At 43.4% G+C, this 144,179-nt stretch overlaps 1 protein-coding gene across 4 annotated transcripts; it reads right to left on the bottom strand.

Moving 5' to 3' along the window:
- Positions 1-43,636: 43,636 nt before the first annotated feature.
- Positions 43,637-131,140, bottom strand: XPNPEP1 (X-prolyl aminopeptidase 1). Of its 4 annotated transcripts, none has more exons than XM_064373891.1 (21): positions 131,123-131,140; positions 92,434-92,522; positions 85,256-85,380; positions 70,997-71,060; positions 69,650-69,754; positions 66,494-66,586; positions 66,044-66,187; positions 64,248-64,343; positions 62,054-62,135; positions 60,283-60,493; positions 58,689-58,778; positions 58,027-58,077; positions 56,504-56,562; positions 56,290-56,367; positions 54,116-54,187; positions 52,290-52,350; positions 50,771-50,840; positions 49,724-49,897; positions 48,948-49,024; positions 47,690-47,788; positions 43,637-44,179 (listed from the first exon to the last, which is right to left on the bottom strand). In XM_064373891.1, the coding sequence occupies exons 3-21, from the start codon at positions 85,370-85,372 to the stop codon at positions 44,051-44,053; spliced, it is 1,872 nt and encodes a 623-aa protein (XP_064229961.1). In that variant the 5' UTR covers positions 85,373-85,380; positions 92,434-92,522; positions 131,123-131,140; the 3' UTR covers positions 43,637-44,050. The 4 variants fall into 4 exon arrangements, with proteins under 4 accessions (XP_064229961.1, XP_012305598.2, XP_064229960.1 ...); XM_012450175.2 differs by lacking the exon at positions 131,123-131,140 and adding an exon at positions 100,652-100,761; XM_064373890.1 differs by lacking the exon at positions 131,123-131,140 and adding an exon at positions 99,792-99,809.
- Positions 131,141-144,179: the final 13,039 nt, after the last annotated feature.

The following is a 144,179-nucleotide window of genomic DNA, read 5'->3' as shown; positions in this document are numbered from 1 at the left end:
GAGATAAACTTATCAAAATGAGTGCAAGACTTGTAAAATGAAAACCATAAAACATTGCTGAGAAAAATTAAAGGAGCCCTAAATAAATGGAAGAGATACCTATGCTAATCTATAGATTCAATGTAATCTTAAAATCCAGAAAGGCTATTTTTGTATTCAGAAAAAAAGCCAGTTTCAAACTTTATATGGAAAGTGAAAGACTGGAAGAGTCTCAACAATTAGAAAAAAGAAAGAATAAATACAGACGACCTACACTACCCGATTTCAAGACTTACTCCAAAGCTGCAGTAAGTAAAGTGTGAGGTATTGGCATAAACAAAAATATATAAATTAATGGAATAGAACATAAAGTTCAAAAATAGCCCCACACATTTACTTGGGGTAATTTTGCTAAGGGAAAATGGAGAAACAATAATCTTTTCAACATTGTCGCTGGAACGACTAGATATAAATAAGAGGGAAAGTATCTTCACTCTTACCTCACACCATATATAAAACATGAACTTGAAATGGATCATAGGTTTCTATGGCAAAGTTAATACTTGAAAACTTCCAGAAAAATAAAACTGAAGAAAAGATCTTTGTGACTTTGGATGGAAAATGATTTTTCAACTGGGATACAAAAGGCATAAATGATTTTTAAAAAGAAAAGAAAAAGTGGACCTCATCAAAATTTAAAACTTTTGCTCATTAGAAGACATTATTAAAAATAAAACTGCAGCCTTTCAGTTGTAACTGCCATCTTCCAGTAATTACCAAAATGACAAACACAAAGGGAAAGAGAGGCACCCAATAGATGTTCTCTAGGCCTTTTAGAAAACATGGAGTTGTTCCTTTGGCCACGTATATGTAAATCTATAAGAAAGGTGATCTGTAGACAACAAGGGAATGAGTATTACGCAAAAAAAAAAAAAAAAAAAAAAAAATGCCCCACAGCCATTAACATAGCAAAACTGGAAGAGTCTACAATGTGACCCAGCCTGCTGTTGGCATTTTTGTAAACAAACAAGGGCAAGATTCTTGCCAAGAGGGTTAATGTGCATATTGAGCACATTAGTACTGTAACAGCCAAGATAGCTTCCTGAAACACATGAAGAAAAATGATCAGAAAAAGAAGGAAGTCAAAGAGAAAAGTATCTGGGTTCAACTGAGGCTCTGGCCTGCTCCACCCAGGGAAGCACACCCAGAGAACCAGTGAGAAGGAGCCTGGGCTGCTGGAAACTCTTCCTTGTGAATTTATGTATAATAGGTATTAAAAAACAAAATAAAAGACCTCTGGACTGTAGAAATGTTTCTCTTCATTGAGTAGAAGTGTGGTGTTTTCTCTCCCAAAGAAATATTTAAAGAAAATTTTTAATTGTGTCCTAATTCATTGTGTAATGTCTTTACTATTCGAATTTAATATATTTCTTGCTGAAAGATGTGAGATGGCTTATTGTGCAACAGATTACTCAATCGGTTGGAAAATGGCCAGTTTGTATTTATGAAATATTTGTACTGGTTTGAAGATAGTTTCTCTCAATCATCATGGAGAAATAAAATAATTTAGAAAAAAATTAAAACCTGCAAATAAGACTGGAAGAAAATATGTACACTATATACATCTGACAAAGAACTTGTATCCAAAATTTTTTTAACTTACAAAACAATACTAAGACAAAAAAAAAAAAAACATTAAAAAAATGGCCAAATATTTAGCAGACACTTTACAAAAGAAAATATGTAAATGGCCAATAAGCACATGAAAAGATGCTCAACTTTATTAGTTGCTAGGAAAATGCAAATCAAAACTGCAATGAGATACCAGTAAATATACACTACAATGACTAAAATTAAAAAGACTAAAAATACCATGTGTCGGGGAGGATATGCTAGTAGGAATGTAAACCAATATCATCACTTTTAAGATCCTTTGGCATTTTGTTGAAAATTTAAATCTATACTTACCATATGATCAGCAGTTTCACTTTTAGGTATTTGTATTAGTCCATTTTCATGCTGCTGATAAAGACTTACTCAAGACTGGGAAGAAAAAGAAGTTTAATGGACTTACAGTTCCACATGGCTGGGGAGGCCTCACAACCATGGTGGAAGACAAGGAGGAACAAGACACATCTTATATGGAGGGCCGCAGACAAAAAGAGAGAACTTGTGCAGGGAAACTCCTCTTTATAAAACCCTCAAATATAGTGAGACTTATTTACTATGACAAGAACAGCATGAAAAAGACCAGCCTCCATGATTCAATTACCTCCCACAACATGGGGGAATTGTGGGAGTTACAATTCAAGATGAGATCTGGGTGGGGACATAGTCAAACCATATCTTTATCTAGAAGAAATAAAAACATAGGTCTTCATACAAACTAAGTCTTTTATCATAGAAACATTATTCATAATAGTAGCCAAAACTTGAAAACAATTCAAATGTCCATTAACAGGTCAATGCATAAACAAATTGTGATGTATTTATATAATAGAATACTACTCAGAAACAAAAACAAAAAAACTACTGGTATGTATAGCAACATGAACAAATCTCAGAAACCATACACTGAGCAAATGGAGCCAGAAACAAAAGAGTAAGTCCCATGCTGTTCATTCATTAAAAATTCCTGAATAGGCAAAACTAATCTACAATGGCAAAAAGCAGTGGTTGCCTGGAGCCAGAGGTTGGAAGATTGAGTGCAAAGGGGCAGGAAAGCATTTTGGAGAATAAAAACATTCTATATCTTATTGTGCTGATAGTTACATGGGTGTCTATATCTGTCAAATCATTAGCACTTTGGGAGGCTGAAGTGGGAAGATCATTTGAGGTCAGGAGTTCGAGATCAGCTGTGAAGCCCATCTCTACTAAAAATACAAAAAATTAGCTGGGCGTGGTAGCACACATGTAATAGCCACTCAGGAGGCCAAGGCACAAGAATTGCTTGAACTCAGCAGGTAGAGGTTGCAGTGAGCTGAGATCATGCCACTGCACTCCAGCCTGGGTGACAGAGCAGTGAGACTTTGTCTCAAAAAAAAAAAAATTAAATTGTACATTAAAAAATTGTATTGTAAATTAAATCTCAGTAAAGTGATTTTTTTTTTTAACAAAACATAAATGAAGAGTCAGCTGCAAGGGCAACAGTACTTCTCCCCTTTAGATTAATTCCCACTTAATATGTGGTATTTGTCCTCCCAGAAGACAAAGTGCTGAGTAGTGCGCACTGATAAGCCCATATTCTGAGCTTGCAGTTTCCTGTTAGTGACATGCAACTGTCAGAAGCAATGCCTGAGAGATATCCTTGAGATATTCGTTCAAATGGGTCATAAGTCCTTGTGGCTATGAAGATTGGGAGGACGCAGCTCTGGCCTTCTAGCCTCAGAAATGAAGATGACATTATGATTTAAAGGACTAAGTCATTTCCTTGCCAGCAGAACCAGTGTTTTCTGCTAACGGAGGCAACCAGGGAGACTTGCCCTTTGGTCCCTCACAGTGAGGCAGGTCTTCGTTGAGTTTGTTAGGACCGTACAGCGAAAGCTGGCAAATTGCTCACAGCAACACCAGCGGTCTCATGTATTATCATTGCCACAGAATCCTAGCATTCATCACCGTCTAGAACTCAGGCATGCTTCTAAAATGCAAACAGATTTTTACCAGTGCCAACATATCTAGCAATTATAAAATGAATCACTAAGACCAAAGAGGAAAAAAAATGAATAAGCATATTCCCTGCATTTTTTCCCACCAACTTATCAAAAAGCAAATCGTTCAGCTGGCATTCACCACAAGGATTATCACATGCTTTTAGAGAAGAGACATACCTGGAAATGAATTTTTCCTGAATGTTTTACACCTAAATTTATGAGGGATATTGACAAGCAGGGCGATCAGTCAGGAATAAGTGAAACAAAGGATACTTTCCTGAATTCAAGGATTTACTAAATAATTTCAGTGAGGTTTGCTGTGCCCTTAACTTTCTCATCAAAGAACAACATTCAGATCCAGATATTGTGGAACAAAGAAAAGGAACGTGGATTTGTTTGAAGGGAAAGTAAGAGGAGTCATCTGCTTCACCTTTGTTTGAAAGTCATGAGGCTTGGTTCCAGGTCTTTGCTATTGTAAACAGTGCCGCAATGAACATACATGTGCATGTGTCTTTACAGTAGAACGATTTATAGTCCTTTGGGTATATACCCAGTAATGGGATTGCTGGGTCAAATAGAATCTCTATTTCTAGGTCCTTGAGGAATCACCCATCAGTGATAGACTAGACAAAGAAAATGTGGCACATATACACCATGGAATACTACGCAGCCATAAAAAATGATGTATGAAGCTTCAAACCATCATTCTCAGCAAACTGACACAAGAACAGAAAACCAAACACCACATGTTCTTACTCATAGGCGGGTGATGAACAATGAGAGCACATGGACACAGGGAGGGGAGCATCACACACAGGGGTATGTTGGGGGGCAGGTGGCTAAGGGAGGGAGAGCAGGGGGCGGGGAGGTTAGGGAGGAAAAACACTGGGAGAAATGGCTGATGTAAGTGTCGGGGGGATGGAGGCAGCAAACCACCATGGCATGTGTGTACCTATGCAACAATCCTGCAAGATCTGCATATGTACCCTAGAACTTATAGTACAATTTTTAAAAAAAATCATGAGGTTTGAGAACTGGAAGGGACCCTGGAGTCATCTACCTCTGAGCTTCCCAACACTGAAGGAATGAGGTGCTAATGCCGGTGAGGGGGAGAAATCAAAGGCAAACGTGGCTCAGCTTCCAAGAGAATTCTATCCATACATAGCCTTACTATATATTAAAGCAAACACAGGTATACAATTAAGTAAAATGAGAAATGTGCCTGAACATGAAAAACTGGCACTATCAAAGAACTTTATGGATTGAGGTAGTTGCTTTCAGCTGTGCTCCAAACCCGCAGGCCATCTCTCTCTGCCACCAGGCATACCTCAGTGGAAATGTCAGAGCAGCACAGAGTGAACTGCCTCTTCGCCAGTGCTGTGATGGCGGAAGGGGGTCCAGGAAAGAACAAGGTCTTGTCCAGGTCATCCTACGTCTATAGGCAGAGCTGGAACTAGGTTCCAATTTCTCCTCCTCCAGGGCCCTTCCTCTGACCCTCAACGGGGCAAGAGGTTGCACTAAGAATTACTGTACAGAACCTGGACGGGTAAACCTGCTCAACCTCCCATGCTCCAGCCAGGCCCCGTGGGGTAGAAACCTATTGGATGGCTGCTCCTTCTGGGGAGGAATCGGCCCCTGGGCTAATGGTGCTGGGTCCTCCTCCAGGAGTCAAGCCTTATCTCCTCCCATGCTTCCTTCTCTCCACCCTCCTGCAGCACTCTCCAGCTCAAATAGAGCCAGCTGCCCTTCTCTCTGCAGGGATGGTTTTTTAAGAGGATCATCAATTCTCTCATTCATTCATCATTCATTCACTTTTATTCTGTGCATGTTGATGGAAATACAGAGCTAAGTAAGCCAGCCATCTCCTCTTCCCTCAGGGAGCTTACAGTCTATTCTAGCAGGAAAGTAGCCTGAATGAATGTGCATTCCCCTCACACAGGGCATACATCCTCCTTCCTGTCTTCACCTTCACCTGGCAAGAGTCTTTTTTTTTTTTTTTTTTTTTTTGGCGAGCTCCACTATATTGCCAAGACTGGCCTCAAACTCCTTGGCTCTTCCCGTCTCAGCCTCCCAAGTAGCTGGGGGTACAGGTGTAGGCCACTGCAGCTAGCTCCCATCAGGAGTCTTAACGACAAAGCAGTTATTTTGTTTCCCACAGCCAGCAGCTGGGGTTGCTCTGCCCCGGTTCCCTGGCCAAAGAAAGTAACCCCATAAAATGTATCCACAGCAAATAATGGAACTGAAATTCCAAAACTGAGTTATTTTGGTAAATATTTGCCTGTCGATGGTGAAGTCTTGGGTTAACTTCAGGACAACAAATCTTGGTGCTAAGACCAAGACTTATAGGCCTTTGTGGACTTTTTCCCCTTGTTTCTTGGTACTGTCTTCTGTCCTCTGCCTCCCATTCGTATTCACGGCTGTGGGGGGCAAGATGGAGATTAAGGCCATCCACACCTGAGTGACCATCCTGCCCAGCGGTCACACAGGTGGCCCAGGGGTGGCGTAGTCAAGTGGCTTCCCCTTCTGGCTCCTCCATAAGTCAAAAGCCTTTCTCTTGTCTCCCATGTCTCACGTCTCCCTGTACCCTGTGGAAGGGGAAAGCATCGCCACACAGCAACCCTGCTCTTCCCTGGCCCTCCTAAGAAGGGGAACACACTGGATTTCATAGGCCAACCTGCTATGTGAAGTATCAGACTACGGCAGAATCATTGTGTATAAATACAGTTTTTGAGAAGTGGATTTCATTTCAAAGCATCCATCTCTCTTGCCATTCATTACACCTCTCGTTACTCTTTTAAAGCATGGCAGCAACTTACCCCTTCCTGACTCACACTAAAATGGGATTTTCTTTTTTAGGTTAGCAGCTGAGGTAGGAGCCTTGCATTCTCAGAGACCGAGATTGGCAGACAACTGCTGTGTTTCTGAGCAGCTGCGTGATTTCTCACCCAGATTCTCTTTGCCTGCTTGGGAGATTATGAAAACATGTGATATGTGTACAGACAGTGCATTACCAGGTACTTTAATACTTACCATTTCACTTGAGCCTTGCCACGATTCTGTGAGCATTTTCCTTCTTATGCTCGGGAAGAAACTTATTCAACCAACCTTGACTGAATGTCTGCCAAGAGCCATCACTGAGCTGTGGGCAGAAAGCTGAGCCGGGCAGAAAGCTGAGCCAGGCAGACGTCCTGTTTTTAAGACACTTACAGTCTGAAAGGGCAGGTGGCAAGTAAACGAATAATTATAATACCATGTAACAAATGAAGCCCACTACCACCATTTCATCTAATATGCATAGTATTAATAAATGTTCATGTTTGTCCTTATTCTTAATGAGGAAATTTTACTATCTGCCCTCCATGATGAGACCAGGAAAAGACCTAATGAGGTGATGCTCTAACAGAAACTGAACAAAGACAATTTACTAAGTGGACCTTTGAGGAAGAGGAAGAGGGCATTCTCCAAAGTGAGAAGAGGTTATGCAAAGATCTGGAGGATTCGTTTGCAGTATAGTATGTTTAGGAAACTTCCCAGTAGGGGGACTGGATGAAGTAGTTGTCCAAGGTCCTGCAGCTGTTTAACTGCAAGTCTTGGGGTTAAGGATGGTTTCCATAGCATTCTTCTCCCCAGCTGTAAGTGGCCAGACTCTCCCTAACACACTGAGCTTGCTGAGTGGAATGCTGCCTGACCATTTGCTCTCCAAATGGGTGCTCACAGCAAATCATCTGTGATTCTTGATTTCAAGCTGCATCTCTTTGGACAAGCCATCTTGATACCCTAGCAAATTGCAATTATTATGATCATAGTAATAACATCACAAGAATAATCAAATGCTATTGAAACAAAATGTACCAGTTTAGGCTAGGCTCCAGCTACTGTAATGTGCATTTACATTTATGCACAGTTATGATTTATTATAAAGATGATGCCCTTTATGACTCCCTGGAAGCTGTGATAGACTGCCCTCTACAATCTGGTTTTGTTTGGCAAATTTATCTCCCCTTCATCCATCCTCAATTTTTAAAGAGAAGGAAACCAACCCACCTGCTGTAATCTGAAACTGTGGAAACTAAGCCAGGGCTGAGGTCGTGATGAACTACTAATTGATAATTCCCTTCAGTCTTCTTTTCACTGGCAGGACCAGATTGGGCTTTTGCAAATAAGCTTCCCACAGAAATCAGTTCACCAACCCAGTCCCTGACACTCTCCTGAGGCTGCCCACGTACTACATTCCCCTGCCCTTCCTCAGCTGGTCTCATGCAGACTGCTCTGGTAACTTTCTGACTCGAAAGAACACAGTGTCTGCCACCAATTTTCTCTACAAAGGGAGCAATCTGGTTGCAAGTCAGGGCCACAGACTTTTTTGAAGCTATTATATTTGCATGGCAAGGACATTGGGTTTATTCAATTATGTGTTGATTTGAGACGAAATGGAGAGAGCTGATAGCACGGTGTAACAAGAACCCTGCCAGATCACCCCTCAGTACTACTGTTGACAGCTGTTGTGATATGATACCTTGCTTCTTGTCCTCTTAGTTTAAAAGAATTTAAACAAGAGACACACAGCAAAGGATATCTATCATAGAATAGAATAGACTAGAATAGAATTATCCTATTCTAGAATAATCTAGAATTTGTTCTGCAGAATAATTTATTGCAAAAGAAAAAGAATATTTTGAAAGTTAGGTGCAGAATAGACAGCACACTCAGAGAGAATTCAGAAAGGGTGGCTCATAAGGAAGAGACAGCAAAGACTGGCGCTAGGGAGACTTCCTTTATGGGAGTCCTATGTGTCTTCCTAAGGGGGCGGGAAGAGCAGTTATTAGTAAGCACGTCTTGGGTGGTCCTCTGGGTGCACATGCGCAGTAGCTGTACATGTTCGTTCATACATCGCCTGTCTCATTAGCATCTTAAATCTCTACCCAGAGTGTGTTTTTTACTATTATAATGAGAAAAGGATAAGTTTGAGAACAGGTAAAATCAAAGTACACATGCTCTCTACAGCAGAAATTCCCTACTGAAGATGTCATTACTTGAATTAGCTCAATTACACTGTGATGCTGGGGCTTATTATGTTGATTGTACAGTCACCACGGCTGCTGCATCCTGAAGACATGGTCATTTCCTTGACTACCTATCCTGCCTCACTACTAGTGGGAGACCATTCACTTGGGAAGACTGGTCTGTTGTTCCCTGCCCATTTTAAATCCCATATTCCCAGGTAGAATTCCTCTCTCCATCTCTACAGCTACCTTGGCACTCTTCACATATATCTGAGCACTTTTTAGAGATAGCCACATACTAGGAATGCTTGAGTTTTGTATATTTTCTCCATTACAAGGTGAGCTCTTAGAGGAGAGAGTGCCATAATTCTCTCTGCTTTCCACATATATGTTAGAGGTTCAATAAAACCTAGGAGAGCTTGTCAAAGACCAAAATCAGATGAGTAAGGAGATAGATTTTATTCAGGTAATTGCAAGAAGGTGAAAAGATTTGAAGATCAGAATGTCTCAACAGGGTTTTGTCTTAAACTTTTAGGGAAGGGGATGGAGGGTACAGGTTGCAAAGGAAGTAATTTACAGTTGGAGTTGTTTTACAAGCAGGGCAAGTCTATGTCAGTTAACAGGCCAGGAAATAGATTTCTCTATGGTTAGCTAATTTCAGGGGTACAAGCCATTTCAATCCAACTCATCAACCATGAAATAAAAGAACAGGAGTTGGAGGGACTGTGTCCAGCCTTGTCAGCAGGTTCAGACCAAAGAGGAGAGGTCTGTGTTTGGCCTTGCACAGGAAACAAAGAAGCCACCCACGAGTCTTAGGAGAGTCATGAGAAAGAATGGACACTGAGTTTTATCCAAATCATATAAAGAAGGGTGTTCTTTACTGGAACACAGAAGGATGGGGAGATCTCTCAACCATCACTTTCGCTTTCCAGGAGCACAGGGAGCAGGTAAAGGTCAACGTCATCACACTGAATGAAAGCAATTGTGCTGTATTCTTTGCAAATGTGCATGCCCTGCTCCATCTCCACCTCTCTCATTGACCTTCTCTCTGTATGTATTAATCTATATAGGCCAATAGTCTGCTCAAAGAAAGGTTATTCATTCTCTCTCTCTCTCTCCCTCCCTCCTTCTCTCTCTCTCCCTCCCTCCCTCTCTCTCTTTCTCTCTCTCTTTCTATTTGTGACCTATTCAAATAGAGAACTAGAAAGAGAAGGCAGAAAGTTCCAAAAGAAAGAATTGCCTTTAAGATTGCTGAACTTCAATAACTTTCAGTATAAATATCACACTGGTAACTTGTCCACTAGAATTGAAATGGAAATAAACAGTGTTTCTGTGAGTGTATTGAGTGAAGAGACTGGTCAAAGGGGCTATTCTCTGAAGAGTTAGAGTCAGGGACATTTTAAAGATTTGGTTCAATCCTGGTTTACTCCGCAGTGACCCATTATTCACCACATCTCGAGTTTTGTGGAGCTGGAACCCATAGCCAGGTTGTTTCTTCCACTGCCAACCTACACTGTGGCTCACTGACTCAGGGATACTTTTGCAAGTCTAGCCTGCTCAAGAGTTGAATTTTCTTTCTCCCTACGCATTTCTTTCTCAGAACATCGAGGTTTTGTGTATGTTTCTAGACTGGAGTAAAGAACTGAGAATTAGGAGATTTGGGCCAGACTTATAAGGTGAGGAAGCTCTTTGAAAAACAAGCTTTGGCTCAGATCTGGGCAGAAATTCTAGTTGGCTCTCCCCTTTTAGTTTTAATCAGTTTGTTTATCCCTAACAAACAGTAGATGAGCAGTTCTGGGAATCATTATTTAAAAAAAAAAAAAAAAAAAAAAAAAAAAGATAATCCTGCATGTAAAGAAATCCTTTGCTTATTGTATTTGATGAGGTGACGTTTTATTCAAACACCCCATTACCTAGTAGAATCTTTGGCATATAGTAGATCCTCAATAAATGGTTATTAGTTGACTGATCAAATGTATTAATTGCCTTTTAATGGTATTTATCTGTCTCCCCTCATTAGGGGACACAGTTGTACCTCCCAACATTCTTATGTGGTTTGTCAAAACAAAAACAGACCAGGCTTGAATTGGCCATGCTGATTAATCTGGTTTTGATATTTTCAGAAGCCATTTTTGTCGTCAGTGTAGCAGGTGAAAGACTTTACCCACAGGTACAGAGGATACAGGCCAAACTTGCCCAAAGGTAGCAAGGTGGATGTCCAGAGAGTGCTAATTTCTGGTCAAAAGGAAGCAATGTTACTTTATGCTTGCCTGATGAAGCTGAACATATCCTTCATAGAGAAGGAAGATTTCACACCATGACTCACTTCGGCCTCTCCAGTCAGGGCCCTCCTTCTCTTGTGTGATCCTTGTCCTTAGTCACAGTTCACCGGAACTGAACAAAGCAGAGGCATAAGATTCACCTGGAATCAGGGCATGTGAGTGAACCTTGGGAGTGGACATACCGTGCCAAGATCTGTGCCAGGAGCCAGGAGGTATGGGAAGCTAGATGAAACAGTTTCCTACTCTAGGAGCAAGTTTACATGTGCAAGCCCTGCCAGGGGCAGCAGTTTCATCCCGTGTCATATGAGGAACATAGATCGGTGGTTCTGAGTCCTAGTTACACACCAGAATCACCTGGGAAGATGCATTTTTAAATAAGATGTTGCAGCCCCAGCCCAACCCAATTAAATCAGACTCTCTAGAGTATGGATCCCAGGTGTATTAGTCTGTTCTCACCCTGCTAACAAAGACAAACCCAAAACTGGGTAATTTATAATGGAAAGGGGTTTAATCGACTCTCAGTTCAGCATGGCTGGGGAGGCTTCAGGAAAATTACAATCATGGTGAAAGGGGAAGCAAACATGTCCTTCTTCACATGGTGGCAGCAAGGAGAAGAATGAGCAAAAGGGGTAAAGCTCCTTATAAAACCATCAGATCTTGTGAGAACTCACTATCACGAGAACAGCATGAGAGTAACCACCCCCATGATTCAATTGCCTCCCACCAGGTCCTTCCCACAACCCATGGGGATTATGGGAACTGCAATTCAAGATGAGATTTGGGTGGGGACACAGCCAAACCATATAACCAGGCATAGATATATTCTTTTAATTCCCCCAACTAATTTTAATAGACAGCCAAATTTGAAACCCCATGAACCAGATGATTTTTAAGAGCTCTTCTGGCATTAAGATTCAAAGCACCACATACTTGATACAACAAAATTAAGAAAATATAAATACCTCACTGTTTGGACCAAACAGGTTGTGTGGACAGGGTGTGTTGTAAAAAGAAGGTATGGCTGTCTCATGATTTGGGGAAACTTTGAAAGGCTGAGCCCAAGGGGATGAAAAGATGTATGAGTCTGGAGAAATAAGGCAGAATTAGTAATAAATTTAGGGATCACCAGTGTGGGAGATTTGCTGAATTTATTTACCAATAAATATTTATTAAGCACTGACTGTGGGCCAATCCCTGTTGGACTCTGAGGTTGAAACATAGTATATTGGGCGTGGCAATACCATCAGTATAGGCGCTAATCACTTTTCTGTGAGCACCAGAAAATGCTTCATCAAGGAAGTGGCATTTGAATTGAACCTTGAAGACTGCATGAATGTACCTTTCCAGGCGAAACTCAGGTCAGGGCAGAAGGCACACTCACAGCTGGAGAAAGTTGGTGAACACAGCTTTGCACTTTACACTTAACAAAACTGAACTGTGTTGCTCCACACACCCCATCGTCTTCCACACCTCTATACCTTTAATCAAGGCATTCTGCCTGCCTGTGATACCTTCCTTCTTTCACCTGGACAAGCCCCGTCATTTTTTTAAGAGTCAGCTGATATCAGCCCCCTCTAGGAAACCATCCCTGAGGCCCCTGGTCAGTCTCACAATACTTTCCTATGCTCGCTTCAATCAACACTTACACACAATAACCCCAATTATGCTGTGAGCTCTTCAAGGGCAGGAGCATCCTCTATATTCATTCATGCTCTTGTTTCCAGTGCCTATCACACGCCTCTTGCTCTAATGGATCTTCAATAATATTTGTTTAACCGAACAAAGAAAATCGTTTTTTAAAAAAGATAAATCAGACTGTATATCATTATTTAGCTGAAACTCATCTCACGGCTTGTTTGCTTATAAGAAAACCTAAACTCTTTATGGGGGTCTACAAAGTTCTAGGTGATTTGGCTCCTAAATATTTTTCTAGCCTTGAATCACTTTCCTTTTTCACCATGTAGCTAAAACTAGTCTTAAAAAAGAATCAGCCCGATCCACAAGTAAAACTTGCCAGAATAAAACTTAACACTTTTGTTAAGAAAGATAATGAAATCCAGAGAGTCAGCACTACAGCATCCAACATACAATTAAAATCTACTAGTTATATAAAAGCATGAGAACGTGATTCCTAACCAACAGAGAAATTGGCCAGTAGAAACAGATACAGGAAAGAAAAAGATGATGGAATTAGCAGAAAGAATTTTAACACAGCCATCAGAGGAGATAAAATACAATGCTAAGAAAAAATCACGGTTAATCCTAAAAAATGCAAGAAAGAAGGAAAAAAGTAAAAACATATGTCCCAAGTAGAAAAGAAATAGCAAGATGGTAGACTCAACCCCAACTGAATGTAAATGGACTAAACATGCCAATTAAGGTGGGGAGGTCCTCTGGCTAGAAAAAAATAAAATCGAAAATAATCACATGGAAAATAGCAAGTGTCCAGTTTGACCAACTACTCAGGTTTGGAAAGTTAAGTGATGAGAGATAGACTAGAAAGTCTGACTGAAGCCAAGCTATGGTGGGTCACAGATGTCAAGTCCTATGCTTACTACAGGTATTTATGTCTCTTGTGTGCAAATAAGTCCAGCCTATGAAATGGCATGACCTGCTGGAAGAACAGGTATAAAGCTTACTTTTCAGCAAGTTTTATTTCATCAGGAAAGCAAATCTTTCTCTCATCTCCTGATTTTTACCTTCTTCATAAACAAAGTGGCTATGCCCATACATTTCAGCTGCCCAGGTCCCTAATGCATAAATAAGCCAGGTGAAAAAAACATTAACCTTTAAGCTACATACTATGAATCTTTCTTTTAAAAGTGAAAAATATACTTGGAAAGTGAGGGAAGTAGTAAGTATAATCTTCCCTTGTCATTAAATCAATAAAGAAATTACTCAACATTACACAAAACTGTGGTTCTTGGAAGGTGTCTCCTTTTCTGTTATTATCATTATCATTGTTGTTGTTTATTTCACTTTCCAATGGCTGCCAAGTCTGAAGGTTCCTGGAGTTAAGGACACAACAAGATAGAGAAAAGACATTGCTTTTGCCTGAGTTCATGAAGCTGATATCCATCTTTTATTTCATAAACTTCAGGCTGGTTATTGCTTTAAATGCAAGCTTTGCTGCATTAACTGTGACACTAACAGAATTCAAATAAGAGAATTCCCAATGATATTAACGAGTGAGGCTGAGGAAAGACTGACTTTCCTCCCACGCCTAGAGAACAGAACACAGGAAAGGTCAAAGAGAGACCAGACCTGGAGATAAATCTGAGCTCCACTAACTCAGTGAATGACTCAGAGGTACATTTTTGCTGTTGTTTCCAACTAGAGGAAGAAAAGACAAAAAATTTGATTAAGCCTCGGGACAAGGGCTGGTTATGGTGAGGTTGAAAGGGCCCAGACTTCAAAGTCAGAAGACTTGGTGTTTACCCCTAATTCAGCCCATAATTGGCCAAGCCCTGTGGACCTCCACTAGTTCTGTGAAATGACAGCATTTTGCAGCAGTTAATCTGTAAAAGTCGTTTCTGGCTTGAAATTTTAAAGATCAACTACAAGCGTATTATGAAATAATCAGAAAGATTTGGAAAATGTCTTCCAAAAGACCAATTGTCTTGATGCTAATCATGACCTTAAGAGGAAAAAAGGGTACAGATGAGTAAACTGGGGTTTCACTAAGCTAAAGGACATACGATGAGCTGACCAAATAATAGAGCTAGTCCTGCTCTATAAACCTTCTGGCTTCTAATCATGTGTTTTATCCTGTCCCACAATGCCTTTCAACAAAGAGAATATAAGTCTTATTTAAAGAGAATATTGAAGCAAAAAGGGGAAATGGTGCTTTTGAGTTCCACAGGGAGGATTTGGATCTGGAAGCAAACTGTAAAAGCTTCATGGGTTTTTCTCCATAAAGTCAGGATTCAGAATGACATTTGCCCACTCCAAAATACATACCCAAGAGAATCAAAAACAGGTACTCAAACCGTGGTGCGTGACTGCTATCAGTGGCAGGGGATAAGAACAGCCTTTATATTGCCTGACATCTGGATCCTTTCTCCATGGACTACAGAATAAAGGGCAAAATCCCTCACTTCACTTCCAAAGGCCCCAGTAGTCTGTCCTTCTCCTCCTGCCTTTCCCATGTAATCCTCACCACTGCCTTTCATGTGCCACACTCTCCAGTCAGAACAAAGAACAGCTCTTTCCCGTGTCTGCCCCAGTTTCCTGCCAACATGCTATTTCTTCAGTCCATGATATTCTCTTCCTTGTCTCCACACATCTCCAAAATTCCAGGAAACATTCCAGCTGGAAGTGCTCCTCTCCCTTTCTCTTCTACATTTTCTTCTTTCTCCTCTGTGTATTTACTTCGCTCTTCTATTATCATCATTCCTGAACTTGCCTTATCTCCCCTCTTAAATGGTACATTCTGTTAAGGCTAAAAATATGAACTTTCACAGGACATGGCTTTAGGAATTCGAACCAATCTTATGTTGATCTCTATGGTGCCAGGAGCCCCTTGTGGGCATCTCAAATCAGATATTAAACAGCTCAATACAAGTATATAAGTATACAATAATATTTGCTGAATGTTATTTGGTTATTGGTTCATTTCAGGTTCCGGGGTACATGTGCAGATTGTGCAGGATTGTTACATAGGTATACACATGCCACGGTGGTCTGCCGCATCCATCCCCTTGTCATCTACATCAGGCATTTCTCCCAAAGCTATCCCTCCCAATCCCCCCACCCCCCAACGGGCCCCAGCGTGTGATATTCCCCTCCCCGTGTCCATGTGTTCCCACTGTTTAACACCCACTTATGAGTGAGAACATGCAGTGTTTGGTTTTCTGTTCTTGTATCAGTTTACTGAGAATGATGGTTTCCAGCTTCATCCACGTCCCTGCAAAGGACATGAATTCATCCTTTTTTATGGCTGTGTAGTATTTATTCCATAGTGTATATGTGCCACATTTTCTTTATCCAGTTTATCACTGATGGGCATTTGGGTTGGTTCCAAGTCTGCTATTGTAAACAGTGGCACAATGAACATATGTGTGCATGTGTCTTTATAGTAGAATGATTTATAATCCTTTGGGTATATACCCCGTAATGGGATTGCTGGGTCAAATGGTATTTCTATTTCCAGATCCTTGAGGAATCACCACACTGTCTTCCACAAATTCTAGGAGTACTTTTAAGGGATTTTCTTTAAAAAATGGAGCACTAAAGACCAAAACTTGGGATCCCATTGCTCAACTACAATACCACCAGAAGAGCTTTAGCCTTGGTGGTAGAATTTTCTTTGTGATATATTTATAAACCTCCCAGAAAGAAACATGCTGAATTGAAAGGATATACTTTGATTTCATTGTTTTAAACCCTTATTCAGTTGATAACTAAAGCACATACATAATCACAGCACATATTTAAAACCATGAAATATTCACAATGCAATGTATAAGAGACACGACGTATAGTATATTTATTCTACAGTTCAGTAAATTCTGGATACAAAGACTCAAACCAATGCTCTCAAGTTATCATGTTAGTACAAACACAATTTCCTTAAAAAACAGTTCTTCATCTCCAGAATTTGATTTCCATTCTGAAAGATGCTGTCTGTAGATATGCCTTAGATGACATAAATAAATCTAGGCTGTAACTCTTCCGTACAGCCTTCAAAGTGCGTTCTGCCTTGTGGCTGAATCACTTCTGAACAGGTGAGGCTGTTCCTGCTGCTCCTAACATTTTAGAGCTACCCCATAAAAGGCTACATCTAAGTACATATTTGCTAAGTGAAATAAAAATTCTCAGTTGAATTTCCCAGAGCTCTCAGCAACTCCCCACTACTGTTTTGATGTCTCATAGGAAGTGCTGGCACATCACAGAGTTTGTAATCCTGGAAAACCACAAGTACTTAGTAGTAGTAGTGCATTAAAGTGGGACATGCCAAGAGCCTTTCTTGATCAGAGACTGGAACTGTTTTACTAACTTCTATATTTTATTCATTTGCCTCTTTAAACTGAATTACACTGCAACTTCCTTTTCTACAGCGATTCATCTTTTTTCTTTTTTTCCTTGCTCACTGCGCAGTAGTCACTAGAGTCAGTGAATACTTAACAATATTTGTTGAATGAATACAAAATTATTTATGATACTTGATTACCACACGCCAAGTATTATACCAGGTGCCAGAGATGAAACTGTGGAAAAATAAAAACGACCTCTCACACTACAAAGTTAAAAGTCTAGTGGGGAAGACAGACCATTAGTCTATTATCACAAAATAAATGCTAACTTACACGTGTGTTGAGTGCTAAGACAGAGCAGCGTGCGTGGTTCTAAGAGGGGTTAGGACAGGGGGCTCTGAGCTGGTCAGCAGGGTCAAGGAGTCTTTCCCTGAGAAACCGAAGCTTTAAATGAGATCTCAGTTGTGAGTGGGAGGTGATAAGTGGAGAGAGATAAGATGTCCCAGGCAGAGCGAGTGGCACGTGCAAGGTTCTGTGGAAAGGAATCTGGAAGTTATGTAACCAAGGACTGAAAGATTCCTTGCAGGGCTAAAGCAAAGAGAGTTAGGGAGTGTGTGATCAGAGGGAAATCCAGAGAGAATGAGCGACATCTGGTCACGCAGACTCCTAGGTCCATGTTCCAGGGTCTCTATTCTAAGAGCCACAGAAGCATTGGAGGATTTTAAGCAAAGGGCTGGCAGATCTGGATTTGGGTTTCAAAACCAGAGTGAAGTCATTAATACAAAAGGAGAGAGCAGAAGTAGAACAGCCCTATGGGAGGAGAGAAATATTAACTGCAAGGTTAATAATAACAACATGCTTTCATTATTGAGCTCTTATTGTTCCCCACTCCTGTTGCCACATCAACACATCTGTTTCTAGAGAAATCATCTGTTTGAAATCAACTCCAAGCAGATCCTTGGAAACCCAATCTCTTGTGGTAGAAGCCTTTTGGCCTGCAGAGGTACTACCGTTGTGATGACAACAGTGAGGGAAAGATCATCAGTCTGTGGCCTGACCTTGGAAGTATACTGCACCTCCTGGTGGTCATTAGCTCACTCAGCTTCCACTGGAGACGAACTCACAGGCCACTGTGGCCACCAGGAAGCACAGTGTCGCTGTGTAGCCCAACTCTGGACAGCAGACCGCTTTCCTGAACCAGGATGACCATTACTGAAGAATAGCCTCCACCACGTGCCACCCCACTCCTACAAGATATCCCAGCTGTGACTTAGGGTCATAGATTCATCACATTAATTTTGCATATGAATCAATGTCCTATTTACTTTTCCTCTATGTTGTTTAAATGACAACTGATTCCCTGATTCCTCACTGTAACCCTGAGCTTCTAGTACATGCTACAGGACAGTTCCATAACTGAAGAAGCTTTTTAAGTGGGAATGTTAGCCACTGGGCACTTAGTCATCTTTTTAGGGATTACAGGTTGCATTTTGGGAATATTGTTTATTTATGAGGGAGTCTTCATAAACTCCTTAAGTATAATGACATTCTAACTAAAAATATGAGACTTTATTTTTAATTCTCTCTTCCTAATTAAACTGACTAGTCCCTCTCCTGGGGAGGGGCTCGCTGATTGTCAAATTTAACATGTTTGTGAATCCAAACACAATTCCATAGGGCCACTTTTTGATCTCCCTCAATTGAAATTACACCAATTTGGCGGGGCGCAGTGGCTCACACCTATAATCCCAGCACTTTGGGAGGCTGAGGTGGGCAGATCACCTGAGGTTGGGAGTTCAAGACCAGCCTGACCAACATGGAGAAACTCCATCTCTACTAAAAATACAAAATTAGCCAGGCATGGTGGTGCAGGCCTATAATCCCAGCTACTTGGGAGGCTGAGGCAGGAGAATCACTTGAACCCAGGAAGTGAAGGTTGCAGTGAGCCGAGAACACACCATTGCACTCTAGCCTGGGCAACAAGAGTGAAACTCCATCTCAGAAAAAAAGCAGAAATTACACTAATCTTCATAGTCCATATTGTTGAGCTTTTCCTGATTACTCCCCCTTAAAAGGCCATGATAGCTATGACATCTTTCTTCTCTAAATCTTCCAAAGCTTTTATATCACAATTTTTCCCTTTATGCCAATGTCACACACACACCCTCCCTAGGCTGTAAGTTGCTTGAAGGCAAGGGCTTCATAATGAGCACCTAGTAGTATGTGCTGCAGTCTTCCAGGGATGCTCGACACGCTGACTGTATCCTCCAGAAGGTCCCTGAGAACCCCAACTTAATTATCAGCCCTCCCACGGCTGTCTCAACTATGTAGGGAAATATGTTTCTCATGTTCAAGCTGCTCTTTCCATCAGCCGGGCTGGGCCTTCTTACTGCCAAGATAATAATAAACACTAATCCAAACTTAACAAACAAGAGAAGCTTTGTAGCTGAAAGAATTGCAATCCTAAGTGTATAAATGGGTGAAAATTGCTTAAGAGAACAATGAATGCATGTTAGTTACTATGTATATGGGGTTTACAAGTGCATTCATATATTATTTATGTAAGCAATTGCTTGCTTTCCTTACAGAAACTTACACTGTTAAGGAATTGAGGCTGCTTTTATCTTTGTATCCACAGTACTCTGGTTGGTAGTAGAACGATGCCTGGTTGGTAGCAGAAGCCCCATAAACATCTGTGGAAACTGATTGCTGGTATGCCTTGCCATCATGATGAGAGTAAACTACGTTACTAATGATGTGCTACCACTTTCCAGATATCCTCGTTTAAAAGGATAACAGCAGATGATGAAGCCTAACCTAGATCTTTAATAAAGTTGACTGCTTGGGCTTCTTGAAACCACAGATTTGGCCTGTCCCCCCTCTCAGAAGGTATTCTGTTTTCCCAACTCATGTTGAGTTCTCCAAGGGCAAGGGCTGGGTCTTGCCAGTATTCCGCAGCCACCTGGCGCAGAAGTGCACACACAGAAAAAATAAAAAATAGATTTGTAGGACAGGTGCAGTGGCTCACACCTGTAATTCTTGCACTTTGGGAGGCCAAGGTGAGTGGGTTATGAAGTCAGGAGTTCGAGACCAGCCTGGCCAACATGGTGAAACCCCATCTTTACTAAAAATATAAAAATTAGCCCAGTGTGGTGGGGCACATCTGTAATCCCAGCTACTCAGGAGGCTGAGGCAGGAGGATCACTCAAACCCGCAAGGCAGAAGTTGCAGTAAGGTGAGATCATGCCACTGCATTCCAGCCTGGGCGACATAGTGACTCTGTCCCAAAAAAAAAAAAAAAAAAAGATTTTATATATTATTATAGGCACAATCTCAACAGCTGATGGTGGAGAGCAGAGCAGCACTCTGTCACCACTGCCAAGCCCAGCACCAGAAACAGACTCCATCAAATGCCAGGCTACCCTATGCCAAAATATTCTCACCTAGGCAGAAAGAAGGCCTGTCCAGATCTTCTAAAAGATCCAAAACAGGGTTAAAAAAAAAGAGGATGAATAAAAACCCATGTGGTTCTGTCATTTGTGAATAACCACATCATCACCGAGATTGTCAAACCAGCAAACCTGAATGCCCTCTTTATCCCCTCAAGGAATTCAAAGTCCATTTTTGCACAGGTCTTGCATAGAAAGTTCATCCTGAGATTGAGCCTTTCTTCCCTGCAACTCCTGTTGAGGGGGAGAAAAAGTCAGCACCCTGACGGCAGGGATTTTTGTCCTTTTTAAAATTTTTTTTACTGGTTGTAACCCCAAAGTCTAGAATACAACCTGACACAGAGTAGCACTCAATATGTGTAAGTTGAATGAATGAATAAATGAGTCTTAGCTCTGCCTCTCAGAGCCACACAGAATAAGTCTGACCTCCTTCCACGTACCACCCTTTCAGATCCTGATATGTAATCATTATACGACGTATACATACATGTTTACCTGACCCTGCTAAAACTTCTCTCCTATGACAAGTTTCCAAGCTGCTTCTCCATGCTGGTCTGCCTTCTCTGACTACTAAATCAAGGTTCTCAACAGGTTGACTTCAGGTGATTTTATCCCTCCAACCAGGTGACAAGCAAGCGTCGTAGCCCAGGAGAGCAGGGGTCAGGGTCATGACCATTTCTATAATCCTCACACTGCCTGGGACTGCACATTGCATCATGGTGTGCAGTAAATGCTCAGTTAAGTGTTGATGAATAAAGCCATTGGCCCCTGTTTAAGCTCCAGCCTGGCTCAGCTAGATTTCCATAGCAAGATCTCTTCTCCTTTGTTCCTTTCTGTTTTGTCTCTTTTCTCCAGAGCATTTGCTGTCAGGGAACTCCTCCCTCCTCCAATCTAATTAGAGCTTGCCATTAATTAAGCAAAGCAACAACAAAATATACTATAACTACAAAATTGAACGTACTTTCCTAAAACGAAGATTGTTTACACACACACACCCAACCTACACACACACACACACACACACACACACACATATTTTTTCTACTGTTCAGTAGGAATTAAGAAACATGGGAAAAAATTAGAATGATCCATAGGACCGAAGTGGAGACAGGGGGTAGGAGGAGGGCCCCCCCCATTCATAATGACTTAAGTGAAACCTTTGACACATATTCATTTCATATGTGTAAGAAAGTTGTGATTTTAATTTTTAAAAATATCTTTTAGCACATTTTAGAAGGATAGAAAGACAGTTAATCATAATACATGGAGTGGTACTGAGTGTTTTTAAATAACCCAGATATATCTTGCTTTGGAATATAACTTGCAATTTCATTGAGTGCTGTGTGTCCAGCCCTTAGAGAACCTAGCTTACAATAGCCCTCTGAGAAGGTTGTTAGTTTTCTCCGTTTTAGAGGCGAAGAGCTTGAGACTCTAATTGCATCCTAAGCTTGGTGAGCTTATGATCTGCCAGGCACTTCGGCCTGCTATGTCATTCTACCTCCTCTAGTCTTGTGAGGATAAGAAAACTGAAGCTCAGATGCCTTTCCCAAAGTCACTCCATCAGCAATTAGGAGATCCAGGATTTAAACCCAAGTCACTCTGATACCAAAGCCTGTGATGTTAGTCACTAGACCACTGAAGGAAGATGAGGAAACAGAGACTTAGAGCGGTCCCATGACTGGGAGAAAAATTGTCCCTCGGGCCAATGAATATACCAGGAAACAGACATGACTACCCCGTCCCAGGATTCCCATCTACGGCCAGCAATCCTTGTGCCTCCTGCCTGCAGGTCCCTGTACAGAACTCCCTGTTCCACTGAGCCATGCCCTGACAAGGTTGAGTCCTCCCTGCTCTGCAGCCTCTCAGCATTTGCCAATTCTCTGAGGCCCTGTCTTTAATCTGCACTCATTTAGCAGCTGTGCTGCTCTAAGAATGTCCTAAGTGCACACGTGTGAGCACGCGCGCGCACACACACACACACACACACACACCACCCTTTCCTCAACTCAGCTTTATGCTCCCTTGTGGCAGAGAAAAAGAAGGTTCTCCTATGGCTGTGTGGTTCTTGCACACAGTCGCAAGAAATAGCTCCTGTCCTGGAAATGCCGAGAAAGACTGCCATGACTAATGACAGCGGGCAGGAGACAGGCTAATATGAGACCAGTGACGGGTGACCTGTTTGTGAATAAATGATCTTCAGATAAAATGTAGGGTAGAAAGCGGAAAGGTGCCCACAGAGTTCCAGAGAATCTTTCCAATGTCGGGTATACGGAAAATCAAAGCAGGCTCCAAAGAGAAGGTGACATTTCCTCTGGGCTCTGAAGGATGGAAGAAGTTGAGTACATGAGAGGGAATGAGGGTTCCAAATAAACAGTAAGGACAAAAGCCCCGAGATGGGTAGTCACAGGAAGAACATGAGGGACAAAGGACATGTCTATCTAGCTGGAACATTGGATGCAAAAGGGTACAGCAGGGGAATTAAGTGGGTTATGCAGGTGGGGTCCAGATGCGGGGAGCTTGAATGGCAGGACTGAGGATTTGATCTCTAGTCTGTGGACAATAGGGAGCCATTTGAGGTTTTAGAGCAGGGGAATAGCATAATCTAAAACGTGCTTCAGGAAAACGTACCTGCTATTAACATGGAAATTAGATTCAAAAGGGAAGAGGTTTGTAGCAAGGATACTTGGGTGAGATTATTTCAGAAGATTACAAAGAAAGACGATGATCTGGAAAAACTAGGGCAGCAGCAGACACAAAGGAGAGGAGAGGGTTCTGAGTGGCCATAGCGACAGATCGGACAAGGTTCCACAAAGGGGAAGAGAAAGGGAGAAATTCCAAAGGAGAAGAGGAAGGGAGAAAATGGACAAGATTCCACAAAGGGAGTGTGGGAGAGGAAGGAGTCAACGCAGGGCACCTGGGAAGCTGGCACAGGAACAGCAGAAAGTGGATGCCCACTGAGTGCCAGGCATTACGTAGAGGACTTGATACAGGTCCCAGTCCATGGATTCCTCAGAAACACCTATGAAGTAAGTATTCCCATCTAACAGGTACTATCACTGAGGCACCAAGAGGTTAAATAACTTGCCCAGGTGCTCTCAACTGGTAAGTGACAGCGCTGGGGTTTGATCCTGTCTCCACAGCCCACCGTCTTCATTGCAAAGCTAGGCTGAGTTGCAGAAACCTGGAATCCGAGAATTCCAGCAGGTTAGGGTAGGCAAAGCCTGAAGAGACAGAAAAGGAGTCTAGAAAGCATCAGAGAGTAAGGAGGAGACCGGGGAAAGTCCAGGGGTCAAGGGAGAAGGGAGCTTCCAGAAGGGAGGAAGGGTGGGAGGGTCCTGCTTCCTGGGCACTCCCTCTGCCGGACCCCGCATGCATTGCACATGCTTCCCTCAGGAACCAGCAGCCACCCTATGAAGCAAGCACTTTCCTTTTACAGGTGAAGAAACCGAAGCTCGGAGCTTGTGCACAGATGAGGTGCTGGGATCGAACTCAGGTCTCTGCTTGTCCTCAAAGTCTGAGCTTTTAACAAATACTTTGTCAAAACAGACCGATGAATCAACACAAAAGAGAAAAAGACGAGGCCACTGTATGTGGCCAGTAAGCGAGGGCTGGTGGGAGGTTACAGGATAGCTTCAAATCCAAACCAGAGCACTTAAGAGAGCGAAATGGATGCTATCAATAATTATGCCGGGAAAACCGATGTCAGTTGCACTTTCCCAAGCAACCTAGGACGTGTGTTCATCCTGCTAAAAGGACAGTGGACATTAAAGCAAAACAAAACAAAACAAAATAAATACAATGACAGTGAGCATGGACGCCAGGTAACAGCAAGCAAAGAGAAATGGGACATGAGGAGCTGGAGAAAATGGAGATGGACTCAGCGACTTCCAAAAGCCTGAAGACATTAAAAAGAACTTGGGGTCGAGGGGGCAGGTAAACCCACTCAGCCGTGAGCAGGGACAGCACCTGCACAGTGCCCAGCACAGGGAAAGAATTCTTTTTCTGGAAAGAAAAATACCGAGTATATTTGTAATCAGGAGATGACCCTTTGGCAGGGAAGGATAAAAGACGCAAATGCAAAAGAGATTAATAAAATAAAGAGAGTTAGGCACCCTCAAGGAGGTAAGTGGGAGAAGAGTTTTCCTTACAAAGGAGCAGAGGAACTTTCTTCTGGAAAAGACTGAAAAGGCAGGAATCATAAGCAAAGGACGTACAGGGAGGAAGTAGACAGCTACTCAGGAGATGAAACTGAAGAGCTTCCGGGTGAGGGCAGGATATCGGCCGCGTCCACTCCACATTTCACCCAACACATGTGTACTGAGTGTCTTCCCGTGAACAGGTTTCCTGAGGCAGCCAGGACCCTTTTTGCTACAGTACCCTGCAGCTGCGTAGTGATCCCAGGACTAGGAAGCCAGAAGCAGAGAGTCCAGGGGCCAAGGACCAATTTCTAATTTGGCCACTGACTTGCTCTGTAACCTAGAATAAGGCACTTCCCCTCTCAGGGGCTCAGTCTTCTCCACTATCAAATGTGGAAGTTGAACTTTAGCTATCAGTGGGTCCCAGAGAACTAGAGACCCAGATAAGACAATGATGAACCGTGTGTTTTTAACAATTCAAATGTAATAAGGACAGAAAAATGCATTTTCATAAACTGAACATGCTGTGAAATCAACACTCAGATGAGAAACAGAACATAACTAGTAGCTCAGAAGCCCCGTCATGCTCACTAACCCCCCATTCAGGGTAACTATATCCTCATCACTAACTGCATGGATTAGTGTCACCTGTGTTTGTCCCATCTCCAAGGACACTCCTAGAGTACTCACTATTGTATGTCTAATTTCCTCCACTCAGGATCATTCACGGAGTCTGCTACAATACATCCCTTATGTGAAAAATAAAGACAATACTGTAAATTTCCTTATCAAGCTGAATGTGTTTAAGTTAAATGACTGTCCTTTATTCTGAGAGAATGTTCTTTCATCTATTTTGTATAAAGAATCCTTTTTAAAAATGTCCTCATAGTACTGGAACTTTGGTTGGTGTTTTGTTTTCTTTTGTTGTTGAGATATGTGTTTTTGTTTCTATTTAGAAAATTTGACCTCTAATTTATGTTGTCCAGAAATTTGGCTGGCTAGGCCACCCCAAATGTGAGCTCTGCTGGTGTAACTGGGCTGTAAGGTTCTGGAACTGTAACTTATTGAGCCAAGCTTTGAGACTCTGAGCTTCCTGGTTACAGCCCCCTCTGATGGCAGAATGAGAAAGAAAAGACATCCACAGACTCAGAGGTGCCTGCAGAACCACAGACATAAGACTCTTGACTTTTCTGAAGAGGAGAAAGGAGAAGAGACGGGAGGGGAGGCTTGAAGCCTCCACACACTATCCACGCAGTGACATAAACAGTAGTTTTATCTCCCCATTAAAACAGACCAGATGAGGTTTTATCAGGCAGCAAAGAAGTCTGGGCTGGGAGTCGGGGGAGGGAGGAGGTGGGCAGAGGGAAACATGTAACTCGCTTGTGGGACGGGACCAGAGGATGGAGCAAGGCAGCACGAACTCAAGTCAGAGTCTCCCCAACTCGGGGTCCCCATGGAATGCTGGGGAGAGGAGGATGGGGTGTGGGCTGTGTCTTCAGGAGGCCTCAGAACCAGAAGCAGGACCTTGAGGAGAATGAAGGGCCTGAGTTAAAAAAAAAAGAAAGGGGTGGTGGAGGACGAGACGAAGCAAAGAAAAGCTAAGCTTGTTGCACTGACTTCTCTGGCAGAGGAGCAAGAGGTAAAGAAAGTCTGAGAAAGAAGCAAAAATCACCTGTGCTGTTGCAAACAATTCCAGTTTTGATGGGGCTTCAATCTATCTGCAACAGCATCCATTTAACGTGAGCACCCCATGGAGAAACCTTCAAAGAAAAATGACTCAGGCTTGTTCCCTGTTCTCAAGGAGCCATACAGGAAACAGAATAAACACGACATTTTTAAAAAGGGAACCCTGGCATGCCCAGTTCTTAAGGAACAATTGTCTGGTGTGTTTATATAGAATCTGTGATGGAATCTTCCATCAAAATCTATTCAAGGAGATGTGCCTTCAAGGAAAAAGATCTCTGTTCCTCAGGAGTGCACAATTGTATATGCAGCTGAGTCTTCTTTGGAGCAATCCATTACAGGACAATTCCACTTAAGACAAAATTAATCTCATGCTGTGTTTGCATCACTAGTTTGCAAAAGGATGTACCAAGAGTTCCTTTAATTTATTCATTTATTTATTTTTGAGATGGAGTTTCGCTCTTGTTACCCAGGCTGGAGTGCAATGGCGTGATCTCAGCTCACCGCAACCTCCGCCTACTGGGTTCAAGCAATTCTCCTGCCTCAGCCTCCCAAATAGCTGGCACTACAGGTATGCACCACCATGCCCAGCTAATTTTTTGTATTTTTAGTAGAGACAGGGTTTCACCATGTTGGCCAGGATGGTCTCCATCTCTTGACCTCGTGATCCACTCGTCTCAGCCTCCCAAAGTGCTGGGATTATAGGTGTGAACCACCGTGCCCAGCCAAGAGTTCCTTTTAATAGTGTCCTGCTCCATCCAACATTAGTATTCCTTGTGAATATAACTTTTGAGAAGTCTTATATATTGCATAAAGCAAAATATATACCAGCATCTCTCCATGGTTGGTTGTTTTGCCATCGTTTCCACAGGGGGAAGTTCTGGTTTTTGTTGTTGTTGTTGTTTTTGTTATTGTTTTTTGGCTGTTCAGCATTTGACACCACCACCACCCCACCCCACCCCCCATTTCTGTTAGCACCTCCATCTCCAGTTTGGGAGAATCCCCCAGTCTTAAGGTCTTGGCAGAAGCTAAGTTCCAGCCCGTGCCACCTTGTACTACCTGCTCTACTAGTGAAGTCAAGGAGGCCATGTGATTTCTCCACCACACCACCCACGTTTGACCAGTCAGATGTTCATTCCTGGGACTTAGAGCTTTGGTCAAGTGATGTCAAGTCAGAGGGAATATTTGAAGGGACAGATTCAGCACAGTGACTGAAGCCTTTTGACACCAACTGTTCTTGATATCCCAACAGCAATCCCACCAATAACTTTTCATAAATCCCTCCCCCTTCTACCTTTTCTCCCTAAATATAAGCAGAGTTGGTTTCTGATTCTTGTAAATGAAAACACAGCTGGGAACTGAGAAACACTGTTTCCAGCCCAACAGACGCTACAGCTAATACATTGTAGGTTCTTCAATAGCAGAGACCACATTTGCTGTTATCCCTTCCCATCCATCAATGAAACAGACCAACGAAAGAGCTGGGGGACACTAATATGAACTCCAAAGTCAAGATATTGAAACTCAGCATGAAGTTTACTGAGAATAGGCCAAATAGAAGCATCTTCAAGTCTTCTAGAGTAGACTGGGTTGTAAATAATACAGTAAGTTTATATACTAAAGTACAAGAATATAAATAACTACGCTTCGTGTCTGCCTCATGAGCCGACATTATGTCTTAGGTATTTAATTTTAAAGTCACACTGAACATTATGTTTTAATTAATGAACCTTGCTTCACAAGGCAATGAGGGGCATTTCTGCCAATTAGTGTCAGGTCTATCTTTTATACATATGTCCTCTAATTCGTCACTTGCATACCGGGATGGCCCAGGGGAAATTAATGACCTCTCTTTCACTTTATGTATATGGGTTTTTCCACCCACTGGTGGCTCACTTTTTGTACCTCTCTGCCAAAGGACATCTGGAATATCTACAGCTGCAGCTGTAGATGCCATTCCCTGACCTAAACTCATGACAAATCTAATTTCCCTTATAATAAAACCACCAGGAGTGCCCCCGCAACCCCAGGTCCCCAAGTCTTTCCCCTACAACCAGCTTAGGCGAGGAGTGTGTCCAAATCTCCAAATGGTAGCTGCCTCCATGAGATCAGCACAAGGCTGGGGGTAACACGGCCTCTGAGAGGCCAGCGCAGGCTCCAGCGTCAGCCTGCCAGGTGAAACTCCTGGTTCCAGCATTTACTACCTATGCAACCTTAACAAATCCTTTCATTCCTCCCAGGTTTAGCTTCTTTACATGGAAAATTGGACTATTAATAGTACCCACCTGGCCAGGCACAGTGGCTCACACCTTTAATCCCAGCACTTTGGGAGGCCAAGGCAGGCAGATCACCTGAAGTCAGGAGTTTGAGACCAGCCTGACCAACATGGAGAACCCCTGTCTCTACTAAAAATACAAAATTAGCTGGGCTTGGTGGCACATCCCTGTAATCCCATCTACTCGGGAGGCTGAGGCAGGAGAATCACTTCAACATGGAAGGCGGAGTTTGCGGTGAGCCAAGATTGCGCCATTGCACTCTAGCCTGGGCAACAAGGCAAAATTCCGTCTCAAAAAAAAAAAAAATGGTACCCACCTTACAGGGGTATTGGGAGGACTAAATGAAACAGCGTGTGGTGCACTTAGAAAATAACCCAGCACTTAGGAAACGCTTAATAAGTGTTTGCTATCGCTCTGCCTTCAACGTGTACACTTTGTGGACACCTTTCTGTCCATCTTCACAACGATCCCATAGGCCCAAAGTTTCCTAATGTTTGGGGGACTTTTTGGCTTTACTTGGTTTGGTTTTTTGTAGGCCACCCATTTTCCTTGCCAAATGCTCCATGAACCAGGTTCCCGGGATGGTGATGGGCTGCTCTAATTTATTCCCTTTCTCCATCAGCTGGCTGCCACCAAATCCAGTGCTACAGAGATGTAGGCAATGTGTCCTATGTCTTCTCTGGGAAGAGAAGGGTAGGGAGTAGATGAGCAAGATCAGAGATCTGATCCCTGGGGCAGGCAGCAACACAACACATGGTGACAGGGAAGTGGTGTTAGAGACGGGGCGAGAGGCAGGGAGTGGTCTAGGCTGGCGCACCTCCTCTGAGGGGTCCAGCACAAAGGGGTATGTTCCACCAGGTATAAAGGAACACGGGGCTCCGTAGTTTTGGGTGAGTAGAGCATAGACTTTCAAGAAATAATTGGCATCAATCAAGCTTAAGCCTCTAGGCCCTGGGAATGCAGAGATGGGGGAAGTGGGAGAGTTGGAATTAACATTAACTGATGTCCATTTTGTTTGGATTTGAAGAAGGCCACATTATGAGCCACTCCCATCCCTTTTAACAAAGGAAGAAAGTGTGTTTCTGAGAAGCCAGGGATCAAAGTCAAGACACATGGTGGGAAAGTGATAGGTAAGCTCCACCCCACCAAGCCAGTACCTCTGCCCTCTCAGAGACCAGAAGCCACCAGAGGGCTGAGCAGAAAACCAAAACTGAATTTCAGGCAAGGAAGGTAATTCAGAAGCCCAGGTCCTTTCTTAGAAGTGGGCCCAAAGGGGCAGGGCACAGTGGCTTACGCCTATAATCCCAGCAATTTGGGAGTCTGAAGCAGGTGGATCACTTGAGGTTAGGAGTTCAAGACTACCCCAGCCAACATGGTGAAACCCCGTCCATCTCTACTAAAAACACAAAAATTAGTTGGGCATAATAGCACATGCCTGTAATCCCAGCTACTCAGGAGAATCGCTTGAACCTGACAGGTGGAGGCTGTGGTGAGCCAAGATCATGCCACTGCACTCCAGCCTAAGCAACAGAGCAAGACTACATCTCAAAAAAAAAAAAAAACTAAACAAACAAAAAGGTGAGCACAAGAGGGAAACAGGCCTGCAAAAAGAAGCCTTAGAATCTGCTCAGCATTCAACTTCACAGAGGCGGCCCCAGCCCCAGAGTGTGGGCAGGCTTGGTTCTGAAGGTGGGGATGAAAGGAGATCATTTTGGGGCTGGAGAGATGGGGATGCAGGAAGTAAAGCCAGGACATCGTGACAACAGGACCAAGGTGAAAGGTATTGGCTGTGATCATAGAACAAATGAAATCTGCTGGATCACCTGAGGTCTTGACAAAGATTCTTTGCATGACCAATCATTAGTTCACTTTTGGAAACTTCTCCTGGGCCCATCTGTGTACTCCCTTGTAAAGAATCCTGCTAAGTCAGTTTAGCAAGAACCCCCACTCCCACCCTTGATATCTGACCACCCTCAAAATATGATCAGGTTTCTAACCCTCCACCATCCCCCAAGTGACGTCTGATCCTCCTGGCCCTTTTTTTTTTTTTTTTTTTTTTTGCGACAGAGTCTTGTTCTGCCGGCAGACGCCAGACTGGAGTGCAGTGGCGTGATCTCAGCTCATTGCAACCTCTGCCTCCCGGGTTCAAGCAATTCTCCTGCCTCAGCATCCTGAATAGCTGGGACTATAGGCGCATGCCAGCACGCCCAGCTAATTTTTGTATTTTTTTTTTTTTAGTAGAGAAAAAAAAACATGGTTTCACCATGTTGGCCAGGATGGTCTCGATCTCGACTTCGTGATCCGCCCGCCTCGGCCTCCCAAAGTGCTGGGATTACAGGTGTGAGCCACCGCTCCCAGACCCCCTGGCCGTTCTTCAGGAAGAATCCTGTTAGGTCAGTTTAGTCTGAACCTCCTAGCCCCTGATGTTTCTTCTGAGTAATTTTCCATCCACTGACCCCACCCTGCTCCTTGGCTGTAAATCACTGCTTGTTCATGCTATGATGTATTCAAAGTCGAGCCCAATCTCTCTCCCCAGCTGCAAGACACCATTGCAGGGGTCCCTCTATCTATCACAATGGACCAGAATAAACTTTGCCTTCCAGTGCTTTAACAAGTATCATTGAAAAATTTTTCCTTTAACAGTTTCAGCAAAGGTTTTTGATCTTATCGGTGATGAGCTCCAAACCACTGAACTAACCAGACTACCTGAGGCTACAGACTACAAAGCACAACACACAGAGAGAGAAGAAAGGATTCTGGGGTCAGAGTGAGCATAAATGCCTAGTGTTATCCCAGCACAAAGCCTTTGTTTAAATAGGAAACGGCATGGTAGAAGGGAGCCCTTAACCCTCCCCTTCCTATTGCAGAGAATAGAATCCACATCAGGTTTCACGTTTTGGACAAAGTCAGAGGAAAGTCGCAGAGGGCTGCATCAGAGGAGTCCCAGAGGGAAAGGGAAGAGAGGTGAGATTGTTGACACTGAAGATAAAAAGGCTGGGGCGACTTGCTAGCATGCTGAGCCACCTTACGCGCAGGCCGAAGATAGTTTGTTCTAATGAAATGGACTCGCACATAGCTGGGAAACTCTGAGCCAGATACAGGCTGTGTCAATGGGACAGAGCACTGAGACCCAGCCAGGGGACACCCTAGAGAGGCTGTACAGTCGCCTTCCACCTGTTCCATTGCATCATAACCATAACCTCCTCTGTACTGTTGTCACATTTGGGCATGTTAAGTCTCCGTCAAAGCACAGGCTCCATGAGGGACGCCGTAGGATGTATCTTTCTGTTCCCATCACATCCAGCTGAGGGTCCCTTCAGAACTGGCATTCAGCCCATCTTTATTAAATGGATTCTCCCTATCTTCCTGCCTATGGTCATGGGCTGGGTACAATAGCCTCTGAGAGGACACTGAGTGGCAGCCACATGAGTGCCTCTAGGTCGTAGGAGAGCTGGAGAGGGTTCTCCCAGGGTCGTCCTTCTCTAATTTACCCGCTTCCTCAGCTGGTGGCCCTCTCCACTCTCTCCACAGATCCACACTGCCATCTGCTGGCAGAACGCACAGGAGCGCCTCGACGCCACTGTCCCCACCCTGCAGGGCGTGCGGCAATTCCCAATGCCTAACGCCCAGAGTAATGCCCTCCTAACCCTTGGCACGTGACAATGTCAGCCATGGAAACCCCAGACTCTGATCCTTGTGATTTCCCAAGCATCTCCCTGGACTTATCCTCCCTTTCTTCACACATTTTTCTCTAGTTCAGAAACGTGTCCTTCTCCACCTCCGCATCCCACCTGGGCATACTCCAGGCTCCTTTAACCCTGGGGTGGAGAAAAGAGAGTATGGAGTGATGGAAAGACACAGACACCTTCCACTCCGCAGCTCAGCCCTTTTCCAAGAGACTTCACTATAGATCATGACACCCGAGCAGGCTTGGTTAGATTTTCTATAGTGAGATCTGTGATGTGTTTGTTCCACATTTCAACAATTCAGAAATGAGGATACATCTTAGAGTCATGATGTCTCTGTGGAAAACTTGGATACCTTCTGGAGAGATCGAGAAGCACCAGCATGAATATGTCTCACTTTAAACAGGTGAAGTGCATGATGCGTGAATTACATCTCAATAAAGCAACTCTTAGTTTTGTTTAAAGCTGTCTCAGGTTGGGTTGGGGGACGTGGATGTATACACAAAGCTAACATTCAAGGATACACTCTACAGGGGCTTTCTCATTCGATCCTCACAACCAAGCGAGGAAACATCGCCACTAACCTCACATTACAGAGGGGGAGATGGGGGCTCAGAGGGGTTGTGCTCTTGCCCAAGGACTCGCAGCTAGTACATGGTGCCATCTGCTTTAAAACCCATGCTCCAAACCACTATAACTCTACTTTCACAAGTTACTTCTACAAAGGAAAAATAAAATATCCATTGTAAGAAAAAAAAAAAATTCTAATAGGAAGTATCCAAAATGTCCTTCAATAGATGAATGTATAAACAAACTTGTGTATCTATAACAAGAATATTATTCTGTAATAAAAATAAGCTATCAAGCCATGAAAAGACATGGATGAACCTGAAATACATATTGCCAATGAGAGACGCCAGCCTGAAAAAATCTACATGCTCTTTGATTCCAATTATATGATATCTGGAAAAAGCAAAACTATAGAAACAAAAAAAAATCACTGGTTTCCAGGACCTTGTGGGGAAACAGGGAAGTTGAAATCAGTGAAACACAAGGGATATTTTTTTCAGGCAGTGAAACTATTCTGTATGATTCTGTAATTGTGGATACATGACACTATGCATTTATCAAAACCCACTGAACCTTATAGCACAAAGAGTGAACCATAATGTATGCAAATGGAAAAAAAATCATTTGGGAGGTCAAAGGAATCCCAGGATGGAATGTAGTATGTGATAAAATGATCTAACTATATTAAAATGCATGAAACTATAATACCTCACTGAAAGAAGGGGAGGGAGTGGGGAGGAAGGTGCTGACCTAAGCAACTTAGGAAATAAACGAGTGCAGTCTGTAAAACCAAAGCAAAAATAATTGCATATAAACACTATACTCAAGTTGATTAAGCTGTTCCCCACAGCAGTACAGGTTAGCAATCTGAACACTGCTATACATGTACACTAGAACTGAACGATTAAGTGAAATGATGGCGGACGATGGGAGCCAGGTTCTCACTGACGGAGTAGGAGGTCACAGAGAAGCAAGGGGAGACAATCACGAATTAGAGTTGGAGACATCAGTATGAACTCATGTTTGGCTTAATATAGAAACAGATGATTGCATATAGAAACACTGAAAGGTAGTTGTGTGTGTATATGTGTGTGTGTGTGTGTATATATATATACACATATATACATATACACATACACATACATACACATACACATACATCAGCTGAGAGGGCCTAGAAGCAAGGACAGGCCAGTAACAGAAAACCCATCTAGTGCCCAGATCTCGGTTTATATATGTATTTATTTATTTATTTTTGAGATGGAGTTTCACTCTTGTCAGCCAGGTTGGAGTGCAGTGACGTGATCTCAGTTTACTGCAACCTCCGCCTCCTGGGTTGAAGTGATTCTCCAGCCTCAGCCTCCCAAGTAGCTGAGATTACAGGTGCCCACCACCATGTCCAGCTAATTTTTATATTTTTAGTGGAGATAGAGTTTTGCCACACTGGCCAGGCTGGTCCCAAACTCCTGACCTCAGGTGATCCACTCACCTTAGCCTCCCAAAGTGCTGGGATTATAGTTGTGAACCACCAGGCCCAGCCAGGATCTTGGTTTTAAATACCTTTCTCCAGTAAAACGAAGTAGAACTTCTTGAAGAAATGGTTAATTCCAGAATTGGAGCAGGAAATACACAAAATGAGCCTGGAGCATCTTGTAGTGCCAGAAAATAAAGTGCTTACAACACACACACACACACACACACACACAGCTAAACACAGGAGACAGCTGAATGAGCCCCCAATGCCCAAAGCTGTAACAATTTAAAGAAAGTAGTATTGATTGTAATCCCAAGTATAAAATAATTATCTGTAAGCCTATACAAATATGACAAAATAAATAAATGTGGGGAAAAAGACAAATCTATGCAGAGGAATTCCGAATCATTTACATATATACGGTGCCCTCAAGAAGGTTGAGTGTAACTTCCACTTCTTAAGTATGGGCTACACGTAGTGACTTTCCAAGACTATAGGATAACAAGGGGGTTGGTTAAAAGAGTCACTTGCCTGTGGAGAAATATGACAAGCACTACCTCAGCCAGATGATCAAGGTTAACCTCAGCAGTAAAAAGTCATGTTGATAGTATGTACCCTTGACATGATGTGACAAAAATGGCACAGTGCAGGCTTTACTAATAATACTGTAATAACATTGGTTCGTTAATTGTGACAGATGTACTATATTAATATAAGATGTGAATAATTGTGAAAGTTAGGTGTGGAGCATAAGGACTGTACTTTCTTCACAGCAAATCTAAAACTGTTCTAAACGATAAAGTTTGTTTTAAAAAATAATAATACAGGAAATTTGGGAGGCATTTGGGAAGGAAGAAACAAGGGACAATAAGCAGAGAATTCAAAACAGAATTATATATCTCCTTCTTGTTTAAAAATATAGGTGCCCCGTCACGATAAACAACTACCGTTTACTGAGAGCTGATTATATGTCTGATAGCATGCTAAGTAATTTGTGCACACTATTTCTTTTAATCCTCACAAATATGCTGCCAGTAACTATTGTCACCCTCATTTTGTAAAGGATGAAACTGGAGGTCAGAGAAGATAGATAATTTGCCCAACCAAGGTCACCAGCTAGTAAGTGATGGGACTAAATTCAATTCTGCTCCCATCATCCATTCTCTTGTAAACTTGTTTGGAATGTCTTCATCAATTTTAAATTGTATCTATCAATAAATATTTATTGAGTAGCTATTATGTACCTGGTCCTGAGCAATAGCTGGGGTTGGGCCCTAAGGAACTACAAGTCTAGTTGGAGAGACATGGGAAAGGTTAAATTTCATAAAGACAATGTTGATTACAGTTTGTGAAGAAAATTAATGCCAAAAAAAAACTTAGAGCAAGGACTTGTAGCTGGAATAATTGGGAAATACTTCATGAAGAAGCTATGTGGGATTTGCACTAAATTCTAAAGGTGGGAAGGAGTTCAACGTTGAAGGACAGGAGGAAGCCCTCCAGGAAGAGAGGCTGGAGCCAGTGACTGTACCTATCTGCCTGCAGAATGGGTGCTGAGGAAGTAGCACAATCCACCTGGTGCAAACAGCCCTGGCCTAAGGGCCAGGACACCAGGAACTGATGTGAAGTTGGTCTTAGCTGTCAATCTAGACCTCATATGGTTCCTTCCAACACTTTTTTTTTTTTTTTTTTTTTTTTGAGAGAGAGTCTCCCTCTGTAACCCAGGCTGGAGTGCAGTGGCAAGATCTGGGTTCACTGCAGCCTCCACCTCCCATGTTCAAGTGATTCTCCTGCCTCAGCCTCCTGAGTAGCTGGGATTACAGGTACATACCACCACACCCACTTAATTTGTGTGTGTGTGTTTGTTTAGTAGAGATGAAGTTTTGTCATGTTGGTCAGGCTGGTCTCAAACTCCTGACCTCCAGTGATCTGCCCTCTTCAGCCTCCCAAAGTGCTGGGATTACAGGCATAAGCCACCATGTCCAGCCCTTCCAACACTTTAGAAAAAAAAGAAAAAGAAAAGATGTTTAGAATCCACCCTAAGAATTAGAACACAGAGCATTCTGGATGGGCAGGTAAGAACATTAGCTAGGTCCACAGCTGTAATCCTAGCTACTCGGGAGGCTGAGGAGGGAGGACTGCATGAGCCAAAGAGTTTGAGGTTACAGTGAGCGATGACTGTCCCACTGCACTCCAACCTGGGCAACAGAGTGAGATCCTGTCTCTAAATAAACAAGAAGAAGATCCCCAACCAAGTGACCTAGCTTGTCTTTTGCAGCTTCTGCTTTCAGAGTCTGCAGCGGGAACACTTAAGCCTCCAGTGTCTATGACGCTGCTCAGCCACCAATCTTTCCCTGCCCTCCAGGCTGCCAGGAGGGGAATCCTGGCTGGGTACCTGTCCTTACAGAGCTTGCAGTGCAGTAAGAAGCCACAGTTTCTGCCCGAGAACCAATTCCAGATCACACATGTGTTTTGTTAGACCTATATGAGATTTTGGTTTGTAAAATGTTAAATTGGTTGTAAATGTTTAAAAACTAGGAGAAGCTCACACACACAGTTTCAACACCTCCTTAAAATCCCATTTCAGGCCAGATGCAATGGCTCACGCCTATAATGCCAACAGGGAGACAGAGGAGGTAGGATACTAGCTTGAGCCAAGGAGTTTGAGACCTGCATGGGCAGCATAGCAAGACCCTGTTCTCCACAGAAAGTAAAAACGACATAAAAATTATAAAATCATGTTTTCACTCTTCCCCTGTGAGCCCTCTTTATCCCAAGGCAGACAAGCTGGAGATAGAACCTCTGGCCGCCTTTGCCTAGAGCACTGCTCTCCCATCCATCATAGGCTAATCACACCAGCTCTAACTTATTACCTTGCCCACCTGGCCACTGTTGGTACTGTTTCTTTTTGTTTTTTTTATTATTATTATACTTTAAGTTCTGGTATACATGTAAGAATGTGCAGGTTTGCTACATAAGTATACACTTGACATGGTGGTTTGCTGCACCCATCAACCCATCATCTAGGTTTTAAGTCCCACATGCCTTAGGTATTTGTCCTATTGTTCTCCCTCCCCTTGCCCCCCAAGCCCCAGCAGGCCCCATGCGTGATGTTCCCCTCCTTGTGTCCATGCATTCTCACTCTTCAACTCCTACTTATGAGTGAAAATAAGAGGTATTTGGTTTTCTGTTCCTGTGTTAGTTTGCTGAGGATGATGGTTTCCAGCTTCATCCACGTCCCTGCAGAGAACATGAACTCATTCTTTTTTATGGCTACCTAGTATTCCATGGTGTATATGTGCCACATTTTTTTTATCCAGTCTATCATTAATGAGTCTTTGGGGTGGTTCCAATTCTTTGCTATTGTAAATAGTGCTGCAATAAACATATGTGTGCATGTGTCTTTATAGAATGATTTATAATCCTTTGGGTATATACCCAGTAATGGGATTGCTGGGTCAAACTTTGTTATTATTAAACTTAACAAGATGCAGAACACCATGTAAAGTAAACATGGGGCTTATTGAGTTATATAATGAACACCCTTGTTGCTACAACTCATGTCCTTTCATTTTCTTCTGACCTAAACTGTTGCTTCAAAAATTTCTGATAGCAATCTAGTTTTGTTTTTTTTTTCTCGCCAAAAGTTACTTGGTCTTTTGTCTGATTAACCAGGGAATTTATTTAAGTAGAATAATTTTACCGTAAGTATGCCCTGTTGGCCGTTGTAGGTTTATTTATTCAGTTGTAGGCTGTGCCTCTTCAAAGTGCAGCGTCAAACTTTTTTTATCTCAGAAGTGTTTTCTCAAATTACAGTTGTTTATATTTGTTCTGTTGCCTTGCTTTAGTTTTCTTCTTTGTCGAAGCCTGTTACATAAATATTGAATGTTGTTGCCTATCTTCTATATTTTTTGCTTTGGCTTAAATATTCTTTATTCATTTTGGTTTCAATTCTCCTTTTATTCTTCTCCTGCTTAAGACATCATCTGTTATGTTTATTCATTCTTGTGTTCCTCCTTCTTTAGTCTTAATTAAATTGATTTTTTTCTCATTCTGAGTTCTCTCACTTAATTCCTCAGCTTCTCTAATGCTCTGTTGTATACTGTTTTTGCATACACTATTTTAAACCTGTAAATGTGCTATGAACAATTTTCATCTGTTTATGGGCATGTCTGTGATGTGTTTCACTGTGGGCATGTCATTCCGCACCTTACTTTCCTAAGTTTGCATAGCATTTTACCTCAATCTTTTTTCTGTTTCTCATTTTTATGTGAAATTTTTCTGAACTTCTAGGAGACTAACTAGGATAGTTTTTTTCTTATTTAGGGCTTAAGGGTTCCCTTTTCTGTTGATTTTGTGAAGTACTCAAAAATACAGCACTTACTTTCGGAGATCTCCTGGCTCTTTTCCCCTGCAAAAGAACCTTCTCTCTCCTTGGCCTCAACTCTTACCTGTCCTGCTCCTGTTTGGCTCCTATCCCTCAGGTGGGGCTTATGTCCTGGGAGTTCCTGGGACGCTGACTGCTCCAGCCCCTGCAGGCCTTACCACAAACCTCTCGTACTCACCCACTGGAGTTGCAAACTGCTCCCAATGTTTGTGGCTGTTCGCAGATTGGCTCACTGAGATTTTGAGCTCCTGATGGCTATTGTGGGGTTCTGTTCTCAGGTCCATCAGACACCCCATCACTTCCTTTGGCTTCCTCCTGCACAAACACTGGTAACAAGCTGGTTAGTCTTCACGTGCTCTTATTAAGGGTTTGTGGAGATGCTTGTCACCTGTATATTTGGTGCAAAGCTCATCATTCAATTTTAGTTTTGCTACTCCAGTTTCTCCGTGTTGTTATGAAGTTACGTGAAGAGATTCAAACGCTATGGCACAACTGTTGCCACCTTGCCAGGATCCGCATCATTGTTCTCAATCCATGATTCTGTGAATTTCTTAATCACTGTACCAATTACGTGCAGGAACTAGCAAGCACAGTATCCCTCCTCCCCTCTCGCAGCCCTCCCAGTCCCCCATCTTGTCTCCTGCTAGAGGCCAACAGCGCTTGAAAGATGCCACAAATCACTCCACGTAGTCTTCATGTTATTCCTGGTATAAACCCCTAGCTGTTGAGAAACACCAGGGCAACACCTCCCCCATGGCTTGTTAAACTTTGGTTCCTTTCACAATTGCCCACTCCTAACCAGCAATGAGCCTGATGAGAAACAACTGATGGTTACCGTCAGGCAGCCGATCCCAGGCACAGCCCCTTCACTGGCAGGAGGCACAGATGACTCTTCCCAGAGGGCAAACAAGCTTCCCACAAGTCAGCCCCTGGGGTATTCACAGCAGGGGCCCCACATTTGTCCCCTTCCTTGGATCCTCCTACCTTATACATAAAACTTCATCAGGGAATACAGTCAGCAAACCAAAGAAACGAGATCAGCTTCCTTCTATAAATTCAACACAATGCCCATTTTCCTACCCAACATTTATCATTTATTTAAAAGTGAAGAAGAGTGATTTTTTTTACCTACATTTTTATCTCCTCATCTTCCCTCTGAGCTCTGGCACATTAGAGATTTATTCTGGTCCTCAATCCTTATGGGGCCATCTTGCCCAGTTTGTGTCTGTTGGACTTAATGCCAAGACAAAGCAGGTCCAGGCAGGAAGCTCCAAACACCCAGCACCTGTTACCTTTGCTTCTCGGGCTAGAGCCAATTAAATCGCACTTTGCTCTGAGGCTGCCTTAGGAAGTAATAGGCTGACGAACAAACAGGGGAATTGCCGTCACACTTGAGTTATGGCTATTTCTACTGCAAATCAACTGCAATTCATGGTTCCCATTTCCTCAGCAAGAGAAGCCTTTGGGATATCAGAGAAGACAACAGCCTGAGTCCTAAGGGAAATCTTCAACTTCCAAAGGAATGACAGATGAGAAACATGATTAATACGTTCTATTTGGAGAGAAATTTCTTTTAAGTCCAGTGTTACGGTACATATTAGAAATACAAACAAGCATGGACAAAAGGCATTCTAGAATTGATCTTTGAGGATCAAACTATGTCCTATGATTGGGAGGCACTGCTTCTATGCTTTCCTGACCTCATTAGAAATAAACCCTGAGAGGTGGCAGCACTTCCTCCCACATAGCACATTGAAATCAATGATCCTTGAGAGAGAAAAAAAAGGGAAGGGTGGGAGATGAAAAGCAAATAAATGTTAGTTCATTTGTTTTTAGGCACTCTGTCAATTTAGGACCACCCTGGTTCCGAATGGCAAATATAGATTGTTTCCTTTCATTTTCTGCTCCCCCAGGTGGAGAACGTAATGGACACTTACAACCATGCTTTGGTAAATGGCCAAAGTATGCTTATATTTATTCATTTGTCAAAGCCATTCAAATTAAAGATATGGTTTAAGATTTAATGAGAGGCTTCTGGGAAGATGGTAGGAAGCACTCGGAAAGTGTCTCTCCACCTAGACAACAATAGCAGTGGCAGAATCTGCCTGATGTAATACTTTAGAACTCTGGAGACTACTGAAGGCTTGCAACTTCCAGGGACGACCTGGATAGTAAATTGAGGTTAATTTCAATCCATTTCAGCTCTTAGCACAGTAGCAGCTACCAATGTCTACTCCTAACTCCTTGGCAGGCAGTTATGCACACATTCCCAGAGCAACCGGCATACAGAGCCAAAATGAGCAAAAGGAAACTTGCCCTCCAAATGCTGGAGACCTGTGTTCTGATAACTGCCTATGAACACAGAGATGCAGACAAAGAGGTGGGCAGCCACTGTTGCTGTACATCCCCTGACTGCTAGAAGTCTCTTCTCCCCCTCTGGCTGAAGTGACTTCCAGAGGATTTAAAGGACCAGTGCCCTTTTTCTGCCCTTCATTTTTCTCTTTTTCCTTTGTAGGGAGCCAGACACTGAGTACCAGGACATTAAAAAACAACTGTACATATAGGGAAAATTAGAGACTGACTGCACATACCCAGGGAAAAGCTCAAGCTCAGAAAAAAACCTGAGAAGACCTTACGTTGATGCCTCACACTGATACTTGACCCAGAGACTACCTATAACAATAAATAATAACACACATTACAAAAAAGAGCAAACCCTAGGACAGGAAGAGAATCTGATTTCCAGAGTTACCACATTATTAGATTCAAATGTCCAATGTTCAACCAAAACTCACAAGGCATACAAAAAAAAAAAAAAAACAGGAAAGTATGGCCCATTCAGAAGAAAAAATATATCCACAGAAAAGAAGTAAGTATCAATAAAGAGATAGAAAATATAAAAAACCAAAATGAAATTCTGGAGCTGAAAAATAACTGAAATGAAAAACTCACCAAAGGGATTCAAAGCAGATATGAGCATGCAAAAATCAGTGAACTTGAAGATAATAGAAATTTTTGAGTCTGAAAAACAGAAAAAAAGATTAAAGGGAACAGAGCCTAGGAGACCTGTGGAATACCATCAAGCTGACCAAAATATACATTGTTAGAGTCCCAGGAGAAGAGAGAAAGCAGCAGAGAGAATATCTGAAGAAATACTGGCTGTAGGCCAGGCACAGTGGCTCATGCCTGTAATCCAAGCACTTTGGGAGGCCAAGGCAGGCGAATCACAAGGTCAGGAGTTCGAGAGCAGCCTGACCAACATGATGAAACCCCATCTCTACTAAAAATACAAAAATTAGCTGGGTGTGGTGGCGTGAGCCTGTCATCCCAGCTACTCGGGAGGCTGAGGCAGGAGAATCACTTGAACCCAGGAGGCAGAAGTTGCAGTGAGCTGAGATCGCGCCACTGCACTCCAGCCTGAGTGACAGAGCGAGACACTGTCTCAAAAAAAAAAAAAAAAAAAATACCGGCTGTATAATTCCCAAAGCTGATATTAATGTAAACATCCAAGAAACCCAATAAACCCCAAGATCAACTCCAAGAGATACACACCAAAATACATTACAGTTGAACTTCCAAAAGTCAAAAACGGAATCTTGAAAGCAGTGAGAGAGAAGTTATTTACCACATAAAAGGGATCTCCCCACTAAGATTACCTGCAGATTTCTCATCAGAAATGCTGGAGGCCAGAAGGCAGTGGGCCAATATATACAAAATGTTAAAAGAAAAAAAAAAACTGGCAACCAAAGAATCCTATATCCAACAAAACTGTCCTTCAAAAGTGAAGGAGAAATTAAGAAGTTCCCAGATAAATATAAGCTAAGGGAGTTCATGACCACTAGACCCACCCTGCAAGAAGTGCTTACAGGAGTTCTGCAAAGTAAAAGGAAAGGACACTAGACAGTAACCTAAAGTGATATGAAGAAATAAAGATCTCAAGAAAAATAAATACATTGGGCAATTATAAAAACTAGCATTATTGTATCAATAGCTTGTGATTCCAGTTATGTTTTCTACATGATTTAAGACTAATACTTTTTTAAAAAATTATGTCTAAACACTAGTATTGTTTTTAAAAAGTTAATGAGACTAGTTTTAAAACAATATAACCATAGAATGGAATTAAGTCCTTAAAAATAATTAGGTCTATACATACCAATATGGAAAAAATAACTCAGATATACTGCCAAGTTAAATGATAAAACTGTATACATATAGAATTATCCACTGTTTGTAAATGTGGTATGTTCTTTCATACATACACAAATAATCAGTATTTTAGTGAATTTTGAATACAAAAAAAAGGAGTCAGCAAAAATATAAAGCACATAATAGTAGTTATACCTATGGAGTATGTCAGGTTGGATTCCTAAAAAAGCAGACCCTAAAACAAGGACTCGTATGTCAACGGTTCATTCAGGATGGCACCAGGAAACACTAATGGGACAGGAAGAAAATACGACACGGAAGAGAAGAAAGAAAATAAAGGGTTGGTTATTGAGCAAGTTACCTTGGTGGGCAAGTGGGGCTCAATCCCATTGGGAAACCCTGAGTGACAATATAGGACACACCACCTCAAATATTCTAGCCAAGGGATGAGGAAGTCTATTTGCCCATGCCCAAATGATGGTTTGAGATCTCAGGGACATTAACTCTCCAACCCTTGGAGCCTGCCTGCCCCTCATATACAAGTCAAAAGAAATCCTGCAGAATGGGAGTCGCAGGCACTTGTTACAGAATGCTACCTACAAGTAACAGAACAATGAGAGCTGTGGCCATGCAGGCAAGACACTTGAAGCATCTACTACAGGGTGGGTTATGGAAAACTGACTTTTGTATTGTTTTTTGCCTAGCAATGACACATTTTAAAATCAGAAAAAAAACTGAGATAAAAATACCAAAATATTAGGTTTTTCTAGAGAAAAGAAAAAGCTTATAACTAAGCCCCCAAATGTGCAGAGAAGCCAGGGGTCTCTTCTCAAGGAGTGTGTTCCACCTAGGAAATGTCTGCCACAGAGCCAGCAACCCTGGAGATCAGCTCACCTGACATGACTGGGGACAGCACCAAGAAGAGACAGCTAAGACAAACCACAGTTTTGACATATTTATTCACTGATCATAAATATAGTCTCATGAGCATTAAGGTGATCATGAATGATGTACTAGCACCTGGATCGTGACCGTCATGGAGCACTCACGGTTTCCCCATCACTGGCCAGAGAAGGCAGGGCATCTCCCTTTCATCAACTGTTCAACTTTGGAGGGACCTTCCTTCTGGTGCAGCAATTTTATTCTTGGCTCATTCTCAACAATTAAAAAATCATAAAAGACTGAGTGTTTGCAAGAAAATATCAAAGAGGATAAGAAGATTCTCTGTTCTTCTTAAAGTCTAAAGTAAAAAGGGGAGGTAGGGAAGGAGGAGAGGAAAGGGGAAAGATGTCAGGGATCCGCCACGTTTCTTCCTTTCCCCAGAGCATTTTGCAAAAACAAAACCAGACAGGTATTAATGCTGTCTGCAGATGGGTTGTGTCTCTCTGATGAGCCACTCGAGAGCTTCCTGGCGGCCCTGTTTCTGCAGTTCCTTCCCAATCACATCCCTGCAGGTCAGGTGGTAATTGTTGAGCCAGTCACACTGCAGGGGAGAGAAGGACAGACACAGTATTCACCACCACATCTTTAACAACTAGCTACAAAGGTCAACAGCAAGGGCCCCCGTGTGCTAAGATCACAAGCTGAGAGTAAAGGTGCACAACATCCTTTCTCCTTTCTCACAGACAACTGTTTTCCGTGTGTTCTGTTTCCCTGGAAATACACAGGACCAGACTTCATGGCTTCTGGTGAGAAGCCTCCCAGAACAGTTTACTGTTATAGACAGCAGTATCTAAGCCAGTAGCTCCTGCTTCCACCTGTATGGCTTCACTCCCTTACACCTGAGCCATCCTGGGGAGGTGGTAAGTGGGGGAATAGCCCCTGGACTCTGTGAGAACTCCTACTAAAAGAGACACCCGAAGCTGTCCTACCAACACACTGAGCTACATATCCTATATCCACCGAAAAAGCTGAATAAAAAACTAGGATCAGCCAAGCCCATGAGTGTCTTTTGAGTGTAGCTGCCTAGATGAACCCAAAACCTATGGTGGTTAAAGACTGTGGTGCAGCAGAGTGGGGCTGGGAGTAAGCTTAGTTTTCAGACTCTCAATTCAATGTGCCACGACAGCAGGAGACAAAAAAAAGACAGTGAAAGGAAGGACCTGCTGGCAGGACTGGGTGCCTGGGCAGGGGCTGACCCACTAGACATGATGGCAAAAGCTCTGAGGCAGGAAAAAGGGTGTACTCTCCCCCTCAGTAGTATAAGAAAAAAGATGAAGTCTTCAGTGAAGCAGGTTTTACCAAGCGGACAAGCCACTCTCATCACTGTCTAGGGCATAGCTGTCTGGAAGCTGATGAGATTGATAGTGCCATGGGTGTGGTTGTCATAAATGAGCCAAAGGCCATTTGGGAGGGCAGTGATGTTACAAAAGTACTGATTTCAGGGACTACAATCCAGCCAGGTACCAAAGCCCAGCTGGGGGTCAGGGTGGGCACACAAGCCCATTAATTACAAGGGACTGAGGGCAGACAGTTAGGGTGCTGTTACCAACTGTAACCCAGCCAAGGTTCCAATCCCTACTGAGAAGAGCCTACTAGCCCCTTCTGTGAGTTAGGGAAGTGATGAGGGCAGAGGAGGGTGTCAAAAGCAGGCAAACTGCTATGTGTCCACAGCAAGCCCAGCAGGGCTACAAAACAGCCTACAGTCCAAAGCAGCTCAACAGTAAGGCGACAGCAGCATCCTGATGTAAGCCTGGGGCTACAGCCAAACTCCCAAGGCCCTTCTGGTTGGGAGCAGGGAGAGAAAAGTGGGAGCATGGACTACCTTGGCGGGGCCTGAGCAGCATCACGAGGCCCTGAGAGTCTGCAGCTGGCCATATTCATATCCGAACAAGGCCCTTTGCTGCCATCTGGTGATAAGTGACGAGAATGCAGACCAAAACCAAAAATTCCCTAAAGTGACTTCAAAAGACAGGCTAAATAGTAAAGGGCAAATGACCAGACATTTTAAAAGCCCAATGGACAGAATCTTGTTGTGGGGTATTACTGTGTCTTCAGAAATAATGAAGTCCCAGACTTAAGTGGGATATACAGGAAAGGGACCTTTTTCTAAAAAGGTAATAATACTTTTAAATAACGTAACTAGATAAGAAATGATACTGTTCTGTGCTTGGTATGTTAAATACTGCCATCTACTGTTATCTGTGGAAACTTGCTTATGATCCCTAGGGTAAGAAGATGTTATCCGCCCTACAATGAGTAACTGGTCAAAAGAATGGTTCAATGATTTGGGATGGAAGGTGCAGCAATGAACCACTGAGTAACACAGATCCCTTGGTCTATGTCCAATGTCATGGGGGTAGGCTGAATCACAAGTTAACAAAATTCTTTCTCATTCAAGGAAAAATGGCCTCGCTTAACCTTCCTTATATACTACTTCCCTGGATAAAGTGGAATGTCATATGGGAGAAATGCCTCCTGATGCGTAGACTTCATGTGGACCGGAAGGACTGTATGACCTAAAATTAGTTGGCAGGAAGCCATAGCCTTGGACTTCCAAGAGTGCAAAATGACTTATTACTAGAAAGCCCCTTGCTAAGTCCCTGGAAGCTGTGCCCAAGGGCCATTACAAGAGACACTGGTTCCTATGGGGCAGACGGATTCTAAACAGGGTGTTCTCATTTCCTCTCACCTAAGGCAACACTTACAGGGGCTGGAGAAGAGCCCCTGGACACCGGAAGGACTCTTCCTGCTGAAGAGACACGCCTGACACTGTGCTGATAGGCTGTTTCCTTTTCCATATCCATCCGCAAGCTGCATAACCCACCCAGTATCAGCAGGACCCATTTGGGTCCTGTGAGTGGGAATGTTTAGCTCAACCAAGGGCACTGATGGTTAAGCAGAAGCACTCTAGCACAGGGGAAAGCTAAGCAGGAAGTGGATAGCCTTTTTCGTCACCCAGCTGTGAGCTGGAACAGGCAGGAAAGGCTTCTAGCTAGGAGAATCCCGTTCCACAGCTCCCAAGGGAAGGAAGGTCCTTGACCCCCAGAGACCCCTTCCTTTATAGTGCCAAGAACAAGGCCCAAGTGGGCGCCAGTGAGGAAACGTTCCTGCCTTGAGAGGCACTCAAAGGCCAGTGGCTGCCTCAAATAACAAAATCTTATTCCTAGAATAACCCTCTGTGCTCACCCTGCCTTCGGCTCCCATCAGTCATTTGCTTTTTGTTGGAACTTCTGACCCCTGCCTTGCTCTGGAATTTGTGTCCTCCTGGCTTCCAGCTTCCTGGTTTGGGAACTGTTTGTCAGTCTAGTGCTAATAGTTCCTACCCCATTTCTGACCCTTGTTTCTGCTCTGACCTTAATCATCTGTGCAATTCTTCAGGCCTTCCTTAATGTCCCCAGGACCGCCATCTCACCTGGCCTTACCAGTCCAGGATCTGAAGGAGTTAAGTAAGGCCCATAACCCTCTGAGCTGGGCAAGTAAGCACTGTTGTGCCCCAGGCTTTGTAAAGGGTTTCACAGCCCCAGAGTGACCACAGAAGTAACCGAGAAGGGCTGGTACTATCTTTCTCCTCGTCTGTGTAAAAACGGGACATACGATAATAGATTTTGCTTTTCATTTCCTTAACGTTTCATCTACACCAGAAAACAATCTGGTATATGCAGTGGCCAAGAGGCCCCACCATCCATCTGGCTTTCTGTAGGGAACACACATAGGCTCATATTTGCTAAACACGCCTCAATGCACTATGGAGGAATAGTGCAGCCAAACAATGGCGTACGCGTTCCACCCACAAAACCCTACAGCCCCAGCATGGCTGCGAGGAGCAGGACGATCCCCACCTGGAGGCCCAACAAATACAGGAAAAGCTCAAGAGTCCTCAGAAAACCTAGGGCTTTCAGACTCAACTGGTCTAGACTTCTAAGTTTAAAAATTACAAAGTGAGAATGGATTAGAGAATTCAGGATTTAGGATTAGAGAATGGATTAGAACTATTTAGAGTAGTCCTCACCTCCCCTAGTAACATGCCTGCCCCGCGAGACTTCCCCATTACCTCTTTGTCTGTAAGAGAATCGACATCTATCATTTTGGTCTGAATTGGAACCAAAGTGAGAGGTTCAAAGGTCAGGCTTCCCCGGTTATTAAAATTATACTGTGGGAGAAAGAAGAAAACAGACTCTTTTACTCCTCTTTACCATGCAGAAGCACCATGAGGTCATTCCACCAGCATGTCACCCTTCAGAGCCAGGGGTAACTAGGAGCCAAGAAGTGGTTGGCTGGTCACCACTTTCCACAGACACACTGGGAGCATGATGCCACTTTCCAAGAGCTCCTCCACTGGGCAAACAACAGCCTGTGCCATCAGGAAATGCCAAACAAAGGGTGCTGAGGGGCTCCCAGCAGCAGGTCCACAAGGCTAATGTCTACTGTGACAGGAAGCAGGGGCAGGGCATGGGGGTGTCTGGGCTCAGGGGCATCTCTGGTTTTGTTTCTCCAGGTTGCAGGGGTGTAAGTCCTCAAAATCATTTTTAACAGTCAACTGTGTGGCCTGCCTTGACCCAGCCAGGCCCTTCAGGCGATAACACATCAATCCACTGGAGCACACAAGAACATGTCGGGTTTCTGTTCACGGCAGCTTTTGGGAATGAGATGAGAGGTCACTTAATAGTGACTTCCATGCCAAAGCAGAGAGCAGATCCCCGCGGTCAATCTCCTTGCATACATAAGAAGCTACTTCCCTTCAACTGTTCATTTCCACCAATGGAGGAGGCACAAACAGCTCTTTTAGGTAAAGCCTAGAGCCTAAAACCCTGCAACCTTGGTAACACTGATGGGGGAGAGGGTGAAACACCTGTCTTGTATTGTCTTTGAGGCTGACCCATGGTGTAACTCAGGGTTCCTCAACTTTACCTAATAAAACTCACCTGGGGAGTGTGATAAACTTGCAGCTTCCAGGCCCCTCGCCCTGAAGATTCTAGGGTCTGGGAGGGGCCTGGAAATTGGCGCCTTCAATAGGCACCCCCAGCAGAGGAGAGACTTCACGACAACAGGCTGCCTATAGTGAACTCAGAGCCCCACATCATGTGAAGCAGGTATTAGCCAGAGGGTCCATGAATTCCAGTTCTAGATCCCAGTTCATTAAGGATTTTCTTTCTGGCTTTGCAGGGAAGAAGTGTGGTTTCCAAGAAAGTCCCTGATACCTGGAGAAGGCTCCATTTTGACCCCAGAATGGCATATTCTTGGCTCCAAAGACATTAAGTCTTCATCTTCCCATATTAAGAAACAGGAAATTTTTTTAAATAAATATTCACCTTGGTCTTCACAGGAACCACAAGGACAACATTCTCAATGCGAATTCCAAAAGATCCATCTTCATAATACCCGGGCTCTAAAACAAACCAAATCCCAAAAATGAGAAGCAGCCCCACGATGAAGATGTCCACAGAGAGAAGCTTTTATTCCTGGGAGGACTGCCCTAACTCCAAAGGAGAAGAAACAGGTGAAGGCCCCCCTCCATCTGGTGTAAGAGTCCAGAGATGCCACCTTCTCTCATATGGCCACTTTTTTAGAGGCACTTAAGGTACAGAAAGCTAGACTCAGAAGTCCCTGCAGACTGGCTACAGGGTAAGGAATACAATAACAGTGGACCCACTAAATAAATCATGGCTCACATCAAGAAGACACAATAAAGAAGGCATTAAAATATATTTACAAAGACTTGGCAATGACCTGGGAAAAGGCAATATATCAAGCAAGAAAGCAAAACATAGACAAGATGCCCAGTATGACCTCAATGATTTTTTTTTTAATTATATCTACACATCTGAAAGACCAAAAGCTAATACAGCAAAACATTAAGTCATGTTCCTCCTGAGTGGTTAGATTGCAAATGATTTTCATTTTCTTTTTACATGGTTCCCATCTCATTTTTTCTAAAATGAACATGTTCTATAATCAGAAAAGTTTGTTGTTAGGAGGGGAAAATTATTGCCAATTTACTTTAAACTAATTAAAAAATAAAAAACAATAGATAGCTTTCAAAAAGGTTCAAGGATCCATGCATGCCCTCTATGTGAGGGATACTTACCATCAGTGACAATCATGCCTGCCTCCAAGGGCTCGTCAGAGAATGTTTTGTAACTGATGCCACAAGGACCCTCATGGACGTTCAAAAAAGACCCAACACCATGTCCAGTCCCATGCAAGTAATCTAGGCCTGAATCCCATAAAGCTGAACGGGCAAAGGAGTCAAGAAGGTGACCTGAAAGATATAAAGAGCCACTTAATGATATTTGTACAGCGCTTTAGAGATTAGATTTATTACGTTTGGCTCCAGAATGTGAAACAGAAAACAACAGGTAAGTTACTGGAGGGTTCAGATTTCAGCACAATACAAGGAAGGACTTTCTAACAGAACTCCTGAGGAACCATCAGAGCTCAGTCTAAAGCTAGGTTATCATCCATCCAGGATGCTGCTGGCAGCGGGGGAGGTGGGTAGACACCTACAGCACATAGATGACATGGACGTTCCCTTCCCAGCTCTGCGACCCTAAGGTTTCAGAATTACAAAGATGAGACTCTAACCAGACTGCAAGCAGGCAGGCAGGCATGACAGATGAGGTAACTGAGGCCCAGGGAGATGAGTGCACGTCCGATCTACCCAGAATCAAGGAGGTCAAGTTTTGCCAATACCCAGTCCAGTGCTCCACCAGGCCTCAAGCAAAGTAGTACATATCTAAAGTCAGTGTCTCAGTAAAATAAATCATAAGAATCCTGAAAGGAAGCACTGGCCCAGCACTAAAGTGCAGACAAGAGGCTGCACCAACTCCCACTCTGGCCCTGAGACCTTCACATCTGGTTTGTCCTCTCCTGGGAGCCACCCACATGTGTCATCCAATACCATAAGTGGTCAGAAGAAAGGTGCACAGGGGATACTGGGCCCAATCCTAACCCCGGCTCCCTGAGGCCTCTGGGCTCAGTCAGTGGTTCTGGAGACTCACCCCATGCAGCACCTGGCTGGGCCTGATGGGGGTTGGGGACCTCACAGTGAGGGAAAGACATGTTCTTTCACTCAGACATATTTGATTCTCAAACAAGAAAAACAGCCTCCCATGTAACAGAATGCACCACTTACCTTTGGTTCCAGTCGGGAAAATGGCTGCACTCACAGCTATGTGGCCCTTGAGGACATATGTGAAGCATTCCTGCCAAAGAAAACCCAGAGGCACGTTGCAGAATGGGGACAGATGTCTAATCCTGTAGTTTTCTGGTAATTCAGAAAATTCTGCCTGCTAAAGTTTTTAGCACTATCACAGAGAAACTGTAAGTAAAAAGAAAAAAATCTTGTGGAAAAAAAGCCTGGCCATGGAACTAATTTGCCAGAAAATCTTGAAATTCAATTTATTAAAAGAGCACCGTCAGAGATGACCCCACAGGACTTTATAATGAACACTCTGACATACTCCGTCATGTGAGCCTTAGAAAGAACGGAAAAGTAATAAAAAGCACTGATGACCATAACTCACATTTACTGAGCTCTCTGTGCCACGCACTATTCTAAGCACTGTATGTTTGATCCCATACTTTACGATGGAGGCACCACCATTATCCTCGCTTCACAGAGAGATTCAGTAGCATGCCCAGATCACACAGAGCCTAAATGGCAGCATCTGGCCTTGGGGCCAGGCAGTCTTGCTTAGCTCCCTACCACCATACTATCTTCAGGGGTTATCCCTGCTGTCTGGACAAGAAAAGTGCTACTCAGAAGCTTAGTGGCTTGCCAATAGGTGCAGAGTCAGGACTAAAACTCCATGCTGCTCATCCTGGTTGAGGCTTTTGCACAGCACAAAAAGAGTCATGCCAAAAGAATCCTGGATACAGGTACAAACTCATCTAAAGCACTGGTGCTTACAAACCAACAAGACAAGGGACCAAGACAATGAAATCTGCCCCACTACACTGCATAAAATGCTTTTCCTTGGATAATCTTCCTGAAGGAACTCCCCTGGACAAACAGATTCACTTAGGGACTCCATCAGTATTTGCTGAGCAGTGACTATGATCCAGGAACTTGCTGGGCTCATGGGAATTCATAAGTAGCCCAGAAGGTGGGTACTTTTATCCTCATTTTTATGGATGGTGACTTTGTTCAAGGTCACAGAGCTAGTAAATGGCAGAGAAGTTCTGAAGCCAGGTCTCCAGACCCTGGTACACATCTCTCTGCCTCGCAGCTGTTTCCCCTTTCCATGCCAATCATACCAGAAACTTCAGAAAGTTCAGAAAGTTCCTAGAGAGTTAAGCCCGTGAATAAGAATCCTGAAAAGAAGGGAGTGGCCTTCAAAATCAAATCTAGATACTGCTTATAAGGCTTATATTTCACTATCTCACCCCCAGCCTCAGAGAAGCCCAAAGCTATCATATATAAACTTACACCTGAGCTACCCTAACCTTAGCAGAATGCTTTAAAAATTTCTCCAAATGTCTTACTCCAATAATTAAATGAACCTTGTAAAGCAGAGAAGCCTGACTCCACAGCAATGAACAATTTTACTACCCCACATATAATTTTTACTTCTTTATACAATCCCTTTTCATAAAAGCAATGCTCTTAAGAAAGCAGAGAGGACCTCTGAAGTTTTTTGCTTCCACCTTACCTTCTCGTAGGCTGTAGGGGTCCCAAAATGCATTGTCCGCGTCACATCTGTGGTGCCATCCCTTTCCCAAAGAAAGGACAAATTGGTTTCCAGTCAAAATAAGCTTTAAGTCAAATATGACACAGGCAAGCATGTGGACGAATGACAACCCCTATACAACGCTGGTGGGCATGTAAAATAGCACAGCCATCTTTGAAAATAGTTGCAGTTCCTTAAAAGGTTAAATATAGTCACCATATGACCCAGTAATTCCACTCCTAGTTATATACTCAAGAGAATGGAAAACAAACATCCCCACAAAAACTTGGACATGGAGGTTCATAGCCACATTATTCATAATAGCTAAAAGGTGGAAACAGCCGAAATGTCCATCAACTGATGAATGGACAAACAAAATGGGGGATTATCCACACAGTGTAATACTATTCAGTCATAAAAAGGAATGGATACATGCTGCAACATGGATGAACCTAGAAGACACTGTGCTAAATGATAGAAGCCAGACACAGAAAGCTATACATAATACAATTCCATGTCTAGTAAGTGTCCAGAATAGGCAAATCCATAGAGACAGAACGGAGAGTAGTGGTTCTCCAGGGTAGTGGAAAAGCGGGGAGTGACTGCTATTGGGTATGAGGTTTCTTTTTGGGGTAATGAAAATGTTCTAAAATTGATCATGCTGATGGCTGCACAACTCTGAATATACCAAAAAACATTAATTGTATATTTTAAGTGGGTGAATTATATGGTACATAAATTTTACCCCAATTAAGTTATTCTAAAAAATGAAAGTGTGAATGCAGGGATGGCTAGATAAAGTGGGGGTGACATCAGGCCCTGACACACACATTCTTGGTCTGTAGCGTAAGGGCTGTTTCACAAGAGACACTATCACTGGGGTTACGAACAAGACAGAAAAGGGCAAAGAAAACAGGAGCACATCTCTATCGAAAGAGGGCCAAAACCCAACTCCTCCTGTTAGAACAGCAGGGGGGTTTCCTGGACAGAGATACTAAAAATATCCAAGTGCATATCTTAACACACACTAGACTATATCCCTGACATAGAAAGGATCACTTCTAGAATCCTGCTGAAATTTAGAAATTACCCAGCAATCCTTAGCTTTAGGCTGATATTGTTAACACCTCTGTCCCAAAGCTAGGCAGGGTTACCACATAATTGGCTGAGCTAATTCAATAATTAGGTCCTCCCTTAGCCATAGTCCCAACTTCAGTGGGGTATGGGGCAGCATTAAAAGGCCTTGCTCGTGCTCTCTTAATGCAGACAGTATCTATTCTTACTCCTTCTCATGGGTTCCATATCAAGACCCATCCAAATCTTGGGTTCTTCTCTGAGAAACTCTTCCAGAGAAGATAGCTGTGAAAGCAGTGAAACATGGAGAAGGAAATTCAGAAATCTGGGGGCAGCCCTCATTTCTCATTCATTCATTCAAAATTAATCCCTTACTTCATAAGGCCCTGGGGCAGCTGCCACTACAGGGAACCAGCAGGCAATTCATGGGCTGGGGCGGAAAACTTTCAACGGTTCTAAAAGCTTGCTTTATTTCACAGTTATTTACTTAGTATTTTTAAAGCTTCCAGCCAAGGACTGTAACATTTCTATCAAACAGTCTTTTGTGAGAATGGAGTCACAATTGGGCTATTTCAAATAGGGGTGAAGAAAAGGACAAGGCACAGGAATGATTCCATTAGTGGCCAGCACGGAGTGAGATGACCAGCTGAGTGCTCTCAGCTGGAGCTCAGCTGTCCACCCTGTCAACTGCCTTGAATCACAGTCAAGTTCCATAGCAGTCCTAGTTTACTTACTTGTATTGAGCACCGGAGTCAATGAGGTACACCTCATCCAGGGACAAGGTCCTATTCGTCTCAGGGACTGGCCTAACAAAGTTAATTAAAACTTAATTATTCCACAAATGTAAACACTTAGTGAATCTGGGAGGAGGACACACAAGAGCTCTTTGTACTATTCTTGCAACTTACATAAGCCTGAAATTATATCAAAATAAAAAGTTACCCAATAAGTGAACTATTTCAACTAATATTAAACTTCTACTTTTCAAAGATCCAGTCAACCTATTTCCCAGCTGAGATAAAGAGCTCAAGAGAAGAAAAATAACACATTTCTTTATGTCTGCCTCTGACTGTGCCTAGAACAAAACAGGTGTTCAAGAGATAATTGTCAAAGCTAAAAAAAATGAGAATCATTAGAAGCAACAGGATCTAGCGCAAGTCCTGGGAATGGTCTTCAGCCCCAACCCCAGCAGGTACCTCCCCACTCACTCCCCAGACCACTACACAGGCAGGGGTGAATGTCTCAATTTGGGAGAAAAACTAAAGGAATTTTGCTGGGGAAAGGAATGGATCATGATATTCTTCTGCTGGAGCACTTTTTTCAAACAAACATGAGGTATTTTCAAAAAGTGATCGCTTTCCCCATGCTGTTTTCTAAACAGTATCACTGCACTTGGAAACGCCTGAAGGGATGAGAGTTCCAAGCCTCTGCCCTGCAGCTGAAGTAAGGCTGTCCGTCATTTCCAGGTACCACCCCCTCTCCGGTAGTAAGAGTCCACGTACAAGCCGAACAACTACAAAAGACAACTAGTGCCTTTAGAACCTGCCCCTAAACAGGCTTCCAACCACCCACAATGAAGAAATGCCAAAGCAGAGGCAAATTTCTTCCCCACTGGCATGAAATTGTTTAATGTTTTAATTATACACAAAATTTTAGGATACTATCCAGCCAGGAAATTCATCCCGAGTTAAACAAAAACTAAAGTCCCTCTGATATTTTTATGCTGGAACAGAAGCATTAAGTGAGAGAGCTGTACAGTCACATCTGTGACTGTCTCCCACACATAGCTTCAAAATCTGCCCCAAGACTAAAAACTCTAAAAGCAATTATTAAAACGGGGAAAAAATGTGTGCCCAAGTACAGCACAGAGAGACAGTGTTCTTTCACTGGCTGTGCATGTAACAGATGGGGAAGCACAGAACTCAAGATACCCAACACAAAGCAAAGCGGTCTGAACCAGGCAGAGCTGAAGTTGAAGCTCAATGGCCACACCTAATAATAATTCCTACCATCTCTACAGGAAAATCTGTCAGTCCTAAACATATCAGTGCCCCTCTGTCTCACAGGGCAGAGAGGCTCGGCCCTGTGGGTCCATGGGTTCTTTTGAACCCACGTGGTCTAAATACCACATAGTGCAGGCTTCAGGCTTAAGGGGACAGGAAGAGAGGGTACTGATTCTCTCTCCACCCAAAACAGGTTGCCCCTACATTTTTTTGGTATGGAGCTGATGGAGCTCACAAGATGTAGTACAAAACAGCTGCTGTTACCAGGAAAGAAAACCACACAAAAATTACAGTCATAGGCCAGGCATGGTGGCTCACGCCTGTAATCCCACTACTTTAGGAGGCTGAGGCAGGAGGATTGTTTGAGTCCAGGAATTCAAGACAAGCCTGGGCAACACAGCAAGATCCCCATCTCTACAAAAAAATTTAAAAATTAGCCAGGCATGGTAGCACACACCTGTAGTACCAGTTACTCAAGAGGCTGAGGAGGGAGGACTGCTTGAGTCTAGGAGTTCAAGGCTGCAGTGAGTCATGACGGCATCACTGCACTCCAGCCTGGGCAGCAGAGCAAGATCTTGCCTCCAAAAAAATATTCAGTCCTCAAGATGCAAGGGCTATGTATACAGTTCCTGCAACTTCAAAAAGGAAAGAGGGACACTCATCTGACTACACTATAGAGAATGCCAGTGCCATACTGAGCTTAAGAGGAGGCTCCCAAAAGGCAGAGGCTTGGGGATTAGGAGAAAATAAAACCTTAGAGGTTTTATTTTCCTTCATTTTACAGTCTCTGTAACAGACAGAAGAAGGTGGGCACAGAGGCCTCTGGTAAAATAATGTCTCTCCCCTGCTCAGGCTCCTGTGCAGAAGCAGCAATGCCAGGCAGCATGCTCCTCTGCATGCCTTACGCGTAGTGAATGATGGCGCCGTTGGGTCCCGTACTGGAAATCGTTGGAAAGCTCAGGTCCACAAAGTCGGCCTGTTGCCTACAACAGAAAGACAGAAAGCAGAGTGGCTTAAAGGTTTTTACTGTGCTAAGAATCAAGGTTCTTCCAGCCTCGTTCAAATAACTTGCAAGGAAATCAACACAAGGTTCCTGGGTCTCCCTGAATGAATCCTTACCTGCGAAACTCCTCAGCTTTGTCAGCAGCTGAGATCTCTGTCACACCACCTTTGGGAACCTATGAGAAAATTGCTTATAAATCATCTTGTGAGATAAATTCATGTGTGCCTCTTACAAATTAAAGGGGGTACATTAAAAGCTTACTTTTTCCTCAATTTCTTCATCCTATCTGCCCAATCTACAGGACACATCTTTAGCAAGGGAGAACTCCCAAAGGCTCTCACCAAAGCTATCCAAAATCTAACAGCTTCTGTTCATTTAATTTTTCACTCTACTATTGTGCCTCAGTATTTTATCCTAAAACCTCCCAAAACAATATATTGAAGTTTAAAATTCAAAAGCATTCCCTCCTAAGAAATCATCCTAAGAAAATCATTCTAGGAAAATAAAAAGATAAATGCAAAGACATTATTGCAGGATTACTGATAACAGCAAAAAATTAAAAACAACCCAAACATTTAAAAATAGGAAGACTGAGTTAGTAAATCAGAATAGCCACTAGATGCAGTTTCCATTTGGATCCTTTTTTAAGGCCTCAACGCACATGGAAAATGTTCACGCTATGATTCCAAGAGAATAAAATAAACAAAATACAAAATCATATCTGAGCCAGGTGTGATGGCTGACGCCTAAAATCCTAGCACTTTGGGAGGCCAAGATAGGCAGATAGCTTGAGCCCAGGAGTTAAAGACTAGCCTGGGCAACACGGCAAAACCCTATCTCTACAAAAAATACAGAAAAAAATAGCTGGGCATGATGGTGCACTCCTGTAGTCCCAACTATTCGGGAGGCTGAGGTGGGAGGATTGGGGAGGCTGAGGCTGCAGTAAGCTGTGACCACACCACTACTCTCCAGCCTGTGTGACAGATGAGACCCCATCTCAAAATAAGAAAAAAAAAGGAAAAAAATTTTATCTGCACACTAAAAGACACGTAAAAATGATTTATATAGATGAACAACAGCCAGAAGGAAACATGAGAAAAAAAGTTACACTGGTGGGAATAAAGACAATATTTCCTTTTTCCAATTAAAGAGTTGTTTATACAATACTTAAAGGGAACATGATATTGTTTAGTAACAGCACAGAGAAACCACCCTCATCAACTAGAGCAAGAAATTAATGGCCAAGAGTCAATTTAATATAAAAAGGTTTATAGCTTAAACTGAAGTTCAAAATGAACACAAAGATCTTTTCTCCTAATACAATCAGTCTGCCTCTAATAATATCATAAGGGTCATTTTTCCTTATAGTGAAATTCCACTTAGTTATGATTCCCTAACTCAAAAAGCATCCACTCTGTGAAAAAACTTCTTTCTTCATCCTTGTTACTATTTTCATAAAGAATTTTGAAATCTATGCACAACAAATTTCCAGAGAGAATTATTAAAATAGAGCCCAAAACTTTGATCAAGATCTCAGACCTCACAGTCAGCAGAGCACAAAGGATGCTAGAGTTAGAACCACATATAGGTAGGTGTGAATAATGTATATCCACATATTAAACAAAGACTAAGAACCAACCTCTTTCTCCAGCCAGTTAAAGAGTTCACAGAGGGCAACAGCATCTTTGATCTGTGCAAACAATGGAGGCATTTTTTTAAGTTATTACTGAAAATCACATGACCAGATTCAGAGCCCAGCCCTAATGCAATATGAGAAGGCTGCACCTGCAGGGTCACACATGATGAGCAACCAGAGCTTTACATGTGGACATTTCTGGGAAGCCATTGTGTGCTATTCAGTAGTTCAGGCACAGTGAGGAAGGGCCCCACCTCAGAGCACAGGGAGCTCCTCCCAAAGGTTAACTTAAAGGTTAAAAACCCTACAGGGGCCAGGAAAAACAGGCCACTATCAAAAGTCACCTCTGGGCCCAAAATCTTTCTAGATCCATCCTTTGCTTTGAAACAAAATCTGGCTCTTTTAAAAGGCTTCAACAGCATCATGCCATCACCATCGTCTACACTGTTATGGTCAATATCTCCTTTTGTGTTGAGTATTATACTTTGTAAAGATCTAATCCATCAAATATTTTATTTCATTCTCTCATTAACTATGGAAGGCCAGAAGGCTAAGGCTCAGAGAGATTCTGACCTTGTGCCAGGCTCAATGCCACAGAGGAGGTGAAGGATCTGGGACTTCTGACCACCTCACATCCCATCTTCTGCACCAGCTCCTCTACTCACGTGAGCCCGCCTCATGCCTTCCGACTCGGCTGAATTCTTCACAGCTTTGGCGATGCAGATAGGGGTGTAAGGCATACAGCAGCGATGGTCCTAGAGGCAAAGGGCAGCAGGGTGAGAAATCAAACCTACTCCACCCACCCAAGACCAAGGCAACAACCTCTTTGTTCAGCAAAACTTACTTTAGACAAATCATTTGAAAAGCTCCCACTCGGGACCCACACAGCAGTCCCATAGGGCCCCAATGACCTGTCCCTTTTGATTGATGACCCTGAGCTTAAGCTCAACCAAAAAGAGCAAGTACATCAAACAAGGTGTCTCTCTTCCATCCCTCACTCCCTTAGCTCTTTGAGGCTCCTGGCTGCCTGCCATCAGCAAGACATTGCTTTCCAAGCCACTGTGGTTGTGGTTAGAGTTCAGTAACCACTGAAAGCTTGACCGAAATCACCCTTCTCTTGCTGTACAAAGGAGGCTTTTTCTCCCTGTCTGGCGATGCACATGACCTGATGAGAGAGGTCTCCAGCTCCCTCCCTTCTTGCTCAGTGGTCCTTTCTCAGCTAGTGATAATGATCTGATCTTAAAGGGCTGGAGAAGACCCTTTCTCATTTGAATACAAGTTAGAATCCAGCCAGGGGAGCCTCAGCACACCTAGCACTTGCACAAAGCTTCTCAAATTGCTTTCTTGATCTTATCTCCTTTTCTCCCTCTCTCCAGAGGGAGAGGGAGAAAAGAGCGAGAGGAGGAGTCACTGTATCTGATAGTTGCAGGGGTGCAATGGCAAGCCAGATCTAGAGAGCCAGGCCTAGACTCTTCCCAGAATGGCCACTGCTCAGTGGAGAAGAGAGGATATCACTGGGCTTACCAAAGGCTACTTGGTAGCCAGAGGCCCAGGGCAGGACAGCAGAAAAGCCTACCTCTAAAGAGGCCTGGATTCCAGTCCTGTTCCAGACCCTAATAAAAATGAGGCAACAAGTGTCAGCTGCTTAGCACTGCCCAGCAAAGGCTCAGTCAAGGGCAAGGCTATCACTATCACTGAGATGTGACAAACCCCCAACTCCCCAGTGCTCTCTGGACTTCAAGTGCCCTTAGCTATAAAATGTGTTGGGCAAAAGGAGGGGGTAGAGAAGCATTTCTCAAGCTTCAAGCATTCTCATACCACCTGCACAGCTTTTACCCTAGCTTCTTATCTGCTGTACCCTTATTTACTTAGTACTTTTCTTTAGACCTTCTTTAAATCAACTGAATTTATTAAATTCAACTTTATCTAAAATAATTATTATAATATCATGAACTCATGCTAATTATGTTTTTTCTACTACATGCTAAATGCTGTTAAAACAGATACATTTAAATAAACCTAAATAACAATGTGTATCACCTAAAATCATCTCTCATACCATGCTCTGGAAAACAAAGGACTCAACGAGCAATAATGGCCCTCCGGCTCTCAATTTGGCTCCAACTCTAGGGCCTCATCCAGGGAGACCACCTTTCTGATCCAACAGGCAGCCTCAGAGATCTGCCTCTGCTCCAAAAACAATACCAAAACTGGGAAGGGGGTGGCAGGGTTTATATGGGCCAAAGTGGGGCCACCAACCTTGGGGATGGCCTCGCTCACAGCATAGCTGGCCTTGTCGCTGACCCACACCTTCTCCCTCGGGGAGAGGTCAGCACACAGGGCCTTGAGCTCACTCAGGATGGACTTGTAGGGATGCACCTGGATCCTGTATTCAGCCTCCAAGCCCAAGTCAAGAAGCAGGTGCTCCTTCACACTGGGGGCATCTATGCGGTCACCATCAATGAAAAGCCTGCAGATGAAGGAGACGTTGGTGGGAGAAAAAGGAGGGAACATGAGTGAGGGGGAAGGAACATGAGTGAGAGAGTGGCAACATAGACACACACACACATCAGGCTCTGTTTCCTGGCAACAAAGCCAAGCCGCTTTTCTCTCCTCCCCACTCCTTTCCCAAATCCTGCTCTCCAAGCTGTATTCCCTGTCCCTGTTCATGTTGTCATCATTCACCCAATTCGCCAAGCCAGAAATCTGGGCAGTGTCCTCCTTCACTGATGACCCTCTTCTCCTCCTTCATTAAGACCTTGGGACCCACAGCCTAAATCTCCATCGAATCTGTCCAGCTTATCTACAGCCTCGCCCAGTCACCACGCAGGTTCAGGTCCCACCATCTCTCACATGGGTTAGTGCCATCGCCTCTCAGTCTTTCTCCATCTATCAATTTTTCAGTCACAATAGTCTTTACAACTTGTATGTCTAACGTGGTTCCCTCTGAAAAATGTGTTCAATAGCCTCCCACTATTCTTGTTCAGAACAAGAACCCAAGCTCCTGAATGTGGCCCACAAGGCCTTTCTTTTCCACGGCCCCTGCTCACATTTTGGCTTCACTATGTTCCGACCTCACCGAACCCCTTCAGGTCCTCCCCATGCACTGTGATCTCTCCTGCCCAGAGCCTCCAAAAATGCTGTTCCCTCTGCTTGGATCACAGTTCCCTGCTCCTCCTTGCCCTGCCATTCACCTAACTCACTCACATTTATCCTTACTCTCTGCTTCGATATTACATTCCCTAAGAGCCTCCTCTGATCTCCAAGTCTAGGTCAGGCCCCTCTCATAATACCTGTATCCATCCCACAGGCATGCTGGTGCCCACTTATAGGCCCAAATGCTTTAGAAAGAGGAGATGCCCATCTCCCCAACTCCAACCCAGGACCCCGTCCTGTCTCAGTCACCCTAGCACCTAACAGAGACCCTTGGCAAATCACAGGCATTTAATAAATGTGTTGTCTTAATGCAAAAAGCTATTTAAATAGAATAGTAATGACAAGAAAGCCATAAGAAATGCTTTGTAAAAATAAACTGACAATTCAACAAAGCGGAGTTTCAGGGGTTTTCCCGGATTATTTTTGACCTTCGAAATGACTAGGTTTATTTGTACTGTGGACCCAGAATTGTATAACTGAGCATATATACCCCTTTGCACTGGCTACTAGAAAACTTGGCATCAAATATGTGGCCTCAACAAGACCTTGCAGCAAAAATTTTGTGAACTAACCTCACTCATAAGGACTAACCTCACTCCAGCTTGGTCCTAATGTTCTCACCTACTTGTTTTTTAGTCTCATAGTACTATAGATACTTTCATGCATTTCAAATCATTCTGGGGGCTCAAAGAGAGGCAGGATATAAATAAACACCTGCTAAGGAAGAAAAGAAGGGAAAATGTTAAAGGGGCAAGAAAAAAAGAAGTGCATTAGTGAAACAGCAGGCAGTGACGGGTGGGCCAGCACCAGTAAGGGCACACCAGGGCTGTGAGGAGCTGTGGAAGGAAGTTTCAGATGTGGGGCAAACACTCACATGATCGTCTCTAGTCCTATGACTGCGTAGGAGAAAAATACTGGATTGTGCTCCACATCTGATCCTCGGAGATTAAATAGCCCTAGAAAAGAAATTAAAGTCCCTGTCACCTGCCTGACTTAAGATTGTAAGGGGTCGCTTGTAGGGGGAGGGAAAAGTTTCAGCTTGGAGTCCAGATGCTATGGAAGGACTCAGTGGAATCCCACAGAAAGGTCGGAAGCCTGACTCCTGCCTGGTTCCACCTCTGACCTGCAATTGCTCATGTCCACCACGTGATGGCACCAGAGCTGTTTCTCATGCTCCCACATCACTGCCCGGAAAAGGGAATAAAAGCTATTAGTCAAAATTATGAGAACTGCCCCCACAAAGAGTTGAAATGATCCACCTAGTGGTGACCTGCCAGGCCTGGCCTTGAAGCCAATAAACCTCTGGCACTCCCAAATAAAAAGGAAGGAGACAAGCAGTTTCTCCCTTCTGAGGCAGATGACCTAGGGTAGAAAAACTGAGACCCTCCCACAAGGGAAGCTAGGCAGGCCTTCTCTGTAAGGGTCAGTGAGCCCCATGGAGACAGAGCTTCCTGTCAGAGGTGGAAAGAAAAGCAGTGAGTCAGTGAGGCTGCAGCTCACAAATGAAAGCAAGAGCCTGCGGGCCAGCCATGAGTCTGCTCTGGCACCACAGCTGGGTGGGGGACCTGTGGACAGCCAACGTCAGTGATGTCACTGAATGTCTGAGAACTAGAGACCAGGAGAGAGCACAGTTCTGGTCCCAGGACTTCCAGCTGCCCACCGCTGCATTCATGAGGATCAGAGCAAAAAAAAAAAGTCTGGGCATTAAAAGTACTACCTCTATTTGAAAATAATGGCTTCTCAAAGTAAAGTGATGAGGCAACATTTTTTGCCTATCATACTAGCACTTCTTAAAAAGTGACAGTACCTGGGGTTAGGGTGTGGTAAGATGGACAAATTCAAATACCATGGTGCAAACTTTCTGGCAGGCAAAGGGCAGTATGAGTCAAAAGCCCTAAAAGCCAACCAGAAGTAGGAAGAAAATGATCAAACACTAAGCCATGGATTCATGAACCAAGATTTTGGTGGTAGCATTATAATAAATTATGGGATAATTGCAAATAACCCAAAGGTCATCCTTAGGGAAACGGTTAAATAAATTATGATATAACCACATGTTGGAATCTTTAATATTCACTTAAAAATTATGCTTATATATGCTTATAGTATACTGATACATTGAAAAAATCAGGCTATAAAATGATACATGTATAGAGTATTGACATTGGTTATCTCTAAGTAAGAGAATTTATAGGTGATTTTTTTTTTTCTTTTTCTTTTTCTTCCTCTGCATTTTCCAAGTTTTCTATCATGGGATTGTGTTTTTGTTACAATCAGGAACAGAAAAAAGTTGTATATGTGTTTTTCTCTGATGTTGAATTGAGGTCATTAAGTTAATTAGGGATGTAAGTCATGATACACTTGACAATGCTTTGGGGATGGAAGACACAGGGATTGAAGAGAGAGGACACTGCAGTAGGGTCTCATTCTCTAGTGAGAAGGCAAAAAGATAAAGCAGTGCCTCTTTTCAGTTGCCCTGGGTCAAATCCACTCAGAAACCACAAGATATGACAGGAAGGTTCAACCAGATTCCATCAGGTTTCAGATGAAAGAAGGTGCTGAACAATTGCATGAAGGTGCATTAAGGTCTAAAGACTGAGAAACTGCTATTATATCAATGGGCTTGGGGAGGAACTTTTAGTTCCTAGTTTTCTGAGGCAGAAATGTTCCCAGAACATTCTCACTATAAAGACCTTAGGAAACTACAGGACAAACGTAAGGAAACAGGTCTCTCCTATGATCCCACTTCTGCACGTACAGAGAGGCTGATAGACACAAAATGCTTTTAGGAAGTGCCCTTCCTCAGAGGTGCCACGATCCTGAGAGACTGGCCAGACGTGGGCATCACTCAGCTGTAATACTGCTCTGGGCAAGCCTCGCTCCCCTCCCCAACTCCCTGTAATTCTTTCTCCTTCATCCTAGCTGGCATCTCCTATACCCATTTGGTGGCAGTCTTCTGCTTCTTCCCTGGCCACTCAGAAAGTTGAATGGCATGAACACACAGATTTCCCAGAGACCCAAAGGAGAGACTGGGTAACATGCCCAAACAGTGAAACCAGAGCACTCACACGCAATCTCATCCAAGGCAGTGACCACAAACCACACAACGTTCCTCTCAGCCATTTTCAACCGAAGGTCTGCAACCTTGTCCTTCCAGGAGATGCCTGCAAGAAACAAATGCGCTTTAACTCCAGCCCCGCCCACAAAGCAGTCGGAACCCAGTGAAAGAACCTACCCTAAACATCTTTAATCAGCACCACTTCTTACAGGGAGCATGCTACGTACACAGGCAGGAGGCCTGGATTCAAGCCCTATACAAGAGGTGTCCAAGCCACTTGACTGTCGTGACCCTTGATTGCCTCACCAGTAAAATTCATTCATTTACGTATCCCACAAATGCCTATTAGCATCTAGACTTGCCAGGCATAGATATACGCCAGGCACTCTGCTGGTCACTGTGGTTACAGCTCTGAGCCAGACCCAGTCCCTGTCTTCATGGGGCTTACAATCTAGAAGAGAAGACAGACAATTAAACCAGCAATTGATACACTACTGTAAATACTGATGCAATAGGGGACACACAGGAGCTACATCAACATACTGCCCAGCAAAGAGGACTCACCCAGTCTCAGAAGTCAGGGGAACCGCACCCACCACTTGAGGTTCCTGGGGCTGCAAGACTTGCCTTTTGGTGCTAAGACCTAGGAATTCCCTGTAGTCTAACTCACTGTGACTACCACTTCCAAATCACACTTGCCCTTTCAGACACTGCCAAGGCCTCCCTGCTGCTCTGCAAGATGAAACCGTGGTGCTAGAGGAGCTCACCCCATTGCCACCACGATCACCCTACCAGCGCAGCATTCATAACTCGGGGAACAGCCGCCTGAGTAGGCTGGGCATCTGTCACCTCACACAGCATCCTGCAGATAGTGGGCACCCAATGTGAACTAAATAAAAGCTTTATCAGCAACATTTGTTCTCTCTTCTATAAGCAAAAAGTCAGAGTTTCTGCTCTAGTGAAAAAAACCTTCAAACCACATTGATGGAAAATATTTAGCTGACCCTGGGCCACTCACTGGACCCATCCTCCCCATTGGGCAATACCCCTCTGGTGAGAATGTCATATAAGAAAGCAGGGTGGGGGCTGCCCTCACACCCAGGGCTGCTTTGAAGATCAGTTTGGGAATGCTATTTAAAACTTGGCCCAGGATCTAGGCTGTCATGCTTTCTTCCCAGGACCCCTCTGGGCAATCTGCCTACATTCCACAGCCATCCCCCATCTACCTCTGTTTTTACAGCAAGGCGCCCTCCCCTGCAGCCCCACCTCCAGGCCTCTCCCTCTGCCCCTTCACTGCTTCATAAATCCACACAATGGTTCAGAGAACATGCTGCATACCCACCACTATCACACAGGCCAGGGAAACACACCCACACCCCAAAGCCTCTAAAGCAGAAGGTACAAGATGGAGGACAGCGGCCTAGGAAGGTAAACCTACAAATGCTGATATAAGAAGGGAAACAGAACCTAGAAGCCTTGATGCTTTATTTCCAATATCAAATACGTTAGAGTGGCAGTTAGCAGCTGAGTGGTTAAAAAAAACAACTCAGTGCTTTCAGCAACACCCAAAAAGCCACCCAAACGAGCTTTGCAAAAATAACCAAAGCCACACTAAGTGGCAAGTAGGTGGCAACAGTGGAAACAAATAAACCTCCTGCTTCTTCAAATATCCCACTGAGGCAGTGTAGGGCAAAATCCTCCTGTCAGCTCAAACTCAACTTGGCTTCAGAGGACGAGGCTGGAGACAACAGCAAGAGGCAGGGGGACAATGGTGGGGGCCCTGCTGGGTGGAACCATGATTCTGACCTGTGTAATCCAGGCCTAGTGTGAGGAGAGGCTTGCAAGGGCGCTCAGGACGGTCTGTCCAGATTTTGTCAACGAGGTTCTCCTTGACGGGAATGAGGTGGTGGCCGGCACTTCGCAGAACCTTGGCCATTTTCTTCCAATAATCTGAGGAGACACGTTGTGGCCCAGCCATGAGCTGAATGCCCATTGCAGCGGGACAGGCAGCAGGGCCTTGAAACCTAGAACCTTCGGAAAGGTGGTGGTGCCTTGGCCCAGAGCTGGGTGTGCAGGATAAGGAACTGCAAAAGCACATCCTCACCACCAGGGGAACTCTTCTCACCTTGACCTCCACTATAAAATCAGTCATACTGAGTCCCCAAATGCTCCACACCCCACAAGCAAACAAGGAGGATGGAAGGGAGTCTAGAAGCCACTTCCTTATCCAAGAAGAATGGGACCAAGCTCACTCACCTGTAGGAATGATCAAGGGGTCCACACCAACCCTGGATCCTTCAGGAAGCACACTCACCAGCCAGTCTTCCTGAGTTGGTGTGTCCTTCAGACCTACGGAGGGAAGAACTGGTAAGAAACAATTCCCAGTGGACCCACGCTCATTATCCCACCAGAAGGATGCAATTCTCTAACATCATGATAGCAGGGTCTTTATTAAGCAGTTTCTTTAAAGTGGATCGACAGGACTTAGAAAATCTGAACCTCCCTTAATCCTGGAAAGCTACAGAAAGAGAGGGAGAAGTGTAAGTTGGTGTGTATGAAAAGCGTAAGACATGGGTGAGACAGAAGGGTAAAAAGCATGATTTTTCACTTGACTTCTTGTAAAAATATCCTGGGGATCATTGCCACGTAGGCACAGAGTGTCACCACAAAGATCATCTCCTCGGCCTTCAGTCACTTCCCCACTACTGGTCACTTGATGAGAACCTGGGCAGTGATTTGATGAAGTCTGGGAACTGGGAGCCTCCCACGTATCACATACCAGGTAAGGTGATAACACGCTACTAGTGCCACCCCTCATCTATAAGCCAAGAGAAAGCCGCTGCCCCAGGGCTGTGCACAAGTCCTGGCAGCAAAGAGATCTTTCCAAAGATTGTAAGAGAGGCACACAGGAACCTGTCCTGTTGTCTTTATTTATTTATTTACTTTTGAAGACAGAGTCTCGCTCTGTTGCCCAGGCTGGAGTGCAGTGGCGCCATCTCAGCTCACTGCAACCTCCATTTCCTGGGTTCAAGCGATTCTCCTGCCTCAGCCTCCCAAGTAGCTGGGATTATAGGCTCACGCTACCACGCCCAGCTTATTTTGTATTTTTAGTAAAGACGGGGTTTCATCATGTTAGCCTGGCTGGTCTCAAACTCCTGGCCTCATGTGATCTGCCTCCCTTAGCTTCCCAAACTGCTGGCCATCTGTCATCTTTAACATGGGCCTCTGGGTTTCCCAACTCCCAGGATGAAAAAACCCTTTCTGTTTCTAAGATGCTAGTCATAGGACCCATATCAGCCTTCAGAATGGAACTAAAATTACTTCTATAGTCCAGTTTTCCTTTCATCTAAGCCAACATCTTCCATATCTAGCCAGTTATCTTTGAGATACATACTTTTTTTAACCAATCAGATTTTGGCTAAATAATTAACATTGTGGTAAACTATACGTATAATAGAGTAAAAGTTCACGTATTCTAAAACAGTAGAAACTATCTTTACTATTTTCTCTACTGACTACTGATATAACCACATAACCACAGCAGGGAAGTGCAAAGGCTTATAAAGAAAGAAGCTCATGAATTCCAATACTAAAAATCTGCCTAGAAGCTGGCATTGAGTTTTATTCTGCTATTTGATTCTTTCCTATTTTTTTCAAACCACTAAATAAGCCACTTATTAACACAGTTTCTCCTAATGCCCCTAGTATACTACATAGTGTAACTTTCACAGGATGAAGTCATGTCATTTCCTAGCAGAAAGATGTTTGGCAAAACCCCAGGGGTGAATCACTCACTGGCCAACCAAACCCACCAGAATCTCCCTACACAGACAACTCGACTGAGGAAACTAGGGAGGGGCCTGGAAGAGAGGAGGACTCACTCCCTCTGCCACCCCCTTGCTGCCACATACCTACATTAACGAACAGGCAGGCAGTGTTTGCGCCTCTAACATTCTGATCCCCAAAATGCTATCAGACCTAATACCTGGAATCTGTGGGCCCCAAAGAGAGATGCCTGCTCCCCAGGGGGACACAATGATCTGCTGGGTGCATGAAAAAAGTATCAGAACTTCTTTCTGCATTTATTTTTTATAAAAAATTACAAGGTTAGTTTCTGATATTTGGAATATAGAAGAACACGAGCACATATAAGTAACATATAAACAAACATACATACATGTTGTGGGTGCTTGACTCCCATTAACAGAAGCACGCAAACAAAAAAACATAAAGGCCATTAGCCTGTTCCTTTATAACAGCCAGCCTCAAATGCCTGCCTCTGTGTGTGTGTGTGTGTGTGTGTGTGTGTGTGAAAGAGAAAGGGAAGGAGAAATCAACTGCAGTAACAGGAAGCAATCTGTAGCTTTGGTGTTTTTATATTTATGAAAAGATTTTAGAGAAATAAAAATTTAAAATAATCCAATGCCAGGACAAAAATGTTCCTTGTTCCTCCCTAAGACAAAGAACACGTGTGTGTGTGTGTGTGTGTGTGTGTGTGTGTGTGGAGGGTGTGTAGCACACACCCCTCAGTCAGCTGGCTGCCTGGATCTCAGGGTTACAGGCCAATCTTCTATTCCCTGCTGAGTCTGGGGACTCTTTCCTTTCTTCATTATTTCCTACAACAAATGAGAAGCATCAGGTATTTTGTTTCACCTTCTCTTTCTCACTTGGCCCTTCCTTATCTTCTGTTTCCCAAGTTCAAAATCCAGGAAGGAAAGACTCTGTACAATCACTAAAGCCATGTTTCTAAAGACAATTTTAATGACAGGAAAATACACATGGCAGAAAATTAAATGAAAACAGAGTACATACACACATTATTCAATAAACATTGATCTATATGCTTTCCACATAGCATTGCTTTAATTCTCACCACTTTATGTGTTACTTACTTACTGTGATTAACCCATTTTACAGATGAGTAAACTAAAGTGCTGCAAGTAAGTGACTGGCCCAAGAAAGTTCCAGACCCTTTCTCTTGCCCTGCATGCTGCTCTTCTCCAGAGCAAAGCTGCCAGAAGCAAGTCCAAGATCCTCAGAGAGCCTGGGGGGAGAGCTTTCTGGCTTCTGTTGCCAGTGACACCTTGCCTTTATTTCACTCTGAATCATGAGGCAGCAAATAGAAGGCCCCCAGTACAGGAGCGAAATGCACAGCAACCTGATATGCAGCAAATCAACTGTCCTCTCTAGCTCTCAGTTTCCCCTCAGTAAAATGAGAACCAGGGTCCTCCAAAATTGAAGGTACACTGGTATGCACGGATAGACATGCCATTTTTTTCCCTCAGTTTTCCTTGGATTCTCAAAAGGGTCCATGACTGCGTAAAAGGATTAAGATCCAGGAGTCCTGAGGATCTCTAGGATCCCTGCCCAGATCAGGCCAACTAAGTCCAGGCTAGCCATGCCTGTACCCACCCATCTTCATGAGTGTCCAGTTGCTGTCCATTTGCTTGGCAGCCTGGAGAAAGTAGCGCCCGTCAGTCCACATGGCGGCATGCTCTTCTGTGATGATGGCTGTGCCTGGAGCAGGGGAGAAAAAAAAGGTTTCTAACAACTGCCCAGAAGCTGCACAAAATGACAGCAGACAGGCGAGAACAGTAAGAGGCACCAGCTCCTCATGGGGCAGATGGGTCCTTGACTCCAAAGAAACCTCTGGGCAAGAGAAGAACACACCTGGGAGAACAAGCTGTGTCAAGTTCTGAAAGAACAGTCCTGAGACCCAAGCTGCCTGGCACTGGACCCTGCACAAAAAGGACTGCACTTGCGCAGTATGTGACAAGGCCAGAGAATGGAGAACTGTAGACCTATGGCCACAGTGGTCTCATAGAATCAACATGACAGAGGGAGGGATGGATGGTTCCTGCTCTGCCATCACAGCCACTCCTCTGCTCCACCAGACACCCCAGAGGAGTGGCTGTGATGGGGAAGCTTGAGGCACAAGCTTCCTGCTAGGAACACACATAGGGCCCACTTGGTCTTTCTCACATCTCCTAGAGAAAAACCAAGTGGGCCCTATGCATGTTCCTAGCAGGAAGCTTGTGCCTCCTACCTGTATCTGCCCTCAGTTCCCACAGGCCTGGCAGAATTTGGGGCCTTTGGCAGAGATGTCAGCCAAAGCCAATCCCAATGTGCCAACTAACACAAGCACTTATGCCAAAGGAAGCAGTGTGCTAACCGCAATGGGACGGCAGCTCCCACCTTGTCCAGCTTGCTTTAGAGACAAACTGAAATGGGGAGCCCACCCCAAAACTCAAAGGCATAACAGTTTTGAGGAAACTATGGAAGGACACAAATGTAGCTTAACGTTAACCTTTGTTATTTAAGCCAAGGGTGAAAACAGAAAAACCAAAAGCCAAGCACTTGGAGAATTATTTGGGACCAATAAGCTAAGAGGGGAGATTCTGGAATGATAGTAAAGTCTCATTTCTTATTTGGGGTGCCAGTAGTAACACAGGTATATTTAGTTTAATTGATAGAACTTTTATATGTATGTTATATTCAATAAAAAGTTCAAAAAATTTTTTAAAATAAAAATTGTCAAAACTTTGAAAGCAAAGGTACAGGGAGGAATAAAAAGAGTTACTGAAAGGTGACCTTGGGGAGCCGGGAAAGGCGGGGAACCCACACCTTTCTGCAGAGATTCAATGAGGAGCATCTGGTTTGCATTTTCTTTTTGCTTCTATATCACAGGCTGAAACTTGGTTCAGTTATTTTTAGAAGAACAAAGGTGCAGCAAGAACAGAGAAAATGTAAGTGACTCACCCGCAGAGCCATCAAATCCAGAGACAAAAGCCCGCCGACAGTCACATGGAGCAATATACTCACTCTGGAAAACAAAGATGACAACAAAGTGGGCTTCGTTCAGTCGTGAGCAGACTGCTCTGCCTGCTTAGCCTTGTGCTAGGCGCAGCAGGGACGAGGAAGGCTGGGGAATCCTTGGCACTCACCCTCAAGGAGCCAACAGTCTAGCTGAAAACAACAAATTAGCACACACTGCAGAAGACTCTAATTAATTAAGGGCAGAGAGAGCTGTTCCCTTTAGCCTCCATTTCCTCATTAGGAGAACCAAAGCACATCAAGAGAAACAGATAAAAACTGCTCTTTCTTCACTGAGATCTTACTCAAAAATCAAACCAATAGCCTTCTCCCCTGCTTGCCAGTGACATTTAGGCATCTGTTATTTTCCTGAAAAGTAAGGCTGAATTTCTGTGTTAAGCACCAGTAAGTCCCTAACTTAAGTTTCTGTAGGTACTGACTTGTTTCCAAACTTCCTGTTTGTGTCCTCTTCTGAGGTGGAATCATCAATCTCTCCCATGCAGACCCTGTCCCTTCCTGTTACGGAGTGAGCGGAAACGCTTCATCCAATCCAGGAGGCTTCAGCAAAGTAAAATGTCATGTCCAAAACCAGGTTCTTCTCAGCTAATAATCCCCTTGCCTCTGTATGGAATAGGATTAGGGAGTGAAGAAAGTAAGAGATTCTTATGCCTGGGCAAAGGGTACAAGACAAAGTGTGTAACTTCTGGTAATAGCCAGTGAGGCACAGAGAGTTTAAGTAACTTGCCCGAAGTCACACAGTTCATTAAGTAGCAGAGGCAGGATTTGAATCTAGGTAGTCAACTCCAGAGTCTGGACTCTGAAGCCCTATGCCAGGATGCCAATACACGACACATTATCTCTCCCCTTCATCACGCTCTAGGATAAGACCAATAGCAAATGAGAAAACTGAGGTTCAAAGAGGGAATCTTTAAGTAACTTGCCCACTGACAAATTAATAGTAGGCCAGGATCCAAAGCCAGGCCTGCCTGAGTACAGAGCTGCTGCTCCTTCTATAGCTACCAGGATTCTCCCAAGTCAAAGGACCTGGCAAGGTTAAGAAAGCTTAGGGTGAGGAATGGGGCTGCTGTCCAGACCCATGGCATTTTTAGGACAGTCAACATGATGTAGGGGAAAAAGACCCTCATGTTCCCTTCCTGCCATATAGTTAAGAATTACCCCTTTCAGCTGGGCACAGTGGCTAATGCCTGTAATCCTAGCACTTTGAGTGGCTGAGGCGGGAGGACTGCTTGAACCCAGGAACTCAACACCAACCTGGGAGCATGGTGAAACATCATCTCTACAAAAATACCAAAATGGTGGCACGTGCCTATAATCCTAGGTATTCAGGAAACTGAGGTGGGAGAATAATCTGAGCCCAGGAGGATGAGGCTACATAGTGAGGCATGATCACACCACTGTATTCCAGCCTAGGCAACAGAGTGAGACCCTGTCTCAAAAAAAAAAAAAAACAGGACAGCCCCTTTCACCAAGGCACTGGCAATCACAGCCTCAAACCAGCCTCCAGGGAGACACTAGAAGGGCCACCATACAGAACCACAATAGCAGGATAGAGAAGCTCCAGGCCACCTGCCCTCTAGCCCAGGCCCAGCTGCATGATCTGCAACAAGTCCTGGCAGCTCTCTCGGCCTCATTTCCCCATCTCTAAGACGGGGCATTTCAGATTGCTAAATGCAACAGCAAGCACGTTTTATTCCTAAAGCATAAAGGAACATTCAGTCAACATTGCTAAAGAAATAGAAGGAAACGGCCAGCAACATCATTTATGAACTGCAGATCCTCATCTGTTTATTAACCCAGTAATCACTGTGTCCAAGACTTTTTATTAAAAAGTAACAATGGGGATAAGGGTGGCCCACACATCTCCTAGGCCTCTTGTGACAAACAGTAAGTTAATGTCTTTGAAAACTCACCAGAAACCTTAAAGTGCTGTGTGTATGCAATGGAAGAGAGATTATTAATCTCTTCTTCCTAAACAGTGAGAAGACATCCAAGGGGCTGGGAAAACTAAGTTAAAAATAACTCTTGTGCTAAAAATCACTGTGCATAATGGGGAATACACAGTGAGGACAATCTCCACCAACATGATCCCTCGGGCTTGGGGCTCTCCCACCCGTGTGAAGACACTGGCAAAGGCTGGCAGAGAACGCAGTACAGATCTCAGTCCGACCAGACTCTTCCACTCAGGGATACAGTACTCTAGCCCCTTTCTGAGCAAGATTGGGAGAGATGGAAGATCTGCAGAGTTTACCTAGACTTCTCCATCAGCAAAGGCAGGGAAAGAGTTCCTCCAAAGGGAGGTGGAATTAACAGCAAATGGACATGTTTAGTTTGGGATGGAGACAAGGTCTAGGGTAAGAATGTCCAGACATGACCTAAGTGGTCAACACTCCAGAAAGACATTGCTGAGCAAGGCTGGCCATAGCCTCCTTTCCACACTGACAGACTATGCACAAGCCAGACAAGCACTGGCCCAGGGCTGTCACTCTCCTTCTCCCAGGCATGAAGCTGGCAACACCCAGGGGCGGTCTCCTGAGAGCACAGCATAAGCCAAAGCTGTAACATGCTAGGAAAAAAGACACAAAGAAGCACAGCTGCGGGCTTTTTCTCAAAACCACCCACTTCTCTCCATTTCTAATAGCAGCACTCAGTCCAACCCTCCATCAGCTCTACCTGTACTACCACGTCTACAATCCACTCTGCACATACACTCAGAGTGAGCTTTTCCAAATATCTAAGATCATGTTGGCAACCTCCTGAAAACCTTCCAATGGCATCCTATTATATTTAAGATACAATCCAAACACTGGCCCAGTCAAGGCACCAGCGGATCTGACTTTGCCAGTCCTCTTGGAGCTCTCTTCCCACTCACCATGCTCCAGCCACACCCACCTCTTCTCTGCTCTTTGCATATCCTGAGCTCATTCCCGCTTCAAGGCCTTGGCACATGCACTTCCTTGTGCCTGTAAGTCTTTCTGATCATGGCATGGTTAGTTCCTTCTCTTCATTACATCTGAAATCAAATGTCACCTCCAGACTACCTAGCTATAATAGCCACCCAGCCACTTTTAAATCCCTGTATAGACAGTACACACATATTCTAGATATTTGCTTTTTTTTGAGACAGGATCTCCTTCTGTTACACTGGCTGGAGTGTGGTGACACAATTACGGCTCATTGTATCCTTGACCTCTCAGGTTCAAGCAATCCTTCCACCTCAGCCTTCTGAATAGCTGGGACTACAGGCACACATCTTTTTTTTTTTTTTTTTTTTTTTTTTTGATGAAACAGGGTGTCACTATGTTGCCAGGCTGGTCTTGAACTTCTGGGCTCAAGTGATCAGCCTGCCTCATCCTCCCAACATGCAAGGATTACAGGCATGAGCCACCATGCTGCAAAATGTTTCTCTTCTCACTGAACTTTTTACATTTTTATTGTATTGTTCCTCAACACCCCTAGCCCCAATCCCAAGCATATAAGTTCCATGAGATCAGGTTATCTGTCTTATCACTGTTCCTGCACTCAGCACAGGTGACACACAGATCCTCAACCAACATTTGTATTATAAATGAACAAGCAGAAGGAGACATGAAGCTTTTCCCTACACCCAGTTAAAACCTCAGCCATCTCTATGAAGATGGAGGAAGGGACCAGGAGCCAGGGAATGCAGGTGGCCTCTAGAAGCTGGAAAAGGCAAGGAAATGGACTCTACCTGGAGCCCACAGAAGTAACAGCCCTGCTGACCCATTTTAAACTTCAGACCTCCAGAACCATAAGAGAATAAATTTGTTTTAAGTCACTGTTTGTGGTACTTTGTTAGAGCAGTGATAGGAAACTAATACATTATCTAATGGGGAAAAGATCAAAAGGGATTATAAATGGGGTTTCAAACTCAAATACCTCAGGGTACAGGACAAAGGATGTCTTTTCTAAAGACAGCAGCTCTTACTCAGCTCTGATGACTGAAATGCAGCCCACGTGTTGCCAACCTTCAATATTTTAGAACAAGCTGGAAATATACGTTCATGAGAAATCACCCAATTTTTAAATGTTGGCATCTAATTTGAACAATATAAATAATACAAATAAAGCATCTGTAAACTACAAAAAAAAAAAGCCACAGTCATCTCTGAAAAATCTGGTTCAGGAATCCCCTCTTCCATGAAGCTGCCTGATCCACTTCAGCTTTCAGAGTCTCCCACATCTCTGAATTTTAGACCATCCACGTTGGCACTTATCCACACCCTGCCTTGTGTAACGTTGACAAATAATGTTAGCTAAGATTATTTAGTCTGTATTGTTTATTATTGTCTCAATATCTACTAGTTGTCAATAACTGCTTCATTTCCTCTCATTCTAATCCTCACAGCAGCTCTGGAAGGTATCCTCCCTCACCAATCTACAAATGAAAAAAATGAAGCTTAGAGAAATAACTAACGTCCTCAAGGTAACACCACAGTAAATGGCAGAATCAAGATCTAAACTAGGTCTAACTTTTTTTTTTTTTTTTTTTAGATGGAGTCTCCCTTTGTTGCCTGGGCTGGAGTACAGTGGTATAATCTCGGCTCACTACAACCTCCACCTCCCAGGTTCATGTGATTCTCGTGCCTCAGCCTCCCAAGTAGCTAGGACTACAGACGCCCACCACCACACCCGCACACCCAGCTTATTTTTGTATTTTTAGTAGAGACAGGGTTTTGCCATGTTGGCCAGGCTGGTCTAGAACTCCTTATCTCAAGTGATCCACCCGCCTCGGCCTCCCAAAGTGTGGGATCATAAGCATGAGCCACTGCGCCTGGCCTCAGGTCTGACTTTTAAAAGCCCATACCCTTGCAAGCTGCCAAGCAACTTCTAATTTTGTACAGAAGTTGTACATCTAGTCTCACAACTGGATCATAAATTCTGAGGAACAAGGAATACGAGGTATATGCTGCACTTACCTCTACCTTCATCAGCCACATAACAGACATCTCCTACAACCAGGAGTCAGACCTCTGTTCAAGCCTGGTTCCCCGTTTACTAGCTGGGTAAACCTGGGACTCAACTTCCTCATCTGTAAAATGGGGATGAAAATAATTCCCACTTTGAAGAGTTGAGGTGAGACATAAAGCAATTAGTGCATACTGAACATCTGATGAACTGCAGCACTTATTGCTATGCACTGCACTGATCTTGGCTCTACAGCAAACATAAGAAACTATCTTCTCGAAGTAGACAATCAGCAATACTAATAATATAGACAGATATTCCATGAAACATTAACACTAATAAACAGCCATATAAACTATGCTGAGTATGCAGTGTGGTATTTGCTATAGTTTAAAGGATGCTCAGATGTGTCTCAGATCCATCAGAATCAAAGGTTTGACTGGGCCACCAAGGATAGATGAAGAGAGCAGGAAAACAGTCCAGAGAGAGGGAAAGGTGTGACAAGACCCAGAAGCAAGAAGCAAGAGGCCTGTCATGAGGCAGAGAGCCTATTAGCCTAATAGCAGGAGCAAGAAGTTCAAGGGAGCAGCTGCAGAGACTTCTATAAAAGCCATTTGAAGACAGATAGTCAGACCTTAAACAGCACACTAAGAGGCTGAACTTTATCCTGCAAGTTCTAGAGAGACACTCAAAGTTGAAGAGCAGGTGGGGACATGACCAGAGCTGGGTTTGAAGACGAGGGATCTACACAGCTGGTCACATGCAGATGGAACTTGGCAAGTAAGGCTGACAGCTGATGCCAAGATAAGCACGACTAAAGTTACTGGAGTCCACACTAGGGTGTCATCCTTTTCCCTCCCTTACCCTCTTCTCCCATCAGCCATGAACCTGGCACGGTGCCTCAAACATACAAGGTTCTCAAGAAAACGAAACAGAATGAATAAATGGCCATCTGTCCATAGGAAGTACCAAAGGTCAGACTATGAATGGAGATGTGGGCTCCTCGTTTCCAAATAAAAGTCTTCGACATTTTTTTCTCTTTCCCAAATGAAACAAAGTCAGCGTATGTGGGAAAAACTGATAGCCGTTCAAAGATTCATGCTCCTTCCTTAGTGTATAAGAGTCACCAGAAAGTAGTTGCCCAGCCAGGACTTCATTCCTGGGCCTCCTTACATTGAGGTGAGGTCACATGACTGATTCTCATCAATGACAAGTGGGTGAGAGGTGATGCCTGGGTGAGGACTCTTACAAATGAGTATGCCCTGTCCATATTCCTTCCCCTTACCAGCTAAAATGGTGGCACTATGGGATGAAAAAAGCCTGGATCCCTGAATCACTTTCCCTCAACGTAGAGGGAAGTCCCCCACCAACCAGGAACACCCAGTCTATACTGCTACGTGAAATAAAAAATGAGGTTTTACAATACCAGGCCACTGAAACTTCAAGATGTGTTACCACAGCATTATCGTAACACAACAGATAAAAATCGCTGTGGGATAAAAATCACTAACCCCACCCCAAGAGAAAACTTGTTTACGAAATACAAAAGAAAATAAAACAGGAAGCTGACTCCAAGAGAATGGAGTAGGGTCCAAAGAGTTTAGGAAAATCTGATTCATGTCTTCCAGGAGAAGGAACCATAAACAAAGTCAAAAATTCACATTGACAGAGTCAGACCCTGACAAAACATCACCCTTTGACTAAGCCAAGCCTAAAAACATAATATGGGGTCTTAAGATGGGGAGGATGAGGAATTAACGATTTCTAAAAGGCAGTGCTGGCAGGGCTCTGACTCCAACCAATGATTTTCCTAGTTTGAGGCAAGTGGTGCCCAGAAATCCCAATGTTTGACTTAGACGTCACATGAAAGTATCCAGATTACCAGAGAGAATAGACAATTCCTTGCTGCAAAAATCTCCCGGGACCAATCTCATTAATACTACAACCCTAATACCACAGCCCTTGTTTCAAGTTTAAAAAGAAGACACCCTTAAGAGTTGCAGAGGACAGAGAGAAGCAGACCACTGGAGTGCCAAGTCCTTGCGTAATTATGCATTTGAGGTACATTGCCTCTCTAGCAGAGAACAGTGTGTGGGTGTGTATGTTTGTGTTTCGGAAAGCACACAAAGGACAGATTTCAAGATTCCCCTTCATTTCTCCAACACTCTCCCCTCCCACCCATAGGAGAAACTCCATCAACCCAGAATCTACCCTGAAATGAAACAATTAGAAACAAGAGCCACAGGGAACAGCAGCCTCTCTATTACCGAGGAGTCTACCGAGGCAAGTCACACATGAAGCCAGCCCTTCCTTCTTATTCTCACAATCACAACAATGATCCAGAGTCCCACTTAACAGAGTCACTCCAACTTTATCTCTCTTCTCCACAGAAACTAAAACAAGGAACCCATTTCTTTCTGTTGATGGCACCATAAACACTCTGGGGCTTCAAACCTTCCCAATCCCCTCTGCCACCTGCCTGTGAGGTCCACATTTAATCCAGGCTCTACTACTCTCCAAATGCTACCCCTCCTCTCCGCTCCTAAGGCCAATACCCAAGTCTAGGCCCTCTTTACCCCAACTCTTTGAGCTCCTGCAATGGCCTAACAGGTTTCTCAATTTCCAGAGTCTCCTTTCTTCAATCCACACTAAACACTGCTCCCTCGGATCATGTCACTCTAAAATCCTGATTCTGGGAGTCAAGGACAATCATGACCAGTCAGGGATAACTCACGGATTGTCTTAACCAGGTTCCTATTTTCCTTTCTCCTTCAAGCTTATCGTCGTCATGCATGTTCCCCTAATTCCATAGATTTCCATGGTATTTCTTGTATTTCTCTCTCTATTTCCATCCATCCAAACTCCACCTGCTCATATTCCAATTTAAATCCTGCTTCCTCCATGAAGACTTCCTTGATCCTGCCAGCTTACAATACTCTGTCACCTATGAATTCAGTTCACACTTTAAGTAAACTTGTACTGTCCATTATAGTTGCCACCAGCCACGTGTCTACTAAGCACTTGAAATGTGGCTAATGTGACTCAGAAACAGAATACTTAATTTTATTTCACTTTAATAAATTGAAATATACATTTAAAAACTGATATTCGGCCAGGCATTGTGGCTTACACCCGTTCCCAGCACTTAAGGAGGCCGAGGCAAGCAGATCACCTGAGGTCAGAAGCTTAAGACCAGCCTGACCAACATGGAAAAATCCCGTCTTTACTAAAAATACAAAATTAGCCAGGCATGGTGGCATGTCTGTAATCCTAGCTACTCAGGAGGCTGAGCGAGGAGAATTGCTTGAACCTGGGAGGCAGAGATTGCAGTGAGCTGAGATGGTGCCATTGTACTCCAGCATGGGCAACAAGGGTGAAACTCCATCTCAAAAAAAAAAAAAAAAAAAAAAACTGATATTCAAGATTCAGTTACTGGAAAACTTTTAAGTATGTTTAGAACAACTTGGGTCTATGAGTCCACCTTTTCAACTGTTAGCTTTATGAAATTTAAACACAGATCAAATATTTCCAGTGAAAAAGTTTCACATTCAAATTGCAAAGTTTTGTAAATGTAAAATACTTAGCATATTTGAAATCTCAGCATAAAAAGGAATATAAAGTATATTCTTAGTAATTTTTATACTGATGATGTGCTAAAATAATATTCTGGATATGTTGGATTAATAAAATGTTATTAAAATTAATTTCACTGCTCTTTAAAGTGGCTACGCAAACATTTACTATTACATACATACCTCACAGATTTCTACCAGACAGTGCTGATGAGGTCCTTTCCCATGACATTTACCAGTTTCTTTCTGTGTTCGCATTTATGACTGTGGCTTACCTATTCTTTCTTTTTCTGAGACGGAGTCTTGCTCTGACACCTGGCTGGAGCGTAGTGGCACAATCTCAGCTCACTGCAACCTCTGCCTCCCAGGTTCAACCAATTCTCCTGCCTCAGCCTCCCGAGTAGCTGGGAATACAGGTGCGTGCCACCATGCCCAGCTAATTTTTCTATTTTTAGTAAAGATGGGGTTTCACTATGTTGGTCAGGATGGTCTCGATCTCTTGACCTCGTGATCTGCCCTCCTCAGCCTCCCAAAGTGCTAGGATTACAAGCATGAGCCACCGCACCCAGCTGGCTTGCCTATTCTTTAATCTCTTCAAAGGGAATCTATTCATCTCTATAATAGTAATAATAGCAACATAGCGGCAGCTAATATGATGAGACTTTTCAGATGATATCAAGCATTCAAGCTTCAAGCATTCAGGTGGTTCAAGCATTCACATCTACAGCATGAACTCATTTCATTCTAACAATAGGCCACAAGGTACATATTATCACAATCTCCTTTTCGCAAATGCAGAAAATGAGATCCAGAAAATTTAACTGACACTTCAGAATTTTATGTAACTTGCCTGAAATCAAGCAACTAGTAAGTGGCATATCTAGCATCTGAACCCAGAGAGGCTCTAGAGTTCATACTCTTACCTATATGCTAACTACCTGCCCTCTGCATTTTCCCCAGGACTTAGCCCTGAGCAGCATTCAGAAAACATGCAAACAAACAAAACACAACTTCCCCACATATGTAGGACAGACAGCTAAGCTACAGCAATAGAAATGACAGTTAAGATTATAAAAGAAAAAGTGGAGAGGTGTGACGAAGATGGAAGGACAGCAAGAGTGCAAAAATGTAAGTCTATGAAGTCTAAACAGTGACTTCTGCAACAAGAGCTAACACCGAGCAAGCTTCACACATTTTGTGTTTTCAGGATGTTCCTAGAAAACACATCTGTCTGGGATTAGAGCCTCAGTTTCCTCATGGAGGGAAGAGCCATCCAATTCCAATATTGCAGGACCATTAGTAGGAGATAAATAGCAGAGGAAAAGCCTGGAACATCTCCTAAGGCTTGGATGGCCTCACTGCCACTCCCAAAAGGAATTGCTTTGGATGTATTCGACCATACCTATTGTCAAAGATAGAACATTTTTAAGTATCAGTCCGGTATCCAAATATCAGCTTTATCATGACCAAAAAAAAAAAAATCTGGCAAAGAAACAGAACACAGGACCAAGAACATCAAGATAAACTTGACTTAGCTACAAGATGTCAATGTCTCCTACTAGTAAACACACAGATAATATCCTAACTCCAGGCAAAAGAAAACTGAAACTGAAATACAAAGACTACAAAGCTTCCCACACACCCTTAACCAGAAACGTTCAACTTTTAACTCAAGTAACATTAGCAAGTCGAATCTTTCTGTACACTGAAGCCCACAAATAGCAAAGCTATTAGGAGTCTTCAGCTGCAGCTCCATAACAGCCTGTGAGAACCCTTTCAGAGGAGAGCCCTAATTTCAGACAACTGTGCCAGGGGACTTGTAGAACTACCCAAACCAACTGCTACATAATCATAATGTGCTCCAGTTGCAGGAATCACCATCTGCTCAACACTGATAGGGTGACTGCAATCAAATCGGCCTAGGGCAACTGTCCAATGCCTAAAGGCCAGGAAATTAAAAATGCCACTGGTGAATCCAGCAGAGAATCCATGTGACATGAAGCTCACGTCCAAAGGCTGAGGCCTAGGATCAACAAGAAACAAGGAAGAGCTCATCAGAGGGGCCCAAAGAAAAGAAAAACCAAAATTCCTTAAAGACAAGGCAATGTTCTCCCTTCTCAAATGGGGGAGTGCCCAGCTTCTCTGCTACCTACGACTCCTACCATAACTCAGGCCCAAATCACAGTGGCCAGCCTACTTTCTCATCCAGTCCTTGGAAGATGACAGTTTATTTCGTATGAAGTTGGTCAATCTTTTTTTATTTGTTTGTTTATGGAGACAGGGTCTCGCTCTGTCGCCTACGCTGGAATGCAGTGGTGCGATCTCAGCTCACTTCAACCTCTGCCTCCCAGGTTTAAGCAACCACCATAGCCTCCTGAGAGCCAGGACTACAGGCGTGAGCCACCACTAATTTTTGCATTTTTTGATAGAGATGGGGTTTCACCATGTTGACCAGACTGGTCTCAAACTCCTGACATCAGGCGATCCGCCCGCCTCAGCCTCCCACAGTGCTGGAATTACAGGCGTAAGCCACCGTGCCCGGCCTGAAGTTGGTCAATCTTATTTGTCTATTCTAATGAACACAGATGAATGGAAGGATTTCATTACCAAAGCCAACCCTAAATCTCACCAGTCTATCCTCACCTTCCCACTGCCTACTAAATCTAACAGTTACATACCTAGCCTCATGGCGTCCTCACATGCCACCACCCTGCTTCCAGCTTGATATTCTACTTTTCCTATATTCTGCCATGCTGAACAGCCAATGAGCTGGTGCCTAAATCTACCTCTCACTCTCACTCCTCCCTTCATCTATCTCCACATGCAAGACCCAACATCGTTTGAAAAGTGCTATCATAGAAACAACATATAAAGGTATTCCATGGAACACTAGATTCTCCCATCCCACCCTGAAATAACTGGGAAAATTCCGTGGACATTTAAGTCCGAAACTCCTTAGAGGTACAGAGTGCACATCAGCATATTAAAGGCCCTGAGAAGTCCTGCAGTTATGAAACTCATAGGGACCAAGGACTTGAATACACATTTTCTCCAAAGAAAATATAGAAATGGGGCCAAAAAGCATATGAAAAGATATTCAACATCACTAATCATCAGGTAATGCAAATCAAATCTACAGTGAGCCATCACCTCACAACAAAATAAAAAATAACAAGTATTGGTGAGGAAGTGGAAGAACTGGAACCCTGTGCACTATTGGTGGGAATGCAAAATAGTACAGGTGCTGCAGAAAACAGTATGGAAGGTCCCCAAAAAATTAAAAATAAAAGGATCATATGATCTGACAATCTCACTTGTGGGCATATATCCAAAAGAATGGAAAACAGGATCTCAAAAAGATATTTGCAAAACCGCATTCATTGCAACATTACTCACAATAGCCAAGAGGTGGAAAAAACTGAAATGACCATCCACAGATGAACAGGTTTTAAAAAAAAATGGCCTCTAAATAAAATGGAATATTATTCAGCCTTAAAAAAGAAAGAAATCCTGTCATATGTTACAACATGGATGAATCTTGGACACTAAGCTAAGTGATATAAGCTAATCACAATACTGCATGATTCTAATTACACGAGTTATCTAAAGTAGGCAAACTCTTACAGAAAGTAGGCTGGTGGTTGCCAGGGATAGTAGGGGAGGAGAGAGACTGGGAGGGGCTGTTTAATGGATATACAGTTTCAGTTTTACAAGATGAAAAAGTTCTAGAGATCTGTTGCATAACAATATGTATATATAGTTAACACCACAGTATTGTACATTTTTAAATGATTCAGATGATAAATGTCATATTATACATTTTTTACCAAAATAAAAAAACCACTGTTCAGCTCATTCACTATTTTCTCAATAGCAAATATTTTTTTGTAGACCATCTTATAAGACACAACAGGAATGCTGAAGAACACAGTTTGGGGAACACTATTCTAAACGTCAAAGTATCCTAAACTTCATGCTGTTTCCTCAAATATCCGATCCCTTTGCTTATTCATTTCAGCCCTTCAGTTGCTCCTAAGGCCTGGAAATTCATGTCTCCAGGCAGAGATCCAATCTTGAGGTTGTTCCCCGGTTAATACAGGCCTGACATTGTCGCAACCATGTAGACTAGGACCTTTGGGGAGCAGGAAGTCAGCCAACCAAAATGGACATCTTTTGGGATCTTTATTCAACTTACAAAAATACCCTCATCTACCACCCCCTCCATCATGGTGGACTGGTGGCCCCCCATTACCCTCATTACTCATGTCTGTACCACATGACGTCACATACACACACACACACACACACACACAGAGTAACCAGGACCAAGCAGAACCAAGTTGCTATACATGCCAATCAACTTCTGACCCTGGACCTTGAATTTGGGGGATTAAGGTTCTAGCTCAATCTGGTATCTTGAAAGTAAGACAGGAAAAGATATAAATGTAGGTGTTGCCAGGTTTATATGACCCTCCCAGTTGGCTGAAAAAGAGAAACTGATATGTAGCAAGACCTGAAAACTCTCCCGTCCCAGTTCTTCATGAGGGCCTGCAGCATTCCTGCCCTCAGGTTCCACAAGACACCCTATCTGAGGCCCTGACATGCATAATTCTGAAAGCACCATTCATAATCTGGAGTTGTGTCAATGTGGTGGCTCTGCCTTTGAATCCTTATAAAGCATTTTTATTGCTCAAGGTATCTCAAGGCAGTTTCTGTTACCTGCAACTGAAGAATCCTATAACAACAGCTTTATTTTCCACTATTGCTTTTTACTTCCCTGGGCTCTTGCCAGGGAAACTTACCTCATTGTTTCTGAAAGCACGCAAAGCTTCCCTGTTTCTTTGCCTTTGCTGCTGTTAATACTTTTACCTAGAACCTCTCTCCTCCTCCTCCACCCCATCCCTCTATTTACCCAAACTTCACCCATCCTTCAAGGTCCAATTCAAATGCCTCCCCTATGTCATGAAGCTCTTCATCATCCTCCCCTCTCGCCCTCAAACTTCCACAGCCGCTGTCCAGATTTTCTTGATTGCACTTATCACATTCTACCTTACAATACAGGTATGTGCATATACATCTAAACTCTATTGTTAAGCTGTATGCTTCTTAAAACCAGGAACAATTTTCATCTCTGTATCATGTCTAATACCGACATAGTTAGGGCCTTATACATAAGCAAAGGCTGAGGAAACTATACTTATAGATAATTCTATGGAAGAATAGCACTTCTATATTATTTCATCTCTTACTAAACCATAACCCCAGTGACAGCAGACATTCAATATTAAGTTCATCTTTGAACCCTACAATACCATAACCACAGTGTAAGCACTGTGAGGCAAAGAGAGGCAGGGCAAACAATTCTGCTAGGGACAAGGTGTGGCAGAGGAGATGTGAAATATGCCAGCAACAGAAAGGTCCAGAACTTCTGTCCCTAAATTGGCCCACTAATTCTTCCACAGTTTATTGAAAGCTGACTAAGTCACTGGAATCAATGAAGCCAGGGCCAATCCACAAGCATTCAGTGAGACCTATTGGACACAGATCCCCACAGCAAGCCCTAGATGACATGCCTGGTTGTAGGTTGACAATTAGAATCCTACAAACACATTAGGGCTGGGGAAAAAAGATTGAAAAGAAAGGAGAGGCTGAAGAGTTCCATCACCAGTCCATTTCCACGCAGTACCTGATGAGCATCTCCCGACGGGATGATGTAGGCCTGGATTGGTTCAGTCACATACTCAGAGTTCCTCATGGCTTGTCTCAGCTGCCGAAGCAGCTCTGAAGTCACCTTTGGAGGCATTCCACTGTCTGCAACAACAGGAGAGTTTATTTCAAAACCAGCCTGCCCCTTGCAATTCAATGTCCAGTTCAAAGTGGGCCACAGAGAAGTGCCTTCCACGTTCTGCCCCACTCCCACTTAGGTCTTCAACCTGACCACCCCACCACCAGACCAAGACCAAAGCTGCCAGAAACAGTAATGGTCACAGTTCTTAAATACTACCTCCAAATAGCCATTGTGGCCAGAAAAGTTTAGCTATTAACCATTTTCAAATTAACTGGTTTCCTCTTTTACTCCTAGGACTTTATTCAAGAATAGGAGATAAACAAGTACACAGAAATTTAAGTGTCTTTGTTTATAGTAGAAAAAAACAGGCGAGGTATATGATCAGTTAAATAAACTTTAATACATACAACAGTATACTGTATACTCATTAAAAATTACACAGACGTAGAAAAGAATTACATAGTTGATTTGGAAAAATGCCTAGACAACACTTGCGGGTGATCAAAAACAGATGACAAAACAAAAAAAACACACATATAGATTGTTCTTATATTTTTAAATTGTGTATGCATATATGTAGAGAGAAGTTTCTAGAAGGACAGTCACCCAAATATTAACAGTGGTAACCTTTGGGTAAGTAAACTTGGAGTAATTGTTTTCTTCTTGTATTTTTCTGCTTTTTAAATTTGACTGCTTTAAAAGAAGTATGTTTTATAAACCTTTTGTTAAATAGCCAATTACAGATTTAGAGAAGAAAGTTCAGTGCACTAGGAGTCAAAAGTCTTATCTTCTAGTGAATACCTGCTATCAACCAGCTGTGCAAGGGAGAAGGGGACCAGGGCCTCAATGCTCTGTGTTCTCCTCTTTAAAGTATAGAAAGTGGATGAGACCCAAGGTTTCCAAACTAAGCCCCAAGAAGTCCCAAGGCCTCAGGGGAGTCTATCATTCAAATAAAACCAGAGCTGGAATCACCAGCTTTAGAAAATACAAATTAGGAACATAAATATAAAACTAATTAAAATGAAATGTTAAGGATGTTAACTGTGGTCATACTAGAAATTCTTAAACTTATTCCAACTATATCTATAGACAGGGATAGTCTCTTAACACTTACTAGGAAGCACAGATGATGCAAGCTCTCTTAACCATTTTAGCTGGTTCTTGGTTGAGAAAACACCTTTTCTCAACAAACACTGATATTAGTTAATGTTCTGATAAACATCATAGCTGTCATCCTAAGTCCACATAACAAAACAACTTCAGAAGGAGCCAATTATAGAATAGTGATCATGCACATTTCACCATATCCCATATACTGGCACAAAATTATACTATTAGAATTCGAAGTACAATAATGAGTTTTTCCAACTCATTTTTTGTAGACTTTATTTTGTTATTATTATTATACTTTAAGTTCTGGGGTACATGTGCAGAATGTGCAGGTTTGTTACATAGGTATAGACGTGCCATGACTGCACCCATCAACCAGTCATCTATATTAGGTATTTCTCCTAATGCTAGGCTTCCCCTAGCCCCCCAACCCTCCGACAGGCCCCAGTGTGTGATGTTCCCCTCCCTGTGCCCATGTGCTCTCATTGTTCAACTTCCACTTATGAGTGAGAACATGTGGTTTTGGGTTTTCTGTTCTTGTGTCAGTTTGCTGAGAATGATGGTTTCCAGCTTCATCCATGTCCCTGCAAAGGATATGAACACATCCTTTTTTATGGCCGCATAGTATTCCATGGTGTATATGTGCTACATTTTCTTTATCCAGTCTATCACTGATGGGAATTTGGGTTTGTTTCAAGTCTTTGCTATCGTGAGTAGTGCTACAATAAACATACATGTGTACATGTCTTTAAAGTAGAATGATTTATAATCCTTTGGGTATATACCCAATAATGGGATTCCTGGGTCAAATGGTATTTCTGGTTCTAGATCCTTGAGGAATCACCACACTGTCTTCCACAATGGTTGCACTAATTTACACTCTCACCAACAGTATAAAAGTGTTCCTATTTCTTCACATCCTCTTCAGCATCTGTTGTTTCCTGACTTTTTAATGATGGCCATTGTAAATGGTATGAGATGGTATCTCATTGTGGTTTTGATTTGCATTTCTCTAATGATCAGTAATGATGAACTTTTTTTCATATGTTTGTTAGCTGTATAAATATCTTCTTTTGAGAAGTGTCTGTTCATATCCTTCACCCACTTTTTGATGGGGTTGTTTTTTTCCTGTAAATTTGTTTATGTTCTTTGTAGACTCTAGATATTAGCCTTTTGGCAGAGGGACAGATTGCAAAAATTTTCTCCCATTCTATAGGTTGGCTGTTCACTCTGATGATAGTTTCTTTGGCTGTGCAGAAATTTCTGTAGTTTAATTAGAGCTCATTTGTCAATTTTGGCTTTTGTTGCCATTGCTTTTGGTGTTTTAGTCATGAAGTCTTTGCCCATGCCTGTGTCCTGAATGGTATTGCCTAGGTTTTCTTCTAGGGTTAACAGACTTCATTTTTTAGAGCAGTTACAGGTTCACAGCAAAACTGAGCAGAAAATACAGAGTTCCCATTAGCTTCAGCCCCAACACACACATAGTCCCCTGCCACTATCTGCATCCTCCACCAGAGTAGTACATTTGTTAGAATGCATGAACTTACATTAATACATCATCATCACCCTAAGTCCATAGCTTACTCCTGAGTTCATTTGTGGTGGTGTACATTCTATGGGTTTTGACAGACATGTAATGGCATGTATCCAGCATTACAGCATCACACAGAGTACTTCCAGTACCCTAAAAATTCTCTATGCACAGGCAGCCTATTCATTCATCCTTCCCCTTCTCCTCTAACCCCTGACAATAACTGAGCTTTTCTACTGTCTCCATGGTTTTGCCTTTTCTAAAATGTCATATAGTTAGAAACATACAATATGTAGCCTTTCCAGATTGACTTCTTTCACTTAAGAATATGTATTTAAGGTTCCGCCATGTCTTTTTATTGCTTGATAGCTCATTTCTTCAGCCCTGAATAACACTCCATTATCTAGATGCACCACTTATCCAGTTACCTCCTGAGGGGCATCTTGGTTGGTTCCAGGTTCTGGTAATTATGAATAAAGCTGCTATAAACATTTGTGTGCAGGTTTTGAGTAGACATACAATTTCATCTCATTCGGTGTTTTTGGCATTTTGGAGTTTGCCAACTCATTTTTTAACAAATAAAACTATTTTGCTTAATCAAAAACATTGTAACATACAATTCTGTAAGTAATGGAGAGTTAAATCAAGGCAATTATATGAGGTGATCTTCAAGGACTGACATCCTGACTTGCTGTAGCTTAAACGCTGCTGGGCATAGATCCTTTTTTGGATCTTTTTCTTTAACATACTCATTTGCTTCTACTTCTTCATATCACCATCACCTTAGGCTTCTATGCCTCTGTTGTTATGGTTATCTCCAATAGAATCCCCTATGGGATACCATACTGATCTTGAGATAGAAAAAGTGCCCCACTTATCATCTGCAGCAAGGCCAACTTCAACAGCAGGTCTTAGGGCTTAATCTCAGGAGTCTCAGAAGAGAGAAGTACTCAAAGGAAGAGTCAATGGAAACTGTCCTAGTCATAATTTAAGTACATCCATGTTCCTTGCATTACAGCTGCTTCTGAATATTGCTCAGAGGGACACTCTTTCCCCCCTCCCCCCGAGGGGAGACAGGATCTTCCTACATTGTCAGGCTGGACGCCTGGACTCAAGCAATCCTCCTGCCTCAGCCTGCCAAGTAGGTGGGACTACAGGTACACAGTGGCACATCCAGCTATCCTTTCTTTTGTCTAATCTACTGGGCCTATAATTTCTCACCTATCAGAGAAAGAGATCAAAAGTATCTAGTCTGATCCAAGTTTATACATCAACACCTCCATTGGGGGTTCAAAATAAAGCCCACTGTGATCTCACAAGCTTGCCAGCATCAAAAAATTTTACTCTGATTATCTTTCAGGAGCTTCAGAATAGATTTATCATGTTTTCAAACCATATTTCTGAGCAAGTTATCATTCTTTAAAAGAGTCAAGCAAAAATGAAGCTTTATTTATTTAAAAGCAGTACTTCAACACTGGCTGCACATTAGAACTATCTGGGGAACATCTGACTTAACTGGTCTGGAGTATAGCCTTGGCTTCAGGAATTTTAAAATGCAAATATATGTTAAGAGTCCAATATACTTTCTTTCAAGATCATTTATTTCCTTATAGAATCTGCCTTCTATTTAGGCACATCCTGACTTAAGGATTTTGGTGGTACTGACTGGCTGTTTAGTGCTAATTGTAGTATCGATATCATCCATCACTAACTCCATCAATAAAGTCAACACAACCAATGATGAGCACAAAATCTTCAACTGCAAACTAAAAACCAACAAAGACAAAGTGGATCTGGTCAAAACATCCTCTGCTTCCTGGTCATCACAACCTGCCTCCTCACTCCCACATTCTGATCTGCATCACCACCACCATCACATCATCACATTTCCCCTCATGACTGGTGTATTAGACCCCCACAGAATCATCAGCCTCATCAGTGTCACTGTATTAAAGTAGAGTTGTGACTCTCCCCTCCACAATGCTACCTGCCCCCATCACCACTCTTCCCTCTTCCTACTTCCTCATCCTTCAGGCCCATCACATTTGGTTCATGCTCTGGGTGAAATGCAGCCACTTCTTTATCATCACTATCAGACATGATGAAAGAAGTCCCAATACCATAACCAACAGTTAGGATGTGGTAAGGGGCAGTGGCAGCAACAGTGGAGGTGAAGAAGGTAGCAATAGGCAATGGCTGAGGCAGTGAGGCAACCACCAGTGAAGTGAATACAGTGGGCCCTGGTGGCTGAGGCAGCTGTAGCCACAAGGACAACAGGTAATGAAAGTGCCTGAATGGGTGAGCAGCTGGAGCTAAGGAGAGAACAAAATTGGTGCATTATATAAGTCCCAGCCATAGAGATGGCACTGGTTGAAAAGGCAGCCAAGATGGAGGAAGTGAAAGTTGCAGCTGATGACCCTCATAATTTTTATAAGGAGTAAATGAGTTACTATATGTACAGCGCTTAGAAACAGTACCTGGCACATTACAAATGTAAATGTTTAATGTTATCAGAGTTAGACACACCAGTAACCATAAATGCAGTGTGATAAATGGTGTAACAGGTGTGTATGCCACTTCTCCTGAAGGCAGGGATGATGTCACCTCTGTATCCATCTATCTATACCTAACATATACATATGCTCACTGAAAGATGGCTAAATGAAAGTCACAACATTCTGTCTATGATATTTTCAGACTCAATAAACAGTAATTAATCTTCAGCGAAAAAAGAAAGGTAGGCTCTTGCAAGGTGCCGTATTATGACATCTGCTCATTCCACATCCTGTGACTTTTCAGAAATGTTAGAAACAGCCAAGAGCTAAGCAAAGTGGGCAGAAAAGTGGGAAGCCAAGAGCAACAGGCCTACTCCACAATGAAACATTAGCCCATACACTGGCAGATATTTTCAAACTCTGCCTTACAGAGAATGACTCACTTAAAAGTCTTACACATATAGGGTCTGCTTTTAGAAATAAGTTCCCAAATCTTCAGCCTTTATCACAAACAAGATTTTTCACTGATTGTACATGAAAAGCACACCATACTTACCTCACTGGTGGCCAGGCAAATTAAACATGATAACGTGTGTGAAAGCACCATGCACAGCATCTAATACACTGCAGGAGCTCAAGAAATATTTGAATCTGGATCTGAAGCACCAGGTGGAATTCCTACATGTCTTGTTATAAGAATGGAAGAGGCCACTTTACTCCAATTTCAGCATCTTAACACATGCACAGATGCTCTTCCAGCATCAATAGCTTTAGAGGTAGTGGTTTGTTTCTCTGTTGCACAGTTGAGGGAGGCTAGGGCTTTACATACATTAGTGACTAATTCTCACAATAATCCTCCAAGGGAGGTTTCACTATTCTCATTTTACACATAAAAGAACAGGAGTTAAAAGGAGTTAAGTACTTGCCCAAGTCAGCTGGATCATCAGGAACCAGGATTCAAGGTCTAAGCAATTCCCAAGTCCATGCTCTATTACACCATGTTATCTGGGGGACACAATAGAGGCTTAAAGTGTTCTAAGACCAACAGAAGCAAAACAAGTGAGCTCCAGTTTCCAGCTGGGATCTACAACCTCAGGCAACTGAAGCTCCCTAACCTCTATTTCCTCATATATTACAAAAAGAAAAAGAAGTTATCTTCCAACTCTAAATTTGATGATACCATCACTTTTTTCCTTTCTTTACTTTCTCTTTTTTCTCCTTCCTCTGCTACCTCCTAATATGGACCAAAATGTGTTGGCTACATCTATATTTTTTAAAGAAAAGGATCTAAAACTGCATACAATTATAGCATTGATGTTCCAAACAGAGATTAGATAGGCATGGTTTCTTACAAGAAATCCATTTTCAGTCAGCTAAAAAAAAGTGGCTCTCCTGAGTAGTTGGTAGAACAACACTGGCTTACATGGAACAGAAATACAGTAATACACCACTTTTCAGAATTCAGGTTTCTGGTAACCCATCAGACAATTAACCAGTTCTGGGGAGAAGGGACAGCCCAGAAACATTTCCCAAAAGACTTTCCTAAATGCACACTCAATTTATAAAACACAATAATATATTATAAACTTTTCTCATTTTGCAATTTTATGATCAAAGTTGAAAGCTAATTTATATGGTAATCAGTAATGGACTGCATAATGAAATAGAGAACATTTTCAATAATAACCTGTCTCCTCCTCCACCACCACCACCACCCCTACAAAAATGGAAAACGAAAAAAAAAAAAAAAAAAAATGGTAAATATACCAACCACCTAGAAAGCCAAAAAAAACAAAATGATTTTTAACTTCCAGATACTCACCCCCAGTCATGATCTATTACTAATTCCTTACCCTCTTCTTCTCATGCAACCTGGGGTCGGGGTGGAGATCTCAAATCCTTTTCAGATATTCCATCTAATTTCCAGACAAAATTATTACCTGTTTCCACACCTGTGTCTCCTGAGTGTGTCACCTCGTTAGGTTCAATTATTCTTAAATTTCTCAGCTGAAAATCCTGGTGGTTCGCCCTTAAGGAGAGAAATAACAGGAAGTTGCAGACTTTGACCACAATAAACATGGCAAGGCTCAGTCAGAGAGGACATCACTTAACTCAGCAGTTCTCTTACATGCGTCAGAAGAACTCGCACCCCCATATCAGTGGCAGAATAAATAAAAGTTTGATGTAAAAGTTGCAGGTGTAAAACATCACCATTGCAGGTAAACTTTCTCAGCTCTAGCTTCCAGTTCATAAATCCTCTTCAGCTACGTCTAACCTCCGGTTTAACTAGACTAAGAAGATTTATTTTCAATGATTATGTTTTTTTCCTTATACAAGTTCTAGTTGATTCTTTTTCATATCTCCCCGTTCTTTCTTTATGGTGTCCTATTGTTTCACTCTGTGAAAAAAATGCCTTCTCTTCATACCTTTGTCATTTTAGGCCCTTATTTTATAATGTCTCCCATACTTTCCAATAGATCTTGGGAGAGTAACCCTCAATGTTTGCTAAGTCTGCTGCCTCTCCTTCTTGGTGGTTCATTCCTTCTGTACTTTGTGATCTTTTGTTAAGAGCTTATCTTCGATAGAGGCTATTTATCTATAAGAATGTGATGTGTCCTGGTTTGTACAAGCAGTTCTGTTATTTGCTTCTAAGACTTTCACATTAATTTCTTAGCTGGAAGATTTGCACACAAACTTCTTGTTCTCATATGGGGATAGTCTAATGCCCCGGACACCAGGTATGGAGGTCTATATCTGCATCTGATAACTTTCGCAGGCTCAGGTTACTAGTATACCATTCAGGTGTTAAGTTCCCTCTAAATTTTTGGCACTTGAAGATTTCTCTTTCTTTCAAGTTCATTCAGTCAACAAATATTTATTGAAAAATATTCCATAATCCAAGCCCTATTCTGGGCACAACAGTGAACAAAATAGACAAGATCTGTGACTTTAACAAATTTACAAGGGGCAAGGCAGGAAGACTGGGGAGAGGACAAGAAAGAGAAGGCAACAGACACAAAACAAGTACACAGTATGTCAGGTAATAAGAACGCATTTTGTGAAAAAACGTAAAGCAGAGCAAGGAGAAGAAAACATCAAGGAGGTAAGGGGAAGGATGATTTCATATGGGGTAGCCAGGGACAGCCTCTCTGGTAACAGAAAACATTTTAGCATAGACTTAAAAAGAGTGAGGAAGCAAGCCATGTGAACGGCTAGGGGAACAACATTCCAATAAAAGAATAGCAACTGCAAAGGTCTTGAGGCAGAAGTATGACTAGTGTACCTGAGGAAAAGCAAGAAGGCCAGTGCAGTGTGTTTGTATCAGGGGATGGGGAGGTAAGTGGTTTACAGACAAGGTCACAGAGGCACTAGGGGGCCTATTGTGGGTCATAGAAAAGGTTTTGAATTTTACTCAGCTATGAACTCAAAGTTAACTAAGTTATCATTTAAATTACATGTTAAATTATACATGTTGGTAAAGACAGAGAGGGTCACATTAGCTCAGTCTACCACCATGGCAAGAACCAGGTAACTAGACAGCTTTACCAATGACTGTAGGTCTGGTTTCATATGGCTGTGACTTTAGTTTTACTGGACAGAATGATAAGTTCTTACCTAGGGCAAACATATTCTTTCATAAAGAAGTAAGACACCCCAATATGTCTTCTAAATATAAATACAAATATCCTCAACAAAATACTAGCTAACTGAATCCAGAACAATATAAAAAAGACCATACACCATCATTGCCAAGTGGGATTTATCCCAGGAATACAAGGTTGGCTTAATATATGAAAAATCAATTACTGTAATAGGCCCTATCAACAGAATAAAGAACAAAATCTACAAGATCTTCTCAACAAATGCAGAAAAAGCATGACAAAATCCAATGCCCCTTCAAGATAAAAATTCCTCAACCTGTGGCTCAAGCCTGTAATTCCAGCACTTTGGGAGGCCGAGGCAGGTGGATCACGAGGTCAAGAGATCGAGACCATCCTGGTCAAGGTGGTGAAACCCCGTCTCTACTAGTACAAAAAAAATTAGCTGGGCATGGTGGCACATGCCTGTAATCCCAGCTACTCAGGAGGCTGAGGCAGGAGAATTGCCTGAACCCAGGAGGCGGAGGTTGCGGTGAGCCGAGATCGCGCCATTGCACTCCAGCCTGGGTAACAAGAGCGAAACTCCATCTCAAATAAAAAAAAAAAAAAAAAATTCCTCAACCTGACAAAGGGTATTATAAAACCTACAGCTAACATTATTTTTAATATTGAAAGACTGAATGCTTTCCCCTATGATCAGGAACAATACAGGGACGTCTACTCTTGGCACTTCTATTCAATAGTGTACCAGAAGTTCCATCTAGGGCAAGTAAGCAAGAAAATGAAACAAAAGGCATCCGTATTAGAAAAGAAGAAGTAAAACTATCTCTATTTGCAAATGACATAATCTTGAATATAGAAAATCCTAAAGAATCCACAAACAAAATGAGAACTAATAACTGAGTTCATCAAGAATGCAGGATACAAAAATCAATATTTAAAGAAATCAATTTGACTTCTATATCTTTGTAATGAACAACCCAAAACTAAAATTAAGAAAAGTCCATTTACAATAACGTCAAAAACAAAACATACTTAGAAATAAGTTTAACAAAAGAAATACAAAATGTACACTATAAAAACAAAAAAGACTGCTGAAAGTAACTGAAGAAGACCTAAATAAACAAAAGCTATTCCATGGTCACGGATTGGAAGGTTTACTATTGGTAAGATGGCAGTACTTCCCAAATTGATCTATGGACTCAATGTATTCCCTGCCAAAATTCCAGCTAGCTCGTAGGCTGAAATTGACAAGCAGATTCTAAAATTCACATGGAAACACAAGGGACCCAGAATAGCCAAAGCAATCTTGAAAAAGAACAAAATCTTGAAAAGAACGCTCCCTTCCCAATTTCAAACCTAAATACAAAACCATAGTAACCAAGACAGTGTGGTACTAGCATAAGAATGGACTTACAAGTGAGTAAAACAGAATAAAGAGTCCAGAAATAAACCCTCACATTTACTGTCAACTGATTTTTGAGAAGGATGCCAAGACCATTCAATGGGGAAGGAATAGTCTCCTCAACAATTGGTGCCAGGAAAACTAAATATCCACATGCAAAAGAATAAAGTTTCCAACATGGCAAAACTCCGTTTCTACAAAGAATACAAAAATTAGCCAGGCATCGTGGCATGCACTGGTAGTCCCAGCTACTCTGGAGGCTGAGGTGGGCTGAATCACTTGAGCCCTGGAGGTCGAGGCTGCAGTGAACCATAATAGCACCACGGCACTCCAGCTTAGGTTACAGAGCAAGACTCTGTCTCAAAAAAAAAGGGTTTGGCGGGGAGGGCAGGCACAATGGCTCACATCTATAATCCCAGCACTTTGGGAGACTGAGGCGGGCAGACTGCCTGAGTCCACGGGTTCAAGACTAGCCTGGGCAACATGGCAAAACCCATCTCTACAAAAAATACAAAAACGAGCCAGGTTTGGTGGTGCACACCTGTGGTCCCAGCTACTTAGGAGGCTGAGGTGGGCTGACGTGGGAGGATCACTTAAGCCAGAGAGGTCGAGGCAGCAGGGAGCTGTAATCGCCCTGCTGCAGTCCAGCTTTGGTGACACAGAGAGACCCTGTCTCAAAAATAAGAAAAATGAAGTTTAACCCACCTCATACGATATACAATGGATCACAAGCATGAATCTAGGAGCTAAACTGTAAAACTCTTAAAGCAAAAACATAAGTCTGCCTGATGCTGGATTAGGCAATGACTTAAAGACACTAATCAAAAAGCATAGCAACAAAAGAAAAAAGAGATATACTGGACTTCATCAGAATTTAAAATGTTTGTGTTTCAAAGGATAACATCAAGAAAATGTATGACAGCCCACAGAATGGGAGAAAATATCTGCAAATCTGTTGAGTCTAGTATTCAGAATATATAAAGAATTATTACAACTCAATAAAAAGACATACAACCCAATTTTAAAATGGACTAAGGATCTGAAGAGACATTTCTTCAGCAAAAGTAAATAAATGACCAAGAAGTACGTGAAAATATACTCAACATCATTAGTCATTAGAGAAATGCAAATCAATGGCCGGGCACAGTGGCTCACATCTGTAATCCCAGCACTTTGGGAGGCCAAGGTGGGCAAATTACGAGGTCAGGAGTTCGAGACCAGCCTGACCAACATGGTAAAACCCCGTCTCTACTAAAGATACAAAAATCAGCCAGTCATGGTGGTCAGCGCCTGTAATCCCAGCTACTCGGGAGACTAAGGCAGGAGAATCACTTGAAGCCAGGAGGTAGAGGTTGCGGTGGGCCGAGAGTGTGCCATTGCACTCCAGCCTGGGTGACAGAGCGAGACTCGGTGTCAAAAAAAAAAAAAAGAGAGAGACATGCAAATTAAAACCACAGTGAGATACCACTTCACACCCACTAGGAAGGTTATAATAAAAAAGACTGACAATAACAAGTATGGGTGAGGGTATGGAAAAATTAGAACTCAAACATTCCTGGTAAGAATGTAAAATGGTATAATGGCTTTGGAAAACAATTCCTATGTATATAATCAAGAAAACTGAAAATATATATACATCCGTATAAAAAGTTGTACACAAATATACATAGCTGTATTATCTGTAACAGCCAAAATGTAGGAACAACTCAAATGCCCAACTGTTGAATGGATTAATAAAAGTCTCTATCCATACAATGGAATATTATTTAGCAATAAAAAGAAATCAACACCTACGACATAGATGAACCTTGAAAACATGCTAAGGGAAAAATGCCTGATACAAAGACCACATAATATATGACTCTATTCACACAAAATGTCCAGAATAGGCAAATCTATAAAGACAGGAAGTAGACATGCATTGTTAGTGGTTGCCAAGGGCTGAAGTGAGGCTGGGAAAAATGAGGAGTGACTGATTACGGGTAACCGGATTTCTTTTGGGATTAAGAAAATGTCCTAAAATGATTGTGGTGATAGTTGTACAACTCTGTGACTATACTAATAACTTGAATTGTACATTTTAACAGATAGATGAATTGTACATAAGTGAACTGTATCTCAAAAAAGCTGTTATAAGTCTTATAACAACTCTTTCTTGGATAAGGATACAAGTCACATTCTCACCTAATTTCGCATTACTTCACATGTAAGTTTCGAAGATGGTAAGTAACTGATCCCAATGACTAGTTCAGACACATAACTACAAAGGTGGAAGGTTATCTTTTTTTCAGAGACAGGGTCTTGCTGTACCACTCAGGCTGGAGTGCAATGGCACCATCGTAGCTTACAGCAGCCTCAAACTTCCAAGCTCAAGCAATCTCCCAAGGACCTAGGACTACAATCATGTGCCATCACACCCACCTGATTTTTTTTTTTTTAATTTTCTGAAGAGACAGGATCTCACCACATTGCCCAGGCTGGTCTCAAACTCCTGGCCTCAAGTGACCCTCCCACCTCAGCCTCCCAAAGTGCTGGGGTTACAGGTATGAGCCACTATGCCCAGCCACGGTTATCCTGGGTAAACCTATTCATTCATTTTACAGAAGAAAAAACAAGGATAACTTACCATAGGCCATATAACTCAGTAGATGCAAAGCCAAGAACAGAAACCAGGTCTGACCGGTGAGCTCAAACTCTCTATGTGAGCATCAACACCTCCACCTTTCTGTCAGGATCACAGGAGCCACGAAGCAGCTAAACACTACAGCTGCTCTGCTCTTGTCATATCCCGGTTTCTGTAGAGTCTAAGGTCTATCCACCCTTCATTTATTTATAAGGACAGATAAAATTCTTAAATTCTCTGTCAAAGCACAATTATCATTAAATGTTAGAGCTAGAAGAATATACCTCAGTGACTACCCAACTCAATTCCCTCCTCTAGACCAGGAAACCTAGAAACAAAGATCAAATGACTAGCTCAAGGCCTCACAGCTAACTGCTGACAGAGCTGGATCCACAGTTCAGGACTCCCAACTTCTAGATCAGTGCTCCTACCCTTTCCAGGACTTCTTCAACCTACGCCTCCTCAACTTCATGGTGAGCCACCAGATGGGTAAGGGGCAATAAGTATGCAGAGCACTTTCAATCTTTGTATAAGATGGTTATGGCAGCACTAGAAAAGGACTTCTCCCTCTCTTTTTCAAAGAAATCCTGGCAGTGTTCTGAATACCTCACCATCCCCTCCCCTCCTCCCCCCAACCCCCACAACCCCCAGTCCATGGGAATCACACATGTGTAGTGCTTAGCATGGGGCAAAACACGGAACGAGATGCTCAATCATACCTAGTGGGATGAGACAAGAGTAAACTGGAACAAGTTCTAAGGTTGGGAAGTAAGCAACCCAGATTCTTTGGATTCTTCAGCTACCCAGAAACCATCCCTCCATTTGATGAGAACCTTGGTTTTCCTTTTGAAACTGTGCCCTCTCCATTTCAGCCCAAGGGGTTCAAAGGAGACTTCACACACCCATCAGGATCTGGAACCCAGGGTTGGTCAATCCCTCCCTCTGGCCATAATGAGTGGTTCACAGATGAACATGAGAATTAAGTCAGCCCAGTGAGAATCAGATCAGGGACTTCTGCTCCATTAGGAAGGAGGACTTAACTTCTCTGCTGGGGCTGTCAGCCTAGAACTGTCATAACCTGCCATAAGGAGAAAGTCAGCCTGAGAACAAAGCCAATACTGAATAAATCAGAGCCAAGTGATGCAAAACAGAAGCCAAGTCTGAAGTCAATGTTGGTGGTGATCCTGGATTCAGACACTAGAAGCCAGCTCAACCCCATTTTACCTAAGTCAATTTGAGTTGTTTCCATTACGTAAACTGAAAAGTGCTCACTTTTACACTGGATGGCACTCAAATTCTACCAGTAAGGGAAGTACCTGTGGAAAGAGGCCTCCCCTCTCTCAGCCTTCCACTGGACTTTCCTTTGAGGTAAAAAGACTCTACCAGCTGGTATAGAAAAGACTCTTCTGCTCCTAAAAGGCTGTGATTCTATAAATCTAGCACAGATCACCTTGACCCTCGAAGGCCACCCGGGGCCTACAGCCTAACTCATCATTATCCACTTGCCTCATCCATTTCCAGCACTTCACTTACAGGAAGCTCCAACCAGATGGAAGTTCCCCACCCCTCTCCACATACTTCCACAGGGTGGGTCTGCTTTTCTGCTTACCCCTAACAAGCTGTGGCAAGGGCAAGTCCGGGTCAAGGTGGGTTTGGGACCCGCCTACTTACAAACACAAGCATGAGCCATGGTCTGTGTTCAGCAAGAAAGCCTGGCCATGCTGCAAGGTGTGTGCATTCATGTCTCAAGTGGATAGCAGGTGGGTGACCCCTTGCGGATGGCCTGGGAGTCTGGCCTGTGGCCTCCATGAACTCTGAACACCTCTCTCCATCTCCCACTTTGTCAGAGGCTCTGATAAGTATACCCTGGTTGTAAAAGAAGAATAAACTAAAACATGTTTAACTTGAGGCCAGGAAATTATCCTTCTCACCTTCTGGTGCCGAAGGAGAGCCCAGGGCACGCTACTGGGGGTTTTTTCCTGGAGGTTATACCAAAACATTTCCTGACACAGGCTCTGAAACCGTTTGGGTAGGGAGGGACCCGCAACCATCTATCTTTGTGGAAGTGACAGATCAGTAGAGAGAATTGCAGGTGTCAGTATAGTCGAGATTGTAACTTGAGGTTTAGATTCCTGGGAAATGAGGACAGGGGCTCGCCCACCTCCCCGAGCAAGAGGAGGGGCCAGGAGGGGCCAACTTCCTCCAACAGCGGGGCCTTCCCGCGGGCCGGTGGCGGTGACGGCCACCGCCCCCTCGGGCCAAGCGGGGCAGTTCCACGGCACACGCGTCCAGGGAACGGGCTCGGGCTGCCCCTGTGCCCACCGACCCGCCAGAAACGAACCGGATCTCGCCCGGCTTCATGGTCCCCTCCCCCTGCTCCCGCTCGGGGGCTCCGGCGAGCGGGGCCCTCGCCCGACTGCCGGGCCTGGCTCCTCACCCGCGGGTCCCTGCCCGCCGGGGTGCCACAAGCGCGGCCGCGAGGTGGGAGCCGCACGCTGCCCGGACGCCGGCTCCCGGCGGAGCGCCCTCACCTTACTCGCGGTGGCTTTCTGGAGGCTGCCATTCGGCGGTGACGTGCCCCAGCCCACGTCAGGGGAGCGCAAACCAGCTGATCACCCGCGGAAGGGCCGGCGCGAGGGAGGCGCGAGAGCAGGCGGGCGCGCGCTGGTAGGCCACGCCCCCTCCGGTGGCGTGCGCTGGCGCTGCGGCCCCGCCCACCCCGAGCCCCGCCCACCCGCCTGGAGCTGGGGTTCGCGGCCGCCGAGCTCACGGCCCAGAGGTGGGCCTGCTCTTTAATGACGGTCCGCTTCGCCTCTCCCTGCAGCAAGCAGGGAAGAGGCACAGTGCTGCCGAGCGTCTTCATTTTTGTTCGTTTTTCTCGCCATTTCCCCAAGAGGAAAAAGAACTTTGCAGAATAAAGGGGTTACTGTCCCAGGAATTTCCGGCCTAGTTTAGGAGGGCTGAGAGGAGAGGAACGTGGCCGGGCTCTGGAAGAACCACGACAGGGTCTTCAAGGCTTTGGAACAGGGTCTCAAGCTTTAGAAATGTCCCCAAAAGTATGGCCCCAGACAGCTTCAAAATCCAGCTTTCCGCTCCACTTGGATAATAAATAGGCCCTTCAAACTTAATGTCCAAACGGAACTCCTGCAAAAACAAAAACGTTCTGCACCAGTCTTCTTTGCCATCTCGGTCAATGGCTACTCCATTCTTAATGGGCAAAAGTTTAGGAACATTCCCTGCCCCTTCTCTTTCACACCCCACATCTAGTCAGCCAGAAAATCTTGTTGGCCCTGCCTCCAAAATAGATCCCTAATCTGACCGTGTCACACTCCTCCACCTGCCACCCTCTGGGTTGCATCACTAGCACCCCACTCGTGTGGTTACAACGGCCCCCAGCTCTCCCCCAACACCCCGCCCCTGCACAGTGGAGCCTGAACACAGCCCCCCGACCAGTCCTTTGAAGCCTGAGACCGGGTCACTTCTCTACTCAGCACTTTCCACTGATTCCTGGTTTCACTCAGGATGAAAGCTCTGTTTGATCTGCCCCCAACCACAGTTCCTCCTGTTCTCACCTTGCTCACTCTTCTCCAGCTAAACCGGCCTCCTGACTATCCTTGAAAAAGCAGGGCACACATGCCCCCAGGGCCTTTTGACTTGCTTGTTCCCCGAATACTGAGGCTCCCTTCCTCATTTTCCTTCAAGTCTTTGTTCAGGTATCACCTACCTGATCGTCCTATTCAAACTTGTAAATCCTTCCAATATTCCTAATCCTTCTTACCCTATTTAGTTTCTTCCATAGCACTTATCACCTTTTACCAGGATTTTTTAAATGTACTTATGTGTGCTGTACTCTTCCCCCTCTCCTGCCACCACCCCCACACACACGACATAACCATCAGTGCAGAGATTGTTTCTGTTTTGTTTAATGATGAACAATAGCTAACAGGTAGTATGTTCTCATTACATATTTTCTGCAGGAATGAATGTTCCAGAATGTGCACTCCTCAAAAGCAGGGATAGTGGCTCTCTTGTTCATTGTTATATTCCTGGTGCTTAGAACACCATCTGGTACTAAATGAAAGTGACCACATTTTTTAAAGGTGATTGGCACCTCCTCCTCTGACCTTGCTGAAGGCCTAATACACCTGTATCAGATAGGTTCTGCTACCTGCAAGAATTCAAAATTATTATTGAATAAACATTTAGGCAAACCAAATTAGACTCTGTAGTTAAAGCATAAAAGAACTAAAGATGTGCTTCCTGGGAAAGCAGCACACGTCTGTTCCATTTCCCCGTATTTATGGAGCCAAAAAGAGAGAGATTGTAAATAAAATACTGGTTCCGGCCCACATCTGAAAGCTGGTGGGAAAAATCAAGTTATAAAAGAAAACGAGATAAGAGAGAAAGAGATAAGAGGAACCTAAGGAGGACAGGTATTTAATAATCATATTGCCTAAAAGAAAAGGAGTTGGCTCAGAATTTACGGCATCTAGCTTTAGGGGAGAGAGAGAAATACTTTGTGTTCCCTAAGCTGGATTTGAGTTCTGGTTTGCAAGATAAGAAAGGAACCCTTTTCCCTCTTGAAGTTCTTTTTTTTTTTCTTGAGACTGAGTTTCACTCTTGTTGCCCAGGCTGGAGTACAATGGCACGATCTCGACTCACTGCAACCTCTGGCCTCCTGGGTTCAAGTGATTCTCCTGCTTCCCAAGTAGCTGGGATTACAGGCATGCGCCATCACGCCCGGCTAATTTTTGGTATTTAGTAGAGACCATATTGTATTTAGTAGAGACCACTTGGTTTCACCATGTCGGTCAGGCTGGTCTTTAACTCCTCACCTCAGGTGATCTACCCACCTTGGCCTCCCAAAGTGCTGGGATTACACTGTGCCTGGCCTCCCTCTTGAAGTTCTAACAAGAGAACCTCCAAAGAAATTATGGTGCTGAATTATCAAGAGAGGAAGAGAACACTAGGAGTTACATAGGTTCTTCCTCTGGCTCTGCAGTCCTTACATCCTCAATGAGGTGGAACAGTCACACTGCCTGACATTTACTGAAGGCTATGTGTCTAACCTATAAGAAACCAATGGGTGAAGGACTCTTATCTTCATTTTACTGGTTAAGGAGATTGAAGTTTGCAGAGGTTAAGCCCCTTGCCCAAAGTCCCTGAGCTAGTAAGCAGGGGGACTGTAATGTACATTCAGACGGCAGGATGGATTCCTAGCCCTGACACTTAATCGTGAAGTTAAATGGAAGGGACCCTAGAGGTGGCCTCATCCAATCTCCTAGCCCATGCAGCAGAAAGAGGGAGGTAGCTAGTTTTGGCATTCACACCCAGACTGAATGGGTCTTAGAAGTAGCCAGAAATATAAAAATGGTGGAAATGTGTTGGGTCGAATTGTGACCCCCAAAATTCATATATTGAAGCCCTAACCCCTAGTACCTTAGAATGCGATCTTATTTGGCAATAGGATCAGTGCAGATGTAATTAATTAAAATACAGTCAAATTAGAGTAGGAAGGATCTCTAATCCAATATTACGTGTCTTTATTTAAAAAAAAATGAAGAGCCAGGCGCGGTGGCTCACGCCTATAATCCCAGCACTTTGGGAGGCCGAGGCGGGTGGATCACAAGGTCAAGAGATCGAGACCATCCTGGTCAAGGTGGTGAAACCCCGTCTCTACTAAAAATACAAAAAATTAGCTGGGTATGGTGGCGTGTGCCTGTAATCCCAGCTACTCAGGAGGCTGAGGCAGGAGAATTGCCTGAACCCAGGAGGCGGAGGTTGCGGTGAGCCGAGATCGCGCCATTGCACTCCAGCCTGGGTAACAAGAGCGAAACTCCATCTCAAAAAAAAAATAAAATAAAAAATAAAAATAAAAATAAAGAAATGTGGACACACTGTGCACACAGGAAGAATACCATGTGAACATGAAAGCAGAGATCAGGATGATACATCTACAAGCCAACAACCACCAAAGACTGCCAAGAAACTGCCAAAAACTAGGAGAGAGCCATGGAACAGATTCTCCCTTACAGCCCTCAGAATGAACTAACCCTGTGGACATGTTGATCTTGGACTTCCAACCTCCAGAACAGTGAGACAACAGATCTGTTTGCAAATCACCCAGTTTGGGCCTGGCGCAGTGGCTCACCTGTAATCCCAGCACTTTGGGAAGCTGAGGCAGGCAGATCACGAGGTCAAGAGATTGAGACTATTCTGGCTAACATGGTGAAACCTCATCTCTACTAAAAATATGAAAAAATTAGCTGGGCATGGTGGCACACGCCTGTAGTCCCAGCTACTTGGGAGGCTGAGACAGGAGAATCACTTGAATCCAGGAAGTGGAGGTTGCAGTGAGCTGAGATAGTACCACTGTACTCCAGCCTGGTGACTGAGCAAGACTGTCTCAAAAAAAAAACCTCACCCAGTTTGTGGTACTTTGTCATGAAAGCCCTAGGAAACCAATACAAAACAAGTTCCAAATGTCCAAGTGTATGGATTGTGGGCCTGTGATTTGGGTCACCCAACATTCATTCACTCTCCTTCTGATATCCATCCTCCCATTTCCCTCTGGAGCCCACCTCTCCCTACTTCCCTCCCTTCCCCATTCTCAGTCTATGTTACCCTAGTGCAACACTTGGATTCCAAGAGTGTATCCTGTAACTCCGGAATAAGCTACAATGATATGATCAGATATTGCTATGGGACCAACACAACGCAATGAGGTTTTCATGGTTAGTGCTGGAACAGAGTCATGCTCTCCTCTGCCAGCCAAGATCCTGGATGCATATACTTGAACTGCTGCCGCTATGTGCAACATGTGAATGGCACCAAGGCAGCAGAAGGGAATGCAAATAGAAAGGAGAGAAGCAGACGTCAGAACATTGTTTGAGCACAATCCTGCCACACCTTAAACCAGATTTCCCACTGGACTTTACTTAAGTAACCATCTGTACAATTGAATTTTATGCCTGAGTAGATATAGTTTTATTAATATAGAAAGTCACAAACTAACAAATGGAAAAAGATTGTAAAACAATATAATATCCCATTTTATAATAACACATCCATAACTATGTATACTGATATAGATATACAGATATAGAGTTTCTTTGTCGGGGAAGAAACAGGGTCTTGCTCTGTCACCCAGGCTGGAGTGCAGTGGTGTGATCACAGCTCACTGCAGCCTCAACCTCCCAGGCTCAAGCAATCCTCCCACCTTAACCTTCTGAATAGCTGGGTTCATAGGCACTCACTACCACACACAGCTAATTTTTTTCGTTTGGTAGAAATAGGGTCTCCCTATGTTGCTCAGCCTTGGTCTCAAACTCCTGGGCTCAAGCAATCCTCCTGCCTCAACCTCCCAAAGTGTTGGGATTACAGGCACAAGCCATGACACCCAGCCTAAATACATTTTTAGAATAAAAGGAAAGTGATCAACAAAATCTTAACTGTGTGTGTCTTGAGGTGGCAGAACTTGAGCTGATTTTAATTTTGCCATTTTTTGAGTTTTTTTTAATTAAAAAGAAACTCAAAGTACTAATAATTTCTCTGACCCTTACTCCTGAAGGCAGAGCAAAGGAACTTGTTTTGTACTCCAAATCTGAGCACTACAAGTAATAGTAGCCCTCTAGTATTCAATTTGATAATTGGTTGATGACCTGACCACTTACTGAAAGAAGAGCAACATCTCTTTTGATAAACTCCCAGATGAGAGGAGTAAAAAAAAATAATAGAAAGCCCTGTAGGAGATCAAACAAAATTATAGCTTTAGAGAAGAGTTTTAACCTTTTCAAACATTTCAATTTGTTCTAATAAAATTGATAGTTACAGGAACAGTGATGAGTGAGGCTCTCATAAATTGTTATAACATGGCCATATTTTTTGTAGAGTTAACTAAAAGATAGGCTTGAGGTTGCACCCTAGAAAGGAATGGGAGAAGACAAGCCAACTTTCAAGACTGTAGAGTCTGCCAAAACAATGTACTGTAAATTAAGGGTGGGAGAATGCATTTGGCTCAGTTCAGCATCTACTCACCCTTTGTATTCAATGAAAACTGAACTCAGACCTTTTGATATCTGAGTTCCATTTACTCTTGGCAAAGTTCAATTCTCTGGCTCAAATTTTTAAAAAGCCCTTTAAGAGGCCCAGAGGGTTTCTTGAACATCAAATGGTTCTTGCACAAACAACATATTGATGAGCTAAGCGCAGATGAATCAGAAACATACAGAGTAAGTGTTCTTTGAAACACACAGCTCCCATGCTATGAGGGAAAGACTCAGGGAAGCTCTGTGGCAGTCTCTTCCTTTAAGGAGTGTTCCTTTTTACTATAATTTATCCCCTCCTCAAGAAGCCTTTGGGGGAACCTTTGCAAAATGTGGGAAAGAGAACAGAGTATATCCAGCTGTTCATGATGCTGACTTTTCACAGTCCCTTCCAGACTGTGCCTTCAAAACTGGGCTTTGGAGAGAGGCTGCATGGCCTAGAGGTCAAGGTCAAGAGACAAGTTCTGACTCTGTTTCTGCGACTAAGTAAGTGTGTGACCTCAGAACCGGCAAAGCACCCTTTTCTCTGGTTTCTTAAGGTGTTGGGGTTGACAAATGCCTTCCAGTCTGACTATGCAGTAATCAAATCCAATATGTTTTATTTGGCCCTGAGTATATTTTTTTCTTTTCTTTCCTTTCTTTTTTATTTTATTTTATTTTATTTATTTTTTTTTTTTTTGAGACAGTGTCCCACACTGTCGTCCAGGCTAGCTTGCAGTGGCGAGATCTCAGCTCACCACAACCTCCACCTCCCAGGTTCAAGCCATCCTCCTGCCTCAGCCTCCCGAGTAGCTGGGACTACAGGTGTGTGCCACCGCGCCCGGCTAATTTTTGCAATTTTTAGTAGAGACGGGGTTGCCGGCCAGGCTGGTTTCCAACTCCCAGCTTCAGGTGATCCACCCGCCTCAGCCTGCCAGAGTGCTGGGATTACACTGTGCTCAGCGCTATATTATATTTTTAATAAGAGCTTTATTGGAATATAATTCACGTGCCATACACTGAGCCAATTTAAAGTGTGCAATTCAATGGTTTTTAGTATATTCATAGAATTGTGCAAGCATTACCACAATTTTAGAACATTTCATCACCCTAAAAAGAAACTCATACTCTGTAGCAGTCACTCCCCATTTCCCCTCATCCTCTCTACCCTAGGCAACTAATAATGTACTTTCTGTCTCTATAGATTTGCCTCTTCTGGACATTTCATAAAAATGGTATCATTTAATATATAGTCTTTTGTGACTGACCTCGTTCATTTAGCATAGCATTTTCAAGATGTATCCATGTTGTAGGATGTTTCAGTACTTGATTTCTTTTTAGACCAAATATGCCAATTAAAATTTCATCGTACAGATTATTACTTTGTTTATCCAGTCATCAGTTGATGGACATTTGGGTTGCTTCCACTTTTGGTTATTGTGAAGAATGTTCCTATGACCATTCATGAGCAAGTTTTTGTGCAGACATATGTTTTCATTTATCTTGAGTGTATCAGAGAAAATACTGAGTCATGTGGTCACTTTATGTTTAACTCTTGGTGGAAAACTTTTGCACTGTTTTCCAAAGTGGCTACACCGTTTTACATTCCCAGCAGCACTGTATGGGGGTTCCAACTTCACATCCTCATCCATACTGGTTATCTTTTTTTTGAATTCTAGCCATCGTAGTGGATATGAAGTATTCAAGTCGTACTGTGGTTTCAGTTTCCATTTCCCTGATTCTAATGATGTTGAGCCTCTTTTCATGTGTTTATTCCCCATTTATGTGTCTTTGTTGGAGAAATGTCTAGTCAGATCCCTTTCCCATTTTAAATTGGGTTATTTGGTCTTTTTGATTATTGAGTTGTAAGCATTCTTTATATATTCTAGATGCAAGTTGCTTATCAAGTATATAATATGCAAATATTTTCTCCCAATCTATGAGCTATTACATTTCTTTTAAAATTCTAATTAGATGGAAACATTTAAAGAGGAAGATTTCACTATTTAAAAATCTGTGTCTTCGATCTCTTTTGAAAAATCGGTAGGTTGGTTTGGCAATACTGGTCTTTCTTTCTATACAATAACAAGCAGCATAAACTGCGCAGAGACTGGCCCCATGAAATGGTACAGAGAGCCCTCCATTTCACCACGAATGCTGTTCTACTTTACCTGCCAGACCACCATTGATATCCAAATCTGTGACTCTTCCTCCTGGAGAATCTGACAAAGCACGGCCTGGATTTCAACTTCACTGGAATTGCCCTTGCAACTAAGTTAATGTAGCTACTTCTTATCGGAATGGTTTCACCTTTGGCACTTAAACAAGAATCCCCCAAACTTAACACCAACTAGCAAGCCCTCCACTCTTCTTGTTTTGCAATTTGGATTTTGCAAGGCATGGGGCAACTCACTGGGGCTTGGCAGAGCCCCCAGAATTTTGGCAGCCCTGTGTGTACTGATGTCATGAGTGTCCTTTGCCATAAAGCATCCTCATTACTAACTCAAATCTGCCAAATTCAAATAAGTGGAGCTGAAAAACAGAGTAACAGGCTGCCAGAGCTTCAAAACAGTGCATAAAAATACTCAGAAAAACAATTAGTGCCTAGGAACATATCCAAGAATGAAAATCACTATTTATTATTGTTAATCATCCCTTTCCCTGATCACAATTTGCCTGCTAAAAGTAGCCCCTTCTCAAAATACAATGAGTAGTTCTAAAAAGAAAAGATAGTAACATAACCTAATCATATATATTCTTTTCCCTAGTTTCTCATTAACCTCCGTTTAACTTTTTATTCATCTACTCCTTCATTTTAATAACCTTTTTATTTAAACAGCTTTATTGAAACATAGTTCACATTACCATACAGTTTGCCTCTTTAAAGTGTCCGATTCATATCTTGTATTATATTCATAGAGTTTTGCAAACATTCCCAAAGGCAATTTTAGGACTCTGTGTGTTTGTGTGTGTGTGTGTGTGTGTGTGTGAGTGTAACAGAATCTCACTCTATTGCCCAGGCTAGTGTGCAGTGGCACAATCTCAGCTCACTGCAAGCTGTGCCTCCCGGGTTCAAGCAAGTCTCCTGCTTCAGCCTCCCAAGTAGCTGGGATTACAAGTGTCCACCACCACGCCTGGCTAAGTTTTGTATTTTTAGTAGAGATGAGGTTTCACCATGTTGGCCAGGCTGGTCTCGGACTCCTGACCTCAGGTGATCCACCTGCCTCGGCCTCCCAAAGTGCTGGGATTACTGGCATAAGCCACTGTGCTTGGCCAGTTTTAGGTCATTTTTATCACCCCAAAAAGACATCTTGTATCCTTTAACATCATTTTTCATTCCTCCCATCCTCCCTAGCCACAGACTATCACTAATCTGCTTTCTATCTCTATAGAATTGCCTCTTCGGAGCATTTCAAATAAATGAAATCCTACAAACATCATCCTCTGTGACTGGCCTCTTTCACTTATCACAGAGTTCTCAAGATTCATCTGTAATCTAGCATTCATCAGTACTTCATTCCTTTTATTGCAGAATAATATTCCACTGTATGAATGTATCACATTTTACTTATGCATTCAAATGGACTTTGAGGTTGTTTCTACTTCTTGGCTGTTATGAATAATGCTGCTAGGAACGTTTGTGCATAAGTTTTTTTGTAGGTAGATTTCATTTTTCTTGGATATATACTCAGGATGGAATTTCTGAGTCATATGGTAACTCTATACTTAATATTTTGAAGAACTGACAAACTGTTTTTTTAAAGTGATTGCACCATTCCCACCTGCAATTCCTATTTTTGCTATTCTTTATTAATATATTTGTTTTCTTTTTTCCATCAACTGTCCCCAGATTTCAAGAAATTCCTAATTGCTTTTGCCATTGGGGGAGGTGGAGTGGCATTTAATTTTAGAGTGAACCCTTATTTAGCCTCTCCTTTTAAAGAATCCACTGGAAAAATCACTTCAAGGGTCCCTTCACTCTTGTAAATCGGATTTGTTACCACAGTGCTACTTAAGCCAAAGTCTCTAAGTATCTAGCCTAGTATATTAGATACAAAAAAAATAAAGTAAATCAGTCATTTAAATTAAAGGCATAGACATGGAATTTTGAAACTAGAAGGAGCCCTAAGGATTTCTTCACCAATGCCTTCATTTTATAGATAAAGATGCTCAAACCAAACCGAGATTCATGTGAGCAAGGCCACACAGCTGCTTATTAGAGAACAAGACTGAAACCCAGGTCTTCTGATTCCTCTCTATTCCCCTTATCAGTTCACCCTGTAGTCTCTCAGCCATCTGTGCTTAGCAAACAGTGGGGCAATTATAATTCCAAGAGCAAGGGCTGCATTCATACATACAAAGAAGTGGAGAATTAGGTGATTCCGAGTACTATGGGCTGATTCTAGCCCATGGATGTATTTAGCTTACCCTACAAGGTGTTTTAAGATTTTTTTAGAAAATGGTTGCCAACTCATAAAAATGAAGAGATTTCACACACACACATACACACACACACGCCCCAAAAAAATCTGTTGGTATTGGACCTGTGGTTCCTCCTTAAATTTTGCAACCAACAGGCTAGAGTTGAATAGTACCTCCCAGTACCCATCCAGTTGGCCTCTCTTATCATGTTACCTGCCTAGTTCCTGAAAGTATTTTAATTTGGTACCCTTATTCCAGATAATTGAGACATATATGAGGCATGTATGTATTTGCTGTCCATAGAAGTACCCCCACCCCACATGGCCCCGGTTAAAGAGAGTGGAAAAGAGATAGACACCAGACAGACAGATACTGGTGGGCAACTGAGATCTTTGCAGGCTTGTGGGGCTTGTCAGGGGAGCAGCAGAGTGAGCAGGATACTGTGGGGCCTCCCTTTGGCCTAAGTTCACAAAAGAAGCAGCAGATGCAGCAAAGCCTCTGCAGATTTCCAAAAAATAAAAAATAAATAAAGACAGCATGTTGCATCAGAGCACATGCCTCCTCAAAGGGTAGGTGTGGGAACAGCATGCAGGCTTGTGAACTGAAGTCCTTCACTTTCCCAAGTGTGAGGAGCTGGGCCTTACTTGTTTCCATGAATTGCCATTGAGTTCACGCTGCTGTGCAGCACATCAGCTCTCCTAGTCAGTTGCTAACTGCTAGCGTGCACCATGCTAACCTGCAGGTCTCGGTGGATCTTGGGCCAACAGATCCTGTGGAGCAAAACACTCTGCATGCTGAAGTCCTCTGTCAGCCATTGTGCCTGGACTCATTCATGTGTTCATTGTGAAAAGCATACTGCACATTTTTTGGCTCTTCGCAAGCTCTTGGTCCTTGGAGGTGACCAAAGCTTAATCTGCAATTGGGTCACAGACACTGAAAGGAGTTTCACCTTACCACAGGTGTTTAACACCACAAGGCTTGGTGTCAGATAGATCAAGGCTTGAATGCCTGTTCTGCACTTTACTAGCTGTTAAGATCTTGAGCAACTGACTTTTTCCTCTCTAAGCCTCATCTGTAAAGTGGGAAAAGGATACCTGATTCTGAAGGCTTTTCTGAAGACTCAAAGAAAGAACACAAGAAAAGTACTTTGCACTGTCTGAAGCACAGAAAGAACACAATAAACGTTGGCTCTATTATTCCTGGAGGGCTCCCATGGTGCATTTTTAAAATCTGATATCTACACATCTTCATAAAACCATAGACTGTCAAAACTGGAAGAGTCTTTGGAGACCATCTAACTCACTAAACTTATGAGGAAAGCAGTTTCCTCCTCCACAAGAGGAGGTGGTGGCCCTGGCCAGCATGTGGTCCCATCGGTCTAGGGTTTTGTCAATGCCCTTATTGTGTAAAGCAAGGCACACCTGCAGACACCAGAGTAGATTTGCCTATGGAGTAGGCCTTACTGTTATGCTAAAGAATCACCTTTCCTGCAGTCTTGGCTCACTCCTCAATAGTCAGAGCTTAAGAGGCCCCTGGGTGAATCTCAGAGACAAATGAGCTCAGAACACATGTGGGAGGGCACAACTTATATCCTTTCCCTCTTTACCAGAGATGCCCAAGTGTGTGAGCAGTGGGATGGACAGCTCTGAGTTGGAGTTCAGCACAGCTGTGAAAACAACCTGTTCCCATGGCTTCCCCCAGCTCTTTGGCACAAAGAGAACTTCCAGCAGCTTCAAACAAAGGAGGGGCTACTCTTAAATGGAAAGAGAGCAAAACAAAAAGCTGCGATTGTATGACCTCGTCACCAACCCAGGTCTTCCTTCCTTTTGAAGTTAGCGGGGATTGGAATCATGTGGGTGTAAAGTAAAGAAGAAAAAAGTAATAGATTATAAATCTCATGTTATACACCACAATCACCAGTTTCCAGGGCCCTTCAACTGCAAATAGGCTCAAGATATAGAAACAACCCCTGTTTATTGACAGATGAATAGATAAAGAAATTGCATAAGGGAATATTATTCAGCCTTAAAAAAAAGAAGGAGATAGCGCTATTTGTATCAACATGGGTGGACCAGGACATTATGCTAAGTAAAATAAGCCAGATACAGAAAGAAAAATACCGCATTATAAGAAAAAGTCAGATATATAGAAACAGAATTAAATGATAGTTACGGCAGGGGGCAGGAAATGGGGATATTTAGGGCAAAGGGTACACCGTTTCATATATGTAGGATAAATACATTTAGAGATTAATGTACAACATGAGGACTATAATTATAATATTGTATTGTACACTGGAAATTTCCTAAAAGAATATACTTTAGATGCTCTTGTCACACACAAAAAAGGGTAACTATGTGAGATTTTCACTATGTATATCAGAACATCATGTTGTATACCTTAAATGAACTAGCAAAGAAAACTGCAGGCCGGGCTCAGTGGCTCACGCCTGTAATCCCAGCACTTTGGGAGGCTGAGGCGGGTGGATCACAATGTCAAGAGATCGAGACCATCCTGGCCAACATGGTGAAACCCCATCTCTACTAAAAATACAAAAATTAGCTGGGTATGGTGGTGTGTGCCTGTAGTCCCAGCTACCCAGGAGGCTGAGGCAGGAGAATTGCTTGAACCCAGGAGGCGGAGGTTGCAGTGAGCCAAGATCGCACCACTGCACTCCAGGCTGGCGCCTGGCGACAGAGGGAGACTCTGGCTCAAAAAAAAAGAAAAGAAAACTGCGAACAGACTTTCAAAGGCTAAAAACTTTAAGCTGCTGAGCTGGGCAAGGCTCTGCCCAATGTTCTGCTTCCTCCATGTGCCTTCTCTGGGATCCTGTCTCACCTTCCCTTGTGCCTCCGGACTGTTGCACATCCTGCTCCACATTCTGAGGATATTGCACATCCTCAGAATGAGCCCCTCTACATACCACCTCTGCCCCAATCCGTTCTTCACCTGCATATCTTTCACTCTTCAGGGAGCAGGTAGAATGTCTTCCATAAGCAAGCCCTCCCTGCCCTCCTGGCCTTACAAGTGTCATCTGTTCCAGCGTCCCACAACTGCAAGCTCCATGATGGCAGGGGCTCTCCCAGTCTTGTTCCCACGCTACATTCTTGGGGCTTAGTACAATTCCCAGCACATGGGAGATGCTCACTTTCATTTACTACAACAATGAATGTGTAGATCGCACATGCAGTCCACAATACTCAGGACTTTTTCCTTCTCCAAGGAGCTCAGATTCCCCAAGTCTAGATGTACCAACTTAGAGAAAGAACCATCTCTTTGCAAAACTCAACTGACTGAGAAGAGCAGTAAATGAAGTCCATGACAAAGACTGGATTAGACAATATTTATTAAGCACCTATTACGTTCCAGGCACTAAGCTGAGTGACACCACCAGGGAGTTAAAGATGACTGAGTCCTGCCCCTTCGTGACAGCAGAACACTCAGTGGATGGAAACTTAGGGGCCGTTTTGTTCCAGCGTCAGCCAAAGTGTACCTACCGTTCAGCTAAAGTGCCCCCTTCCACCCAACTCACATGCCAAACTTTGTGTTGCAGTAAAAAAGGAGAAATTTCCCCCACTTTATCAAATAAAAATCACTTACAAGCAGATCTTTTCTGTGGCAAATGTCTAGGTAATGTCACGTAGCCTTAGAAAGAGGGTAAGATCAATGTTTTAGAGTTTGAAGACCTAAAACAGAGGGTAAGCAGGACTGAGACACCAATTCAAGATAAGTTCTGAATTTATTCACATATTTAGTAAATTTCTTTTTAGTCTTAAGATATGCCAGGCACCAGTTAAATGGCAGCGATAGAGCAAAAAACAAAATCAACCAAATCCTGGCCTATGTGGAGCTTACATTCTAATGGGAAAAGACAAGCAATAAAATAAAAATATAGTATGGAAGGCAGCTATAAGTGCTAGAGAAAAATAAAAAGGAAGGGAAGGGAAGTTGCGTTGTTGGAAGCGGGGTGGGGTGTAATCTATCTAGGAGTGTCAGGAAAGGCCTCTTTGGAAGCCTAATATTTAAAGGAGGTAAAGGAGTGGGCCCTCACAGTCATGTCTTGATGATTTAGCAGCAACAAAGTTGACAAAGTCACTGAACAGAAGAAAGAACTGCCCTGGGTGGAATGCGCCAGTACCCTGGAGCAGTGCCTGACCGAGGGGACCCAGCCCAGCCTAAGCAGGCCCCTTCTACAGCTAGGTTTGCAGCATCTCTCTTTCAATGCTGCCTCCCACACCCTAGGATTGTAGCAATACAGTTGAACATTATAAATCCAAGGAGGTCCAGGATAGCCAATGGAAGGAGCCATGGTTGGTGGGACATAGATGCATTATCACCAGCTGTCAAGGAGCCAGGTGAGGATAGGGACTTTTATTATAAGTGTAATGGAATTATCAGACAGGTCCATACCACATACCAGACAGTGCTAGAGAGCCCTAGAGAAGGAAGCTACTAGGTATGCTGAAAATGAAAAGGACATGTCACAGGGCAGTAGCGGGGTGTTCAGGGAAGACCATGGAAGATAATAGTTACAGCAGAGTTGAAACAAAAAGGCATGGAGGTGTTCTGAGCTTTCAGGGGAAGTTTGACCAAAAAGGAGGGAAAACTGAAGCTGAGTCAAGAAAGCAGTATTAACCTGGGTGTGGTAGCTCAAACCTGTAATCCCAATGCTTTGGGAAGCCCCCTGTGAAAGAATTGCTTGAGGCCAAGAGTTTGAGACCAGCCTCGGCAACATAGCAAGACCAAATACCTATTTCTTTAAAAATTAGCCAGGCAAGGTGGCACATGCCCATAGTCCCAGCTCCTCAGAAGGCTTAAGTGGAAGGATCACTTGAGCCCAGGAGTTTGAGGCTGACATGAGCCATGATTGTGCCATTGCGCTCCAGCCTGGGCAGCAGAGTGAGGCCATGTCTCTGAAAAAAGAAAATAAAAAAGAAAGCAATACTGTAAATGCCCTAAGGGGCTGCAGTTTTCTTAATTGGAGCTCCCAGGTTGAGGAGTTGGAGGAGATGAGGAGGGGTGGACTGGCATAGAACTTGAAGAAAAGCAGGACAAATTAGGGTTCTGGCTCTTAGGAGACCCAGCTCTGCTGCATGTGAGCTGCAGGACCTCAGCAGATCACTGTCTGCACGGGGCCGTAATCTCCTTCTCTGCAACAGGGCAACCCAGATGTGCCCCAAACCTTCCTCTTGCTATAACATTTGGAGACTAGGATAGCAACTGAGGAATGATCCTCTCCTGGGTCTGCACACCCAACAGAAACACATACATACGTTCACCAAAATGCACATACAATTGCAGCACTGTTCATTGTAGTCAAAAATTGGAAACTTCTCAAATGTCTAAAAACAGTGAAATGGATAAATAAATTGTGGTCTATCCATACAGTTGAATAGTGTAAAACCATAAGAACGAAAAAACTATGGCTGTATGCACAACGTGAATGAATCTCACAAATATGACTCAGACACCTAAGAGAATATGCTGGATATGTAAGCCTTTATAAAGTTCAAAAACAGGAAGAACTAAATTGTTACATTATAAGTCAGATTAATACTTACCCTGGCTAGGGGGCTTGTGACTAAAGGAGAGCAGAGTGAGGCTCCCTGGCTTCTGATGATGCTCTCTCTTAATCTGGGTCTGCTTACATAGATGTGTTGACTTTACGAAAATTCCTGGAGCTATACTTTTGTAATCTGTGCACCTTTCTATATTAGTCTGCACTTAAAAATATATTTAAAAACACTTTTAGAAGAAAATACAGGTGACAATCTTTAAGATCTTGAAGTAGGGAAAATTTTTTTATGTAATACACAAAGAACACAAATCATTAGAGAAAAATTGATGGATTCAATTGTATTTAAAAAATTGTTAATTGAGAAGGAAGCAGATATAATAACAGCAGTGAACCTGTAAACAGCTTGAGTGTGATAGGAAATAACAATGAATAGATTATTCATTTCATTGTGCTATGAACTATGCCAAACCCCTTGCAACTGTTATCCCATTGAACCCTCATAACTATCCTGTGAGGCCAGGGCTTTATCATCCCTATTTTGTAGATGGGTAAACTGATGTTTGAAGGAGTTAAATGACTTGCCTATGAGCACTTGGTTGGTGAGTGGAAGTGCCAGTAATTGAATTCAAGTGGGTCTGGCTTCTGAGCTTTTCATCATTTCTCAGTGACAAAGCAGGTTCAAAGGCCAGCTTAAGTGGGGAGGAAGGTCACAGGTGGCAGGTTCAGGTTCCCAATACCATCCATTCCCAGCTGTGTTTTCAAATAGAGCAAATAATTAGTTACGACTCCAAGTTGCCACCCTCCAAGATCAGAAGCTCAAGGTTGAACCAGAACCCTCTCCTCTTGATGGGGTGGAGTAAATGTGAAGGGTGGGATTATGGGAATCCCATCAATTTCAATTTCAATTGAGAATTGAGAGGAAGAGGCTGGGCTTTTCTGTTGCATTTTCTGTGCCTATTGTCATCAGTGATGATGGCTTTCCCAGTTCCTCAAAAGGAATGTTCTACTCCAGCTAGTCCTCTCCTGCTGAGTGTTGGCCCAATATGCCAGGTTCATTCCATCCTCTGAACACAGTTTGTCCCACCTGGAAGACCCTTTCCCTCCTCTTCTACCTAATTCTGCTATACTTCCAGGCCCCGGTGGAGCCACACCTGTACTCTGAAGTTGGCCTCTATTGCTGCAGGCCAACACTGTCCGATAGGACTTTCTCTAGTGAGAAGGTTAATTTTACGTTGTTCCATATAGTGGCCACAAGGCACATGTGGCTGTTGAGTACCTACCATGCCTAGTATGACTGAGAAACGACATTTTTTATTTCATTTAGTGTTCTTTCTTTTTTGCGGGGCGGTGGGGAGCAGAGACAGAGTCTTGCATTGTCGCCCAGGCTGGAGTGCAGTGGCGTGATCTCATCTCACTGCAACCTCTGCCTCCCAGGTTCAAGCCATTTTCCTGCTTCAGTCTCCTGAGGAGCTGGGATTACAGGTGCCCGCCACCATGCCCAGCTAATATTTGTATTTTTCGTAGAGACGGGGTTTCACCATGTTGGCCAGGATGGTCTCGATCTCCTGACATCGTGATCCACCCACCTCAGCCCCCAAAGTACTGGGATTACAGGTGTGAGCCACCAGGCCTGGCCAATTTTCTTTAATGTACATTTAAATAGGTGCTTGTGACTAGTGGCTACCATATTAAACACACAACTTTACATTATATGGACACCCTGTACTGCCCAGATTATATCCTTTCAGGAACTGAATATGAAGTTAATAGATCTGCTTATTTTAATTGCATGTCTTATCTTTAGAGCTGAACCATCAGCGTAAGAAAAGAGAGACAGGAAAAACCCACTCGTGTGGTCATACTATTGGCACACAGTGCTGAGCACAGGGGACGTCAGTCTCAATGAATTCCTGCTAAAAGCAGTTGCTGCCTCAAAATAGGCAGAGGTGGAAAACAAGGCCTGGAACACTTGGAGGCCTAAGTGGATGGTGCCCTGCTATTGGGTGTAGGGTAGAAGGTGGATTCCCAGGAAGAAGTTAATAGCTCCCCTGTTACAGAAATCAGCACCTAGAGTCCAGATGAAGACAGACTTTAGTCCTGGCCAAGTACATACTTAAACTCCTCTGAGGCCTTCCTGCCATTTCCTGGAATCCTCTTGCACCTCCCAAATGGCTCACAGTTCCAGAGCGCATGTCTGAGGCAGAGCGCAGAGAGATGATTACAAAGCAGTAGTCCAGCCGGAGCAGAAGCGCCTGGGGTGTTAATTAGGAGCATTAACTGTAGCATTCCTGAGAACCCATGAACTCTCTCCTCCCTTCGCCAAGCCCCAGAAACACCCTCTTTGGGATTTTTCCTCTGAAGTAGTAAGAACAGCAGAGGGGAAAAGAGAAACAGCTGAGCAGAAGAATCTCTGACATGCCCTGACCCTGCAGCTTGTCCTTGGGCTCTCCCCTCCAGTCTCGGGTGTTTCCCACTGGGACAGGCAGTGAGGGACAGGGTCAGCAGGGACATGCAGGAACAGATTGAAAGGAAAAGGAGCAAGCCTTTAATTATGCCTGTGATCTCAGCACTTTGGGAGGCTGAGGTCAGGAGTTCGAGACTAGCCTTGCCAACTTGGGGAAGCTCTGACTCTACTAAAAATACAAAAATCAGCCAGGCATGGTAGTGCATGCCTGTAGTCCCAGTATTTGGGAGGCTGAGGTGGGAGGAGCACTTGAACCTGGGAGGCAGAAGTTGCAGTGAGCCAAAATCACGCCATTGCACTCCAGCCTGGCCAACAAGAGCAAAACTCCATCTCAAAAAAAAGAAAAAGAAAGAAAGGAAAAGGGACAATGAATGGGGCCCTTAAGACAAGAAGACAGAAGAGATAAAGGGGCTAAGGCCTATTAAAAAATACTCATAGTGGGGTGGGGGAGAAAAAACAGAATGTTCATCAGGTCCTCCCAAGGCCCACACCCACCAAATCAATTAGGGATTTCAAAACGGATGAAGGTCAAGTTGCAAGAGAAAGATAGAAGTGAAGATAGAGGGTCTGGGGAGGCTGGACACTGTACCAGGCAGTCTGCACACTGGGCACTCTGGAAGGTCTTTGTGTGGAATTTGAAGGGGCCCTTGTACCGTCCTTTAAGGGTGAAGTGGCAGCTAGAGTGCAATGGAGATACCTGCTATCACCCAGGATGCCCAAGCTGCCACTGGAAGATGTCCTTGGGCTGGCTCAGGGTCAATAAGAAGAGTGGGAAGGTACCTGGAGACCTGAGTGCATTATAGATGGGCACCCGAAGGTGACACAGTCCTTACCCAGTCTAGGAGGGGTGTATTAGGCCATTCTTGCATTGCTGTAAAGAAATACTTCCGACTGGGTAACTTATCAGAAAAGGAGTTTAATCAGCTCATAGTTCTGCAGGCTCTACGGGAAACAGTGCTGGCATCTGCTACCAGGGAGGCCTCGGGAAACTTGCAGTCAGGGTGGAATGTGAAGCAAGAACAAGCACTTCACATGGCAAAAGCAGAAGAGAGAGAGAGGGAGAAGGAGAGACAGGGAGAGAGAGAGAGAGGTGGGGTGGGGGGATGCCACACACTTTTAAATGAAAAGATCTCATGTGAACTCAAAGCAAGAGCTCACTTATCACCAAGGGGATGGCCCAAGCCACTCCTGAGGGATCCACCCCCATGATCCAAACACCTCCCCCCAGGTCCCACCTCCAGCATTGAGGATTACATTTCGACAAGAGATTTGGGCAGGGGGGAGATATCCAAACTATCAAGAAGGAAGTATTTGGGATCTATGTACTGTACTCCATCATCTATAGCAGACCCAGGCCCCACCTCCGATGCCCACATCTGCTCCCCTGTCCAGGGAGAGGTGCATCCTCAGTTTAGGTGGCCTGGAACAAAAAGTACTTAGCCTCTTCAAAGCCATTTCAGGAAAAAAAAAAATGTCCTCCCTCTTCTCTGAGTTCTGCCCTCTCCCCTGGGCCTTCAGAGACAGGCTCTGCGGGTGAGATCCTCAGCCTCATCACTTCTCTCCTCACGGACTCCACCTCCGCCACTCCACATCTCTCCACAGAGACCACCAGCGACCCACCTGTGGCCAAACTGAACAGAAACAGCTAAGGCCACATCTTACCTCTGAGAGGATGCCTCCCCACTTCATGAACTGCTTTTATGTCTTCTTTTTGTTTTCTTTCTTTCTTTTTTTTTTTTTTTTGGAGACGAGAGTCTGGCTCTGTCGCCCAGGCTGGAGAGCTGTGGTGCAATCTCAGCTCACTGTAACCTCCGCCTCCCAGGTTCAAGCGATTCTCCTGCCTCCACCTCCCAAGTAGCTGGGACTACAGGTGATCGCCACCACGTCTGGCTAATTTTTTGTATTTTTAGTAGAGATGGGGTTCCACCATGTTAGCCAGGATGGTCCCGATCTCCTGACCTCGTGATCCACCCACCTCAGCCTCCCAAAGTGCTGGGATTACAGGTGTGAGCCACCGCACCCAGCCTCTCTCTACGCCTTCTTAATACAGTGTTCTCCTCACATTTCCAACCCCTTGGGGCCCCTTCCTTATCCATCATAAGCCCAGATCATGCGGTGTCGGGGCTCTTTCTCACTCTCCCTGCGCCACCCAGGGGAGCTTGCCCTACACCTGCTGGCCTCTCCTGTTGTAGCTTTAACCACCATATCAACAGCACCTGCCCAAAGCTGAGCCGTGGGTCCTCATTTCCAAGTTACTCCTCAACAGCATTGTCCACATATTCTGCAGATACTTCAAACTCAACATGTCCAAAATTAAGATGATTCTCTCTTCTGCCCTTGAAACTTGATTGCCTCTGTTATATTTACAAATATTCATTACTTATCTACTCTTTGACAAAGGTCCAGCTCCTAATGAGGGGCAGTTTCACATTTATTTCCCTTCCTCCTGTTAACAGTACATGGGATTTCATTCAGGCAAGACCCCTCTCCCCACAGCCCATATGTCACTGCAGAAAACGGTGCCAGGAGTGATCCTTGGTTTTCAGCACATCCCCTCCTCCTAGCCACCAAGTTTGGTTTAGGAATAGGCAGCACGTGGCCCAGTTTGAACTAGGGGGATGTGAGGAGATGCTGCCTGGGAAGGAACTGTCGTCTCACACTTATAAACTCCTTGGACAGCTGCTTTCTCATCCCGGATATAAATAAGGAAGCAAGTAACTCTCAGAACATTCTGGCAGCCACCCTGTGATCATCAGGCAGCCAATCTTAGGATGAGGCAGATACCTGGGAGCCTGAGAAGAAAAAGAGAAAAAACTAGGTCTTTGGTATTATGACATTGTTGAACTTCTGGATCAAGCCTCACCTGAAGGTCACCTTATCACTGGGGTTGTCAATAATTTTTTTTAATATGTTAAGACTGTTTAAATGGGGTTTGCTGTTGCAGGCATCCCTGTTTTTATTGCACTTTACAGAATTGAGTTTTTCACAAATCGAAGGGTTGTGACAACTCTGTGTCAAGCAAGTCAATCAGCACCATTTTTCCAACAGCAACAGCATGTACTCACTTTGTGTCTGTGTCAGCATTTTTTAACAAAAAAGGATTTTTTAATTGAGGTATGTACATTTTTATACATCATACTATTGTACATTGAACAGACTACAGTAAAGTGTAAACAACCTTTATATGCACTGGGAAACCAAAAAATTCATGTGACTAGATTTATTGCAATATTCACTTTGTTGCAGTGATCTGGAGCTGAACCTGCAATGTATCCAAGGTTTGCCTGTACTTGTAACCAAAACATCCTCAGTGGTAGAACTAGTAGCAGATACTCAATAACTATTTGTTGAATTGAACCAACTCCTAAAAATGCATTCATTCTACATTGGTCTTCAGGTGATCCAATGCCTTGATCCCATTAAACTACACACATGTCATTAAGAAGCACTTCAGTCGGGTACAGTGGCTAACTCCTGTAATCCCAGCACTTTGGGAGGCCAAAGTGGGTGGATTACAAGGTTAGGAGATCGAGACCATCCTGGCCAACATGGTGAAACCCTGTCTCTACTAAAAAGACAAAAATTAACTGGGCATGGTGGCGTGTGCCTGTAGTCCCAACTACTGGGGAGGCTGAGGCAGGGGAATTGCTTGAACCCAGGAGGCGGAAGTTGAGTGAGCTGAGAGCTGAGATTGTGCCATTGCACTCCAGCCTGGCGACAGAGCAAGGCTCCATCTTAAAAAAAAAAGCACTTCAGTGGCAGAGACTTTTTTAATTTCATTTAGAGGTTTACAGTAATAGTATAATAGTAGGCCACGTGAGGTGCCTCAGATCACACCATAGAGGCAGCTAGCCACGCTGCCTGCACGTGAGCCCAATTCTCTCTCCATTTCAATTTCCTTGTCTCTAAATCCAGGTGATAAAACTTGCACTTTCTTCTACCACCCTGGGGTCATGAAAAGGTTAGGAAACCAAATGTATTACATTTTGTGAGGTTTTGTTTTCCACTGCAAGAAGTGCGGATGCTGGCCGGGTGCGGTGGCTCACGCCTGTAATCCCAGCACTTTGGGAGGCCGAGGCGGGCGGATAACGAGGTCAAGAGATCGAGACCATCCTGGTCAACATGGTGAAACCCCGTCTCTACTAAAAATACAAAAAATTAGCTGGGCATGGTGGCGCGTGCCTGTAATCTCAGCTACTCAGGAGGCTGAGGCAGGAGAATTGCCTGAACCCAGGAGGCGGAGGTTGCGGTGAGCCGAGATCGCTCCATTGCACTCCAGCCTGGGTAACAAGAGCGAAATTCCGTCTCCAAAAAAAAAAAAAAAAAGTACAAAAAATTCGCCGGGCGTGGTTGTGCGTGCCTGTTGTCCCTTGAAACCGGAAAACGGAAGTTGCAGTGAGCCGGGATCGCGCCACTGCACTCCAGTTTAGCGATAGAGCGAGACTCTGTCTCAAAAAAAAGAAAAGAAAGGAAAAGAAATGTGGATGCTATCTATATAAAGCGAGACTCCTCACCTTTGCAGGGGCAATTTCTCTCTTGGGAAACCTGTGAGAAGAGCTCTTAGGTTTGCTCCTTACACTGATGAAACCTCTAATGAGGTGTCAAAACCACAAACAAAACTATAACTCATTATGGCCAAACAAACTTATTAAATGCTGATAAAATCATTAAAATGGGCAGGTTGAATTAGATCAGAATTAAATGCTGATAAAATCATTAAAATGGGCAGGTTGAATTAGCACCACATTGTGCAAACACACTGGTGAATCACAACCCCAGGTGCGACATGTGTTACAAGTACTTGCTCACTAATAATTGTCCAAGTTGGTTATTTACTGTAGTGAACAGCTGTTGGTTTTGCCCACTCTGCTTCCATTCTTCCATTTTCTAGTAACCACCCTCAATCTTCCTTTAGGGAATACCCCCATAGCCCCTCTTAGTCCATATGGTTCAAATGATGCTGATCCCACCTCCATCCCCACTTCCATCCTGGAGAGAAAGAAAGAAAGAGAGGATACAGTGCTAAGCAATCAGCATATCCCACTGCCCTGAAGACATTGGCTGATTCAAGGACTGGGGGACAGTGATTCCAAGTCAGTCCAGTGGCTCTTAATCCTAGAACTTAACGCTGAAACTACTGGGAGAAGAAAGCTCTCTTTACACAGAGGGTGCTAAGCTTTGAGGATACAAGCCAAAGCCTGCCAACAGTCATTTATCACTCATGAAAAGATTCAATCTGACAGTGTCAATACAAAGAAAAGCAGAACCTAGAGATGAATACATAGTCTAAGTCCTGAGGAAACCATTTGATCCCCTGGATCTAGCCGTGACTAAAGCATCTACTACTGGATATTCTTTTATTTCACAAGTCAATAAATATCAACTGTTGCTTGAGTCATTCTGGGTTTTTGTTCCATGTGAGAATCTTAAGTTTGCATTTTTGAAAAATAAATTAGAGTGAAATCAAGGTTACCCTTATAATAACGTCTCTCACTTGCATTCTGGTATTCTTTCCTGAGTGAGTGAGAGAGAGTGGGGTGTAGAAGGAGCCAAAGCCAGCGATGGCATTTTGCTGACAGTTTAGGTGCCTCTTAAAGTGAGAAACCAAAAATCTGAGCCATCCAAGTAATGTGTCCTGCTCCTGCCCACGATTCATCTGTGCATCCTCACAGGATAAAGACTGAAAGTTCTTTACTATTATTTCTGAAGTTCCTTCCAGCTCTACAACTTCCAGAGGGTCTAAAAGACTTTCATCATCACAGTGCATTTCTGTCTATGGCTTTTTGTATTTCCTTAAGCATTCCCCGCCCAACCCACAGCAACATTTGCACTTACACAACCCTAAGCACTCAACAGCCATTATGATAGCACTTCACAGATGGGGAAACTGAACCTGAGAAAGGTGAAGTGACTTGCTCAGTCACAGAGCAGGGGAAACTCAAGTTTGCTTCCTAACCAGTGCCCTTTCTTCTTCCTTCTGCAAGAGCAAAATGAGATCATAAATAGGAAAGCACTTTGAAAAGAAAGAATCTCTATTGATACCAGATGTATTATTATAAAGCCAAACCTAAGTATAGGGTGACCTTGTTGTCACCCCTAGAGGTGGAGATGCTTACAGATCTGGCCTGCTTCATCTCCGGGTACCCTGGGGAGAGTATCTGGGGCTTTCTCCAGCAGGGTTAAGTCTTGCGTGCTCCTGACATCACTTTCTCCAGAGGGGACCCATCAGAAAGAAAAGAGTGACATCCCCTCATTCCTTAAAAACATCACCCCCTGAATTTTGCACAACTCAGGCCAATCCAGATGTCAGAAGGTAATAGTGTTGATGTCAGGATTTAAAATTTATAGACAGTGTGGACATATGTGATGGTTTGTTTGGGGAAATGGCTTTGTCACATGCAAGATATATGGCACCAGATAAAACATCCTGACAATATTACACAACTGGGGAGGAGGGGGTGAACAAGGATATTATTTTGAAAGTACACTGTTATGACATTTAAAAAATTCCAGAGTGAATGCTGAGAAGATCCAGAGGTTAATATGATGCTGGAACATGCAGCTGTGCAGGACCATAAAGAATCATCCATTTTGTATCACAAAGTGCATTTTTCATCTTCTTCTCCCTCAGATCATGGAACTTGGGGCAGGGGCATTTGAAGCAAATTTAAGAACATTTAAAAGAGACAAATACAAAAGTAAGAATAAAGATTCATCTTTTTGAAATTCTGAAAATAATCCAAATAATTTAAAAATAAAAATTTGCCCAAAATTGCAAGATTTTTGTCCTGCAAACCCAGTGAACTATAAACTCGGCTTCTTCTCTTGCCAACTGGCCAACATAAATGGCTGCCATCCTTTGCCAAGAGGAATCTTATATCAGGAGATTTGTCTGTTTGTTTTCTACTCATCTGTCTCATAAAGTGCAAGCCTAACAAATGTAGCTTCCTTATACTTAGATGCAGTAAAGTTTTTCAGAGGGCTCATTATGTATAGGCTTTCGACGTCTGCTATTTTAAATCTCACAACAGCTCTAACAGGTAGGTAATGCCATCCTCATTTCACAGAGGAAAAAATGGAGGCTTAAAGGATTTGAGTAGCTTGCCCATGGTTATGCAGTGAGGAAGCTGCAGAGCCAGAACTCTCATTCAGGGCTTCCATCTCCTGTCCACCACAACCACAGGAGCCAGAAGAGACGAATTTGACTGCATTTGTGCATACAGTCATTGGTCTTCAGGCATGTGTCAGACACTGTAGGCACTAGGTCACTGAGGACAGGAAGATTCCGGAACCAAGATTTCACAGGGCAGGCAGTGCTATAAGGCCTGGGGTCAGAAGTTCCAGGTCAGTTCCAGCAGGCATCAGTATCTGGAGATTTGCATGGCAGTGAGAGATGGACAGCACTGGGGAGCGATCTCCTTCCCCTGGATGGTGTGTTGAACAGCACAAACAGAGCTAAGAGTGCTTCCCTTCGAGGTTAGGTTAACTTCATACCAGAAGTTATGGAGATTCATCGTAAGGATAGAAATAGAAATGAGAAAGGTCAGCCAAGTCTGTAGGCTTCTCGTGTGAACTGAACTAAACCACCAGACTGCACAGAAAGAAAAAGAACCATGACCCAGCCTAGGGAGTTTGGGAGTCATACGGAGTTTTGTTCTTGGTTTGGGGTCTGGAAGCTGGTAGTCGAATCAGCAGGTTATCTCATGGACTTTCAGATCTGGTGCTCACTGGTCCCTGGCGTACTACCATTATCATGACTCCGCTGTTTCCTTCCTCTCTCTTTCTACTTCAGCTGCTCCTGTTGCAACTGACCAAGTCCTTCCCACCCTCCTTCCCTCGCCACAGAGGTGCTTGCTCAGGACTTCTACCGCTTCATGAATTCTATTTACTGGTTTTTTCTCTCTATGTATCTTTTGACTTTTGTTCTTTCTACTAACCGACTCTCTCGCTCTGTCTTACTGATTATGCTCTCACTCATGAGAGAGAAACTCTGATTGGTTCACTTAATCACTATTTCCCTCTGGTGCAAAAGTCTTGTACCAGGCTACTTTTTAGACTGTGGGCTGACCTATGCACTAGCTGACCTTGGGTCAAGTGCTCACTCCTGATCCAATCAGCTATGACGCTGGGGACGGGGTAGAGGTGGGGTCCTATGGGACACAGCATGACTACCTATCTGTGCATAAAGAGTTTAAGACCATTTCTTCAGCAAGAAACTGCAGGTGTAGGGTTGCCAGACAAAAAACAGAATTCGCAGTTAAATCTGAATTTCAGATGAACAGTGAATATTTTTCTAGTAGAAGTATGCCCCATAGATGGCATGGGACATGCAAATATTATTTGTTGCCAGTGGAAATGTAAAATTAACAAGGTGTCCTGTATTCTTATTTGTTAAATCTAGCAGCCCTATATAAGGGGAATTATTAGAAGAAGTTGTAGATGTCCCTCGAAGGCTCGGCCAGTTCAAAAGAGAAAGGAAGTAGGAGAGCTAAGGCCATGGATGCAGAGAAGGACATCCAAACTAGTCACCAAAATCAAGGACAGGAAGCAGGTATAGAAAACCAGAGATGATAAACCCAGGGATTCGAGAGAAGGAATCTATAGGTAGGAGAAGTAGGAGGAGGCTGGTCCTATGTACATGCCTGGTGCAGAAAACTGTTGTCCCCAGCTAGCTTGTAGGTGATCTCCACAGGCAACATGTGGCAGAGGGCCCTGGAAGACAGGCAGGCAGCAGGATTCTGCTCATGGCTTCATCCAGACAAGGGACATAACCAGAGCCTGTCAATGGGAAGAGGGAGATGTTGATGACATTGTCCAGTCTCCAGGACTACTTGGCTTACAAAACCCTAGCACAGAGAATACAGAGCAGAACATTTAAGCAAAAGCTCAGTTGTTTCAATTAGGCAAAGGTAGCCATAGGCTGGGGTCAGGAAGCAAGCAAGTCTCTGACTCAGATGAGCACAACTAAATTGAGGTCCTACTTCTACAGACTGGAGACTCCAACCAGCCATCTCCCAAGATAAAGGGTACGCTCAGGAACCAAAGAAGGGTTCTATTTCCTAGTAAGTGAGGCAAAGGAAGGCTGGGCTTGGCAACTCACAGTGTTAGAATCTTTTCAACCTTCACTTCCTGGGACACTGGGGAATCAAACCAGGATGAACTTCCCAGAGTTCGGCCTGGACATGGAGCTGAGAGAAAGAAAGTCTGAGACCTGAATGAGTGGGGAGCAGGAATCAGATTCAAAACAAAGTTTCAGCAAAGAAAACAAGGCAAGATCACAGGAGTAGTGAGGGAGACAAGGCCTAGAAAGATCCTCTCAGATAAATGTCCCTAGGGTGCCGGCATCAAACCTGTGGGCAGGCAGACAGGAGTGAAACTCCCATCTGTTTGGTTTGGGCTTTGGTTTGTTTTTGATTGTTTTGCACCACAATCCACACTTTATATACTAGTTTACCTTTACTAGGTGGATTGCATGCTAATCTTTTCTAATATCTACATCTCTTTTATTTCATTTGTATGTTTTTTAGAAATATGACTCACTACATTGACTTCATAGCCCATAATGGTTCCTACCTCATAGTTTGAAAAACATCAGCATAGATTATATTCAATGTGCCCTTGGACTATTCAATTTTTTAATCACTGGCCCTTGGTAATGCCGTGTTTTGAGATGTCTGCCCTTCTCATACAACCCCTTCCCTGAGGACTGTTTCCCACTTCCCCCAGATGGACTCCCCAAAGGCAGCGAGGCTCTGAACCTGTGTGCCTACAACATGGTATTTCCACTCTGAGCATATCTGATTGGAGAAGAGTGGACAACTGGCCCAAAACGAACCAGCAAATGTTTTCTCCCAGAAATTTGGAATTCGGCCATTGAGATAATAGTTGGATGGTGGTGGGTGGTCCTTGAGACAGGACTGTACAACATATGGTTGCACAGGTTGTGGACTGTACAACTCTAGAAATTACCAATCACATACACTATAGGTAAAAGGTGCTCTCTAGCGTGGCTTAGTATACAACCTATACAACTGTACATGACAACCCTGCTGGAGCTGAAAGTTAATTTAGTGCCAGGGCTAAAATAACTGCATTCTATCAAGTACATATGAAACAAGGTAAAAAAAAAAAAAAAAAAAAAAAAAGCTTTTACGATATTACCAGCTAGAACCTAGATTTATTTTAGAGGAAGAATTATCTTTGTATGGGAAAGTACCATGATAAGCTGCTCAGGAAATCTTTCAATAACAAACACAAGTTGGTGCCAAGACATCAGAGAAGGACAAAAGACACTCCGCTGGAGATAAAGAAGAAATCTTCTTGGCTTTTCTCTTAAAATGTAGAGAAAGAGTTGAGCGATCCTATATCAGGAGGAAGCTGGTAGATCTGCCTGCAATGCCAATCTATAAGCAGTAGTGAAACTTCAGTAGGATTATTAAAATGTCACCAAAAATCCAAAGAAAATTGGAAAATTTAGGCTAACAACACCCAGAAAGAGAAGGATACATTTTTAATGAACACTCTGATAAGCCACATGGGGTTGGGGTGAGTCCCCAGGGACATGATTACATAAAAACAGACTTTTTTTTGTTTGTTTGTTTGTTTTAAACTTCTAAAAAGGGTGGGTTGAGCAAAATATATTAATTCTATTTTATTCTGTACATTTCTTCTATTTTAGTAAGGTGTGCATATTGGGGCTGGAGCTGAATTGCTCAGGATGACAAAGTAGAGGCTGAGTGTGATCCTCTTACTTCGCTTTGTACCCCAGGCAGGATTCTGCCTCCCCTCCAAGTAGCAATTGGGAAAAGCATCCAATTGTTATTTTGGGTGAATGTGGGCTGGGTAGTCGCCTGTCCTCCATGGGGCTGGAACTTTGGGGCCCTGGAACATCTTAGGGGACGCCTCCCCTAGAGGTCCCCAAGGTGGGAGCAGCCGCCCCGTCGAAGTTTTAAAGGGCTTTTGTCCAGGTGATGGAGGAATATAAATAATGAAATTTCACTGAGGCCTCCAAATGTGGTTCCCTGACCAGGAAACGAACCCAGGCCAAAGAGGTGAGTTTGTAAAACAGAGCGTCAACCATTCATCCCCTGATTCACTAAAGCTAAAACTCATACGCTCTTCGCGGTCACCACCCTCGCCACCCTAATCCATGCTGTAAATCCCTATAGCAAACCCCCCTTAGAACAAACAAACAATACTAACCTACTGGAGGAATTAATGATTTAATTCCTGTAAATAAAACAAGGGGAGAATGTGACAAGGTAAAAGCCCCATAAACTGCATACCTCGACCATACCTTGGCTTTCTGTTGAAACTGCCCTCTGTAACCCTGATGTGACAGGCAAGCAGTCCAAACCCACGCCATCTTGGTCCCTGCGACTTGCAATAAGTAACTAAGATCTGTAATTTCAACCCTATCCAGACAATGTATAAACTAACGCTCATCTTAACTTCTGTGAACCACTTAAGTAACAATCAGAATGTCCAAAGTCCACTGGCCCTCGAAAAGTCCGAAGCCCCTCACCCTCACCACCACCCAGGAGGTGGTTTTCGGGCATAAAAGGTCTTGACACCCTCCTTTCGGGGCCACGGGTTGGAGAAACATGAGTCCTCCGTGGCCGCCGGCAATAAAGACCCTGCAATTTAGCATACTTTTGTCTTGGTGCTGACTTTCTATGCTCACTCTGATACAACTGTTAGATTTCCCAATGTACCAACTTGGTAGTCTTTCCAGAGTATCCAAGGGCTTTTTATCTGGCTCTTGGTACAAGTAAAAGGAATAAAGACAAATAGAGGGAGAGAGAAGAATAAAAACTAAGGAGACATGTTAAGGACCAGGGAAACTCACCAGTGGTAGGTGACTTAAGGGTGGTGACACTTCTGTTTCGTTTGAGGTTTGCACAACTGTGAGTGTAAGCCCTTCCTCCACTCATTTCTCACCAATTTCTCACTACAACCTCTTATGCTCATAATTTGTGTGAGTGAGAAGTATATATGTATGCGTGTGTAGCTCAAAAAAAAAATAAGAAAAAAGGTGGAACGGAACAAAGACGAGCCAGGTACGGTGGATTGCACCTGTAATTCTAGCATTTTCGGAGGCCAAGGCAGGAGGATCGCTTAAGCCCAGGAGTTCCAGGCTGCAGCGAGCTGTGATTGTGCCACTGCACTACAGTCCAGGCAACAAAGCAAGACTCTGTCTCTAAAAAAAAGAAGAAAAAAAAAAAGAGAGAGACACCATTTGAGCTGAAGACTTCAAGAGGAAAAGGAATCGTTAAAAACAGAAAATAGAAGCTCCATTGGGAATTGAGAAATATCTTGGGAAAGCTTTAGATACCTGTAGGATAAGGCAATATTTCCAATTTCACCTAGACCTCAGGGGAAAGGGAGACTCCAGCTAACAACTGAGTTACGTCAGAGTGGCAACAAAAGCCAGCAGAAAGAGAATGTGTTAAGGACACATAGAAAAAAAGATATCATGTTGCTTCTTATATTAACTAAATAAACTAAGCTGTGGTAACAAGTATACAAAATCTTATAATTGCTCAAAAACAATCGGAGTTTATTTTTCACTCACCCAGGATCCAACTGAAGACAACTCTCCCAGATGAAGTCAGCTCTCCTCCATGTGATGATTCAGAAACCCAGGCTCCTTCTGATTCCTGGCTGCACTGTCCCTTAGGGTCGCAGGCCTCATCATTATCTGTATTCAGCCAGCGGAAAGGAATGGGAGCCAGGAGAGGACACACCGGCTTCTTGGCCTGGAAACAACCCACATCACTTCCACTCCCATTCTGTTGGCTAGAACTCAATCATGTAGCCACACCTAATTGCTTGTACAGCCAGGAACGTGTGGTCCAGCTGTGTTCAGGATGAAAAGGAAATGGATTTCTAGTAAACAGCTGTCAGTCTGTCACAGTCCACCCTCCTGTATGCCACCTGTCCATTTGCACACTTCTTCCCTCGTGAGACTATACCTATGCCCTCCTCGAGAATAAAAACCCCATTCAGTCACTACATCCACCTCAAAGTCCAGGATGCTTGAGGACACAGTATCTTCTTAATCGGGTCTGTATGCGGTTTGTCATGGTCCAGCAATTGACGAACTCAAAGACCAGTTACCTGTCCCTCTAACACATGTCCACTATACTGTAGTGGACCCAAGACCTTATAACGGCAAAAAGACTCCCATTCAGAAAAAAAGAAAAATGAGACGAACACAGTCCTTGGTTGATAGCATGATGGCATTCTGCTGAGCTAACAGTGTAAAGACCCTCCGCCTGGCAGGGGAGATAAATTCCTTGCTTAGTCTCTAATCTGCTCTCTGGGAAGAATTTCTTATCTATTTTTATTTAGGGCCCCTTACTCTACCCTCTAGGGTATCCTTCCTTGTCCATTATTATTTTTACTCACTTCTGGAGTGCCCTCCTTAAAGACTACACCTTTTATAGAGCTGTCAAAAGACAAAATTAAAATAAATTTAGTATAAAGGTCTTAATTGGCTTTATTTGCAATTCTAGAATGGGGCAACACTTCATTCCATGAAATAAAGTGAGTGTTCTGATGAGCCAAGCAGAGGAGCTTGATTTTATAGACAGAAAAGGGCTGAGAAAAGCAGGCACAGGAAACAAAACATGGATTGACTGTCTCAAAGTTACATTTCTGGTAAAGGGTAAAGGTTAAAGCAGAGGGGGCTTCCTTCCTTCCTTCCCTCCCTCCCTCCCTCCCTCCCTTCCTTCTTTTTTTGACAGGGTTTTGCTCCACTGCCCAAGATAGAGTTAACGCGCAATCACAGCTCACTGCAACCTCAAACTCTTGGGCATAAGTGATCCACCTGCCTTGGCCTCCCGAATAGCTGGGACTACACATGTGCACCACCATTCCTGGCTAAATTTTTATTTTTTGTTCAGATGGGGTTTCACTTTGTTGCCCAGGCTGGTGCAGAGGGGACTTTCTTATGTTGGCTAAAACTGGCCTGCTTGAGGATTTGGCTGTTATCCCTTTCTCTCTCCTGTTTTTTTGGAAAGTCACATAAACAACTTAATTTCAGTTTGGTGATGTGGAACTTTAGCATGAGTGACCCCATTTTGATTTAGTCTGTTGGGCCCAGTGCAGGAGCTCAGTCCAAGCCAATGGCCTCGTGTAAATTGCATTTAACACAGCTCACTTTCTGCTCATACGAATTTAGCACGGAAGGGTAAGGCTTAACCAATCGAAGACCATTTCGGCCGGGCGCAGTGGCTCATGCGTGTAATCCCAGCACTTTGGGAGGCCGAGGTGGGTGGATCACGAGGTCAAGAGATCGAGACCATCCTGGCCAACATGGTGAAACCCCATCTCTACTAAAAATACAAAAATTAGCCGTTGGCACGTTTGGCACGTGCCTGTAGTCCCAGCTACTTGGGAGGCTGAGGTGGAAGAATCGCTTGAACCCGAGAGGCAGAGGTTGCAGTGAGCCGAGATTGCGCCACTGTGCTCCAGCCTGGCAACAGAGCAAGACTCTGTCTCCAAAAAAAAAAAAAAAAAAGAGAGATTATTTCATCCAAGCTTGCGATTTTTTTTTTGATTTTTTTTGGTAACACAATTCCCTCAAAAACAGAAAGCTTCCCATTTATTCGTTTACAGTAAATTCCAAGTGCCAGTAACCATACCTAAAGTTCCTTCCTAGACCTAGTTCTGACGCCTGAATTATTTGCTTTCTTCTCTCCACAGATTTCTCTCGATTTAATGGCAGCCACCTTGAGACCATCTGAACAACAGGTTTGGGTGGAAAGGAACCTTTTGTTGCAGAGTTGAGCTGCTGTATTTAACTGAGAATTCTTTTTTTTTAATTGCATTTTAGGTTTTGGGGTACATGTGAAGAACATGCAAGATTGTTGCATAGGTGCATACGTGGCAGTGTGATTTGCTGCCTTCCTCCCCTTCACCTATATCTGGCATTTCTCCCCATGCTATGTCTCCCCAACTCCCCACCCCTGCTGTCCCTCCCCTATTTCCCCCCAACAGACCCCAGTGTGTAGTGCTCCCCTCCCTGTGTCCATGTGTTCTCATTGTTCAACACCCGCCTATGAGTGAGAACATGCGGTGTGTGATTTCGTGTTCTTGTGTCAGTTTGCTGAGAATGATGGTTTCCAGGTTCATCCATGTCCCTACAAAGGACGCAAACTCATCGTTTTTGATGGCTGCATAGTATTCCATGGTGTATATGTGCCACGTTTTCCCTGTCCAGTCTATCATCGATGGTCATTTGGGTTGGTTTCAGGTCTTTGCTATTGTAAACTGTGCTGCAATGAACATTCGTGTTCATGTGTCCTTACGGTAGAACTATTTATAATCCTTTGGATATATACCCAGTAATGGGATTGCTGAGTCAAATGGAATTTCTATTTCTAGGTCCTTGAGGAATCGCCACACTGTCTTCCACAATGGTTGAACTAATTTACACTCCTACCAACAGTGTAAAAGTGTTCCTATTTCTCCACATCCTCTCCAGCATCTGTTGTCTCCAGATTTTTTAATGATCGCCATTCTAACTGGCGTGAGATGGTATCTCAAGGTAGTTTTGATTTGCATTTCTCTAATGACCAGTGATGATGAGCATTTTTTCATATGTTTGTTGGCCTCATGTATGTCTTCTTTTGTAAAGTATCTGTTCATTTCCTTCGCCCACTTTTGAATGGGCTTGTTTGTTTTTTTCTTGTAAATCTGTTTTAGTTCTTTGTAAATTCTGGATATCAGCCCTTTGTCAGAAGGGTAAGCTGCAAAAATTTTTTCCCATTCTGTTGGTTGCCGATTCACTCTAATGACTATTTCTTTTGCTGTGCAGAAGCTGTGGAGTTTGATTCAGGACATAGGCGTAGGCAAGGACTTCATGACCAAAACACCAAAAGCATTGGCAACAAAAGCCAAAATAGACAAATGGGACCTAACTGAGAATTCTTAATGGGCTTTTCTCTCCTCAAAGGTTTTTGTTGTTTTTTCTGTTTTTAGAGGAGGGCAATTGGGTTTGAGTTTTTTGGTTTTGGATTTTTTGGTCTTTGTTTTTCGTTTTCTGATTTAGTCTTATTTCCAGTTGGGTGTCCAGAATCAATAGGCGTTTCCAAATTTGGGGACTTTTTATTCTCTTTTGTTTCTGCTTATAAACTGACCAATCATTGCCAGGGAATATATTTTTCTAGTAATAACTTGTGATAAGCGGCAAATACCTCAACTGTAACACACGCTAACGTTATATCTGTTTATAATGGCTTTCCCTAGAGTCACAGGGACAGCAGATATTTGCTTGACCTTCCAAATTGTTTTAAGAACTGTTTAGTCACAGCGTAACACAGGTCTCCATTTATGCAACCTATTCTGCTTTCTTGCTTCCTATGGCACAACTACTGGGTGCTACCTATGATGATGATCGCATACATTAGCACTCTTCCTGACACTGACTTCTTTACTACTTAAGGTAGGTAAACTGCTGTTGAAAATAAATCAGGCTGGGCGTGGTGGCTCATGCCTGTAATCCAAGCACTTTGGAGGGCAAGGCGGGCAGATCACCCGAGGTCAGGAGTTCAAGACCAGCCTGACCAACATGGTGAAACCCCGTCTTAAAAAAAAAAAGAAAAGAAAAATGTATAATGACTCAAACACAATGGAAATTTATTTCCTTCTTATATAACAGTCTGAGGTAGTTGTTCCTGGTCATAAGTGGGTCCACTCCACACAGTGATTCAGGAATCAGACTCCCTATCCTGTGGCTTTGCCACTCCTAAAACTTCTTCATCATCTGCATTCAGCTGCAGAAGGTAAAGAATGTGAAGGGCCATACCGGCTTATTACAAGTTTTGACCTAGAAAGGGTCCACATAACTTCCACCTAGGTTCTTTTAGCAAGAACTCAGTCATATGGCCATACCCAATTACAAGACAAGCCAGGAGGCACATCCCCGGCTCAGCAGCCAAAGTTGCCAACAACTGTATATAGTTAACAGGGGCAGGCAAACTACAGCTGGCAGAGTGAATCCAGCCCATTGTTTTTGTAAATAAAGTTTTATTGAAACACAGCCATGCTCATTCATTTATGTATTATCTATGGCTGTTTTCACACTATAATAGCAGAGCTGAGTAGTTGCAACAGAAACCACACAGTCCACAAAGCCTAAAAATCTTTCCTATCTGGCACCTTGAAGGAAAATATGTGTTGACCCCTGCTTTATACTATGGAGGCTGAAACTGTTGCTGCCATCTTGCCACCACAAGGGGGAATTTGGAACTACTGGGGCCCACCACATGAAGGCTGAAAATGAAGCCAGTCAAACAGAAGGCAGAGCCTAGAGATGGAGAGAAACCAAGCCCTGATGACCTCATTTGAGCCTTGAAGCCAGCCACTCCTGAAGCCAGCTAGCCTTGGGATTTTTCGTTGATTGATTCAATACATTTCATTCTTCACTTAAACCAATTTGAACTGGGTTTCCTGTCCCAAAAGAAAGGGCCCTAATTGATAACCTCTCCTACTCTAGCAATAGCAGGCAATGGGAGAGGGAGTGATATTTGTCTTATACTCAAGGCATGGTGATGAAACTTCAGGCTGATTTAGCGCACCAATGGGTCAGACACGGACCATGCACAAGTGCTACTGAGGCGTGAAACCAACATGTGACACCTCCCCAGTTTAGCCCTGCAAGCTCTTGAGACACTGCTCACCGGGAGCTTCCTATGAATATTTCATGTTTCTGTCTGAGTCTATCACATTTCTCAAAGCAGGTGAGGTGAGAGTGAAAAGCAGGGGTTCGATGAGACGGCTGCTTAATGATCCCCCAAGTCCTGGGGGACCCTGGATAAAATTGGGCCAAGAAACAAAGGCAGAGATTTTTTCAGTCCAGCCTGTCCTGGAAAGGCACTGTGTCATCTCATGCAATGAAACATAATAAGCAGTCTCTCTTCCAGGCCAAGCTCTCGGAGCTCCCTGCAGGTGCACTGGCAGAGCATGGAGAGGTTGGCAGAGGCCAGGTGGCTTTGTTCCCCCTGCTACCTCCTCCTTAGAAGTTGCTCATTACAGAGTGGGATGGTGGTGTTATATAACACAAGCTCAGCCTGATTCCACTAGAGTACAAGGGAGAGGAAAATGTCTAAATGTCTTAAACACACTTTAGACTGAGACCATATATAGGACTCTTCAGACATTGACAGACGGGCAATGCATTGAAGTCATAATACACCCTAGACTTCCTGTACGGCGCCCCTTATAAACGCAAGCACTTGTTATATGATAAGAGTCTTCTAGAGTAGAGCCAACAACAGCAAAGCCTGTATTTCTAATAATTCTTGGCATTGGCCAAGCAGTCTCTTTCCATGGATCTCCAAGAGCTTTGCAAACATTTGCTAGAAAAAACCACACACACACACACACACACACACACACACGAGACACTTTTTTTTTTTTTAAAATAGAGATGAGTTTTCACCATGTTGGCCAGGATAGTGTCAATCTCTTGACCTCGTGATCCGCCTGCCTCAGCCTCCCAAAGTGCTGAGATTACAGGTGTGAGCCACCGCGCCCGGCAACACAGACATTTTTAAAAATCACCCTTGTGAATAAGAGTGATTATACACACTCCCGTTTAATTAACAACCGTGTCCTCTTGTAACCACATGTCTCCTGTGACATGAATAAGAAATTCAACACCCAGAAGATGGAAAGGAGTCCTGCTGGTTTTTAACCCTTTGCAAAATTATGGGAACACTGTGTAAAGAAAGTGGTTTCTGGCCGGGCGCGGTGACTCACGCCTGTAATTCCAGCACTTTGGGAGGCAGAGGTGGGCAGATCACCAGATCAGGAGATCGAGACCATCCTGGCCAACATAGTGAAACCCTGTCTCTATTAAAATACAAAAAATTAGCCAGGCATGGTGGTGTGCACCTGTAGTCACAGCTACTTGGGAGGCTGAGGCAGGAGAATTGCTTGAACCCAGGAGGCGGAGATTGCAGTGAACCGAGATCATACCACTGCACTCCAGCGTGGTGACAGAGGAAGACTCTGTCTCAAAAGAAAAAAAAAAAAAAAGGAGTGGTTTCTGAGCAGAAGTATGTAAGACAAGAATGCTGTAAGCTGTGGAAGCACCAAAAGGCAGAAGCCCTGGAGGCCGTGAGCACGTGAACAGTCATGCCTACACCAAGCTGATCTCAGTCATACCTGTCCAGGTCCCTCTGGGTCGATCTGTGGTGTCTCGGGATTGGAGGGAGATCAGAGGAAGTTTTAGTCAGGGAAATAAATGGTAGCCAAGGCCAAAAAGAAAGTTTAAATCATGGTCATGTAGGTGAAAAAGCACAAAGTTGAAGCTAGAAATGTAGAGTTGAAGGGTGAGGCAAGCACAGAAAAATAAGCCAGAGCTGAGAAGGTCAGGTAGGGAGGTCAAGTGCAAGGTGAGTCAGGGCAAATGGTTGTAGCAGAGAGAAAAAGAGATTTTTTTTTTTTTAATTGGCTCTTGTAGTTGTGGAGGCTGGCAAGTCTGAAATCCATAGAGCACGCGAGCAGACTGGGAATTCAAATGAGAGTAGTATTGCAGGCTTCTGCCTAAAATTTTAGAGCAGGCCAACAGGATTTCAACACAGGCAAGATTTGTATGTTACAGCCTAGAGACAGAATTTCTTCTCCAGGAACCCTCTGTTGTTACTCTGAAAGCCTTCAACCTGATTGGATGAGGCTCGCCTGCATTATGGAGGGTCATCCACGTTACTTAAAGCTAACTGATTATGAATGTTAATCACATCTACAAAATCCCTTCACAGCATCATCTAGACTAGTGTCTGATCAAACAACTGAGCACCATAGCCTACACAGCTGACACATAAAATTAGCCATTGTGCGGTGTTTAAAGATGCCCAGCAGATCCAGGTGTTTACAGAATTCCTTACCCATAGTGATGTAGGGCAAGGAGATACTCTACAGATAAGGAATCTAAGAACTTTTCTGGTCCTTAGATTCCTTATGTGTAGAGTATAGATGAAAAGTGTATGGTGAAAAGTGACACCTGGGTCACCCAAAAGACAGGTGAGGACTTAGGCCTCCTAAACCCAGTCCTGTGCTTTTTCAAACCTTGGATCTAGACATCCTAAGCCCCAGTGTGCCGTCCCACGCAGTTTCTTTTTTGATCAAACTTGGTTGGGTGCAAAAACAGCCATGTGTCTTTAAATTTGTGCCAGCCAGATCACAGTCTAGTCATCCAAATATCTATTTCTTCAATAACCTTGGGAGGAAGTTAGGGATAGCAGAAGGCGAAGGACAACAACAAAATGCAAAAGTTTCCAAGAGACTGGAAAACATATGTGGGCTTGGAGCCTTGCCCTGGTGAGTTTTATTTTGGAGCCGTCTGCATCTAGCCAGCGATTACTTTGGGAATTCTCATTTGCACCTATGTTCATCTATTTGCAAAACTGAGTTACAACAAGATGGGCCTGCCTATCGAGAAAGGGCTGTTCACTTTTCCGTTGGTTGAGCCCAAAATGGCGAAATCAGCTTGTTTTTGACTTTGTTTTTGTGAATGAAATAACAGTGTTTGCTGTGTGGAGCCATCTGGCCCATGCACAGCATGGATTGTTTGCATCAAACCCTGCCTGGCATCCCTCTAAGGTCAGAATTCTCCTATGGCTGGGGTGGCTGCAGGAAGTGCTTAGAGCAACAAAAAACTTGGCAAAAATAATCCACGAGAGCATCATGAATGCAAAAACTCCTCCCACAACAGAACAATTACCAGAGGAGCCAGGCGCTTTTCTGTGGGAATCAGGGCGTACTTGAAAAACCCAGAGACCAAGGCAGAGAGAAACGATCTGTTACCACCCTCCCAGTTTGGCCTGCTTTTATTTCTCTAAAATCATGGTTTGGAATATGTGGGTGTTACTGTGTTATTTTTTTTCCCTAGTAGAACAACAACCAGGAAAACCTCCACACTTCAACTGAGCAAGTATTTGTCGATTTGAGTGGGATATAGTGAATAATAACAATAGTTAATTGAGCACTTACTATGTTCTAAGGAAAGTTCTGAGCATTTTACATGAACCAACTCTTGAATCCTCACAACAACCCTGAGGTAGGTACCATTATTATTCCCACTTTTTTAAGTGAAAAGATAAAGTAGAGAGAAGTTAAGTTAGGGAAAGATTAAATTTCCTAAACAAATACCACATTAATTCTAAAATAAATTTTTGTCACATTTTAACATCACTGAAATTAGAATGTGTCCTACAATTGATGGCATATTAGCTGTGTGTCATAATTTAATTAACAGCATTTTTTTCTTTTTTTGGTGATGCTTAAAATAATATTGCATCTTACAGCAACAGTATCTTAAATTTGAGGAGAAATGGCAGGGAAGAGAGCTGGGGTAAAACCCAGGCAGTTTGACTCTGGAGTCTGTGTTCTCAGGCATGCAATGAGAGATTCCCAGCTGCCAGGGGAGAAGGAGAAGAAAAAATAATAGACTTGGATTTCAACTAGGAGTTCAGAAAATGCTATAAGTAGGATTTTTTTTTTTTTTTTTTTTGGAGACGGAGTTTCGCTCTTGTTACCCAGGCTGGAGTGCAATGGCGCGATCTCGGCTCACCGCAACCTCTGCCTCCTGGGTTCAGGCAATTCTCCTGCCTCAGCCTCCTGAGTAGCTGGGATTACAGGCACACGCCACCATTCCCAGCTAATTTTTTATATTTTTAGTACAAACGAGGTTTCACCATCTTGACCAGGATGGTCTCGATCTCTTGACCTCGTGATCCACCCGCCTCGGCCTCCCAAAGTACTGGGATTACAGGCGTGAACCACCGCGCCTAGCCCCTAAGTAGGATTTTTGAGAAGACCTCACTATTCACCTAGTTCTTAAATTGGTCATCAAAAACAAACAAAAACTTTACTTGGTTTTGAAATAGATAAAAAGCTAAGGCAGCCTAAGCCAGTTTCCCAGTCTTTAAAAAAATAAAACTTCAATGCTTTTTGATAAACAAAGACCGCATACTGGTCCCCTCCCTAGGACACCCCCAGGAATTCTGATACTATATGCTGACCCTACCATCACCCCACTCCGTGAGAATATTTGGCCTCAAAAATGTTCAAAAACTGTCTTGTTCTGTGTACAATCCTGCATGGGATTTGATCCACCTTTCTCTTTTCTTATCTTCTCAAACATGATAATATTTAGATAGCAATAAACTAAATTTTTTTAAAGAGTGAGGGTGAGTGAAAGGGTAAAGAGGGAGAGAGAGAAAGAGAGAGAGTGTGTGTGTGTTTTGGAATTGTTTTGTTTTCTTTTATATTTGGGTTGGTAAGGAAGAAGTCTGTATTCAAAAAAAAAAAATAGGAAATCTGTAATTTTAACCAATTTATTATTCCCAGTTTTTCTAGCAACAACACATTGATTTTGTTGCCCAGGAAACTGATGGGAGTTTCTGGAGAATTAATTACCTCATTCCAAACCAAGAGGTCACTAACCACTCTCTTTTCAACGCTGTTTTTATACGAAACAAAGGCCATTCCTTGTAGCTCACCTGAGTCTCTCTAGAGTCTGAAACCTGAGCCTCTACTCATTCTTGGGATTTCGCACTTCCTGCTGCAAACCATATGACAGATTATAACGGGAAAACCCTATAGTTACATTTGGGGAGGGTCGGGGAGGAAGGATGAGGTCACAAATCCCTGCAGGAGGCAATCACAGCTCCAACTCAAAGCTGCTAGAAAAGCATGTTCCATTAAATTAGATGTTTTCATAACCCTTTAACAACATTTTGCTTTTTGCAGTTTGAAGTGTCTTTCCCTCTACCCTGTGCCATAAGCGGGGTCCTTCTAGACTTTTGAAAAAGCTAGTGGCTAGCCTGCCCTGACCGGTAACCTGCCTGGATTGTGTTTCCTGCACCTGGAAAGTTCTTTTAATTAGATGGGTTTTTTATTCCCTTCGTTTCTTTGGTGGGGACACCAAACACAGAGGACCCGGGGGGAAAATGGGACCTCTCGAATCACTAAGAGACTGAAGTGTCTTAGGGGGCTTTGGTGGTACTGAGGACTCACCTAGCACTCCAGTAAAAGATGCCTAGGAAGCTCGGAGGAGTACATCGGGGAGAATTTGCCCTCTTAAGGGTAAGAGGATGAGAATGAAGGCTTGTTGACATGCCTCACTATTGATAGGAAATCCTGAGTACCGACGAATAATCTGATTACCAGTCTGAACCGCAAGAAATCTATCACTGGGGATGAGAACAGAGCCCTTGTCCCTTAAGTGGAGGAAAAGAAGAATGTTTCTTTAAAGATGACTGGCAGAAAACTGACTCATGTCAGGGTGGTGGAGGAGAAAAGGAACAGGATCTGAAATCTGGCAGACCTAAATTTGAATCCTGGCTCTGTCACTTGCTAGCTGGTTGACCAGCAGTGAATGAACCGTTCTCTGAGTCTCTGTTTCCACTTTTACAAAATAAAGATAACAATATAAAATATGAGTACTGTGAGAATTAAATTATAGCATGTATTTACAGTGCCTGACACATAAAAGAATGGAATGACCACTCTGCCCATGCAATGCATCATGCGGCTCTCTCTGACTTCACATCTCCACGTGAGAGGATTCGGGCAGCACCTTGACAGCAAGTATGCCCCATTTTCTTTTCTCCAACAAAGCTCAGACTTATCCTTTTCCTCAGCACGCCTCAACTGCTTCTCTCTGGGGCCCAGTGGGCTTCAGAAGTTAAATCTGTGCTTATTCCACTTCTTCTAGCAAAAGACCAGGAATGACGAAGCCTCTAGCCTTGTAGCAACTGTGTTACTTGGGCTAACCCAGGTTAATGTCACGGACGACTTATCATGGATGACTTATTGTCTTATGTACTTTCTTTTTTTCTTTTCAGATGGAATTTCACTCTTGTTGCCTAGGCTGGAGTGCAACGGCATGATCTCAGCTCACTGCAACCTCTGCCTCCCGGGTTCAAGCAATTCTCCTGCCTCAGCCTCCCAAGTAGCTGATATTACAGGCATAAGCCACCACACCCGGGCAATTTTTGTATTTTTTTTTCATGGAGATGAGGTTTCACCATGTGGGTCAGGGTGCTCTCGAACTTCTGACCTCAGGTGATTGGCTTGCCTTGAACTCCCAAAGTGCTGAGATTACAGGTGTGAGCCACCGCGCCCAGTCTTATGCACTTTCAAAACCAACTTACATCAAAGCAAGACCCAGATGTAAAAAAAAAAAACAACCTTATAAGGGTTTCATCCCTTTCTTTCAGCTCTGTTCCTGTTAATTTAATTCCATAAAAAGCACATTTTAGAAATCACTTGGTCTGTTGCTGTTTCCATTATCCATTTCTATAGCCCAGAAACCTTTAAAATCCGCATCCTGCTAGACTGGGAAGTCCCACCTCCTCCATGGAGCCTTCTCTGGTTGCCCAGTTCACATTGTGCCCTCCCTTCTCAGAACGCCTGCAACACTGCTAATCAGCACCATATGGCTTAGCAGGGAACATTGTTCATGCTCCATAGTGCTTTGCTCATCTCTCTCGATTGTTATGAAGATTCTCGTCAAGGCTTGCCAGATATAATACAAGATGCCCAGTTAACTTTGAATTTCAGATAAACAACAAAAAACTTACTAGTATATCTCAAGTATTGCATCCCTTTTTTTCTTTTCTTTTTTTTTTTTGCCAAATCTGGCTGCAGTAAGGCCAGATTCTTATGCTTCTGTATCTGCAACAGCATTGTGGAGGTGAGACTGTTCTGGGCCACACCACAAATAATTACTAATATCAACAACAACAACAATAATGGCTGACATTTATCAAGCACCAAGCACTTACTGCCAGACACGAGGCTAAGTGCCTTATGTCTGCCATGTCAAGGAGAGGGTCCAAAAACCATGTACATAAATATATCATTGACAATGCAAGGTCGACTGTTTTTTTAAGGCAATGTAGCTTCAAGATTGAGGGGAGGCACTCTAAGCCACATTGCTCAGCACTGTCATTTACTGTCCTTACCACCTTGGGTGTTTACCTAATCTCTCCTTATTCTCTTCATTTATAAAATAATGATGCTAGTAGCTCTTTCCTCCCGGAACTGCGGTAAAGATTAAAGTAGGTAATACACAGCTGGGCGCAGTGGCTCATGCTATAATTCCAGCAATTTGGGAGGCTGAGGCAGGCGGATCCCTTGAGCTTGAGTTCGAAACCAGCCTGGGCAACATGGTGAAACCCCATCTCAACAAAAATATACAAAAATTAGCCAGACATGGTGGCATATGCCTGTAGTCCCAGCTACTTGGGAGACTGAAGTGGGAGGATCACTTAAGACCAGGATGTTGAGGCTGCACTGAGCCAAGATCACACCACTGCACTCCAGCCTGGGCAACAGAGTGAGACCGTCTCTCCAAAAATTAAAAAAAAAAGTAAGTAATAGGTTAAGGGAGTGGCAAGGTGCCCAGCATATGGTAAATTCTCAGGAAATGGTAAACGTTGTGGTGCTAGTGGAGATGGTATCGTTCTCACAGAACTTAGAGGGAGAGCTCTTTGGCCTGAGTGTTCAGTAAAGCCTTCAAGGACTGATAAGTGTGACGAGTCAGGTGTTATGTAAAAAATTTTTCTTGCTCTCGGCCTTAGCGCCATTTTTTTTGGAAACCTCTGCGCCAT

Source organism: Aotus nancymaae, unplaced genomic scaffold, assembly GCF_030222135.1.
Source record: "Aotus nancymaae isolate 86718 unplaced genomic scaffold, 86718_ANA_hifiasm-v0.15.2.pri h1tg000010l, whole genome shotgun sequence".
Lineage (NCBI taxonomy): Eukaryota > Metazoa > Chordata > Mammalia > Primates > Aotidae > Aotus > Aotus nancymaae.
Note: the sequence above shows the minus strand (reverse complement) of the source record. Positions and strands in the feature narration are given on the sequence as shown.

What these genes read in the sequence shown, in the direction of transcription:
- XPNPEP1 (XM_012450175.2), bottom strand. Translation starts at nt 100,683, where the DNA reads ATGGCAGCCTCCAGAAAGCCACCGCGAGTAAG. An exon ending in CTGGACACTCATGAAGATGG is followed by an intron (nt 66,587 to 69,649) that starts GTGGGTACAGGC and finishes TTCCCTCCGTAG; the next exon opens with GTCTGAAGGACACACCAACT. An exon ending in TGAGCGAGGCCATCCCCAAG is followed by an intron (nt 58,779 to 60,282) that starts GTTGGTGGCCCC and finishes CTTTGCCTCTAG; the next exon opens with GACCATCGCTGCTGTATGCC.